The sequence below is a fragment of the Pristiophorus japonicus genome, chromosome 11 (assembly GCF_044704955.1).
Source record: "Pristiophorus japonicus isolate sPriJap1 chromosome 11, sPriJap1.hap1, whole genome shotgun sequence".
NCBI lineage: Eukaryota > Metazoa > Chordata > Chondrichthyes > Pristiophoridae > Pristiophorus > Pristiophorus japonicus.
In genome coordinates, this window is record NC_091987.1 from 199,113,441 (window position 1) to 199,257,619 (window position 144,179).

The following is a 144,179-nucleotide window of genomic DNA, read 5'->3' on the forward strand; positions in this document are numbered from 1 at the left end:
CCCAGAAGAGCCGAGGGCCCAGGGGCAGCACGGGCCAGCCCACACTCTGATATGTGTTCGCACTAGGTCCGTGCAGCAGAGCAGGTCTCCAGTCGTCCTGGTTAACCCTTGCTACTGGATAAAGGCCGAGCTCTGTTAAGCCCATGTGTTGGCTGATGTGCAACGGTCACCACATAGTAAAAAAAACCTACGCACAGGCATCTTCCACTCCTTCAATTGGAGTTCAGGACTGGAATATCGGGTCCTTCATTGAAACATCTGTGAACCCAAGTGGAAGCAAGTCATCCTCGTTCGAGGGACCGCCTACGATGATGATGATCTATAAATGCAACTCTTTCTTTATAAGCCTGTTTTGAAATATAATGTTTACTCAGTAATAACTAATGATTCCTATAATCTTAAGTGTAGTCTGCAAAATAATTCTAGAAAGTTGTGGGTGACTGGATAGTGCTTTGTCATAGCAGTCCGAGGGTATAATACAACACTAACTTTGGCTTCTGGAAACAGTACGGGAAGGATTGTTTTTGGTTACAGGAATTCCATTCTAATAAACAGCTGAACAGTTATGGTCATCGATGAACCATCTCTAGTGAATTGATAACTCCCAATTAACTAACAGGCAGCCGAACCGTAGAATATTATAGCCCAATTCCAGTCACGAGATATTCTATTTAAACATACTGCAAAAAAAAAAGGGTAATAATTTTGAACTTTTTTTTTTTAAGCCCAAGAAAATGAGATTAAATCAGTGGAAATATATTTGTTTCAATGCTGTTCAAGATTTTTTTGCAAAAGGAATATGAATGAATAAAGTAAAATTTTGGCATGATGACACTGAACAGCAATAAATATTGATGTATGGTTGCAATAGTTTTGTTTGTGCTCCAACAACCCTGGTCGAGAAAGTGATGGTTAATTTTAAATACAAACTCCACAAAAAAGGGGCAGAGTTTGTAGGAAAGAGTTCCATCTGCAACAGACATTGGTGATGGTTCGGCACTGGTATTCCATATGGACTTTTTTTGGAATTGATACAAATAGCTGTGAAGCAGCTGCAACAGCTCTTTTGTTCCTAGCATAAAGAGAGAGGTCTGACTTACATTCGAGCAAATTTTGTGGTGTGCTGTAGGTCAGGATTGCCACGTGGTGAATGTATATCTTAATTCCGGTCATTGGAGTAGTAACTGAAGCGAGCTCACTGACCCTGGACTGGAAAGTATACCATCATGGGATAATATGCTGATCATTATTATTTTTGATGGGATTCAGCCATTTGGATTATTGTCATAAGATCCCTTTGTATAGAACATTGTTAACTCTTGTCTGGTTGTGAGAAGTTCACTTTTCCTTGCTTATTGATGCTGCAGTCATACTGCACCTCTACTACATGTAGCCACATCGTAAATGCATGAACAAGTTTACAACATTGCTACATGTAGCAATAAGAATATTGCACATAATCTCCTTTATGTTTTAAGTTTAAGAGTTATTTTTTGAGTCAGCTGCACTAACTGTGCATAACCATCTCTTCTATGTGGTCGCAGAATTGATGGAAAACTGCTATTTCTAATACATTGCTAGTATTATGCTACACAGTTGGCAATTGCTTGATGTGAAAGATTACCCTGCACCAACAAATATGCAATGCAACACAAGAATGGATGCTTTGCTGCCGGTTGCTTAAAAAATTATAAAACTACAACAAAATGTTAGATTGTTAATAGTTGCACAGTTCATTCAAGTGATTGGAGTTTTCTGACCATCAGAAAATTAAGATTAAGGAATTAGCAAGTTCTCTCAGAATGCAAATCAAATTGAAATGCATTGGTCAGAATCTATAGCCACGATCTTTACTGGGGCAGGATTTCCAAGCAGGGGGTTGGTGTTATGGTCGGTATTTCTCAAACGCTGTAACTCCATAGAGTGCCCCCCCCCCCCCCCCCAACAAGATTCCTACCCGCAAGCCAGTTTGAATGACAGGCTTGGCTCCCTGTTGACCGCTGCGGGGGTAGGGATGAAGCACTTCTGCTCCTCTGGGCCCACAAGCAGTGTTAGAAAGGCACTTGCCTCTTCCAAAAAACAGTCCTTGCCTCCCTTTAACTGCCATTTTAAACTTAAAATGGAGCTAAAATATGAGGCACTCGGCCTGACTAAAATATTTAAATGAGTAACCTGCCTCCTGGGAGCAGGTTAGTTGCCCCCACCACCGTTTGAAAAACCCAACATGGGTGGATGCAGGGTTGAGGATTTGAAATTCTTTTTAGGTCCCACCTGACCCAAACGCGTTCAGTTTTGAGAGTTAAAATTCCCCTCAGTATTACATGCAGATAGATCTTAAGTGGTGTAGGTTATACCATACTGGGATTTAATACTGTAATATGTGAGCTTATTAAAGTTCATATTCATTAAGTGTAGCCTTCTGGTTTGAACTAATAAATTGTATAAGGTGAGATATTCCACTTATGCAGACGTAGATTATAGGATAATGAAAAAATGTATGTCAGAATTATATTTGCATAATTTATTCAGGTCAAGAACTAGACGAATTGTCTCCTCTACTCAACTCATCAGAAGAGTCCATTAATGTTCTGCAACAGCATATTTTAATACATTCTCTCAGCCAATCTAAAATTCTGCATATATTGGCACTGCAAAAAGTATTATTTTAAAACAGAAACTCTTTAATGTGTATTAGCAGGCTGAATTACACAAAAGTTCCTTCCGTGTAGGAATAATGAGTGATGTGTACTTGCCCCATGTTAGTCTTCTAACGTTTTTCTTACTTCTGACAGCAGGTGCCTAGAATGAAAGCAATTCCATTCTGCAGCAGAGACATCCCTTACCTCAATGAACAAGATTCCATCCGCTTGTTTCCTCTCTTCCACACCGCCCCACTCGATTCACCAGGTCTCAGAACAGTAATGAGGTTAGTTTGACATTTGAAGACATTGGGCGGAGCTGTTTACTGTGAAAGGAGTTACTCAAATGCACTTCGGGCTGTACTTGTAAATTTTTTGTATACATAGAGCACCATGATCTGAAAAAAACCTATGTAGTGCCATGTATAATGTAAGTTCTGTTTAGTAATGTATGTTGCAAAGAAATGTAACTGTACCCTCACCCATTCCGTATACCGTATAATGCCACTAGTAATTTGATAACTGTATTACAATGTATCCTGGATTGTACTGAAATGTACCTTGAAATGTAAAGCAAGCAAACGTATTGAACGGAACTGCCGTTAGCATCCAAATGCATTGTATGGAATTGCTGACCGCATTCAAATGTACTGAACTGCTTTCTAATATATTGTGCAAATTTTTATATGAATAAAGTATATTTTGAAATTAAAAAAAGTCATGACACTCGGGCTTCATAGAACTAAATTATGCAGAACTTGGACTCAAAAGTGAAGCCATGGAGTACTTTCAGTACCATTTGCGATGAAATACAAATACTCATATTGCAGTATTGTACAAGACAAAAAAAACAATTGTTCTAAATAAAGATCTTATTTTAAAAACATACATACATTCCTAGCTGACCAATAATAGAATATTTTTTTCTCCAAAATATCGGTTTATACAATTAAAATCCAACATGATTTTGCATTTCCTGGCACGATTACAACACAACTTGCAGTTATAAAACACCAGTAATATTCCTTTTCGTTGCAGCATTGACTTATCCAGTAAATTCCCTTTTATGCAGGAAAGGCAAATTAATGCCAGGCTCAGTGACAATTTTTATTGTCAATCGTATTAAGTCCATGTTCAGCATTTCTAATTTTCTATTTGGTTTAATTAAGCTACTTTGTTTATACAAAGTTGCATTGATTGATTAAAGAGGCAGGGTCAGAAATAAGGAAACCCCTTCCTGCCACCTTCTTTAGGCTCTTCCTACTTCATTGGTTGCACTGCAATCATTTTTCATCAAAATTCAAGTGAAAAATTGCAGTGCCTGTGGAACCATACTGCAGCCTAAGTCAGTCTTCAGGACAAATTCAAGGGTAGAATTGGAGGAAAGGGAAAACAGAATTGTCTCGCTCTTTGTGATATAATGTTAGAAATACAAAGCAAACTGGTCAATTACCTGCTCCACAATATGTCAGCCATTATGTCCTTGAACTCTAGAATTCTCTCCCAAAACTACATTCATGCTGCCTCTCTCCAACCTTTCAAAACCCTCCTTAAAAAAAAACTCTCATCAGTAATTATCAGCTGCTCTTTGCATTTTTTTTCAGAACCATCTTCTCCTCCAACAGCTGATCCCGTACAACCCGAAATTCATCTATATTCTGCCCTCGTAGAGGTGCCTAACCATGGTCTAATAATTAGACCACTTACAATAATCTGCTCACTGCGCTTCACCACGTTCACAATGGCAGCTATTGATTATAGGCCAGAAATTTATAGGCTAAAGATTATACATAAATATGAAGCACAAAAATCAGTGTATATTAAAAGTATAGTGAGCAAGTCCATTTGCAAGACTGGCTTCTGATTTAGTTAAAGAAAGCTCTTGCTTCTGCATGGCAAATGCAACCTATTTCCTCTTTTCCATGAGCCTCCAATATGTGCTTATTAGGGAATAATATTGCTCTGATAAGTACAAGCTTTTGAAAGAACTTCAATGTCTCAAACCCCAAGTTGCTAAAAACACATGAGGTGCCAAACTAAAATGTGTGTTAATTCTTTGATGCATAGGCTTCCAGATAAACTCAGTAACATTCATACCTCCATCCAATTTACAATAGAAAACAGATGTCACAAGTCCTGTGTGAAATATGTTTGGGCAGTCTCAATCCAGTTCATAATAACAGTTTGTAGCACAAAACTGTCCTTAGTTCGGCACCAATTGGTAATCTCGCTCAGAATGGCCATTAGGTGTCTGATTGGGGGGGTTGGGTGGAAAATACTGCTGCAATAGAGGGTGTTCTTCTGAGCTTGCGGCTGAGCCATACTGTTGGGGCAGAGTAGTTACAGCTTTACTCTGCATCTGGCCACATTGTACTTGATACTGATGCTGCATATCTAAAATGGGAAGAGTTCCATTCTCAGCACTTGCACCTTGATGAGCAAAAAACACTTAATTTTTACCTTTGTGAACTGGGTTAAAACCAAACCCAGCCTAATGTTGGCAGTATGTGAAATTAGTATAGATTCTAGTAGGTACACAGCCAGTGAGAATTTCACTTGGAAAGGTGTGGAAATAGAAAAATGCCACTTTTCCATTTCTCAAATGTTCTTGAGGTGGGGCTGTAGCACATTGTTGGTGCAGAGTAGAAGGAGCTTGCTCTGAATATAATCCTCCTGAACCTGACCAGAGAGTGCTCAATGCCAACAGTAAGTGCCTGAAATAAAAATGATCAAGATTCAGATTCACATACACAACACAAATACAACTGATCAGTGTCGAGATATTAACAAATAACATTTTAGGTTATTTAGAATCAGTTTCTGATATCCCAGCCATGATTATTTTGGAATATTCGAGAATTCTTTTTTTTGCAAAACAAAAATCAGCCCAGATTTGTAATGCAGAAATAGCATGGGTATTAAGTCTTCAGTACCATAAATGTTTTTATTTTACAGAATGGGATGTGCCTTGTACAAAAACAGATAGTAAACTATTTCTACTGTCACTTAAAATGTTTTAACATTCTTACACAACTCATCACAATTTGAAGTGTCTCCATTACAGCCAGAATCACAACATAAAAATATCTACCTGTATTGCAGAAATGTCCTGGCATACCCAGAGAGGTCCGATTTCAGAAAATGGATTTACAAAAAACTGTACAGGCAAATGTCAGTGTTAATTGTCAGCGCAAAGATAAAAAAAGCATACAACATAGAGTGACAGAACAACATTCAATCATCAGATTACATGGAGATTATTTTCAAATGCATCAGTGTGCAACAGGGCACACATCCGTGAGTCATTGATTGCTGCACTGAATTGGGGCACACAAAGTTAATAGTGGTGAAATAAACTGCATTAGGATGTATAGTAGAGGAGCACGAGGAGAGAGAGAGAGAGATACTGATTGTGTTGCATACCACCTTCCGAGCCAAGATCAGCTAATTCTCAGAATCATGAGATCGAACTTGGGACCTTCCTGATCCGAAATACTCAGCCTTTCACTTTAGCGGAGCCATTGGAGACCTCTCTATTCCTTTGCTTATTGAAACTAATGTTTATCAAATGCAAACATACTGAAGTCACTTTTACCTGCTGCTTTAAAAGAATACTCCACTTGTTCTGGTGTGATGCCGGCCACAGCCCATTTGTGACCAAGCAGCTCCGAGTTATGTAAAATAAGTCCATTTGTTTAAATGTAGTTACACCATATGTCTTAGTTGTTCCTAGAAGGCCACTCACAAATCACTGATGAACTGCTTAAACAGTGCCTCTTCTGTTGCAAGATGGCTCCTATACAGGCTTGTATAGGTTTTGATGCCAATGATGCAGCCTGCCTGAAAGGTATACTTTATTATATTTCCTCATAAACTAGCATAAATATCCAGTTCTCATGAATAGTCACTGGCTTCAAATATTAGACAATTCTGAGGCTTCACACAATGATGCTGGAAGAATTTTAAAAATGGGGCATCAATTGAGCTGAGACAATTTCAATAATGGATTTCTTTCATCAAAAGCAAATGTTGCACCTATTGAGCTGCAAATCCAGCAACAGTGCTTGAGCCTTAGATGTGTTAGTAATATTTTAGCTAATGGAAGTAACCAATTCAAAAACTTAATAGCCTTATGGCTGATGCTGAAGGATCTCGGGCCTCAATTGTTCCACACAAGTCTCTGAAAAGTAAAATTTAGCCAATTTATCTCTGAATTGCCATTTTCATTAGCCTTCAATTGATTCAGCCTCACTAGAATGGAAAAAACACAACTTTGTGCATAGCACTTGGTGACGTGGGGGGACTGAGCTTAGTCGTGGTCAACCTACCCATTTTAAAACCATGCCAAATGCTCAAAGCTTTGTGGATAGAGAAGAAGTGCAGAGCTTTCCTATACTGCTCATTTACAACAAATTCCAGGACACAATCATTATCACAATGGAACTATTTTAACACATGGACCAGCAGTGAAACAGCTCCTGACAAATAGAAAGGAGGAAGTATGCAGAACAAGTACAAGAATAATACACCCAATTTTCTACACCAGGAAAATAAATTTATTGTACCCATTTTGCCAAAAACATTAATGAAAGAATGTGTAATATTCTCACTGGCAGTACAGTCAGTAACCAGGACACAAATTTAAGGTAATTGGCAAAAAAAAACATCAGGGAGATGGAGAATTCCACCGTGGTTGATCGGTTTAAAATTTAAATATTTCAATTAAAAGGCACACCATGTGCTCAACCAACTTTGATTTTATAGTCATGTAAAGCAGAATTACAAATTTTATTTTTTTGTAATATGAATTATATTTACAAGTACATCAAGTTCTTTACTATTAAAACAGATTCCCAAAACGTATGGGGAAGTTGGGGCGGGGGGAGACAAGTAACTTAAATCAAATTAGAAGTTGTGGGCAGCTGGAGGTTTAAATTGAACTTGACCAAAAGGCTTTGGCAAATTAAAACTTCCTTCAAATACATATTAAAAATGCCTTATATAATCAGAAACCACCTATTATACTGAAGGAGATCGTAAGTAGTTTGATGACTTCCCTCTCTTACCACCCGCCCCCCCCCCCCCCCACCACCACCCATAAAACACTCTTGTCTTGTGTTTAAGATTGCTTTCAAACATTTTGATTTAGTTAACACACTTAATTAAAATTTTTATTTAATGGTCTGTTTTGCAGTGTGGTTTGTCAGGCATTCAGCAAGAGACATAATTAAGCAGTGATGATAGAGGACAGTAGCTCCCTAATACAGGATAACAGAGAAATAGAAATAGGGAATCTAGAATGGTCTTAAATAAATTGCAGTATAGAGAATCACTGGAAAAACAGGTTCATTAAATGCTTGCAAGTGAATTTAATTGAAGGAGCGGGTTTAAAAAATGTAAACACTTTTAAAGTGAATTTAATGAGAAAAAAAATCACATTGTAATATAGCCCTATTATTAATAATGTTAATTAAAAAATGTGATGAACATTAAAAGCAATTGTACATGGTGTAGTAAATTTTATCTGACCTTCAGTTTGTTTAATTTAGCTGTGGAAAAAAACCTAGCTACAATGACTCCTGTTTTTCTGTAGTTATGGTTTCAATGTCAAGAATGTCAATGCAATTAACCCAAGTACTTAAAAAAAAAATATTGGACTGTGAAAAGAAGGCATTTAATTTCTACAAAGACATGCACGCCACAGTATGCAGTATATAATGGTAAAGAGTTTTATTTATAATTTCCACACAGATTATCAACTGCAGTATTATTTTATCAAACTTTATACAATGCTACTTGCCTCGTGACCATCATATGAGCATGAAAATAGAATATGTGAACTTTTACCTATATACACACACACACACACACACACATACATACACACACATACGCACACATACACACACACACCCCACAACAGGATAAATATAGTAAAGCCATAACCAGAAGAGAATGTTCTTTACATTTACAACTCAAACACTTATCAAAACTGGGATCTCTCATTTCTATTGTTTGCTATGTTTTACAATACTAGCCTGCCATGGGGCCATGCTGGTGAAAACAAGGTTTTCAAAGAAAAAAAAAAATCCAATTTACTGGCAATCATACTATCAAAAATTCCATCTGAAACCTTTTGATCAACAGGTTAGCAATATTTCCAAGTCATCAGACTATACAGTATATACAAGTAGGTGACCGCAACAGGGACACTGTAGGCTCAGCTTTATTAATGTCCTTGAAATAGTTTATGGCAGTGATGGGAAGATGAGTTTTAAGATCACCAAAATGTAGCGTGACAAAGTGCTGGGCTTTCCAAGAATGCGAAACACACAATTAAAAGATGTACATTTGAAGTACAGGACAAAGGAACTACTTCAGCATCTAGTACTACAGATACACATAAAATGTTTAATTTCAACCATGCCCATGTAAACAAACTGGACAATTACTGTAGCATCATTGACTGTACCTACAATTTCCTTTTAAGTTTTGAATAGTGGTCAACATTTACAGTTGATTTAACCATTCACCCACACTGGTAGAACAGAACTTTTTAGTATGGAAAACAATTAAAAACATGAGATATTAATAAACTTAAGATATAGCAATTCAGTTTCTTAAACATCTATTGTTGCTAGTATTTTCTCATTTAGGCGTCCGCTTCCCTTACGCAAAACACCGAGAGGTTTTTTTTTTAAAAATAGGTAAATGCAATTTGTTTTTTATTTCGATATAATGGATGAAAATCTCTCAGCTGGGAAAGGGTTTATCAATTTTTTTCATTTTTGCACACTGTACAGAATTTGACAAATTGGCATAGTGGGCAAAATTATCCTGTTGCCAAGTGGCAGCAAGCCTCAGCTAGAATTGCAAAAAGGATATGCCTTGACTGCTGGAAGGCTGGACTGAAAAGCCTCTATAAACAGTGATAATTTCAAAACACAAATAAATCAATGTAAGATAAAATTAAACTATTAGTGCTGCTCCTGTGCTGGCTACACAGATTTTACAATGGAAAAATCACTGCAGTATGACCATCTCTTTAATTAACATGCATATATTTTAAAGATAAACATAAGCTCAAGATTTGATTCACATTGTAAATAGGCCAAAATTAAACCAACGCAGAAAAGTAGTGCTATTTGAAAGTACATAAACCACCTTTGGTTTTGATATTTAAGAATAACAGATATTCATCAAAAACATCTCGGCAACTAATTTGTGGTTTTCTTGGGATGGTGATCAGTTTGACAGACATATTAACTACTACATTGCCAGAATGCACGTCAACATGACTGAGTGGAATACAGAATCCTTACCATCACATAACTAAACTGCCAAAATATAGTATACCTTTTTAGTATTTGTCTAATCATCTTTTCTATAAAAAGCTGTCGAAACACCAAATTCTAGGCATGGATCAGTGTTACATTTATCCAGATCCCCTTGTATACAAAATTAACACAGTAATAGAGGTTTTTCCATCAATGCTTCCAGCATATTTTCAGCTCCTATTTCTCTACAAGGTATTCTCTGGCTACGCAGACAGGAATCTTTCAGTATTGCTGGTAAGGTTAATGTACAAGTGAATACATTTAATTGAATAAAGTCCAAACTATCAATGTTATCTGTGCTTTATTCTCAGGAGTGCTACTTTCTAAATATTTTGAATACCAAGACTACAGAAGTTACTAAAAAATAAAAAAAAATTAAAACACACATGCCTTAATCAATCACAGCATGCCTTCGATTGTCAAAATATTACATGATCCTATGCACATATTAACAAAGGGATCAACAATTGTAATTAACACCTTTAAAAAAAGGTGAACACCACAAAACAGCAAATTGTGTAGGTTGTTTAAAAAAAATCTTTAACAGCTGTAGAAATCTAAGTCTGAACATTTAAGCTTAAAACCAGTTATCTTGTTAGCACAAAAAACTTGTGTTTTAGAAAAGTTTGCAATAAACCACTGATTCAACAACAGCCAAGGCAAACAAGCTCCCTGAAAATACTCTTCACTAACGTGCCACCAACTGTGGTGTCAATGTTAACGCACATCCACAAGTTACAAGAGACTAAAAAGTAGCTAAACACATCTGAAGGGAATATGCATTCACCATTACTTCAGATTAATAGTAAAATATGTACTGGAAAACATCTGAATATTTCCAGTTTTAAATCACATAGATGTAAAAAGGTCACACTTTGGTGGCACCCGGTCAGAGCCAAATACTTAATGGCTCTGAAACCAACTCCTGACTGACCCCTCAAGGTCCTTCGCATCGCTTCTAGCCCAGTTGGCCAGAAAACTAATTATACATTAATTATACACTCAACAAACATTAATTATATCACTGTGCTATGCTGAACATAATATTTTGCTTTCCTGAACTGGAAAAACAGCGATTGGAACTTCAATCTTTTCAGCCAGGAATGCAATAGTCAAATGGCTCTTCAGAAAGCCAGATGCCTGACTGAAAGGTACTCATGACTTTCAGCAACTCTTCCTTTTCCCTATTTCGATTACTAGGTGGTACTTTGAACAAGAGTTGCCAAAAACCATCTGATTATGCAGAAGGAAATATGGCACAATTTGGAGTGCATGAAAAGAAGCTGTTATTCAGGAATAGATATCCAGAATAGCATTTCTATTCACAATGCCAACTTTGAATTCTTATTGATAAAAAGGTTGATATTACAGGTATTGTAAAAATGTATTTTTTGCTGAAAAAAAAATCCAATTTCTGGTGGACATTCTGAAATTTCATACCCTGTGAACATCATTTAGTCGTATTAGAATGTCAGGCAGATAGCACTTGTGTAGTATTTAAACATTTGATATGCTTCCAGTGACTTGATGCAGATAAAGTCAGAGATGAGTTTTTGTTGTCCACCAATGCAGCATTTCAAACATTGATCCTAAAATATGTCCCTAGATGCCAATATGACAAGGAAAGTACTATTGGCAGCTTTATTAAAGTAAAATGTAAAACATTGAGGGTACTGTTCGATATACGTTGTTCAAAAGCTGTACCACAGCTTTTTCCAAGGTCTGTGCCTGCTGTGTGAATTAAGAAATGTGTGGTTTAATGTGCTTGTAAGTAAATGAAGGCCCACTGACATGTCTGAAACCTTTGATGATTAAGTAATGTGACGTTGACCTATTTTAAATAAAAGTTCAGAGTCTGGAAGAAAAGCTCCAAGAATCACTTGACCCAGGTCCAGGCACTTTCTCCAAAAGAATTGAAGTTTAACTACCAGGGCTAATTTAATTGTAAAGGATATGAGGTCCTTCCTCTGGAGAACTTCTCTTTTGCAGATCTTCTCTTACACCAAGGATTCCATTTACATCTGAGCCATTCGTCTTCTGCTCTTCTATTATTTCGTCGTCCTTGTTCATAAGTCCAGCCAAGTGTCCAAGGGGGAATGCACTGTCACAGTTCTGTGTGGAGGACACTTGTGAAATGACTGGCATTTGTACTGCTGAGTTGTTATCAAAGCCATTGTCTCCGATATCATACTGGCCAAGGGCCTCCTCTTGCTCTTGTTTCAGGTAGTCTGGCACTATGAAGTCACTGGAAAACAAGTAATTTTAATATTTTATCCTGTATGTTGAAGTACAATTCAATCCTGATATACAACAGTTTACCTCAAAATTTTACCCCTGGTGTGTTTAGATCCGGATTTCTCAAAACAACAGATTAAAAACAGCCAATATGAAACTTATTGCAAATCTTGATCCACCCTGTCATGGGAACAACACACATCTGAAAAAAAACATTTATCAGGCTTTTGAAAGACACTTCTCTCTAGATACACTTAGCAATGGATTGATATTTAATGCACAGCACTGAAATCTGAACTGGTTAATATTTTATGCCTAGATCTCCAATTCTATACAAGACTGAATGCATGGGAATTGGTGTGGTACATTGTATTGCATAGCTACACTTGGATCAAATGTAACTCAGATAGCAATGCTTGTTAGAATCCCTCAGAGTTTGCTTGATAACGGTTTAATAAAAGAAATTTAGAAAATCTGTTTTTAACTACCCATGATCTATGCATTAGAAAATTCTATTTTATTCTACAGTTAACACTTTCCAATGAACTCAAGATGGAATCCCAAAATTTGATAAAATATAGGGATCCAATGTACGGTAGTGTAGTGATTATGTTATTGGAGTAATAATCCAGAGTATGCGTGTTGGTAGTTTGTGAATTTGAATCCAGTTTAAAAATCTGAAAATTAATAACTGGCATCAGTAAAAGTGACAAGAAAACTACTGGTTGTCGTAAAACGCCAACGGGTTCACTAACGTCCTTTAGGGAAGGAAACCCATCGCCCAGACCCAGAATAGCCTACAGAATACCCAGTCCCACATAAACAAGGGTTGACTCTTAACTGCACCCCCTAGAGTCACTGAACGGCGGGATCAACAATGCGTCTCCTTAAGCAATGAGATTTAAGGATCGAGAAATAAACAGATTTTCAGAAGGCATTTGATAAGGTGCTGCACAAGAGGCTGTTACACAATATTAGAGCCCATGGAATTGGGGATAATATATTAGCATGGATTGAGGATTGGTTAATGAACAGAAAACAGAGTAGGAATAAATTAGTCATTTTTGAGATGGCAGGATGTAACTAGTGGAGTGCCGCAAGGATCAGTGGTTGGACCCGAGCTATTTACAATCTATATCAATGGCATGGATGAGGCGCCCGAGTAGAATATATCCAAGTTTGTTGACGATACAAAGCTAGGTGGGAAAGCAAGCTGTGAGGAGGACTACAAAGGGATATAGACCAGTTAAGTGATTGGGCAAGAAGATGGCAGATGGAGTATAATGTGGAGAAGTGTGAAACTATCCACTTTAGTCGGAAGAATGGAAAAGCTGAATATGTTTTAAAAAGGAGACACACTAGTAAATGTTGGTACAAAAGCTAAATATTGCAGATGCTGGAAATACTCAGCAGGTCAGGCAGCATCTGTGGAGAGAAACAGGGTTAAAGTTTCGGGTCGATGACCCTTCGTTAGAACTGGCGAAGAGCTCGGACGAAGGGTCATCAACCAGAAACATCAACTCTGCTGCACTCTCCACAAATGCTGCCTGACCTGCTGAGTATTTCCAGCATTTTCTGTTTTTATTATAGAAAATGTTAATATTCAGAGGGATTCGGGTGTCCTTGTACACAAGTCATGGAAAGTTAACATGCAGGTACAGCAAACAATTATAAAGGCAAATGGTATATTAGCCTTTATTACAAGGGGGTTGGAGTATAAGAGTAAGGAAGTCTTGCTGTGATTATATAGGGCTTTGGTGAGATTACACCTGCAGTACAGTTTACTGTTTTGGTCTCCTTACTCAAGGAAAAATATACTTGCCTTCGAGGGGGTGGAACAAAGGTTGATGTGATTACTAGACTTAATTTTCTGTGGTGAGTTGAATGGGCAATTAATTTGCAAATCCAGCAAGTTCTTAAAAATAACAAGCAAGCTAAGGGCAAGATGTTGTTTGAGGGAAGCAAATGTCGGAGCTGCATACATGGACCAGCAAGATCTGCAGATTCGCCACAGAAAGTTAAGTCTAGTAATTAAGAGCATAAGTACCTTTTTAGTGATATGATCATTGTTATTGCAGTGACAATCAATCTCTGGCCCAGAAATTTAACAATTTAAACTGTGGAGTCTCATTCCTTCAGGTGATAAATTGTTCCGAGAGATTTTTAAAATGTCAAATTTAACATTTTTCTTTCCATCTGTCTCTATCTTCATCCAATTTTTCATTCCCTCTCTATTTCTCTTTCTGTACCTGATTTGACTCAAATTCACCTCCTCTAATTCACAGTCCTTCTCGGTCGTTCCTCTCGAAGAACCTAAGAAATAGGAGCAGGAGCAGGACAGTAGGCCCCTCAAACCTGATCTGCCATTCAACATCAACTCCACTTTCCTGCCCTGTACCCATATCACTAGATTCCCTTAATGCCCCAAAATCTATCTATCTCAGTGCATCTCAATCTCCTGAACTTGCTGGACGATTTGCATCTTAATACCGGCGCGCGTCATCAATACGCCGTTATTTTTACAGCACGATCCATCCCAATATTTTTTTTTTTTATAAAGTAGAATACATAACATTTAAATGAGAGGACACAGGCCCAATTACATGATTTTAAAATTTGTCGACATCTTGCTGATACAGTTCTTATTAGCTTTGAGGAAAAGTTATTTTTCTGATATGTTAGAAAAGGACAGTCATATAGCAATGGAGTAATATTTTGATATCAGACGATGCGAACCCAAAGGACTATAAAACTGGTCTATGCACCATTCCCAGGCTAAATCTTCAGGAGAAAATGAGCTCGACACCTTGCAAACATCAACTGCAATGAGGAACCTTTCACTGCACTGTAGTAGTTGACCAACTACATGCATACAAGCTTAGCTGACTAAAGAGAGATTGTTACAGTTCAGCTTCCATTTCATTCATTTTCACAGCAATGAAGCAGGAACCATGGGTAGGCCTGCATCTGCTATGAACTGAAATATAATACACCTCTTGGCAGAATGAACAGATAGCATATTCAGGATTAACAATTAAATCTTGTTTCCACTTACACAATGGGGATTTTTATGGGATACCCATGGTAGTCATCTGATTGAAAACATAGACAGAGTATAGTATTTCAGGCTAAACTACAACTTGGTACAAATTTATATCTTAAAATAAACAGAAAGAAAAATGAAAACATTGACAAAAAAGCAGTATGAAATTAAATTTCACTTGCATTTCAAACCTTTTTCTGAAACCAAAGTAGAATTACTTCAAAACTACATTTCTTTAGATCAGACATGGTGGACTACAATAAGGGTGTGTAGAGCCACAGAGTTCTGCCTCACTATTGCAACATGGAGCTAAACAAGCAAACTAAAAATATGGCTTGAAGCCTGCTGTATTTATCCCATCCTCAGGGTACCCTGGATATGGAACTATCAAAAACACAATGATGATACAAGCATTCCAGGTTAATTAGCACTGCCAGCCAACATTTGTATTATCAGGAAATACTGCATCCGAGACAATTGCCCTGAAATTCTGGTTGGAGGCTTCCTTCGGACGAACGCTTCCGACCCAAAATTTTTCTACGAATGTACCTGGTGGTTCCGGAGGCACTTTCGATTCCAGTCGCAGACCTTCTTTTCCCGCGCATCGCAGCGCGCCCACGTCTTTGAGATATGGACGGGGAAGCTGGAGTCACGAGTGCCTGGACAGCCAATCACAGTGCAGTATTCTCATTGATAGTAATGAGAACTCCGATTTTACACGTTTCCATTACTATCAATGAAATAACCCCCTAAAACACCCAAACACAACATAATGGGCCCAAGTTTCCACACGCGTCTAGAACGGCGCAGTCCCGACCTGGACACCCGTTTTTCGCGGCACAAAGTGCGCCTAAAAAAATCCTCGGTATTCTCCACCTACTTGCAGGTCCTCTGGCCCTTAGCGCAGCCAGCAGGAGCTGTGGGGGGGGGGCGGAGCCAGGTCCCTGCGCTAAAAACAGTGCCGGGACCTCTGCACATGCGCGCTACAGTGGGCGCGCAAGTGCAGTAGCTTCAGGCGCCGAACTGTGTGGGAGGGGCCCGAAGCACGCAGCCCCTAGCCCTGGCTGAATGGCCTCAATGGGGCTGCGTGAATAAGGCTCCTCCCACGGCCAGCTCCTGCTCCCCCCCCCGCCGACCAGACCCGACACTCACTCCCCGCCCGCCCCCCCCCTGCCTCCGGACCAGACCCGACACCCGCTCCCCGCCCCCCCCCCCCCCCCCTGCCTCCGGACCAGACCCGACACCCGCTCCCCGCCCCCCCCCGCCTCCGGACCAGACCCAACACCCGCTCCCCCCCCACCCCCCGCCTCCGGACCAGACCCGACACCCGCTCCCCACCCCAGACAGGACCCGCGCTCCTGTTCCCGCTCACCCGCCTGGACCCGACCCTACCCGCGCTCCTGTTCCCGCTCCCCGCCTGGACCCAACCCGCGCTCCTGTTCCCGCTCCCCGACTGGACCCGACCCTACCCGCGCTCCTGTTCCCGCTCCCCGCCTGGACCCAACCCGCGCTCCTGTTCCCGCTCCCCGACTGGACCCGACCCGCGCTTCCCCCCCCCACTGGACCCGACCTGACTCCCCGCTCCCGGACTGGATCCGACCTAATCTCTCTCTCTCCGAACCTAACCTCCCCTCCCCAACGCCACCTACCTGTAAATCTGGTGCTGGGGACGGGGCCGGCCCGACCTTCGGTCCCGAAAGGCCTGCCTGAAGCACTTTCACACAGGTAGGAAGATGGTTTATTTAATCTTTTCTTTGCTTATAAATGTTTATTCAGGTTGGATTTATTTGTATAATATTTGTAGAAGTATAAATAAGGATTTATTATAGAATTTAATGACTTTCCTCCCCACCCACCCCCCCCACCCCCCACCCCACCTCGTTCTGGACGTCTAATTTGTAACCTGCGCCTGATTTTTTAATGTGTAGAACAGGTTTTTTCAGTTCTACAAAAATCTTCACTTGCTCCATTCTACTTTAGTTTGGAGTACGTTTTCACTGTGGAAACTTTCAAATCAGGAATCAATGGCCGGACACGCCCCCTTTTGAAGAAAAAATTCTGTTCCAAAGTAAAACTGTTCTACCTGACTAGAACGGCAGAAAAAAAAAAATGTGGAGAATTGCGATTTCTAAGATAGTCCGTTCTCCACCAGTTGCTCCTAAAAATCAGGCGCAAATCATGTGGAAACTTGGGCCCATAAAATTTAAAAAAAACACCTCATTTAAAATTAATTGAAATTAAATGTTTTAGAAAAAATATAAAATTTTTTGAGTTTTAAAAAATCTGTTTTAATAGGGTTTAAAATAAACTTACCTTAATGGACAGGATTTTTACTATAGAAATGTGTATTTAAATTTAATTTTTATGCTTTAAAACTCTTTCGCTGGTAAAAGTTGGATATGTGCCTGCTTTCACCAGGCGTAAGAGTTTGAAGGACATTCGGTGGGCAAGAGATGGGCAAATAGCCCAATCTCGCCTGTGCAGATGTCCTTCTCCCGGGGATGTGGAGGACCTGTCAAGAATCTTGACAGATCGGAAAAGCCGGTTTTCGGCACATGAGCTTTGCGCGCCGAAAACCGGCTTTTGCGAGGCCTCGCCGGGTCCATATTCCGTACAGACCAGGCGAGGCCGGGATTTCACACTCAGTGTTCTCCTGGACAGCTTCTGCAAACAAAGTTTATACTTGATGCTCAGTCATGAGAGATAATGACAATGGCTGTGTGTCACATTTTTGACACCTATTAAGCTGGAAATATAATCCCTTTTGCCCTTCAACAGTCATAATTTGGTTAGCTATCGTTCAAAAATTAGTGGGGCATTCAAAATTTCACACTTGAAGAATTGGCTCTTGACCAAATTATATAAGGAAAATCAGAAAACAGCAGCTATGGTTTTAATTTAAAAATTCAAATTCCCGGAACTAGCTACAATTTAATAAAAGAACTTCCATTTCGCTTAGGTGGTCCCTCGTATCGAGGATGACTTGCTGCCACCAAAAAAGGATGAGTTCACAGGTGTTTTAATGAAGGACCTGATAATCCAGGTCCCGAACTGCATATTGAAGAGTGGAAAATGTCTGTGCGTGGATTTTTTTAACGTGTGGTGGCCATTGTACACCAGCCACCACACGGGCTTGTTAGAGCTTGGTATTGATCCAGTGGCAAGGATTAACCAAAATGACTGGAGACCAGCTCTGCTGCATGGACCTAGTGCGCACACATATAGTAGTGTGAACTGGCCCCTTGCTGCCCCTGGGCCCTCGCCTCTTCTGGACCCTGAACTCACGCCTCTCCTGGGCCCCGATCACATCACTCTATAATCTCTCACCACTCCTGCTGCATCTGCCCACGTTCTAATCAGCGACGGATTATGGTGACGTCCAGTCCAGTCACCCTCTTCACAGTCATCGCCCTCCGCGATCGGCTCGTGCTGTACCTTACCGCTGGTGTTTCCTCGCAGGTCGGTGCCTCGCTGTGTATCGGGCTGCCGCACTTCCGCTCCTTTTAAAGCCCCGACCTGCTTCAGATGGCTCCTCGCAGATCCACAGAGAGGCCCCGACCTGCGAGGAAACACCAGCGGCAGGTCAAAGCCATAAAAGGAGCGGAGGTGCAGCGACTTCCATTTATATAGTGCTTCTCACACTTTCCGGATGTCCCAAAGCATGTCACTTTTGTAGTCACTGTTGAAAGGGATTATGGCAGCCGATTTTCACATAACAAAGATTCACAAACAGCAACATAAATCTGTTTTAATGGTATGAGTTGAGGGAGAAATGTTGGCCAGGACAACAGGAGAACACCCCAGTACTCTTTGAAGAGTACCACAAGATCTTTTGCATCCACCTCAGAGAGCAGATGGGACCTCGGGTTAATGTTTCATCAGAAAGGTAGCACCTTTGACAGTTCAATTTTTGCCCAGTACTGCACAAAACTGTTAGCCTAGATTATATGCTATCTGTGATGGTACTTGTACCCATTACCTTCTGACTTGGGACAATTCTATCACGAAGACTGACACCTGAAAAGATGTACAATAGAACATTTTATAGCTATGCAGGGTGGAGCGTGTGTTCAGAAATAAAAAAAAAATCTAAATTTCAGAAGAATTCTAATCCTTTCGTAAATAACTAAGATTAAAAAAAACATTGCTAATTCTCCAACCCAATTTATACTTTAAATGTATACTTTTCATAAATAAAAATTAATCTACGAGAAACCAGAAAAGATCACCAGATGAATATCGTGGCTGCACTAATCAAAACCAGCTCTCTTCATGAACAATTTTGGGATGGGAAATAATGCCAATCTCCACTCAATGTTAAGAGATGGCAAAAGATATATCTGCTATATACTTCCTTAAGTGAGATGGGACATACGACATGGCAAATAGCCGTTGGAGAGCTTTCACACTGTATGAAGTAGAATCACATCTCTCAGATATCATTTTTTTCCCCCAAAAGTGGAGGGGTGGGGAGGGAAGGGAGCATTAAGTATATTCAAGACAGAGATTAATAGATTTTTGAGCACTAAGCGAATCAAGGGATATGGAGGGAAAGTGGAGTGAACGTAGAAGTTCAGCCACAATCTTACTGAATGATGGAGCAGGCTCGAAGGGCCGTATAGCCTACTCCTGCTTCTATTTCTTATGTTTCAGTAGTGTCAGTAGTGATTTTCCCACTAACCATGCACAGCGCTACCCTGCCTTTGAAGAGATGCATTTTTCTTGCTCTCTTGCCCCAATTAGTGGGATGATACATTCTATAAAAAAAAGAATATCAGCTTGCATAGAATGGTATACATATTTAGGCACATGCTGGATTCAAAAGAACTAAATACTAATGCTAGTTGCCTGTGTGACTGAATTAACGGAAAGTTTTAAAGACATATTTAAAATAGAGCTAAATCCATCCAACTAAAATAACATGCTACATTACAAAATCAATGCTGATAGTTTTGGCACCTCAGTTAGAAAGACCAATTTGCACTTTGCCTTCACTTCTGCAGTTGGCAAAAACACACTGGTGTTTGCATTGTTAAATCGACACTGGCGTTCTCTTCAGCCAGTTATTTTAAAGATTTTGACCTATGTATATAATAAAAGTTTTTCATATCCTTATCTTCAGCATTACTGCAAAGTCATATTACCCCATAATTATGCTTTATGCTGACAAAAACCAAATCAAAAAATGTAACCTAAACTACACTTGCAGCATTCCAAAAATGCATTCAATTTTTAAAATACCCTGTAGTTTTCTATCATCCCTCTCCCCAAATGTAGTACCACCCAGAGAGATCACAGCAGAAATCCAAAATGAAACCTGTAACTAGCTTTTCCAAACAAAATGGATGTTGGCTCTAATCTCCTGATGTGCAGCACAGTAATACTGAGATGAAGCACTAGCAGTGCAGAAAAATGGAACAAGTTCAATTCAGGAAGCTATTCCAATTACTAAATGGATTTGAAATTAAGTTTTTGGTGGAGGTAAAGCTACTTAATCTGTCAAGTGCTAGATCTACAATTTTAAAGAGTCCATACCAGCATATATACTTGTAAAGTATACATTTTTAATCTCCTGAAACATCTCATAGCATGCTACTTACAGTAACAATATGAAATGGAAACATTAGTATTTGCAGTGGTGAGAATAGGAAAAAATTCAACTATAAAACAACAGAAAATGACATGTACAAAAAATAATGGGAAGAAATTCAGGCTTTAAAAGGCACTTAACTGGAACAAGGTACTTTAAGTGAGGGTTAACATGAATTCATTGCACGGTGGGAAAATTAACATGCTTTAAAAAAGATGGCACACACTTTAAACAACTCCAAACAAATTTAAGGGACCTACATAGAATCATAGAATGATACAGCACAAGAGGCCATTCAGCCCATCATACCTGTGCTGGTTCTTTGGTGGAGCTATCCAATTAGTCCCAATCTTCTGCTCTTTCTCCATAGCCCTATAATTGTTTTCCTCCAAGTATTTATCCAATTCCCTTTTGAAAGTTACTATTGTATCTACTTCCATTTCCTTTGCACGCAATGCATTCCAGATCACAACTCAGTGTAATAAAATGTTGCCTCTGGTTCTTTTGCCAATCACCTTAAATGTGTGTCTCTCGATACAGACTCTACTGCCACTGGAAACAGTTTCTTCTTAATTACTCTCAAAACAGTTCATGATTTTGAACACCTATCAAATCTCCTCTTAACTTTCTCTGCTCCAAGAACCACCCCAGCTTCTCCACAAAACTGAAGTCCCTCATCCCATTCTAGTAAATTTCTTCTGCTCCCTCTCCAAGGCCTTGACGCTCTTCCTAAAGTGCGTGCCCAGAATTGAACACAACTGAAGCCGAACCAGTGTTTTATAAAGGTTTAGCATACATTTCTTGCTTTTGTACTCTATTCTTCTATTAATAAAGCCAAGGTACTCATATGCTTTTTAAAATAGGCTTCTCCACTTGTCCTGCAACCATCAAATATTTGTGTACCTACATCAGGTCTCTCTGTTCCTGCACCCCTTTTAAAATTGTACCATTTACTTTGTATTGTCTCTCTCCTTTCTTCCTACTAAAATGCATCACTTCAGTTATCGGTGTTAAATTTCATCTGCCTTGTCCCTGCCCATTTCATTAGTCTATGGCCTCCTGAGGTCTACTATTCTCCTCACTGTTTACTACATTTCCAAGCTTCATGTCATCTGAAAACTTTGAAACGATGCCCTGAATACCCAAGTCCAGGCCATTAACATATCAAAAAGAGTAGCCCTATTACTGACCCCTAGGTAACACGTCCCTTCAGTCTGAAAAACAACCGTGCAGCACTACTGATTTCTGTCCCTTAGCCAATTTCATATCCAATCTGCCACTGTCCCTTTAATCCCATGGGCTTTAATTTTGTTACAAGTTTTGTCATTTTTCGTCCCCGTTGGCCTTTGCGGGTGGGGGAGAAAGAGAGTGTGTCTATTTAGGGTACTACACAAGATGCTTCTTATTGTATTTAAATCTTTAGCTACATTTCCCTTCACTCAATGCACTAGGGACACAACTATCTACCGGGGCACTTTTTGCATTAATGCTTTCCACAAAATGCAACAAAAATGCCTGACTAGATGCGGTCATGGGTTATGTTAACAGAATTACTGGAAAATCCATCCTATTGTTAAATATAAAAAAGTGGATATCGTTGAGATCTGCATTCAAATTCAGCACACATTTCTAATGGGTGCAGGTCCACAATACAAACTGCTTAATTTGGCACTAAAATAGGAATTTCAGAGGACACGAAGCTGCTCATCATGGGAAGTATTAAATTTATACTAGCGCAATAGCGGATGCCCTTTTGAAACTTTTGTTTGGGGAGGGACCAAAGTAAGAGGTGAAGTTCAGACAATTGGGTAGAATAGAGGGAGCATTAGGTACAGGCTGCAGGTATTGGAGCCATCAAGCAGAAATTACGGGCTCAAGTTTCGGCCTTCCCATAGAATGGCGCAGCCCCGAGCTGGACGCCCGTTTTTCGCGCTTGAAAGTGCACCGAAAAAAAAACTCCGATGTTCGACGGCTCCTCGCAGGTCTTCAGCAGCTTGGCACGGCACGCACAGAACAGCGGGGGAGGGGCGGAGCCAGACACTCGCGCCGACTCTACAAGCAGTGGGGGGGGGGGGGGGGCCTAATTTAAATAAGGCAATGTCGTGCCGGCAAACCTGCGCGCGCCCATTGGAGCGTGCGCGCACGCGCAGTGGGAAATAAACATTGGCACTCGGCCATTTTTAAAGGGACTGGAGGAAAAGTGAAGATTTGTCTCGTGGACCCCTGGAAAGGCTTGTGATTTAATTTTAGTGATTTTTTTTGCATAATACGCGGTGTTGACAAATGCAGCACCCATTCTGAAAATTTAAGTTTAAAAGTGTCTATGTGGCTGCCTCTTCCTGTCCCTGGCCTAAGGGCCTCAGTCTCCCTTGCAGCTCGAAGGCTGATTGATTGCTGTGTCCTTGGCTGCCGTCCAGTCACTGACGATGCCCCTATCCCGTGGCCAAATGGCCTCAGTCCCCTTCGCAGCTCGAAGGCTGCTTATTGTTTCTTCGGCTGCCGTCCAGCCACTGACGCCGCCCCTATCCCGTGGCCGAATGGCCTCAGTTCCCCTTCGCAGCTCGAAGGCTGCTTGTTGTTTCTTCCGCTGCCGTCCAGCCACTGATGGAAGGAAGGCCTGCCTGAAGCACCGCAGCTCGAAGGCTGTTTGCTGCCGTCGAGACACTGATGCCACTCCTGTCTCCAACATGGAAGGCCTGCCTGAAGCACCGCAGCTCGAAGGCTGCTGCTGCTTCACGCAGGTAGGAACATGGAATATTTAATCTTTGCTTTGTTTATAAATTTTTATTCAGGTTGGATCTTTATTTGTATAAGTATGACTGTTGAATGATTGTAGAATTTAATTACTTCCCTTCCCCCCCCCCCACACCCCCTTGTTCCCTATGCCTAATTTGTAACCTACGCCTGATTTGTAAAGTGTATGCAAGGTTTTTTCGGGCATACAAAAATCTTCACTTACTCCATTCTAAGTTAGTTTGGAGTAAGTTTTCACTGCCTAAACTTTGAAAACAGGCATAAGTGGCCGGACACGCCCTCTTTTGAAAGAAAAATTCTGTTCCAAAGTGAAACTGTTCTAACTGACTAGAACTGGAGCAAACTAAATGCCGAGAATTGCAATTTCTAAGATATTCCATTCTAAACCAGTTGCTCCAAAAAAAACAGGAGCAACTCAGGCCGAAACTTGGCCCCAAAGAATTTCACTTAAAAGATAATTGAAAAGCAATTATTTGATTTTGGAATCAAAAACCCTATTCTTCAGAATTTTGCAACTGTTGGGCATTAATTGCAACATTTATTTTTCAATTCAATTTTGACAACCCAATGGAAGGAAGGGAAGGAACGAGTGAGTATTCTGTGAAAGTATTTTTTTCCCTCCACTCAGAATAAGCTATGCTCTTTAAAGTCTTTCAATAGTTTGGATATCTGTAATGAAGGTGGAGTGGGTGGGGACAGCTTCCTTTCTAATACTGGATTACATTTAGTCATAAATCTTAATTAAACCATCAGTTTTTTGTATTCGTCAACAATTTAATTGATACAGAAAAATAGCAACAGAAAACTAGGTTAAATGCAACTAGAAAGCATCGTGTTCAAAGTCAGCATCATTTTATTACATCTCTGCAATCTGCTACCAAACCGCCAAAAGCTTTTGACAAAGTTCCACACAAAAGACTATTAGTTAAGCTGTGGGTATTGAAGGCAAATCTTGGAAATGGATCAAAGTTTGGTGAATGGTAGGAAACAAATGGTTACATCAGAGGTGGGGGGGGTACAGAGTGGAGTCGCAGGGACAAGTGTTGGGATCACCACTAATTTGCATCAATGACTTGGATTCAGAACTCAATGCAAATAGGTCAAATTTGCAGACAATATCAAGCTGGGAGGTGCAGCAGACTCCGAGAGAGCACCTCAGAAATTTTAGTTGGCCCATGAAATTTAATGTATTCAAATGTGAAGTACTACATATAGGAAGGAAAAGTCAGCAGCATGCATTCTCAATGAATGGTGTCAAAATAGCTAAAGATGAAGTTGAAAGAAACCCAGAGTCTTAGGAAAAATCAATACTCAAAATGTCCAACCAACAAAGAACAATTTTCAACAGAATGTTAAATTATATAGCCAAATCAGTGGTAGAATATACGTCGATAAGAGTCATGATCAAATTTTACAATGCTATGGTCGAACCACATCTTGAGTACCGTGTCCAATTCTTGCCACAGACACAAGGGAGAGATTCAAGGGCTGAAGACAATGCAGAGAGAGACATTAGGCTGATCCTCAGTGTTAAAAGATTTGAGTTGTGAGAAAAGACAAGAGATATTTGGACTTTTCAGCCTTAAAAGGAGACATCGAGAGGTGATCTGATGTATACAAATTAGTAAGCTGTATGGGAAAGATAAATGCAAAAAATTACTTAACCCTAAACTGGGGGTACTGGATAAGAAATTACAAGTTCAAACTAGTAAAATGCAAATTTATAATATCAGGAAGCTCTTCATATAGAACGGTGAAAACATGGAATGCACTCCCAGATAAAAAAAACTGTTGGTGAAAACCGTGGAATCATTTAAGAAACAATTTGGAACATAGGTGTTGCTAGACAAGAAGGGAACGAGAAGACGAGATGGCTTTCTGCCATCCTGGTAGTCACATGATGCAATAATGATGAAGTTGTTGACTAATCATAGCGTAATCTAAAACAGGCCCAGAAATGACAAGGAAAATCCCAGTGATGGAGAGCTTTGGAAACCATAGATCCAAAATCACCTTTTCTCACCCAAGAATGCTACACATACCTCATTTAATGTCTCAACTTATTCATATTACTGTATTCCAAAATGCTATTTTATCTGAAAGAAATCTATATTAATTTGTATTTGAATGCATTTCCATAGTCTGTTCCATCGATTAACTACTCACTCAATTAAACATCGAGACTTCAGATTAGTTTTGAAGCACTCCCAGATAGAGTGCTTCAAGCACAGGCTGTGTCCTCTGGTTCTACTATTCTGGATTAGGAGAAAAAGCATGGCGTAGTCCATGTTTGCCATTCCCTTTAGAATCCTAGGCCCTAAGTTTCGGCCCGCGCCAAAAACGGCACACCTCCGAGCTGCACGCCTGTTCTTCACGCCTAAAAGTGCGCTAGAAAAAAAAACTGCGATATTCTCCGGCTCCTCGGAGCTCAATCTCAGCTTGGCGCGGCGCGTTCTTCACAGCCGGGGGCAGAGACTCGTGCCGATTCTCTAAGTAGTGGGGGGCGGATCCAATTTAAATGAGCCAACGTGGTGCCGGCAACCCTGCGCGTGCGTATTGGAGCATGCGCGCACGCGCAGTGTCAAACAAACATTGGCACTCGGCCATTTTTAAAAGGACTGGAGAAAAAGTGAAGATGTGTCTCTTGGACCCCTGCAAAGGCTTGTAATTTAATTTTTGTGATATTTCTGTGTGTGAGGGAGTACTTTTAGCAGCACTGTTGAATAAATCACCTGCTGACATCAGCGAGTTCAGCTTTTCACTGCTAAACTTGCAGAACCGGTGCTGCATTGGTGCATGCAAATTAAGGATTGTGTGTTTTGAGAAATAAGAGTGCCAATTCAACTTTGCAATGGATCAACGTCCACCAAGAACAAAGAATTTCTTGCATGAGGAAGTAGAGATATTAGTCAATGTAATTGAGCAGAGATGGCAGGAGCTATATACCTGCAACAGAGGTCGTATAAAAGTGCCAAAAGAAATGAAGAAACGCTGGAACCAAGTTGCAGAAGATTACTGCGCAGTGGTGCATATCATCAGATCTGGAAGCCAGTGTAAAAAGAAATGGCACGACCTTGGTCATGTAGTGCAAGTAATATATCCCATTTTTAATTCAATCGTAATTGTAACCTGGCTATCTGTATGTCCCACCTTGCAGACTGACACACTGTAAAAAGTTATATTTTACTTGTGCAGAAGAAATTGGCCCACAACAAAAGAGAGGCCACTCGGACAGGAGGAGGCACACCCAATCTGCATCCACTGACACCCTTGGAACAAAGGGTAGCTGCTATGATGAGTCATACATGGAGAAAAGCAATCGGTACAGCACAAGCTGGGCCCGCACGCGAGGAAGAGGACAAGTCCTGAAAGTGCATCGTGGCCCTTTAAATCAACCTGCTGCCGAATCTGCTATGTGTGAGAGTACGCATGCCACCCATCCGGCCCCCTCCCTTGCTGTTAAGCATTTGACTGTTCTGATGTATTTTGCAGAACATGATGATGACAATGATGATGATGACGATGCTGCTGCTGCCAACCCGGAGGATCCTGAGGGTACAGAACAAGAACCAGTACAACCAGCTGCGGACGAACCAGACTGGATGATGGCAGTGATGACTGAAATGTCTGCAGGAGAGAGCTTCCAATTTAATGTTTATGAGCCCCCATCAAGGGGCATCAGAGTTTCAACCCCTAGCATAGGTCTTGGTTCCACCTTCCATGGTTTCGCTTCCGATGTTGCGGGTCCCACTGGTGCTGCTGGTATAATGCAGCATTCTACAGTCAGTGCATTACCTTCCGAGCCTGCGCCTCCCTCTCGCATAGGTTCTGGTTCCACCTACTATGGTTTTGATTCTGACGCTTCGGGTCCCAGTGTTGCTGCTGATATCATGGAGCAGTTTACACCCATTCGTCCAACATCCCAGCCCACGGCTCGCACTCAAGTGCTGTCGTCTGGAACACCGAGCGCCCCACCATCCCAGCCCGAGCCTCTCTCTCTAGTACTGCCGTCTGCAACAGAGCGTCCTACCGTTCCAGCCCGAGCCTCTCCCTCCAGTTCAGCCGTCTGGAACACAGAGCGTCCCGCAGTCCCAGCCCGCGCCTCCCTGTGTAGTGGTGCCGGGTGCAACACCGAGCGTCCCACCGTCCATGCCCGCGCCTCCCAGTGTAGCGCTGCCACAAGGCAGACCCAGGCAGAGGAGGAGGAGACACGCTCTCCTGAGATGCAGTGTACAATAGATAGGTATGGAGACCAATGAGCTTACCCGATCACTCATCGGTGGCATCAATGCAGTAGGTGAAGAGTTGACGGTCCTGACGGGAGAAACAGTAGTAATGACACGGGAACTTAGGGAGGGAATGTCCAAGGGAGCGCAATCGATGGCATAGGCCATCAGGGAGGGCATGCAAATGACGGCACAGGCCATCAGGGAGGGCATGCAAGTGTCAGCACAGGCCGTCAGGGAGGGCATGATTGCAATAAGGGCACACAGCCCAGCCAATCAAATGACACCCCCATGAGGAAGTGAACATTCACTGAGACATGGTTGCAGCCTTTCTTTGCTGCTTTTGTTCTTGTTCTTGATGTAGCTGTAGTAGCGTTTTTCAAATTGAAATTGTTTTGTAAGTTTTGTAACTTTACAACTTATAAGGGATCTTATGGTTTTTAAGTGATCTTATAGTGTAAATGCTCTCACATTTTTTTGTATCTTATTTAATTTTGCACCTAAAAAGTGATCCTGAAGTTGAAGTGTTCTTCAGAGTGTAAGATTTTTCACAATGAAACTGTTTTGTAAGTTTTGTAACTTTACAACATATAAGTGATCTCAGGGTTTTCAAGTGATCTTATAGTGTAAATGCTCTCACATTCTGTAAATTATTTAATTTTGCATCTAAAAAGAGATCTTGAAGTGTAAGTGATCTTAGCGTGTAAAATTTTTCACAGAAAGTGTTTTGTAACTTTACAAGTTTATAAGTGATCTTCAAGAGTCATATTAAAAAGTATAGCTTGATACAACAAATATTTTATTAGAGTGACGTTAACTTTTCAATAAAATATTTTTTCATTAAAACTGTTTCATGTTCCATTAACACAACACAACGTAGGAACAACTGCAAAGAATAAACATGTCCATACGCAAAAGTGGTCACAGAGCCCTCAGGCATCAGTAGTTGAAGCGTTCACAGATGAGCTGCTAGTGCAAGGCTCGAGCAATCGTTAAAGGGGCACGATGGACGGCCCTCCTCTGACCTCGTGCTTCGGCATCAGGCACTTGCATGCTTTCCTGATCGTTGTTATCATCCACATCCTAGTCTTCCGTAATACTATCAGGCACTGAACCCTCACATCGGTCTTCTGGTTCCACTACCAGCTCCTGCTGCCTCATGATGGCTAAGTTATGAAGCATGCAGCACACAACAGTGAAGTGACCGACAATCTGAGGAGAGTATAGCAACTGTCCTCCGGAATGGTCCAGGCATCGGAATCCCTGTTTCAATATGCCAATGGTCCTCTCAATGATGCTGCGCGTCGCAATGTGCGCCATGTTGTATTGACGGTCAGCTTCTGTCCATGTCACGTGTAGGAGCATCATGAGCCAGCTGGTCAGGCCGTACCCTTTGTCTCCCAGTAGCCAGCTCTGCCCTTCTGGCTGCTGCTCAAACATGTCAGATAGAACGCTGTCGCGTAGGATGAACGCATCATGGGTGCTTCCAGGGTATCTCGCATCGACTGACATGATGCGCTGCTTGTCGTCACACACGAGCTGCACGTTGATAGAGTGGAAATCTTTCCTATTTCGGTACTGCTCAGAATCCTCCACAGGTGCTCGCAAGGCTATGTGGGTACAATCAATGCAGCCCTGTATCTTTGGGAAGCTGGCAATCCTGAAGAAGCCCACAGCCCTCTCATGGATCGCTTGTGCGGTCATTGGGAAATTGATGGTCATTCCTTCGCGCATACAGTGCAGCCATGACCTGGTAAACGCAGGCATGTATTGCACGTCGAGAGATGGCACACACATCTCCAGTTGTAGCCTGAAACGATCCCGAGGCATAGAAAGAAAATGCAGCTGTTACCTTCACTGCAACAGATAGGGCAGTTGGCGTTCTGCTTCTGGGCTGCAAATCTGCTCTCACCATATCACAAATCTCAGTGACAACTTCTCTGCGAAAACACAGCCTTTTCACACAATCAGCCTCGCTCATGTCCAGGTACGAACGCCTGGCTCGATATTGTCGACGTGGGTAAGGTCTCCTGCCCATCAACCTACGATGTTCCTGGTGCGGTGAGCTCTAATCAATTCTCTTCTATGCAGTGAATTGATGGCGAACCATTGCATAATACATGGTGTTGACAATGCAGCACCCATTCTGCAAATTTAAGTATAAAACTGTCTATGTGGCTGCCTCTCCCTGTCCAAATGGCCTCAGTCCCCCTCACAGCTCGAAGGCTGCTGCTGTATCTTCGGCTGCCGTCGAGCCACTGACGCCGCCCCTAAAGCGTGGCCGAATGGCCTCAAGCACCTTAAAGAGTTGCGTGTGCCCTGTGTTGATTCTTCGGCTGCCGGCCAGCCACTGACGCCGCTGCTATCCCATGGCCGAATGGCCTCACGTCGGTCCGGTGCTGATTCTTCGCGGCCAGCCACTAAGAGAATGAAGGCCTGCCTCAAGCACCGCAAGCTCAGCTCGAAGGCTGCTTGCTGCTGCTGTTGGGGTTACCGTCGAGACACTGACGCCACACCCCTGCCTGTCTCCAACATGAAAGGCCTGCCTGAAGCACAGCAGCTCGAAGGCTGCTGCTGTTTCACAGAGGTAGGAACATGGTTTATTTCTTTTCTTTGCTTATAAATTTTTATTCAGGTTGGATTTATTTGTATAATATTTGTATAAGTATAACTAAGGATTGATTGTAGAATTTAATGACTTCCCTTTCCCCCCCACCTCGTTCCCAAGCCTAATTTGTAACCTACACCTGATTTTCTAAAGTGTAGACAAGGTTTTTTTCGAGCGTACAAAAATCTTCACTTACTCCATTCTAAGTTAGTTTGGAGTAAGTTTTCACTGCTGAAACTTTGAAAACAGGCGTAAGTGGCCTGAATTTTGAAAAAAAAATTCTGTGCCAAAGTGAAACTGTTCTAACTGACTAGAACTGGAGCAAACTAAATGCCGAGAATTTGAATTTCTAAGATACTCCGTTCTAAACCAGTTGCTCCAAAAAATCAGGAGCAACTCAGGCCGAAACTTGGGCCCCTAAAAACAGCAATTAAATCACCCCTCAAACTTTCTCTATTCCAATTTACATAATCGCTCCTTATAATGCAAGCCTTCAGGTTGCTCTCCTCTGATAGCTAAATATCCTTTTTGTACTGTGATGATTACAACTGTACACAGTATTTCAAGTGCGGTCACACCAATCATTGATAACATGGCAGGATTACCTCATTATTTCAGCACAATATTTATTTTTTAATACATCCCACCATCTGCTTTGCTTTAATTACTGCCGCTGAGGATTGTTGCGATAGCTTCAATTTATTGTCAATCAGGATGCCCAGATCATTCATTTTCCATGCACATTATTTTCTTTCCAGTTAAGTAATTATCCCTTCTCTACATTGAATTTCATCTGCTACCTGACTGCCCAATTCCCAAATACATTCAAATCATCCTACAGTTTATCCTGTTCAGCTTTGGAGTCTACAACCTTTTTAGCTTTGTTTTAGCTACAAAATTAGCCACTGTGCTGGTGATTCCTAGCTCCAGATCATTTATAAAGATATTAGACAAGAGGTCCCAAAACAGACCTCCCTTGGACCCCACTGGTAACATTATAAAAGGTCGATGACAATCTCTGTACCACTATGCTCTGGGTTCTGTCAGTCAACCAATTACGTATCCATTTTAAAATATCCCCACTGATTCCCGCTTTCTTTATTTTCAATACCAGCCTTTCCCGAAGAACTGCATCAAAGATCTTAACTGAAATCTAAGTACACAACATCCGCTGCCTTACCCCAATCAAGCACCTTCAAAGAAAATGAGCTATTTGGATGTTCTGGCTGGGCTATGATCTCCCTCGTGGTTAAACAGGTTACCCTCACTAAGTTGCACACATGAATAAAACTATAAGCTGCTCATGGGCTGCATTAGTTCCAGAATCCATAAAGTTTCACACAATCAAGAGAACCCATGAAATTGATAATTTATCAATGTAAAACATTAAGAGATTCAGTAATAAATTTCACAGGGTATCCAACTTCCTGAACTCCAGACAAAAGTGTACATAAAGAATGGCCACATGAGCGAAGTGCCACAAAGCTGCTGGTATTCACAGAAACTGTACCCCAGCACAAATCACTGGCTTGTGGAGAGAAGGGCAGGTAGATTGTGGGAATAAAGATTGTCAAAAAGATATAAAACAAAACTAACGGTGGTGTAGTGGGTTGGAGTAAATACAAATATCTACATAGCAGTGTGGAAGATAGCTTTGACCCCCAGATTGCTGAATGCCAATTTTAGCTGCAGGAAGATGCAACCAGGTGACTAGGTTTCGTGTGTGCCAAAATGACCCTTAACCATAACAATATGGCCATTTCGACAACCTACAAACAGTAACAGATTATCCAGCATCGACGTCAACTGCAATACATTGTGAAAAATTTCATATAAAATTACATATAATGTATGGCACAGAAGCAGGCCACTTGGCCCAAATGGTCCATGCCAGTGTTTGTACTCCACACAAACTTCCTCCTAACCCTCTTCATCGAACTAGCATACCCTTCTATTCCTTTCTCCCTCATGTGTTTATCAGCTTCCCCTTAAATGTATCTATGTTATTCGCCTCAACTACTCCGAGGTAGCGAGTTCCACATTCTAATCAATCCCCGAGTAAAAAAAGTTTCTCCTCAATTCTCTATTGGATTTATTACTGACTTTCTTATAATTACGGCACCTAATTTTGGTCTCCACAAGTGGAAACATTTTCTCTACGTCTATGGTTTTATCAACTACAGATCATTCTTGCAATAACCAAAACTAGTCCATTACAACCAGGCTGCTCTATTTTAAACACAAATTTTCAACAGCTATACCTCACCTGCTCTGGAAGTAGGATGCTAATTCAGATGCTTCATGGTTCAGGCTCCTCAGGTGTACAATTAAGTTTCCGGAATTAGTAAACATGGCGCCACATGTTTTGCACTCGTAGATCCTTGGCTTTCGGATAATGTGCCTCGAAACACGCATATGGTGCTTATATTCCCCAAATGAAGTAAAAGTTGCACTGCATATCTGGCATCGGAAACATCGTTTGCCTTCATGCTTGAGACGATGCATCTTTAAGGAGTATGCTCTTGTGAACTTTTTTCCACATCTGTCACACTGAAAGGGTTTTATACCTAAAAATAAATCAGTAATGTTTTCAATCACCAACATCCAACTTAATTGTAAAAGGTGCAGCTACACTTCAATCTCTGCTCCCGTTGTCAATTAACTACACAAAGTGCTCAATCTACAGCAAAAATCAGAAAAAAAAACTGTAACTAAATACTGATTAATGTTCAAGTCTGGTAAATGGTAGAATTTCTACAGACTACAGTGTTACAAACAATCTATGTTGAACATTGAAAAATCATGCTGCCATCATTATTCAGTGAAATTTAACTCTACAATCAGAGGATAATCTATTTGATGAGAACAGGAATTACTTATATCTGATTGCTTACATCAAACATTAAGAAAGCAGAAAAGAAAAAGACAAAAGGAAACAATGGAAAGATGAAAAGAAAAAGAAAAAGAAAAGGAAAAGAAAAATAAAGGAAGAGACTTGCATTTATTTAGTGCCTTTCACGACCACTGGATGTGTCAAAGTACATTACAGCCAATCCAGTACAGAAACCAAATAATTACACTCCCTACATGTAAACTACAGATAATAGAAATTGAGACAAATTAATGGGCCGTGATTTGCGGCTCCCATGGGCGCGTATGAAGTGCAGAGGCGCCTGCAGAGACCGCACAAGACCGGGTTTAGGCTAAAGCCTAGAACTTGCAATCGGTCAAGAATTCTCTTAATAGATCGCCCAGGAAAAGGGCCTCCGCGGGTGGAGTGTTGGGCTATTTGCCCAACTTCTGCCCAGTGAATGCCCGTGAAATTCTTATGCCTGTTAAAAGCAGCTATAAGGCCTACTTTTACCAGTGTAAGAGTGTAAAGAAAACATTAAAATACATTTTTTTCAATAATTTATACATCAAAAACCCTGTGTAATAAGGCAAGTTTATTTTTATTTAATTAAATGGCATTTTAATATGTAATGTATTTTTTGTATTTATTTCATGTCTAGACGTATTTTGGTGGGGGTGTGGGGTGGGGGGGGAATTGCCATTATGTAACCCATTTACTAACCACCAATATCATTGTTAAGCAGAGGGGTAGAACCACCTATTTAACATTTCCAACTAGAATTCTGGATCCAACTGGGATACATTATTTGCTGAAGGTGCCTTTTAATTACTGTAGAGATAAGGGGCCGAAATTCACCGTCCCTGAAGGGATGGCTACCGCGGAGTTTGGGCGGTTGACCAAAAAAAACTCATCTTTTCCCTCCCCAAGCCATATTCAGCTCGGGGAGGATTTCAGCGATGTTCACTTCTACCGGAAATGGCACGGTGAAGCCGCAGTAAAGGAGGGTTTCCAGCAGTGACCTGTGCAGCGTGCAGACCGCTGGAAAGGGACTAGCACAGCGATATTCACCGAGTAAAAGATAGGACTTTTCCCGGCAGTGCCCCCGCAAGGTTTTCGATGCGGTGCTCGAACGCAACACCGCTGGGGCCTTTTGGTAGGTAAAAAGTTTTATTATTAGTGTTTTTATTTTATTTTCCAGCATGCATCCGCAGTATTTAGCTCGATAATAGTTTTATTATTCTTATTTCATTTTCTATGGTCCACAGTATTTATCTCGATTGTTTTATTAATTGTTTTTGGCTCCATTAAACCTGCTGGAGTGCTGCTCAGAGGTTTGCACTTACCCCTGAACTTTGTACAACTGTCAGGTCCGACTCTTTAGTGGGCTGCAGAGACCTGCTTAGCATGGAAGGAGGTTGGGAGGGCGACATCTGGTACACCTGCTGAGAAGCAGTGTGACCCGCAGGAGAAAGAGTCGCAGTCAGCACCTTGCAGACAGGCAGCGGGCAAGGGAGGCAGCAGCCATGATTCATTCATTCTGCGGCACACCAGTGTGCCCGCTGTCTTCACTGGTCCGAATCAGGATTGTGGTTGACTGCTTGGGGACAAGGGATATCCTCTGTGGCTGCTCACTCCTCTGCGGAACACTAGGACAGCGCCAGAGCATGCATACAATGATGCTCATTGATGCACCTGGTGGCACATTGAGCAGTGCATAGGCATCCTTAAGCAGAGATTCTGGTGCCTGGACCACTTTGGTGGCATCTTGCAGTACTCTCAACAGCTCTCCATAATTGTCGTGGTCTGCTGCATGCTGCACAACCTGGCAATCATGAGGGGGCAGCCACTGGAGGTCGAGCCAGCAGCACCATCTGAGGAGGCAGCGCAGGAAAAGGAGGAGGATCCCCATCGCCCCAGAGCCAACCTGGAAGGGCCGGGTGCAGACTGGCCAGCACCCTGCGGAGAGGGTGCGTCCTCACATATATGGAGGTGCCCGACACCTCCCCTGCAATCTCCCTCCATGCATTATGTACTGCCTGTCTGCCAGGTCTCCCCACATCAGGAAACGGTATTCTTCTTCTGTCCTCCACATCGTCCATCAGTGTCTCCAGTTCCATATCAGTGAACCTGTTGGCTCTCCTTGCACCGCTTACACCAGCCATCCTTCCCACCTCCTTCCCCCCTTCTGGTCCTTGCTGCAAACCCTGGCCTTTCAAAAAGCCAGGGAGCAGCTGGTTCATCAGAAACCTTTAACTGCATGCTAAATTTCTCAGTGGTGATAACGCTCAAATTAAGACAGCCACATCGCTGAAAAATCCACTTTGGAAGGGTTCATTAGCGCTGGAACCTATTTTGTTCACTTTTGGAACTGAAAATGAGGTTTCCCAGCCTTGAAGAAATTTTGGTGCTAATGACCACAAAAAGGTGGGGCGGGGAAGCACCAGCTTTCCAGCGGTACTGAATTTCAGGCCCGAAAGACTTAATTCAGTCGAAATCCACTGTACAACATACAATAAATATATGACTTCACTGAGCTACAGAAGTTGCTCTCCATCAGAACTGCTGCTGGGATAGCAGAAAAATCTAAGCCAAACGGAAACCGATTTTGCAATTTCTTCTGAATTATAGAAATAATGTCATGAAATGCCTTCATGAGTGCATGCTAGAAGTGGTGACAAGTGCACACCACCTCATATTCTTAAACATGTGTTACCAGTACAGCACAATACAGTACACATTATCTTCTAAGCCCTACTGAAATAAAGTGCTTCCTACATAAAAAAAAACTTATTTGTCCCAAAAAGTTGTACAATGAAAAAGATATTTAATAAATCTTACAGGAAAATCAAATATTTACAAGTGAAATTTTAGACTTTGACTCTACATTTAACATGTTACAGGTCAGCGCAGTACAATTGTCATGGTCATGAAAGTGTTATATAGCAGATAATTCTTCAGTGTAGGGATTTACATGGCTTATTCAGATTTTGACAATGACTAATACAAATTCTTTTCACTGATCAGGAAACCATTTTTATCCTAAGTGCAATTTACACTTGGGGCTGGATTTTCGGCTTTTTGCATTTCGAGGCACTATTCACGGCAGGGCGCAAAAGTTAGCACCAGAAAAAAGTTTGCACCCAGGTCAGGAATTTTCGGCAAAAAAGTGATCTGGAGGAGCATTGGCATCAAGTCAGGCTTTGCACGACTGACTTTGTGCACCCAAGCCGAAACTTTCGGCGTTGAAGGAGATGGTCATTTTGCACATGCGCATGCGCATGGAATTTTCTTTTCCTCTTTTCTTCTTGGTTTCTTTTCCGGTCACAAACGCAAATGCAGGGCATGCATGCACATTTAAACCGCCCCACTTCAACGGAGATGGGGGAGCAGGAAGGAAGGCAGCGTTCCAGGCGCTTTTGACAGGAGGCGAGTGAAGCGTTGGTGGGCCTCACTCCACCTTGCTGGGGGAGCCAGACCGCTCCCTTAAATGCATATGGAGGGACACTGCACTGGAGGTGTCTGCTGCAGACACTGTGCCCAGGACTGGCACACAGTGCAGAAAAAAGTTCAACGACCTTGAGTGGTAAGTACCATTTGCATCTATGCTTGCCTCCGTGACCTCTAACATAAATCTCACACACTATGTGAAGTTTCTCATGAATCTGGTCGCTCAACACTGTGGGGTGGCTTTCACAATGCATAACAAAGATGAAGGCTTACTTCGGCACCCACTGGCTTTTAATGATCAATGCACATTATTTGTATCATTAACATCGTCCCTTGCAATACACTCCAACTGCTCCTATCGTTTTCTGAAGGATCACTTACAGCCCCAATGTTAGATGTCTCTAACCTGCAAAAACATACTGACGAAGCACATGCAAGATCCAAACAGATTGAACGGAGGCCATTAGAACATTCACACACTATCACTTATTCCACTGTGGTAGGCATAAATTGCACAACAGTAGAGAAACCCTTTTTGAACCCTTCCTATTTTTCTCTGCAGTCCAAGCACTCCCATTATCGAAAGGAGTAGATGTGGACAGGCAGGCATCCACCTCAAACAATCCCGCTGACTGATGTGTAGGAGAGGGTCTCTGCCCTCATTCGAGACCCAGCTCGGAAAAATGCCGGGGGCAATGCTGAGCCCCCTTCGGGTAGTGACTTTATGTAAAGGGATGGCGCGACTCAAGACACTGCATTGAGATATATTATGGAGTTGCAACGGCCCTTCAAATGAACCTGTGCAATGCCACCTTCCTCATGTCACCCTGCCCCCTCCCCTGCTGCTAACCACTCATCTGTCAATTTCTACTTCCAGATGACCAACCAGAGGCGCAGCATCCCTCGAGGGAGGCCTCCACTTCAGGCCATGCTGCAGACGATGAGGGACTGGAGGAGACTGCTCCGGTGGAGCATCAGAGCCCACCAGTTGCCCCGTCGGCACTCAAGTCCATCTGGGGATGATGCCAACTTCCCGGGGTTGAGTCGTCGGAGGCTCCTGGCCCCAGTGACCTACAGCAATGCAGCGCCGGAGTGGAATCTCGCAGGCCAGCTCTCCGGAGGGAGAGTCTGCAAAAATCAGTCTGCTCAAAGAGACAGACAAACATTGAACTGGATCGGGTGGAAATATTCTTTATCGAAGCATCAGGACAAATCCCAACGAGCATTGGCAAGCTCAGTGACTGTTGCAGAGGCAGTGTCGCAGATGGTCGTTGCGACTCGTGAGTCCAGCGAGGCCATCATTGCCCATAGAGAGGCTGCTGGCCTCAAGCAATGACAGTGGAGTTCCAGAGTGTGCCCTTGATCACAATCGCAGACTCGGGCACATCACAGGCACAAGCTTTACTTGAGCTTGGGCAAGTGATGCAGTCGATGTCTGATTCCATACTCTCCGAGTCCCCCACTGTCCCACGGGGAAGTGACCATGCCAAAGCAGGCCAGCAAATTGTGCGTAGACATCATGTTCTGGTTGCTAAGGCCTACCCCAGTCTGAGTCAGTGGCTCCAGGGAAACGGCAGGTGGTCTCATTCCTTAGGATTATGGCTCCCACCACTCACTCGCCAACCATGCACCATACACTGTTGACACCCCAGCCACCTGTGACTCGTAACACTGAGTACGAGGCGTCTCAGTTCTGGCCCCCCAACACAGCAGCCCTCTAGCAGCCTTCCTGTATGCCCTGAGGCCTCATTGAGGAGGAGCAGCAGGCATGGGATGTGGTTGAAGGGAAGGAGGGGGAAAAATCTCAGGAAGACCCGTTAAGGGCTGGTAACACTTCATTGCCAGAAATGTCTGTACCATTGTCCACATTGTACATAGTTGTGTGATAACAATGCACTGCTGTTCAATGGTGTCACTGCATGAAGCAGTCTTGTGTTCTCTCACATTTTGTTCACTGCAGGGTGCAGTTTTGTGTTGCTATACATTTTGTTCACTGCATGAAGCAGTTTTATGTTACTTTAGATGTTGTTGAGTACAGGGAGAAGATTTGTGTTAATTTACATGTTGCTGACTGCAGGGTTCAGTTCTGTGTTCATAAGTCTTTAACCATTGTAATAGTTTGGGGTTTCTTTTGGGGGGGGCGGGGGAATTTGAACCTATTGCATTTTGATAAACATTGTTGTTTGACCTTTGTATCTCATTCGCAGAATCAGGTGTAAAATAGCCAGCATGGTGGCATAGAATAGCGAGGCATCGCTCCAACCTACCCCTTCCCCGTTCAAGCAAACCAGTCAATGATGAACTGCCGACATAAGGCTCTTGCTGCGAACACATCTTCATGCTGCCTCCCATGTGATTGTGGTGGACGCAGTATGGGTTACTCGGCAGGCTACTGCTACACCCTGGAGCCGCCTGTTTTTTTTCAGTCGCCTTCTGGGGCGGTTACTAAATCAAGCGTTAGGGCCGAAAGTTCCACCCGGGGCGCTAGCGCAGCCTTGCACAACGATTTATGTCACCACGACGGTCAAAATGGAGGGCAGGGCAGTAAGTTTTTGCGCCGCCGCAAAACCATTGGCAAAACTTCAGCCGGGCGCCAAATCCTGGACATCCCGTTTGATGCCCAGAAACACCATTTGCCGCCCACCGGGGTGCGGAACGAGGTGCAAAATAGTGGAAAATCCAGCTATTTAATTCCCATTTGGGACGTCTGTGTTGATTTTCATATTTTAACAAGGTGAAAACATGTCAGAGTTCTAGAATCGTTCTTACTGAAAACATTTGGACTTTAACCTCCTGGTTTTACAAGTCTTGGTACTGACTGTTGTATTAGCCTTGAACAGTTCAATGCAGCAATTAGTTCCCTTTCCCATGTACTAAACCACGCTTGAGAGCAGGCCAGTAACCTGCTCACAGTCCTTGGCATTATTGATCTGGCCATTAAGAGCTGTCAAAATAGTTTTAGATGATTCACCCATAATTTTTTTCTCACTGTGGGACTATTACTTGGCCTCTGGCAGTCACCTCTCCCTGATGCCAGAGCTTAAATTGGGAACTTGGTAATTAAGCAAACTAATCTCCTACCCATTTGTCACTAGATTGTCAACGTTCATCATCTTCTCAGACAACATGGTTTAATTGTCTAAATATATGTGGGCTTTGCAAACTGGTGTATCGAAGTTCAAATAGCAGAAATATCAGAATTAGATGTACTCGGTGAAACAATATTTTGCCTGCTGGTTGTAATGATAATGGACAGGGAACCAGTAAGTGAAGTAGCTCCTTTTATTCTGACTTTACCATATCCAAGGTCTAACTTTTAATGGGGTAATTAACAGCGATATTGGCCACTTTTGTCAGTTTCACTGATTTCCTCGATTACACCGATGGCTGGCTATCAGGAGCTGGGGTGGGGGGGGGGGGGGGGGCGCCACAGCGCAACCAGTGCCGGAGCAACAAATGACTGACTGCACCTTCAGGATTTGCATGTTAGGATGCGTATGCGCTAAGCGGTCAGTTTCAAAGGGGTAACAACAGCGAATGCTGTTCACTCACTGTTATGGCCCACCGCAAACTCAGGTGACAAGTTGCCATTTGGCAAGAAATACTATGCATAAAATATTGAAACCCACAAAACATTAGATAATGTGGCATAGTACTGCATCTAATAAACTCACAAATTACACCTCTTTGTAAATTTGTTATTTTACAACTATATCACCGTGTTCCCAGTCAATTAAGCTATACTTTATTTACAGGTTAAATGAAAATTTCCAGATTTAGCTATTTTGTCATGAAAATTGGGGTAGGTAGTGAACAAAATGTCATTAAATCTCTGAATTAATAATTTAAGGTTCTCCCCACCACCATCACCTTAGGTAAGGAAATCAGATATACACATCTGTGCTGGAAAGCATCACAGTTAACATTCAAAACATAGCTACCTAGAGCAATCATAAAATAAAAACTGTCCGTTGTATTTCACAAATGAGGAACACCACATGCTGTTCTGGCTATCTTGTTTCATCTTGGCCTATGGGCCAGAACAGGCCTTCCATTCTTCAAACTCTGGCTGTCTTTGCCTCATGCTCTGTTGCTCCACCTTCAGTGATACAACCTTCACCTGTGGAGGCCTTATACTCCGCAACACTCTGAAATCCTGTCACTCTTTGCTACCTCGCTCCATACCTTCCAACTCTCCTCATTCTTTTGCAAGTTCTTGTGCTCGATCGTAAATGCTCAAAAATGGAAAATTCTAACAATTAAGCGGCAAAGATAAAAATCACAGGTGACAAGACCACACTATTTTTAAATGCATACAACGCTTCAAGGAGAAGCACTTCAACATTGAAAGAATAGTACAATGGGGCATAATTAAATGTTTTGTGAACTCATATTTGGAACCATTTACTTGATGCAGACTAGAATGTGTTTGTTCTCGATTCTAAATTACACCTTGAGATACACAAATGCAATACTGAATGCTGTAAAGGATACTCAGCTATTAGCCTTGCTCATTATTCACTTGTCTTAATGAACAGAACAATTTCAGTATCTGTATTCTCAAAAATTAGAATGGGATATGAAGTAATCTGAAATCCATTCATTTTGGACAACAAACAGATGAACAGCAAAGTGGCATAAACTCATGAATACAGCTTCAGTATTGTTTTCAAGTGAGCTGACAGCAATATTAAATATTTTGTTGAAAAAGATCACAATGAACGATGTGATGCAAGCCATTTTCTACTAACACTAAAATTAACATAACTTGCATTTAAGAAAGACCTTTATTATTGTTATGCAGTAGTGCCTTATCATATCGCTAAGAAATGTCCCAAAACACTTCACATATAATGAACTGCTTTGAAACACAAGTACAGTTATCAGGCAGGCAAATATAGCAGTTATTTTGTGCGTAGCGCACAAACCAATGAGATGAGTGACCAATTAATTAGTTTTTGGCAGTGTTGGTTGAGGGAAGAAAATTGGCCAGAGGAAAAAGTACCATTGGATCTTTAAAGCTCACCTAAACAGGCAAACATGTCCTTGGTTTAAGACTAGTCATCAGTACTGCACTGAAGCATCGGTCATGATTTTATACTCAAGCGTGGAATAGGGTTTGAACACACCATTTGACTCCGAGCTGAATGTGCTACCAATGGAGTCAAGCTGGCATACAACACTAGACATCCCTAGCACCATACAGCTTCCACCCCAAGGAGGCACTTTCTAATCAAAATAGAACAATCTTCCTTCAAAATGCACAACCCCATTGATATCTTTACCTAACACGAAGCTATCTATCTCAGTCTTGAAAACTGCAATTGCCCCAGCATCCAGAGTTTCACATTTCCACTACCCTTCATGTGAAAAAGTACTTCCTGATTTCACTTCACAATAGCCTAACTCTAATTTTATGATGTCCTGGATTGAGGAAATAGTTCCTCTGTATCTACCCTATTAAATCCCTTTGAAGAACTAGTCATTTTGAAAGGTAGGATTATTTAGCTGTTGTTGCTACATCAAGCAGGTTGTGCCATAATATAATCACCAATTACAAATTCCTTTGTGGCTACAATCTAATGAACTCTAGAATCCTCCCAGAATGTTTGGGTTTCACTGTTACCAGAGTCAGTCAGAGGTCTAATCTACAATATTCTGTTGTAATAAATGTACACATTGTGTACTTCATGTAGTAATTGCTTTAATTATGACACTTCAATAAGTTGCAATTAGTACTCGAGATAAAACATCTTTTATCTTTTCCAATATTTCGATCCTGCACACACACACACGTATTAATTTCAATAAGTCATTACTGTCAAAAAGCAACCAAATCTAATTGCCAATTATATTAGCCAGATTCATACATATGATAATTTGTATTAGTTCATTCACAAGCACAACGAAGTAAGACTTTGGAATTAAAAAGATAGTATCTTTAATAAACTACTTGTGTATATCCAAAACGAACTGAGGTAGAACTTGGGAGACTATTCCAGCGATGGAAATTTCTGCAGCCATCCACACACATACACAGCAAGTAAATATGAACATGAAAACTTACAAATCAATGCTTACCTGAGTGAATAAGCATGTGCTGTTTGAGGTTCTGAATGCGAGTGAACCTAGCACCACACGTAGGGCACTGGAAAGGTTTATCAGGGCCGTTTGGACTGGGTCGCTCCGTGCCACTCGTGGAAGGGTTGATGTATAGCTGGTATGAGTACTGCCCACTCTCCAATCTACAAAATCAGAGACTTCAATTTAAATGTGTAGCCATCCAAAGAGCTGAATAAACACTTTGACCTTATTGTTGAAATTTAAAACATTTATCTAGAGTTCTCACTTTGTACCTGCAGTGCAACCACTTTGACCTAAACTAGCACAAAATTTAAAAACAGATAGTAAAGAGTTTCTACACATACATAAAAAGGAAAAGAGTGGCTAAAGTAAATGTTAGTCTCCTATAGGATGAGACTGGGAAATTAATAATGGAGGAACAGGGAAATGGCAGAGACATTGAACAAATATTTTGTATCGATCTTCACGGTAGAAGACACTAAAAACATCCCAATAGTGGATAATCAATGGACTATAGGGGAGGGAGGAACTTAATACAATCACGAATGAAGTAGTACTCCCCCTGGACCTGATGTCTTACAGCCTAGGGTCTTAAAAAAGGTGGCTGCAATCTACCAAAATTCCCTGGATTCTGGGGCAGTCCCAGCGGATTAGAAAACCGCAAATGTAACGCCCCTATTTAAAAAAAGGAGGCAGACAAAAAGCAGGAAACTATAGACCAGTTAGCCTAACATCTGTCGTTGGGAAAATGCTAGAGTCCATTATTAAGGAAGCAGTAGCAGGACATTTGGAAAAGCATAATTAAATCAAGCAGAGTCAACATGTTTTATGAAAGGGAAATCATGTTTGACAAATTTGCTGAAGTTCTTTGAGGATGTAACGAGCAGGGTGGATAAGGGGGAACCAGCAGATGTGGTGTATTTGGATTTTCAGAAGGCATTCGATAAGGTGCCACATAAAAGGTTACTGCACAAGATAAAAGTTCACAGGGTTGGGGGTAATATATTAGCATGGATAGAGGATTGGCTAATTAACAGAAAACAGAGAATCGGGATAAATAGGTCATTTTCCAGTTGGCAAACAATAACTAGTGGGGTGCCGCAGGGATTGGTGCTGGGGCCTCAACTATTTACAATCTATATTAATGACTTGGATGAAGGGACCAAGTGCAATGTAGCTAAATTTGCTGATGATACAAAGATGGGTGGGAAAGCAAATTGTGAGGAGGTCACAAAAAAATCTGCAAAGGGATATAGACAAGCAAAGAGTGGGCAAAAAATTGGCACATGGAGTATAATGTAGGAAAATGTGAGGTTATCCACTTTGGCAGAAAAAATAGAAGAGAAAATTATAGTTTAAATGGAGAAAAATTGCAAAGTGCTGTAGTACGGAGGGACCTGGGGGTCCTGGTGCATGAAACACAAAGTTACTATGCAGGTACAGCAAGTAATCAGGAAGGCAAATGGACAGTTTTGGTCTCCGTATTTAAGGAAGTACATACTTGCATTGGAGGCTGTTCAGAGAAGGTTCACTAGGTTGATTCCGGAAATGAGGGGTTTGACTTATGAAAATAGGTTGAATAGGTTGAGCCTATGCTCATTGGAGTTCAGAAGAATGAGAGGTGATCTTATCGAAACATAGTATAATGAGGGGGCTTGACAAGGTGGATGCAGAGATTATATTTCCACTCATAGGGGAAACTAAAACTAGGGGACATAGTCTCAGAATAAGGGGCCACCCATTTAATACAGATGAGAAGGAATTTCTTCTCAGAGGGTTGTAAATCTATGGAATTCTCTGCCCCAGAGCTGTGGAGGCTGGGTCATTGAATATATTTAAGGCGGGGATGGACAGATTTTGGAGCGATAAGGGAATAAAGGGTTATGGGGAGCGGGGAGGGAAGTGGAGCGGAGTCCATTATCAGATCAGCCATGATCTTATTAAATGGCGGAACAGGCTCGAGGGGCCAAATGGCCTACTCCTGCTCCTATTTCTTATGTTATGTTCTTATCTGTGCAATATATGGTAGCTATGTAATAATTGTTACACTGCATACTAAAAGTGTCAAAATATATTCCTCGTTCTGCAACCATTTAGTTATCACTTTGTAGCAAGTTTACTCCCAATTTTTCAAACACACACATTTTCGGCATGTCAGAGAAGGGCAACTAGATAAGGTGGAACCGAGTCTCATCAAACTGAAATCAAGTGTTAATTACTATTGAAATATTATTTGCAATTTATATTGCTGGTCTAACTGCATTGCTGTGATGTTCTAAAGCAACAATCTCTGAAGATGTTTTATCAATGTAATGTACTGCAATTAATGATAAATCTAATGTTAACTGAATTACAAAAGACCAAACGCTGCCAACATGTAAAGCCAGCATTCCCTAGCTCAATAATCATTTTGATACTTCCTGAAGGCCGTTAGTGCAAGCTTTACGTTTTATATGCGTTGGCCTACTATGTGCATAGATAAAATATAGTTAACTTTATGGAATTGCCTGTCTATCCCCCTTACCCCAGCCCATCTGCTGCTTAAATACTCATTCAAGTCTTTGTTACCTCCAGATGTAATATTACCACAATGTCTCCTGGCTGGCCTCCCAGCCGCCATATATTTCAGCTCATCCAAAACGCTTGCTGACTATCTTGCCGCACCATGTCCCAATCGTCTATTACCCCTGTTTTCATTGACCTACATTGGCTTCCAGTAAACCAATGCCTCAAATTTAAAATCTGTCTTGTAGTTAAACCCCTACCTGTCTTGCACCTTCCACTTCTCCAAGCCCCACCTCCCTAAATTTGCCATTGCTCTGGTTCTGGTCTCTTGTGCACCTCACTTTTGGCAGCTGTGCCTTCAGCTACATAGCCATCACATTCTGAAATTCCCTCACTAAACTATATGGAGAGATTATATTTTATCTTAAACCCATCATACGTCAAACCATGGACATTCTTTTTTAAAGGGAAGGAAAGACTGCCAATTTATTCTAATCCTGATTATCTGGTCTCTCCACAAGGGGTGGATCCAGGGATTTGCAAGTAGCTGGCAAGCCAGAGATGAATTTCCCTGAGCAATTAGCCTCTGATTTACTGAAAAAATTACCTAATTACCTGTTAGATCACTTCGCTTGTCTGAAAGGGTCAGGTCAGGTTAAGCACAGCGTTCCTAAAACCATCACCTTATGTGCATTAGGAAAGGGCTAACAAGATACATACAGTTTTTCATAGTACAGGGTATAACATACTTCTGTAGTTGTGCAACAGCACAGACTGAAATGTACCTCACTAGCAATAAGAAATGTTCATTGGGAATGACAGTAGGTACAACAGATTTGTACCTAGTTTTCTTGTGGGGTATGGAGTTTAAGATACTTTACAGTGCACAAGGAAATGGCTTGGAGAAGCCACACAAAATCTCCACTTGGACAGTAGCTGTGAGCAGCCATAGCCCTCTGTCACCGTAAGCATAGATGTTATTTATAAAACCTTCCCCATTGAACACATCGTAAAACTGGCTTTTAGACAGAGCTTTTCTACAACTGCCAACTACATGTTTTTCAGTTTAGAAACCACTAAGTGCCACTGCATCTCATATTACTTTGTAGTCACCGTGCATTCATTTACTGAGAAACTTTAATACATAAGGATACTACTTACCTATCATCATCATCTGGGTGATTGTTGGCATTGGAAGTGCCTTGGAGCGTCGGTAGCCCTTCTGTAACTCCTTCATCTACTGAACCTGTTCAAAGAGAAAGGGAAAGAAATGACACTGAACATTTAACAAGGCACCAATTTACAATTTAAGTCTCAACTGCTGTACATGCATTTTGCAAATGAAGTAACCATTTTTAAAACACAATGTGCTTTGGAATTGGAACTTCACATTGTACCAGTTTAACAACCTCCACATAACAATTTATATCGGTGATAAGCAAGCACATTTTAAGCTTAGCTAATGAATATAAAACCTAAAAGGGAAAATAAGAGTACAAAATGTAAAGACCTGCAATAGTATTAGCATTAAAGCTAGCTCTCTACTTTCCAATCTGCCCTCTAGTAGAGGATGATGATGTAAAGGGAGGATGAAAAAGGAAAGCAAGCAGATTGAACAAATATCTTGATATAAATAAAGAGAAGGTAGGAAAAGATGCAATTCAAGTGAAAAGTAATTAACATTTCACTTTCATGGACTACCTTTTTTTGTAAAAACATAAACATGATTTAATTAAGCAATACTTTCAGTTTGCTGATTTTTAAAAATGGTAAAATAAAAGAATTTTTAACAGTTAAAATTTCAACTAGAGCAGCACTCCTGCTTCCCCAGCAGTCACTGCTTCAAATGTGGGCAGGATGACCAGACAGCAACTGTAGACCCATAAACACCTGCAGCATGACCCAATTTCTCAGACAGCTAACAGCATTGTGGCAAAAACAAAGGGCTCACTTGTCACTCCAGCTGACTTGGAGGAAGACTAGATCAGCAAAACTGGAGGTATAATAGATAAATTAGAAAATAAAATGATCATACTCTTATGGTAGAGTATCATTCAACATATACATTACTTTTCTTCCTTACTAAACAAATGCAACCAAGTATAGTTAATTGACCATTAACACCAGCACTGCTTTCTGCAACACAAATCAACATTCCAGTCACATGGCATTCAATATTCTAAAAAGTTTGATTTCATGGAGATTGTGTTATTTTATCGTAGTGGCTTACTAAACCTGGCACACGTAAAAAAGTAGAAGTTTAGTAGTACGTACCAATAGAGGAAGACTGGGGACTGATCAATAAATCCTCCTGAGCCTGTTCACTTCCTGGGACAGTTTGATGGTCACTAAGTGAACTCTGGGAAGCACTGACAGGTTGCGATACCACTTCGTGACCTTCGTCGTCACTTAACCTTTCAACTTTGATCCGTACGTCATCTTCTATTGTTCGGGGTGATGTTGCTTTTGTGCTCTCACAAGGAGTGTACTCAGGTAGTCTTCCAGTCGCCTCGGTGTTGATGGTCTGTTCCAAGATCCTAACACTTTCGGTTTGTTTTGTTTTTTCAGCTTGGGTCCGCCGATCAGCACCCAAAGGATATGTCCACTGAAATGACAGAGACGAGTCCACAGACTGCTGGGTCCTGCTGTCTGAAAGGGTCACAGAGGGGTTCACAACGTGCAAACAGTTGGGCTGGACAGCTGATTCGGTGGGACTCTCTGGGGATATCATTATGAAGTTCTTTCGTTTTCTGCGAGACTCCCTGGGCTTACTTTTTTCAACAGAGCTACATTCTGATGATACAGGCGATAGACTGTCATCATGGGATTGAATGATGCACGCGCCGCTATTCTCTTGAGGGAGTGGAGGAACTGGCCCTGGCGGATTACCACTTGTATTCCACAGGATGCTCGATTTCATGAACTCTGAACAGGTGTTTGCTACATGGAACATCTGCATATAGCTTGCAGCAGCCAAAACATCAATAATGTTCTCAGTATTAATGGCAAGTGTAGCAGTGTATGCATACTCTAGCAATGGTGAAAATCCACTAACAGTGACATGATTCAAATCCAAAACGCACTCATCTGCATCTGACTGATTTACAAGTTTTGCCCTGAAGAATTCACTGCAAGCAGCGAGGACCACCTTGTGGGCCCTGAAGACCTTGTCCTGGACCCGAATTGTCACATCGCAGAAATGTCCTTCATTACGTAGTTTGTTTAACTTTACCAGAAGCTCTTGACCATGGACTGGAGAATTGTGTGTAAAAGTTTTTAGACCCATTATTTGTCCTCCTTGTTGTGTTCAATAGCCTAGCATCCTAAGTACCTGAAGGAAAGACAATTTACATTTTATTTTGCAAGCAAATTTAATAAAGTATTAACTCTCTGCCGTATAATTTCAAATAGCAGGAGTTCACTACCTTACAGTACAGTAACTCCCATCAGCTGGCTTTCAATACAAACCTTACATTAAAATAAGTTGATGTTTGCCATACAACTCAATTTTGCACTTCTACCAACTGGCAACTTCATTACTGTATCATATATTCATTTTTAAAATGCCTAATTCAGCACAGTTGCCCCTATAATGATAATTTAATCTAATTAAACCTGGATACAAAGAATTAGTCTGCGCAGAAAGCCAACAGCGCACAATTGAGAGATTATTGGAAGTCTACTATCCTACTTTGCTACCTGATACTATTAGATTTCTCTGATTAATTTCCAACAAATTTTAGTTCAGGATTTCAAAATGGTGAACTGTGTGTGTTCCCTTCACCTTGTAGACAACAGTTTGTACCATCTGCTATATATTTCCCTAACCTCACTGTTTAAAAAATGCAACCTTCAAATTCAGCACCAGCTGCTATTACCTGTGCCATGGTAACCACAGCCCAACAGATGCATGGATAATTCCTGTATGCTGGAGTGATGTGGGAGAAGATATAGCTGAGAAACTAATATGCAATTGCATATAGTCAATAAAAATTGGAAATGCAATTAGAAAAAACACTTCAGAAATATCTACTGAACTAATACACTACGATTTCTTTGATTTACACACACACACTTGTGGAACAAATATTGAAAATTTAGGAAGATACAAGAAGAGCCTCATCTGAGAAACCCTGAAAATACAACTACGCGTGCTGGCTTATAATTTGTTTTGGCATGTATTTATTAAAACAAAGTTCAAATGAATAGGAGTTACAAAGGCATTTTGATAGAGGTTTTCCTACAAAAATCTGCAACTGTCATGCTCTGATAAATGTGTAATTCCACAATAATTCCTTCTGAACGTTGCTTTCAGAATCTATGATCAGTGATTTAGTGAATGTGACATTCTGATGTTTCATTTTTATTACAGAACTATGCACAATAATGACGTTCTTCAGTGTACGTAGCGCTATTATACTATGTTTTTGGTGTTGTTTTGACTTGTGCGACCATAAAACCAGAAATGCAAAACTAAAACCTGGACATTCAGGATGGGAAAAAAATGGACATTTCCCGCTCTGGGGATGAGTAGAAGCCCCCCACTGTAACAATTTAAAAATATATTTGTTGGGGATGTATTGCTAGTTTCCCCAAGAACGAGAGCCTTCTAAGAGTTTGGCAATCGGCGCAGTCCCAGCCTGTAAGACCATCAGCAGGCCGGAGCCATTAGAGGGAGCAGTGTGCGGCGGCATACCACTACAGGGAGCAGCGCAATGGTTGATTGCAGTGCGGGAAGGTACAGCAGGAGCGGCGAGAGGTTGCAACGCGACGTGATCGGGAGCCCAGGAGAGGCGTGAGTTCGGGGCCCAGCAGAGGCCAGGGTCCAGGGTCAGCACGGGCCAGCCCACGCTGCAGATGTGTGCACACACTAGATCAGTGCAGCAGAGCAGGTCTCCAGTCGTCTTGGTTAATCCTTGCCACTGGACCAAGACCTAGCTCTGTCAAGCCCGTGTGGTGGCTGGTGTGCAACGGCCACCCCACTTTAAAAAAAATCCATGCAGACACATCTTCCACCCTTCAGGATGTAGTTCAGGATCCGGAATCACCTGTGAACTCATCCATTTTTGGCATGGAAGCAAGTCATCCTCGTTTCGAGGGACCACCTATTCTATACTATGAAGCATAGTTGTTATAATACCAAAATTTGAGCAATTTTACTTTTTTTGATGTGCAGCACCAAACCTTTGAACATTTGGGTGGTGGAAGATCAATTAAATGAGACAGACAGAAGCAGTACAAGGGCAGAATGATTTAAAGCATTTGCAGCTTTGAACTTAGGAACAAAGGGCTGGATTTTCGGTTTGTAGGGTTTCCGGGCACAATTCGCGACAGGGCTTAGTGCCGGGAGAACGTTAGCGACAGAGCGAGGAACTTTCGCCGAAAGGAAGCTCCGTTAGTTTGTGGTGCACCGCCGGACTTGTGTGCACCGGAGGCGAAACTTCCGGCGTTGACGGAGGCGGCCATTTTGCGCATGCGCTTTTTTCAGCCCCCTGCCACTTCCTTGTTAACGTTCCTGTCGCAAATGCTAATACAGGGCATGGCAACTTCCTGCGCGCATCTGGAGTACTGAGTACAGTTTTGGTCTCATTTAAGGAGGGATATACTTGCATTGGAGGCAGTTCAGAGAAGGTTCACTAGGTTGATTCCCGAGATGAAGGCGTTCTTTGTCATATAAAGAAAGGTCGGGCTTATTCTCATCGGAGTTTAGAAGAATGAGAGTTGATCTTATTGAAATGAATAAAATTCTGAGGTGGCGCGACCGGGTAGATGCAAAAAGGATGTTTCCCCTCGTTTGTGCCGCTGAGCGGGAGGGGGGGGAAAAAAGAGGAGAAAGCGGTTTGTTGTTGTGGAGGGGAGGGAGGGGAAGGAGTCAGCGGGTTGTTGTTGTGGAGGGGAGGGAGGGGAAGGAGACAGCGGTTTGTTGTTGTGGAAGGGAGGGAGGGGAAGGAGACAGCGGTTTGTTGCCGCGGAGGGGAGGGAGGGGAAGGAGACAGCAGAGGGGAGGGAGGGGAAGGAGACAGTGAGAAGGGTAGCCGATGTGCTGATGGCAATGTGATTTTATTAAAAAATGTTCAAAAATTAAACAGCTACTAAGAACTACAAAAATGGCCGAGTGCCAATGTTTTTTTTCACACTGAGCATGCGCGAACGCTCCAACGCGCACGCGCAGCGTTGCCGGCAGGAAAAAAACTAATTTAAATAGTACCCGCCCCCTCCCACTTACAAAATCGGCGCGAGTGTAGGCTCCGCCCCCCTGGGCGCCGCGCCAAACAGACAAGGAGCTGCAAAGCGCTAGAGAATAGCGCGTTTTTTTTCTGGCGCCGTTTTAGGCGCGAAAAACGGGCGCCCAGCTCGGAGGGGCGTCCGTTTTTTATCCTGTGGAAACTTGGGCCCATAATGTGGGAAAATGCGAGGTTTCTATTTTGGTAGGAAAAAATAAAAAAGCAAACTACTATTTAAATGGGGAGAGATTACAAAATGCTGCAGTAGAGGGGGATCTGGGGGTTCTTATACATGAAACACAAAAAGTTAGCATGCAGGTACAGCAAGTAATCAGGAAGGCAAATGGAATGGTGGGGGATGGAGTATAAAAGCAGGGCAGTCCTGCTCTAACTGAAGTACTGCGTACAGTTTTGGTTTCCTTATTTGAAGAAGGATATACTTGCATTGGAGGCAGTTCACAGAAGGTTCACGAGATTGATTCCTGAGATGAAGGGGTTGTCATATGAAGAAAAAGTTGAGCAGGTTGGGCCTATACTTATTGGAGTTAAGAAGAATGAGAAGTGATCTTATTGAAACATTTAAGATTGAGGGGTCTTGACAGAGTAGATGCAAAGAGGATGTTTCCCCTCATGAGGGAATCCAGAACTAGGGGGTAGAATAAAGGGTTGCCCATTTATTACAGAAATGAGGAGAAATTTCCTCTGAGGGTCGTGAATCTTTGGAATTCTCTCCCCCAGGGAGCTGTGGAGGCTGGGTCTTTGAATATATATTTAAGGTGGAGATAGACAGATTTTTGAATAATAAGGGAGTCAAGGGTTATGGGAAGTGGGCGGGGAAGTGGAGTGGAGGCCAGGATCAGACCAGCCACGATCTTATTGAATGGCTGAGCAGGCTCGAGGGGCCAAATAGCCTACTCCTGCTCCTATTTCTTATGTTCTTATAGACCTCATCAGCGCCACAGGTCGAACAGTTGCCAGGGGTGATGTTGAGCCCCCTTCGGGTAGGTGAGGGTAAGTAAATGGATTGTGCCACTCAAGAGACATCGAGACATCTAACTGAGTTACAGCAGTCCTTTAAATGAGCCTGAACCATGCAACCTTCATCTCACCCTGCCCCCTCCCCTGCTGCTAGCTACTCATCGGTTGCTTTCTGCTTCTAGATGACCAGCCACACGCGCCTCATCCCTCGAGGGAGCCCTCCACGTCAGGCCATCGTCTGGAGGAGGAAGGGGAGGAGATGGATGAGCCAGCTCTGGCGCAGCATCCAAGGCGCCATGCTCACCATTGTGACTTAGCTCCTCTGGGGACGCCTCTCCGTTCTCGGGCTTTGAGGAGTGGGAGGTTCCTAGGCCCAGTGGCGTGCAGCGACGCAGTGCTGGGTTGAAATCCTGCAGGCCAGCACTCCGCAGGGTGGCCGGCAAAGTCGGTCTACTAACGGACAGGCAGACGTGGAACTGGACCTGGTGGAAATGTCCGACAGCATACAAATCATGGATCCCTGCAAGCATCGACAAACTCACTGCGACTATTACAGCGGTAGGGTCGCAGATTGTTGCTGCGAGCTGTGACTCCAGCAAAGACATCATTGCCCACACTCAGACTGGTGGCCTCCAGTTGTGACGGTGGAGGTAAGAGAGTGTGGCGCGTGCATCAGCTTGCGCAGGTGATGCAGTCCAAGCATGCCACCATACTCGCGGGATCTCACAGGAAAGTGATGGTCCCGAAGCAGGCCAGCAAGGTGGTCCTTTACATTGTGTTCCGGATGCTAAAGGCCAGTCCCGTCGGCGGCTGAGTGGCTCCAGGGAGATGGGAGGTGTTGGCATTCCTCCGGATGACAGCATTCCGTCTCCCCCCCACTCACTCGCCAACCAAGCACCAACGACTTGACACCCAAACCACGTGTGACCGCCAATGCCGAAGAGACGAGCCAGTCGGGAGCCGGGCCTTCCAGATCACGAACTGGTCCAGTGCGTCCCCAGACGCCATTTCCATCGTCTTCCCCCCACTCCCCCCCCCTTCCTGCACACCCTTGTGCCACATTGAAAGCAGGCATGGATGGGGATGAAGGGAGGCGGGGGGGGGGGCGGGGGGAAAGTTGGCGGCCAACAGTATTAGGGACTGCAAAAATCTACACTGGAGCATGCAGCCTTTATTTTTGTATTGATGTCACTGCAGGATGCAGTCTTCCTGTGGATGATCATGTCACTCCAGGATGCAGCATTTATTTTTGTATTGATGTCACTGCAGGATGCAGTTTTTCTTAAGGGTCTTTAGATTACTGCATGATGCAGATTTTCTGTGAAATGCCCGACTTGGTGAAATCATTGTGGGCTTTGTTTGGGGAGGGGGTTAAGAATGTTACATTGTTCATTAAATGTTTCCTTCACCCTAACCATTGCTGTCTAGTGTCTCGTTTGCAGAGTAAGTGGGGGGGGAGGGAATAGTCAGCATGGTGGAATAGAGTGGCAAGGCAACGCTCAAACCTGCCATTCAACCTTCAAGCAAAGCGTTCAATGATAAGCTGCTGACGTAAGGCTTTTGCAGCGGCAGCATCTCCACCTTGCCTCCCCTGTGGTTGTGGCAGCATGGGTTCCTCACCAGGTTTCTTCAACTCCTCCTCCTCCTCCTCGAGGTGGCCCTGCAATCCCTATTGGCAATGCCTGTCCCCTCATGATGGCTAAGTTGTGTAGCATGCAGCACACCACAATGAACTCCAACCTGCCGAAGGGAGTATTGTAGGCAGCCTCCAGAATGGTCCAGACATCGGAAGGCGCTGCCTCAGCACGGCAATTGTCTGTTCAATGATGTTGCGGGTGGCTGCATGACTGTCACTGCAGCGCTGCTCGGCTTCTGTCTCAAGGTTCCGGAGGTGAGTCACGAGCCAGGTGGCAAGGCCATATCTTTTGTCCCCGATTAGCTAGCTTTGACCTTGCTTGTCGCTGGAACATGCATGAGATACTGCTTTCACGCAAGATGAAAGCATCATGTGTGTTCGCTGGATAGCGGGCATTGACTGTTAAGATGTACTGAGTGTGGTCGCAGACAAGCTGAACGTTTAGTGAGTGGTACCCCTTTCTGTTTCAGAAGACCTCTGCATTCTGTGTCGGTGCTTGCAGGATGCCGTGCGTACAATCAATGGCACCCTGAACCTTGGGGAAGTCTGCAAATTGTCCAAAATCTATAGCCCTTTCATTCTGGCTCTCCTCGCTTATTGGGAAGTTTATGAACTCCATCCTGCGTGCGTAAAGTGCACCTTGTGACCTGGCGAATGCAGCAATGTGTAGCGTGCTGCGAGATGGAGCATATGTCCCCTACTGCTACCTGGTAGGAGCCGCAGGCATAGAAGATCAACCTTCACCTCGATGGGCAGTGCAGTCCTGTTGTCGCTGTAGGCTGTAGGTCTGCCTGTAGGAGCTGGCATATATCTGTGACCACTTTTTTCTGAAGCGCAGCCTTCGAACACACTGCGCATCAGAAATGTGTAGATAGGACTGCCGTTCCTGTAAACCCATGAGGGGCCCTTGGCCAAACGTCTGCGTCCTCTTCGATTCCGTTGCAAATGATGGATAATAAGCCTTCTTCCAGCTTGAAGCAGTCAGGCAATAGCAGCCAGCATGAGTGGCTCCCGACCTAGCATGGCGCCATTGTACTCTCTTCCTGACCTTAAAAACAAACGAGAAACTCACATAAAAGTTCCGATTCCAAGTGTGCACTAACGCAATGTTGTGCTTGCAGCTGTGACACTCAGTCACAACTGTGACATTACATTCTCCAGCGTCCCTTTAAACATGGCACTTATCACGCCTGGTGCACCCTGGAGCCATCTGTTTTTTCTGGTCGGGTAATGGGGCGGACGCTAATTCAGGCGAAATGCACGAAAGTTCTGCCTGGGGCATTAGCGCGGCGTTGCATGACGATTGAAGTCATCCTGATGGTCAAAACGGCAGGCGGAGCGCTAAGTTTTTGCGCCGCCACAAAACTATTACCAAAGCTTCTGGCCGGGCGCTAAATCTTGGGCGCCCCATTTGACGCCCAGAAACACCTTTTTGTGCCCCTCCAAGGCGCAAAATAACCAAAAATCCAGCCCAAAGTGTGGAAATGTATTTTTATCTAAGCTGATACCATACGGTATTTGTGTGCCCTTTGCAATATATATATAACAAAATGGAGTCCTGGTCCTTCCAGAACTTTCTGCATAAAAGCAGTCAGCTTGCATAAACAGCTAAACCTGGTTTGAGATGGCTGATGGCCATCAGACAGCTAGGAGACAAGTCATGCTGAGACAAGTAACCCCCCCCCCCCACCCACCCCATGGTGCTCTCCTATTGTCTATACGACAAGTTCCATGCCACCCCATCCTTTTCGAAGTACTCAAACCACCAGCCATTATCTCTTGTAGAGACCTCATCCATTTGAAGCAAACAGATAACTGACTAGGAAACTGAACAATCCTGACACAATGCAAGACAGGTAATAGCTCATTACCACACTCTCGGAGTAATGGCCGGCTGGCCAACTAATAACCCTGACAAAAGGAAATATCTGGAAACCATGTCAGGACAAGGATGTAGTAATTAACTCTTTATCTGTATTCACTGACTGCGAGACAGAGCCAATACACAGGGAGAGGCCATAACTTGTGTTTTACTGTATAAATATCTCGTGAAACTGTACCATTGCGGAGGAGTTCACTTAGCCATTGACTGAGTGTGACCTGCCCCTTGCTAGCAAGTAAATTAAAGAAACTTCTGCCGGAGTTGTAAGTGTCGGAGTCATTCTTTTCGGAGGTCGAGATTTCGACAAAAGTCTGCAACTTGAGTTCTCACCACACACACTCATTTCACTTTTGTTTAGTAATTCAGACATTTAGGGTGCTCTGGCTTACTAGCTTGGTCTTTTAATAGCACAAGATTCCTAGAAATTTGCACAATATCTGTATTTAGAGCGAGAGCTTACTTGTTTGGACTTTTAATTGAGCAAGATTGCTAGAACTTTGCACAAATCTTGTATTTAGCGAGACAGATTAGTTCATTTGTACATAAGAACTTGAGCACATAAATCTAGGCCGATACTCCAGCGCAGTGCTCAGGGACTGCTGCACTGTCGGAGTTGCCATCTTTTGGATGAGACGTTAAATTGAGGCCACATCTGCCCTTTCAGCTGGACATAAAAGATCCCATGGCACTATTTCGAAGAAGAGCAGAGGAGCTATCTCTGGTATTTTGGCCACTATTTATCCTTCAATCAACATAACAAAATCAGAGTATCTGGTCATTATCACATTGCTGTTTGTGGTAGTCCACTTGTGCGCAGGATGGCTGCCGTGTTTCCCACATTACGACAGTAACTACACTCCAAAAGTATTTCATTGGCTGTAGAGCGCTTTGAGACGTCAGGTGGTTGTGCGATGCGCTATATAAATGCAAGTCTTTCTTTATAGGAACAGGCCATTCAGCCCCTCAAGCCTATTCCGTCATTCAATGAGATCATGGCTGATCTGCAACTTAAATCCATATACCTGCCTTTGTTCTATAATCCTCAATACCTTGGCTAACAAAAAACTACCAATCTCAGATTTAAAATTAATTGATCTAGCATCAATTGCCGTTTGTAGAAGAGAGTTCCAAACTACTACCACCCATTATATGAAGTGTTTCCTAATTTCACACCTGTAGAAATACACTGACGTAGTTTTCTGGAAAATGCTACATTACTTAGAAAACAGTGCTGAATTACAGCAGAAGTGAAATAGGCAATTGCTTAATTTTTAAACAGAAAACCATTTCAATGCACTCAAAAGTGTATGATTTCAGACTTACAGCATCTGCAGTATTTTGCTTTTGTTATAGACATAGAAACATAGAAAATAGGTGCAGGAGTAGGCCATTCAGCCCTTCCAGCCTGCACCGCCATTCAATGAGTTCATGGCTGAACATGCAACTTCAGTACCCCCTTCCTGCTTTCTCGCCATACCCCTTGATCCCCCTAGTAGCAAGGACTTCATCTAACTCCCTTTTGAATATATTTAGTGAATTGGCCTCAACGACTTTCTGTGGTAGAGAATTCCAGAGGTTCACCACTCTCTGGGTGAAGAAGTTTCTCCTCATCTCGGTCCTAAATAGCTTACCCCTTATCCTTAGACTGTGACCCCTGGTTCTGGACTTCCCCAACATTGGGAACATTCTTCCTGCATCTAACCTGTCTAAACCCATCAGAATTTTAAACGTTTCTATATGAGGTCCCCTCTCATTCTTCTGAACTTCAGTGAATACAAGCCCAGTTGATCCAGTCTTTCTTGATAGGTCAGTCCCACCATCCCAGGAATCAGTCTGGTGAATCTTCGCTGCACTCCCTCAATAGCAAGAATGTCCTTCCTCAAGTTAGGAGACCAAAACTGTACACAATACTCCAGGTGTGGCCTCACCAAGGCTCTGTACAACTGTAGCAACACCTCCCTGCCCCTGTACTCAAATCCCCTCGCTATGAAGGCCAACATGCCATTTGCTTTCTTAACCGCCTGCTGTACCTGCATGCCAACCTTCAATAACTGATGTACCATGACACCCAGGTCTCGTTGCACCTCCCCTTTTCCTAATCTGTCACCATTCAGATAATAATCTGTCTCTGTTTTTACCACCAAAGTGGATAACCTCACATTTATCCACATTATACTTCATCTGCCATGCATTTGCCCACTCACCTAACCTATCCAAGTCACTCTGCAGCCTCATAGCATCCTCCTCGCAGCTCACACTGCTTAGTGTCATCCGCAAATTTGGAGATACTACATTTAATCCCCTCGTCTAAATCATTAATGTACAATGTAAACACAGCTGGGGCCCCACAAGCACAGAACCTTGCGGTACCCCACTAGTCACTGCCTGCCATTCTGAAAAGTACCCATTTACTCCTACTCTTTGCTTCCTGTCTGACAACCAGTTCTCAATCCACGTCAGCACACTACCCCCAATCCCATGTGCTTTAACTTTGCACATTAATCTCTTGTGTGGGACCTTGTCGAACGCCTTCTGAAAGTCCAAATATACCACATCAACTGGTTCTCCCTTGTCCACTTTACTGGAAACATCCTCAAAAAATTCCAGAAGATTTGTCAAGCATGATTTCCCTTTCACAAATCCATGCTGACTTGGACCCATCATGTCACCTTTTTCCAAATGCGCTGCTATGACATCCTTAATAATTGATTCCATCATTTTACCCACTACTGAGGTCAGGCTGACCGGTCAAAAATTCCCTGTTTTCTCTCTCCCTCCTTTTTTTTTTAAAAAAGTGGGGTTACATTGGCTACCCTCCACTCGATAGGAACTGATCCAGAGTCAATGCATCCGCTATTTCCAAGGCCACCTCCTTAAGTACTCTGGGATGCAGTCCATCAGGCCCTGGGGATTTATCGGCCTTCAATCCCATCAATTTCCCCAACACAATTTCCCGACTAATAAGGATTTCCCTCAGTTCCTCCTCCTTACTAGACCCTCTGACCCCTTTTATATCCGGAAGGTTGTTTGTGTCCTCCTTTGTGAATACCGAACCAAAGTACTTGTTCAATTGGTCCGCTATTTCTTTGTTCACCGTTATGACTTCCCCTGATTCTGACTGCAGGGGACCCAAGTTTGTCTTTACTAACCTTTTTCTCTTTACATATCTATAGAAACTTTTGCAATCCACCTTAATGTTCCCTGCAAGCTACTTCTCGTACTCCATTTTCCCTGCCCTAATCAAACCCTTTGTCCTCTGCTGAGTTCTAAATTTCTCCCAGTCCCCAGGTTCGCTGCTATTTCTGGCCAATTTGTATGCCACTTCCTTGGCTTTAATACTATCCCTGATTTCCCTTGATAGCCACGGTTGAGCCACCTTCCCTTTTTTATTTTTACACCAGACAGGAATGTACAATTGTTGTAGTTCATCCATGCGGTCTCTAAATGTCTGCCATTGCCCATCCACAGTCAACCCCTTAAGTATCATTCGCCAATCTATCCTAGCCAATTCACGCCTCATACCTTCAAAGTTACCCTTCTTTAAGTTCTGGACCATGGTCTCTGAATTAACTGTTTCATTCTCCATTCTAATGCAGAATTCCACCATATTATGGTCACTCTTCCCCAAGGGACCTCGCACAATGAGATTGCTAATTAATCCTTTCTCATTACACAACACCCAGTCTAAGATGGCCTCCCCCCCGAGTTGGTTCCTCGACATATTGGTCTAGAAAACCATCCCTTATGCACTCCAGGAAATCCTCCTCCACCGTATTGCTTCCAGTTTGGCTAGCCCAATCTATGTGCATATTAAAGTCACCTATTATAACTGCTGCACCTTTATTGCATGCACCCCTAATTTCCTGTTTGATGCCCTCCCCAACATCACTACTTCTGTTTGGAGGTCTGTTCACAACTCCCACTAACGTTTTTTGCCCTTTGGTGTTCTGCAGCTCTACCCATATAAAAGTGTTATCAATCGTAGCAAATACATTACACCAGTTAGAAAACAGTACTACATTACTGAGGAAAAGGTGAAATTGGCAATTGCACAATTTTTAAATAGAAAACAATCTTAATGCACTCAAAAGTGTCTGCTTTCACACTTGCAGCAGCCTCGGCATTTTGCTTTTGTACTGAAAGCGTTATGAATCATTGCAAATAGATTTCACACACGTTTGCAAATGTGTGCTTCAGGAGTGAAGCATTCAGCACAGGATACTCCCGCCCTGACTGACATGGCATGGCCGGGTCCGCTTGCGATGTGCCAGGCCGAATGGGGCCATTGTTGAGGCGAGCTGGCCTGGCACACATACCTGTTGGTTGGTGCGTGTGGCTGTGCCCCAGCTCAGCCCCTGGCAGGCCTCACCCACCCTGTTCGCAGCACCGTCTCACACCAGGGAGGGTCCCCTCCCCTCCTCGGGACTAACACAGAGAGAGAGAGAGAGAGAAAGACAACAACACGCCAGCCCCAGGCCTGGGGGCCTTCCCGACGCCAACGAGCTCGGCGCGCCGCCTGGGAGGAGAGTCACAGCGAGCGGCGGCTCGAAGATGGCGAGGCTCCAGGTTGGAAAAGACGGCCCTCTTCTTTTTTTTTCTCTCTCCCTCATACATACATCCATCCATCCATCCATCCATCCATCGCGTTAGCAGTGGCCGAAAGCCCGGGGGCTTACCATCTCCACACTCGAGCTGTGTCCGCCGTGCCTTTCCGCCGCCCGCCAGCTCGAGCTGAGGGGGTTTGTTTTGTTCCCGGCGTGCCCCGCGCAACGCCACGGCTGTCGCTCAAACCGTGGGTTCTAGGGGGCGGGGTCACGGCTGTCGCTCAAACCGTGGGCTCAAAGGGGCGGGGCGGAGCCACGGCTGTCGCTCAAACTGTGGGTTCTGGGGGGCGTGGCCACGGCTGTCGCTCAAACCGTGGGCTCTACAGGGTGGGGCCACGGCTGTCGCTCAAATCGTGGGCTCAAGGGGGCGGGGCCACCGCTGTCGCTCAAACCGTGGGCTCAAGGGGGCGGGGCCACAGCTGTCACTCAAACCGTGGGCTCAAGGGGGCGGAGCCACGGCTGTCGCTCAAATCCGTGCGGCTAAAGGGGGCGGGGCGATGACTGACCAGTGCCAGCTGTGGCTCAGTGGGCAGCACGCTTCCCTCTGATTCAGAAGGTTGTTGACTCAAGTCCCACTCCAGAGATTTGAGCACAAAAAAAATCTAGGTTGTCATCCGCAGTACGGTGCTGAGGGAGTGCTGCACTGTCGGAGGTGCCGTCTTTCGGATGAGACATTAAACCGAGGCCCCATCTGGTCTCTCAGGTAGACGTAAAAGACTCCATGCATTAACTTGGAAGCCTCTTATCAACAAAGGCCGACATTCAACACCACCTCCAGTGCGCCAGTGCAGCCTTCGGCCAACTCAGGAAAAGAGTGTTTGAAGACCAGGCTCTCAAATCTACCACAAGCTCATGGTCTACAGGGTTGCAGTAATACCCGCCCTCCTGTATGGATCCAAGGTAGGGACGATGTATAGAAGGCACCTCAAGACGCTGGAGATATATCACCAACGAAGTCTCCGCAAGATCCTGCAAATCTCCTGGGAGGACAGGTGGACCAACATCAGTGTCCTCGACCAGGCTAACATCCCCAGTATTGAAGCACTGACCACACTCGATCAACTTCGCTGGGCAGGCCACATAGTTCGCATGCCAGATACGAGACTCCCGAAGCAAATGCTTTATGCGGAGCTCCTTCATGGTAAACGAGCCAAAGGAGGACAGCGGAAACGTTATAAGGACGCCCTCAAAGCCTCCCTGGTAAAGTGCGACATCACCATGACCTGGGAGACCCTGGCCGAAGACCGCCCAAGGTGGAGAAAGTGCATCCGGGAAGACGTTGAGCTCTTCGAGTCTCAACGCAAAGAATGTGAAGAGGCCAAGCGCAGGCAGCGGAAGGAGCGCGCGGCAAACCAGCCCCACCGACCCCTTCCCTCAACGAATGTCTGTCCCACCTGTGGCAGTAACTGTGGTTCTCGTATCAGACTGTTCAGCCATCAAAGAACTCACTTTGGGAGTGGAAGCAAGTCTTCCTCGATTCCGAGGGACTGCCTATGATGATGACTATTTTGAAGAAGAGCAGGAGAGTTATCCCCAGAGTCCTGGCCAATATTTATCCCTCAATCAACATCACAAAAACAGATTATCTGGTTATTATCACAATGCTGTTTATGGGAGCTTGCTTGTCTGCAAATTGAGTGCTGCATTTCCCACATTACAACATTTCAAAAAGTACTTCATTGACTGTAAAGCACTTTGGGACGTCCGGTGGTTGTGAAAGGCTCCATATAAATCCAAGTATTTATTTCTTTCACCCAAGCCATCAAGCTCAAGGGGGCAGGACCATGGGGCCCAAGGGGGCGGAGTTACATATGTCACTCAAACCATGGTACCCCATGGGGCGGGGTCAGTGCCAGCTGCACCTGGCTCACCAGTACATTTTTTTGCATGGCAATAATAGGAGCGGGTGTGTGTGTGTGTGTGTGTATTTAATTATTAACCAGAAAGACTTTACTTTATATAACGCCTTTCACAACTACCGGACCTCTCAAGCGCTTTACAGCCAATGAAATATTTTTTGGAGTGTAGTCACTGTTGTAATGTGGGAAACACGCAAAGCAAGCTCCCACAATGTGATAATGATCAGATAATCTGTTTTTGTTATGTTGATTGAGGGATAAATATTGGCCAAGACACCGGGGATAACTCTCCAATCTTCTTCGAAAAAGTGCCATGGGATCTTTTACATCAAGCTGAGAGGGCAGTCGGGCCTCTGGTTAACATCGTATCTGAAAGACGGCATCTCCGACAGTGCAGCACTCCCTCAGCACTGCAGTGTCAATCTAGATTTATGTGCTCAATACCCTAAAGTGGGACTTGTACCCACATCCTTCTGACTCAGAGGCAAGTGTGCTACCCACTGAACCACTGCTGACACTATTAATAGATCAATGCTACACGAGTATTATGCTGTGTTTCTTCCTCTTCTTGATACATCTTTTGTTTCTTTACTTGTCCCATTACCATCTCCTTTTAACTTGCACCATCATCACTTTTGCCTTTTAATCACGCTTGTCTAACACCCCATCACAGACCTCCCTTTTTGTACTTTCTTCCCTTCCCAACTTTCCCTGCCCCTTGCTTAAAATGTATTACAGCTCTAACTTTTTCCAGTTCTGACAAAAGGCCATCAACCTGAAACATTAACTGTTTCTCTCTCCACAGATGCTGCCTGACCAGCTGAATATTTGCAGCATTTTCTGTTTTTGTTTCAGATTTCCAGCATCCACAGTATTTTGCTTTTGTACGCTGTGTTTCTTGTTCCTCAAACAACATCACTAAAACAGATTATCTGCTCATTGCTGTTTATGGGAGCTTACAGTACTCAAATTGACTGCGTTATTGATTACATTACAACAGCAACTACTTTTCAAAAATAGGTACTGCATTGGCTTTGCAGTAATGCACTTTCGGACATCCGGTGGTCATGAAAGGCGCTAGCTAAATGCAAATCTTTTTTTTCTTTCATCCTATTTTCTCCCCTTCTCTCTGCTGATAATTCAAGTCCCACTCCAGAGACTCGAGGACAAAAAATTCAAGCTGACACTCCAGTGGAATGCTGCACTGTCGGAGGTGCCATCTCTTGGTTGAGATGTTAAACCGAGGCCCCGTCTGCCCTCTCAGGTGGATGTAAAAGATCCCACGGCATTATTTTGAAGCAGAGTTATCCCCGTTGTCCTAGCCAATACTTATCCCTCAAATAACATCACTAAAAACAGATTTTCTGGTCATTATCACTTTGCTGTTTGTGGGAGCTTGCTGTGCACAAATTGGCTGCCATGTTTCCTACATTACAGCAGTGACTACGCTTCAAAAGTACTTCATTGGCTGTAAAGTGCTTTGGGACGTCCGGTGGTCATGAAAGGCGCTATATAAATGCAAGTCCTTCTTTCTTTTAGTGCTGAGTAATAGATCAATGCTACACAAACATTAAGCCATGTATCTTGTCCATCCCATATTCTCCCCTCTCTGCTAACGATTCACGCTGAGGTCTAATTTCACAGGTCAGTAGACTCCAGCACCTCACCCTCTTGGTCATTTTTCCTGTATGATCACAGTACTCAGTACATGACATGTTATAGAATTATGAAATAACTACAGCACATAAGGAGACCATTCGGCCCTTCGTGCCCGTGCCAGCCCACTGCAAGAGCATTTCAGCTAGTCCCACTCTCCTGCCTTTTCCCCGTAGCCCTGAAATTTCTTTTCCCCTTTAGGTACTTATCCAATTCACTTTTGAAAGCCACAATTCAGTGTGCCTGCATCACCCTATCAGGCAGTGCATTCCAGATCCTAACCACTCGCTGCGTAAAAACGTTTTTTCTTATGACTTTTTTGTTTTTTCTGCCAATCACCTTAAATCTGAGTCTTCTAGTTCTCGATCCTTCCACCAATGGGAACAGTTTCTCTCTATATCTTTGTTAGATACAAGATTCAAACGAAAATTATATTTTAAATAATTAACACAGTTTTTGTGAATTTCTATATTATTAAAAGTCTCCCGTTTAGCACACATTTGTCGTCCATATTACCCTTACTTTGTGTGTCATGCGTTCTTAGTACAGTAATGCTTTTATGTCAAACATTTGCAATGTAAACTTGTTACGTAAACATTTATAAATGAGAATTCCAATGTTAAAAATTGTACGATGAGACAGTAAAACCACAGCATGGCCCCTCAGACGGATGTAAACGATGCCATGGCACTATTCGAGGAAGAGCTGGGAAGTTTTTCCTGTATCCTGGCCAATATTAATCAGCCAACATCACTAAAACAGATTATCTAGTCAATAATCTCTTTGCTGTTTGTCAGACATTGCTGTGCATAAATTGGCTGCTGCATTTCCCTACATTACAACACTGACTACAGTTCATTGGTTGCAAAGTGCTTTGGGATGTCATGAGGTCGTAAAATGCATGTTTGTTAGAACATAAGAACATAAGAAATAGGCCATATGGCCCCTCGAGCCTGCTCTGCCATTTAATATGATCATGGCTGACCCGATCATGGACTTAGGTCCACTTCCCTGCCCGCTCCCCATAACCCCTTAATCCCTTATCGGTTAAGAAGCTACCTATCTCTGACTTAAAATTATTCAATGTCCTGGCTCCACAGCTCTCTAAGACAGTGAATTCCACAGATTTACAACCCTCTGAGAGAAGAAATTCCTCCTCAACACAGTTTTAAATGGGCGGCCCCTTATTCTAAAATTATGCCCCCTAGTTCTAGTCTCCCCATCAGTGGAAACATCCTCTCTGCATCCACCCTGTCAAGCCCCTCATAATCTTATACGTTTCGCTAAGATCACCTCTCATTCTTCTGAATTCCAATGAGTAGAGGCCCAAGCTACATTTCCTCATAAGTCAACCCCTTCATCCCTGGAATCAACCTTCTCTGAACTGCCTCCAAAGCAAGTATATCCTTTTGTAAATATGGAAACCAAAATTACACGCAGTATTCCAGATGTGGCTTCACCAATACCCTGTATAACTGTAGCAAGACTTCCCTGCTTTTATACTTCATCCCCTTTGCAAAAAAGGCCAAGATTTCATTGGCCTTCCTGATCACTTGTGTTTCATGCACAAGTACCCCCAGATCCTGCTGTACTGCAGCACTTTGCAATTTTTCTCCATTTAAATAATAACTTTTTCTGCCAAAGTGCATGACTTCACACTTTCCAACATTATATTCCATCTACCAAATTTTTGCCCAATCAATTAGCCTGTCTATGTCCTTTTGTAGATTTTTTGTGTCCTCCTCACACATTGCTTTTCTTCCCATCTTTGTATCGTCAGCAAACTTGGCTACATTCTTTTCTTTGTAACACTGATCTGTAATGGTTGCCTGTCACAAAACAATCCTGCCACTATTTTGTGGTGCTGTAAAGCCACCGATTTCATTATCCAGCTATTGAGGCTCTACCTCAATAGTTAAAAATCTAGGGAGCGAAATTGCCCCTTTCCTTAAGGCCCGTTGCCACCGCAAATCAGCGGCCACGCTGCAGAGTGGAATGGCCACTGACTTTTTGTGGAATGGCCACCGCTAGCCCAATTGCCTTCCGAAATTTTTAAATCGCGGAGGCTCACCCCTTTAAGTGAAGGGGAGAGCCATGATGACGCGGCGCCATGATGACATCATTGCGGCGGTCTCTCCGCACCGCCCCCAACTTCCACCCCTCAGGTGTTGCCACCGCTGCTTATCCGCCCCTCTTGTGTTGTCACCGCCCTCATTAAGAGCGACTTCCGGATCCAAGTATAAAAAAAACAAAGAGCATAATTTCGCTCAAGAGAAGACCTGAACCACAGCTGCAGTAAAAACCATTGAAATGGGGTCCGTGCGGCCACCGACTGTTTTTCTTTTACCTTTTAGACTCCTCTAGCCTCTCTAACTTTTAAAAGAAAAACAACTCAAACCTTACTGTCTTCAGCCTCAACTTGCTTTCATTTTTTAATCCCTTCAGCTTCCTCACACTTTCCTTCCCTCTTGTTCCATTCTTTCTGGTCCTGCTGATTGAGTCTCACTACTTCTGGCCCTGTATTTGTTTCCCATCCCTGGGCGCCTCCTCTCACCCCTCACTCCTTCCAGCCCCTAATTGATGAGTCACATGATGAGGAAAACTTGTAAGCTTATCTCCTTGCCCCAATTTTAAGAAAGAGTTATGTTGCATCAACAGGATGTGAAAGTAGATCTCCAATGCCCATGATCTTCAGTGCAGGAAAGCATAGGAAAAACTACACACAACCTTGCACAATGTCATGATCAAAGGGTATTGTGAGCAGGCTTGCAAGACTTTCATAGCAAACATTAGTGGCTTGGATGGCATCCCAGATTCCTGTTTAGCAGGAAATCAGTCTACTGTGCAAGTTAGTTTAAATAACATGGTTTACAGCCTACTTTCATTTTGGGTTTAATTGGTCTAGGTGATAGAATACAGGCACAGGCCAGTAGAAAAGAATTTCCTCTGAGGACCATGCACTGAAGCTCTGGAAGGTAGGAAAGATACCATTATCACCATGTCGTGCACCTTGCAATAAGCTGCTGCATTGTAGGGAGACATCAAGTAGCGATGGGGTAAACAAAAGAGAGACTTGCGGAGCACTATCGGCAGAATTCTGGAACTATTTTCCAGCTCATCCTATTGCCTGTGGAAGGTTTATGGTGTGGGGAGATTGCCAAAACAAAACATTAAAAAAAACAACAAATTGTGCAATATTGACACACAATGGTGTCTTGATTTCAAGCACCAACTTGTTAAACTGCAGGTTGTTGAGACTTGTATATTCTTCCTTGTCATTGTCAGAAAGGGCCAGATATTTTCCCCACAGTAAGGAGGAAAAATCATCCCCGGCCACTCATGCATTGTTTTAAAGAAAACATGGTAGATGTCTGGAAGCAGGTCGTCTGTCTGCTTTCAGAAGGTTGTGAGTTCAGGTCCCATTCCAGGGACTTGAGCACGTAAATCTAGGCTGAAACTCCAGTGCAGTGCTGAGGGAGCGCCTGCACTGTCGGAGGTGCAGTCTTTCAGATAAGATGTTAAACCGAGGCCCTGTCTGCTCTCTCAGGTGGATGTAAATAATCCCATGGCACTATTTCGAAAAAGAGCAAGGGAGTTATCCCTGGTGTCCGAGCCAATATTTATCCCTCAATCAACATAACAAAAACAGATTATCTGCTCATTATCACATTGCTGTTTGTGAGAGCTTGGTGTGCGCAAATTGGCTGCCGCGTTTCTCGCATTACAACAGTGACTACACTCCAAAAGTACTTGATTGGCTGTAAAGCACTTTGAGATATAGCAATGGTTGTGAAAGGCACTATATAAATGCAAGTCTTTCTTTATAGTCTGGAGATTGGTGTGTGCACGAAGAGATCAGGGAAAAGGAAGAGAACAACTGAACAAAAAATATAAAGCTTGCCTGAGCATTTTGTTTTAGTAACCATATTGTATTGCAATGCAAAGATAATATAATTCCACATCTAATTATATGAAATAGTAGATAGGTAATAGTACTCGGACAGCCAGTCAGATTGTATGTTCCAAATGGGAACTTTAATGCACTCAGATTTGGCACATATACTGTGGGAAATCTTGACCATGAACTTATGATCTAGCACATACATGACAAAAATGATAACATTTAAGAATAGGATTATGCAAAAATAGTTATAGAAAAAGCGTCCATTTCAAACTAGATGAATCATCATCATATAAAAGAACTTACACTTCAACCTCTGGGAGGAAACCTAAAGAAATCTTCGACAGAGTGAAATGAAGCTCCCCTTACCTTCCCCACCTCAACTCTTGTATGGACAGAGTGAACAAATCATGGTATAGTTGGTGACGACACAGCACAAATGAAACAAGGTAACAAAATGTGTCAAACTTTCTTGCTCTTTTTCTAATCCTGTTACTAGACTTGAGTCAAAGATCAGTTATGCTTAATGCAACTTTATCTCCTAGGAACATCACACAAGTTGCAGGCAAAAAGATTCAGACATAGAAGATTAGATCATTCCATTTTGTGAAGATACATCATTGCTTTATAGCCACAAACAGGTGGCTATCCAGATCTCAAGCCAAAAGGGAATATAACACCTGATAACAGTTACAGATCACAGCACTTAACATTAATCTCGCTCTGGAGTGCTGTTTTCAAAATGGATGAATCTTGGAACTGCTTTACATGAGATGACATGAAGTGCCTTGTAAACCTTACCCTCATCAATATAGAAAGTATTCCTTGGAGATTATCAGGCTGAAACTAATCAATATTTCACGTGGTCATTTAAAAGTTTCAAAATATACTTTTTAATGCATTGAGCATCTTGCATGTCAGTGTGCTAAGAAACAAATTCCTTTAAATTTATCAAGCAGTTATATCTTGCTCTGTGAGAAATGTTAACAAGAAATAATTTGACACATTCACATAACATACTCTGTCCACTATTTTAGTGACAATAATAGTGTATCAAAATGCTGCTTCAGTCCAGTCAGAGGCCCCAAGTTTCCACATGATTTGCTCCTGATTTTTAGGAGCAACTGGTGTAGAACAGAGTATCTTAGAAATCGGAATTCTCCACATTTAGTTTGCTCCAGTTCTAGTCGGGTAGAATAGTTTCACTTTGGAACAGAATTTTTTTTTCAAAAGGGGGGCGTGTCGGGCCACTTACGCCTGATTTCAAAGTTTTGTGAGTGAAAACTTACTCCAAACTAACTTAGAATGGAGTAAGTGAAGATTTTTGTAGGCTCGAAAAAACCTTGTCTACACTTTAGAAAATCAGGCGTAGGTTACAAATCAGGTGTAGGGAATGGGGTGGGGGGGGCGGGTTTAAAGGGAAGTTTACAAACATTAAACACTTCAGTTTTACAAATAAAGAGCCATCATCAATAATAAATGATAAAAACATCAATAAATCAACCAATAAATCAATCAAAAAAAATTAATAAGAAATAATTTTTTTTTCAATCAATAAATAAAACATTTTCTACTTACTGACTGCAGCACCGGGAGCCCTCCAACAGCGTGCCCGTCCCCAGCACCAGATTTACAGGTAGGTGGCGTTGGGTCGGGCCGGGAGTGGTGGGAGGGAGGTCGGTTCGTTTCGGGTCGGGGGGAGGGAGGTCAGGTCGGATCCAGTTCGGAGGCGGGGGGGAGCGGCTGTCGGGTCCGGTCCGGTCCGGGGGGGGAAGCGGGTGTCGGGTCCGGTCCGGGGGCGGGTATCGGGTCTGGGGCGATGGGGGGGGCAGCGGGTGTCGGGTCCGGTCCGGGGGCGGGTATCGGGTCCGGAGGCGGGGGGGGGCAGCGGGTGTCGGGTCCGGTCCGGGGCGATGGGGGGGGGCAGCGGGAGTCGAGTCGGGTCGGGAGGAAGCAGGAGCTGGCCGTGGGAGGAGCCTTATTCACGCAGCCCCAGTGAGGCCATTCGGCCAGGGCTAGGGGCTGCGTGCTTCGGGCCCCTCCCACACAGTTTCGGGTGCCTGGAGCTACTGCACTTGCGTGCCCACTGTAGCGTGCATGTGCAGAGCTCCCGGCACTGTTTTCGGCGCAGGGTCCTAGCTCCGCCCCCTACAGCTCCTGCTGCGCTGCGCTGAGGGCCAGAGGACCTGCAGGGAGGTGGAGAATACGGAGGGTTTTTTTAGGCGCACTTTGTGGCACGAAAAACGGGCGTCCAGGTCGGGACTGCGCCGTTCTAGGCGCGGCTCGAAACTTGGGCCCAGAGAGTGCATCACTCAATCAATATCTGCAGATTCAGCAATGTCAAATCTGCCAAAGAGAAAATTAGTCTACCTTAGGAAGTGTATATTTCTGTTGGACTTGTTTCAGAGGATAATTTCTGTAATACTAATAAATTAACCACCATCACCAGTCCTCCATTATTCCACCTCATCAGTTAGGCACTGTAGAGTATTTAGACATCCTCTATTCCACATGTTATGATATGCACACCCATACCATTAACTTGAGTGTATTTTAATCAATATTTGGTGATTGATGCACATCTAGGTAAAAGCAGGGGAAATATTTCAAGAAACTATAAGCTAGGAATACACAGCTGAAGACAATATTTCAATGAGCAACATGCGCATAAAGAAAAACTTGCATTTATATCGCACATTTCACGAGCACTGGACGTATCAAAGTACTTTACAGTCAATGAAGTACTTTTGGAGTGTAGTCACTGTTGTAATGTTGAAAACCCAGCAGCCAATTTACGCACAGCAAGCTCCCACAAACAACAATGTGATAATGACCAGATAATCTATTTTTGTTATATTGATTGAGGAATAAATATTGGCCAGGACACCCCTGCTCTTCTTTGAAATAGTGCCATGGGATCTTCTTTGTCCTCCTGAGAGAGCAGATGGGGCCTTGGTTTAAGCTCTCATCCGATAGATGGCACCTCCGACAGTGCAGTGCTCCCTCAGCACTGCAGTGCATTGGAGTGTCAGCCTAGAATTTTTGTGCTCAAATCCCAAGGAGTGGGACTTGAACCCATAACCTTCTGACTCAGAGGTGAGTGTGCTAACATAGAAAACATAGAAACATAGAAACATAGAAAATAGGTGCAGGAGCAGGCCATTCAGCCCTCCTAGCCTGCACCGCCATTCAATGAGTTCATGGCTGAACATGAAACTTCAGTACCCCCTTCCTGCTTTCTCGCCATAACCCTTGATCCCCCGAGTAGTAAGGACTTCATCTAACTCCCTTTTGAATATATTTAGTGAATTGGCCTCAACTACTTTCTGTGGTAGAGAATTCCAGAGGTTCACCACTCTCTGGGTGAAGAAGTTTCTCCTCATCTCAGTCCTAAATGGCTTACCCCTTATCCTCAGACTGTGACCCCTGGTTCTGGACTTCCCCAACATTGGGAACATTCTTCCTGCATCTAACCTGTCTAAACCCGTCAGAATTTTAAACGTTTCTATGAGGTCCCCTCTCATTCTTCTGAACTCCAGTGAATACAAGCCCAGTTGATCCAGTCTTTCTTGATAGGTCAGTCCCGCCATCCCGGGAATCAGTCTGGTGAATCTTCGCTGCACTCCCTCAATAGCAAGAATGTCCTTCCTCAAGTTAGGAGACCAAAACTGTACACAATACTCCAGGTGTGGCCTCACCAAGGCCCTGTACAACTGTAGCAACACTTCCCTGCCCCTGTATTCAAATCCCCTTGCTATGAAGGCCAACATGCCATTTGCTTTCTCAACCGCCTGCTGTACCTGCATGCTAACCTTCAATGACTGATGTACCATTGAGTCATAGCTGATACTATACTTGAGTTATTTTAAACAGAAGCACCAATTGTCTTCTTTATTTATGCAGATCTCACCTTGGACTTTACCTTCTTACTAATCAAGCATTTAGTTCATACAACAAATCCTGGTTGTATTTATGCATTACAGTATTTTTTTTTATTGGAGCAACTGCCTTTTTATCTTCTGATTGTATCGTGTACGCTATTGGACCTTTGTAGATATGATTTTCTGTTTAATCCCTGAGTTGCTTTGCTGTTGGGGTAAAAATAGTTTCAGACTCCATCATGTGTTATCACTTTGATAAAGATAAAGATAGTAAAACAATCATTGTATGAATCATAAAACATATTGAAACACTAGTTGTATAACTAAAAATTATTTTATACTCTGACCCATATGTCATTGAAATACATTCACAATCAATGTACATCTTCTTCAGATGCATGTGTTCTATTGGATCAGGAAGATGTTGACACTCTGTATACCTGAGAGCTCTGCTTTGACCATATTGGGACATTATCTTTATTTGTGCCCCTTCAGTATTTTCTAATAAAAGAAGTGGAACATTTTTGTTACTTATGTAAACTTGTAATGACTCTGTACAGCCACCAGAGGGCTCATCCCCTGGAGTCCCAAGCGATCCCATAATCCCTTGGGAGCACAGGTATTTAAGGAGGCCTCACAGGTTGGAGAGGCACTCTGGAGACCTGCAATAAAAGACTAAGGTCACACGTTACTTTGAGCTCACAGTATTCAGTCTGACTCTTTCTCCATACATAACAACTGGTGACGAGATACAGATAGCGAACCCAAAGATGCAGAGAACAGTGGGCATCCTGGAGAAATTCTCAGAGGGAGATAATTGGGAAACTTTTGTGGAGCGACTCGACCAATACTTTGTGGCCAACGAGCTAGATGGGGAACAGAACGCTGCCAAATGAAGGGCGATCCTCCTCACCCTCTGTGGGGCACCAACATATGGCCTCATGAAGAATCTGCTTACTCCAGCGAAACCCACGGAGAAATCGTACGATGATTTGTGCACATTGGTCCAAGAGCATTTGAATCCGAAGGAAAGCGTTCTGATGGCGAGGTACCAGTACCTACAAAAGATCTAAAGGCCAGGAAGTGGCGAGTTATGTCACCGAGCTAAGACACCTTGCAGGACATTGCGAATTTGAAGGACATTTGGAGCACATGCTCAGAGACTTTTTCGTACTTGGCATTGGCCACGAAACTATACTTCGCAAACTTTTGATTGTAGAGATCCCAAACTTGAGTAAGGCCATAGCGATAGCCCAGGCATTCATTGCCACCAGTGACAATACAAAACAAATCTCTCAGCACACAAGTGCTGCTACAAGTACTGTGAACAAAGTGATGTTGTTTTTGAATCGTAACGTACAGGACAGGTCACACGTACCTGCAGCTGCACGTCCGCAGATGCCTCAGAGTCCACCATCAAGGGTGATGAATGCAAGGCCATTAACACCTTGTTGGCGCTGCAGGGGTGATCATTGTTTCCATTCATGCCAATTCAAAGGTTACGTTTGCAAGGGCTGTGGAACAATGGGACACCTCCAACGAGTGTGCAGGCGAGCTGCAAATCCTTTTAAACTTGGAAACCACCATGTTGCAGAGGAGGACAGATCCACGGAGGATCAGGATGAACCAGAGCCTCAGACCTAGGAGGCAGAGGTACATGGGGTGCACACATTCACTATGAATTGTTCCCCGATAATGCTGAATGTTGAACTAAATGGACTCCGGTGTCAATGGACCTTGGCACGGGCGCAAGCCAGTCCATCATGGGCAAAAAGACTTTCAAAAGATTGTGGTGCAACAAGACCTCAAGCCCAGTCTTAACTTCAGTTTGCATGAAATTAAGAACTTACACAAAAGAACTTATTCCTGTAATCGGCAGTGCTACTGTTAAGGTCTCCTACGATGGAGCGGTGCACAAGCTATCACTCTGGGTGGTATCAGGCAATAGTCCCATGCTGCTCGGCAGAAGCTGGCTGGGAAAGATACGCTGGAACTGGGACGACGTCCGAGCGCTATCGCCCGCTGATGACACTTCGTGTGCCGAGGTCTTAAACAAATTTCCTTCACTGTTCGAACCAGGCATTGGGAAATTCCAAGGAGCAAAAGTGCAGATCCACCTAATTCTGGGGCGCTACCCATTTATCACAAGGCAAGAGCAGTATCGTACATGATGAGAGAAAGGGTAGAGATCGAGCTAGGCCGGCTGCAAAGAGAGGGCATCATTTCACCGATCGAGTTCAGCGAGTGGGCCAGTCCTATTGTCCCAGTCCTCAAGTGAGACGGCACCATCAAAATCTGTGGTGATTACAAAGTAACTATCAATCGTTTCTCCCTGCAGGACCAATACCCATTACCAAAGGCCGACGACCTCTTTGCAACGCTGGCGGGAGGAAAGACGTTCACGAAGCTGATCTGACTTCAGCCTACATGACGCAGAAACTGGAGGAATCATCGAAGGCCCTCACCTGCATCAACACGCACAAAGAGCTTTTTGTTTATAACAGATGCCCGTTTGGAATCCGATCAGTGGTGGCGATAATCCAGAGAAACATGGAAAGCTTACTGAAGTCAGTCCCCCACACCGTGGTGTTCACAGGTCAGAACACAGTCAAGCATCTGCAGAACCTGGAGGAGGTTCTTAGTCGACTCAACCGTGTGGGGCTCAGGTTAAATGCTCAAAGTGCGTTTTTCTGGTGCCTGAAGTGGAGTTCTTGGGAAAGAGGATTGCGGCGGACAGCATCAGGCCCATCAACGCGAAGACGGAGGCAATCGAGAACGCACCAAGGCCACAGAACGTGATGGAGCTGCGGTCGTTTCTGGGATTCTTGACCTACTTTGGTAACTTCTTACTAGGTCTCAGCACACTGTTAGAACCACTACATGTCTTACTACAAAAAGGTGACAAATGAGTTTGGGGCAAAAGCCAAGAAAATGCCTTTGTAAAAGCGAGAAAGTTGTTATGCTCAAACAAATTGCTTGTGTTATATGATCCATGTAAGCGTTTGGTACTAACATCTGATGCGTCGTCATATGGCGTCGGGTGTGTATTGTAACTAGCTAATGATTTCGGGAAACTGCAACCGGTTGCTTATGCATCCAGGAGTCTGTCTAAGGCTGAGAGAGCCTACAGCATGATTGAGAAAGAAGCATTAGTGTGTGTCTATGGGGTAAAGAAAATGCATCAATACCTGTTTGGGCTAAAATTCGAATTGGAAACTGACAATAAGCCACTTACATCCTTGTTTTCCGAGAGTAAAGGGATAAATACCAATGCATCGGCCCGCATCCAGAGATGGGCACTCACGTTGTCCTCATACAACTACGCCTTCCGCCATAAGCCAGGCACAGAAAACTGCGCCGATGCTCTCAGTAGGTTGCCATTGCCCACCACGGAGGTGGAAATGGCGCAGCCTGCAGAGATAGCCATTGTTATGGAAGCATTTGAGAGTAAGCAATCACCTGTCACTGCCCGGCAGATCAAAACCTGGAAAAGCCAGGACCCCTTATTATCTCCAGTCAAAAGCTCTGTGCTTCATGGGAGCTGGTCCAGTGTCCCAGTGGAAATGCAGGAAGAGATAAAGCCGTTCCAGCAGCGCAAAGATGAAATGTCTATACAAGCAGACTGCCTTCTGTGGGGCAATCGAGTAGTGGTCCCCAAGAAGGGCAGAGACACCTTTATCAATGACCTCCACAGTATCCATCCAGGCATCGTAATGATGAAAGCGAAAGCCAGATCCCACGTGTGGTGGCCCGGTATCGATGCGGATTTACAGATGTAATACATGCTCGTAGTTAAGCAATGTACCCAGGGAGATGCCGCTAAGTTTATGGTCTTGGCCCTCCAAACCATGGCCTAGGGTACACGTCGACTATGCAGGACCGTTCTTGTGTAAAATGTTCCTTGTGGTTGTAGGCACGTATTCCAAGTGGACTGAATGTGAGATAATGTCAGCTAGCACGTCCGCTGCCATTACTGAAAGCCTGCGGGCCATGTTTGCCATTCACGGCATACCCGATGTCCTGGTGAGCGACAATGGGCCATGTTTTACCAGTGCTGAGTTCAAAGAATTCATGACCCGTAACGGGATCAAACATGTCACATCTGCCCCGTTTAAACTAGCGTCCAATGGTCAGGCAGAGAAAGCAATGCAAACCATCAAGCAAGGCTTGAAGAGGGTAACTGAAGGCTCACTGCAGACTCGCCTATCCTGAGTCCTGCTTAGCTACCGCACGAGACCCCACTCGCTCACTGGGATCCCACCTGCTGAACTGCTCATGAAAAGAGCATTTAAGACAAGGCTCTCATTAGTTCACCCTGATCTACATGAACAGGTAGAGAGCAGGCGGTTTCAACAAAGTGCATGCCATGATAACGCAAATGTGTCACGCGAGATTGAAATCAATGATCTTGTATTTGTATTGAATTATGGACAAGGTCTCAAGTGGCTTCCCGGCACTGTCGTGGCCAAAGAGGGGAGCAGGGTGTTTCGGGTCAAACTTTCAAATGGACTCATACCGAAAACACTTGGACCAAATCAAACTCAGATGCACAGACTATCCTGAGCAACCTACCTTGGACCCTACCGTTTTTGATCCCCCAACATACACACCAGTGGCAACCGGCACCACGGTTGACCACGAAGCAGAACCCATCATCCACAGCAGCCCAGCGGGGCCCATCACACCAGGCAGCCCACCAAGGCCAGCTGCACAGCAGCCCAGTGAGGGCCCAACAAATAATTCGACAACACCAGCTTTCACACCGAGACGATCAACCAGGGCAAGAAGGGTCCCAGATCGACTCACATTGTTACAGTATTGACTTTGGCGGGGGAGGGGGGGAGTGTTGTTACATATGTAAACTTGTATTTACTCTGTACAGCTACCAGAGGGCTCATCCCCTGGAGTCCCAAGGGATCCCATAATCCCTTGGGAGCACAGGTATTTAAGGAGGCCTCACAGGTTGGAGAGGCACTCTGGAGACCTGCAATAAAAGACTAAGGTTACACGTTACTTTGAGCTCACAGTGTTCAGTCTGACTCTCCATACATAACAATTTGGGAATAAAATGAATTACATTTCAAACCAATTTGAAAGCTATCCCGAGGGAGTTCATGGAATGCCAACATCATTGACAATGGAACTGTTTTGTTGTAGGTCTTTCCCCACACTGAGTGCTAATCTTGATGTAGGGTCAGGTTATAGAGCTGTGGAATTCTCACAGTATCAATTTTCCTATATTGAAATTCTGGGGCAGTTCATTAGTATGGGACTGAAGGTGTTGAACAAGAGTAAAACTATGTGAATGTGTAAGGATAAGGGTTGAAGACTGTGACAGAGAAAGGGTGAGTGAGGAAGGATTGTCTAGTGAAGAGATAGGGTGGGAATGGATAGAGCAAGGGAGGGATATTGGAATCGAGTGGAAACAGATGGAAATAATGGCGAAGAAAGAGAATAAAGCGAACTGTGGTACAATCCCCACCACTTGTCCACGTTTAAGGGCAGTCTTTTGCATCAGCCAAAAGGCGAGAACCATCAGCCATTTTCATTAACGTCAGCTTCAAAGTTGCCAGTTATAGCGTCTTTAGTGGTCTGTTTATTTTGGGCAGAAACAACTGTTTCTAGAATCATCCGTGTCATATTTTGTGAGTGAGTTACATATGTAAATGAATGCATCTTTTATAATTTTTTTGTGAACAATAATCCCTGCAGGAAATTACACAAACATAATCTGATATTGTAGTGAGCCCAGCATTCGAATGTTACTCTATTAAGCTTACGAGATTGCCCCTTCGTGAACTCCTAGACTTTAGAAAGCATTAAATTAAACACTCTTAACGGATTATGACATAGGCTGTAAACTGCCTACAAAATAATACCTAGATAAGCATTTGTTAACAAAACTATAATTTTTGAGGGTTATTATGGTAGATGTTTTCTAAGTTTTAGCATTACCAGACACTCCCGTAAGCAAATCTTTTCTCCCCTAAGATCTGAAGTGTACCATTTTCTGTCCAAGGTAAATGATTGTGAGACCCAGGGACCACAACAGAGAACCCTTATTCTATACATTGGCTACCAGAATGTGTTATATTCTGCTACATGATTGTCCTCTCTTTGAAAGGCAGTCTAATTATACATTCATGAGGAGTAAGAAGGGCAGTGTGATTAGTTTTGAGTTGCTCAAGCAAAGTGCGGGCACAGAATGGCTGAATAGCCTATTTCTAAACTATTTCTATACTTTAAAACTTTTTTGATACTTAGCAGGCCAATGCTCAGGCACAAAACCACAAATCATTTTATTTACTTAAAACAGCTAAATGAGCAGTAAATGGTATAAAACAGCGGGGTCGATTTTGTTGTGGAATGCAGAACCAGCTGGCAGTGGTTGGGCTGTCCACTCTACCCCAATGGCCTCAGAGGCAGACCCGATTGATTTTGGTGATCAAACCTTACTTAAAGAAAGACTTGGATTTATATAGCGCCTTTAACGACCACCCGGATGTCTCAAAGTGCTTTACAGCCAATGGAATATTTTTGAAGTGCAGTTACTGTTGTAATGTGGGAAACGCAGCAGCCAATTTGCGCACAGCAAGCTCCCACAAACAGCAATGTGATAAAATTCAGATAATCTGTTTTTATTATGTTGTTTGAGGGATAAATATTGGCCAGGACACCAGGGATAACTCCCCTGCTCTTCTTCCAAATAGTGCCATGGGATCTTTTATGTCTACCTGAGAGAGTAGACGGGGCCTCGGTTTAACATCTCATCTGAATGACGGCACCTCCGACAGTGCAGCGCTCCCTCAGCACTGCACTGGAGTGTCCTGCTAGATTTTTTGTGCTCAAGTCACCTCCAGGGACTTAAACCCACAACCTTCTGATTCAGAGGCAAGAGTGCTACCCACTGAGCCACAGCTGACACTAAACAGAATAGGCTAGCTGCCAGAGCTAATCCTGCTACTTAATAGGCAGCTTGCCGTTTGGGAAGGAGGGAAATCTATTGCTGGAAATCCAAAATAAAAACAGAAAACACTGGAAATACTCAGCAGCATCTGTGTAGAGTGAAACAGCGTTAACGTTTCAGGTCGATAAACTTTTGTCACAACTGTCAAGCATTTTCTGTTTTTATTACCTTAAAAGGGGAGGGCTGGAAGCATCGGGAGTTAAAAGAAGCAGTAAATTTCAGCGGCAGCGAAGTTTTATTTGCACACTGCAGCAAGGAGAGGAAGAAAGAAAGAATGAAAGACTTGCATTTATATCGTGCCTTTCATGACCGCCAGACATCTCAAAGTGCTTTACAGCCAATGAAGTACTTTTGGAGTGTAGACACTGTTGTAATGTGGGAACTTATGGATGCCTTTAAGACTTAAAACTCTCAAGAGACTGAAGAAAAGAAATGAAAGCTAGATCTACTTCCAGCTTTCCCGATTGCAGCTAAGAATCCTTTTAAATAACGCTGTAATGGCCACCTCCCAACGAGTACTGGCGAGGGTTTGTGGGAGGATTGAGGAGGTAGCAGTGACAGCGCTGATTGACATGAAAAGATGTTGTGAGTCCTTAGAATATCAACTGACCCCTGTTTAAATATTTTAATTAGGCCCCTGCCTGCTTCCGGACAATGTCCTGGCCGATTAAAAACCAGAACATGTTGACCTCCAGCAGTAAGTTGCCATTTTTTTCCTCGATTTTGTCTCACTACCGCTCTGATTACAGGCGTAAATAGGGTGATGGCACAGACAAAAATCGGTCCCAGTGTAACTTTTCCTTACTCTCCTCAATGAATAAAATAATAATGATGTCGCTTTCCCCGAACATAAACTCATTTCATGTGCTTTGGAACATATAGCCTTAGATCATCATCATCATAGGCAGTCCCTCGAAATCGAGGAAGACTTGCTTCCATTCTAAAAGTGAGTTCTCAGGTGGCTGTACAGTCCAATATGATAATTACAGTCTCAGTCACAGGTGGGACAGACCGTCATTGGAGGAAAGGGTGGGTGGGGAGTCTGGTTTACCGCACGCTCCTTCCGCTGCCTACGCTTGCTTTCTGCATGCTCTCGACGACTAGTCTCGAGGTGCTCAGCGCCCCCCCCCACCACGTGTTCTTCCTCCACTTAGGGTGGTTTTTGGCCAGGGACTCCCAGGTGTCGGTGGGGATGTTGCATTTTATCAAGGAAGCTTTGAGGGTGTCCTTGAAACATTTTTTCTGCCCGCCTGGGGATCGCCTGCCGTGTAGGAGTTCCGATTAGAGGATAGCCTTAGAACTGTTCTGCTGGTCAGCATAAAATCTAAAACATTAGAGCTCTTTTTCAGCTGGAAAGCTTAAGACTCACTTTCTGGTAGCACAGGCTCTCCACAGAAATCTAATCCTTTGGAATTACCCAGAAACAAAAGGCGTGGATAACTACAAATTCTACTCCCTCCCATCCATTGCCAACATGCCAGGAAACCACCCTTGAAGCCCTAGGAATTTCAGGGCCCTAATCATTCAAATATCACCATTCTGTGATTGACTTGGCACACAATGCACAGGTTCAGCTACCTGTTCAACGTTGTGAGACACCTCTCTTCCCATCCACCTCACGGTTTCCCAATGCTTGCAAGACGACAAAATTATCTGCATTCTCTGTCACTTAGGATTTACATTTGTTGTCTAGCAACCACATGCGTAAATCCTCTGGAACAACTCCCAGAATTTGGTCAATTGACATAAGCCCATGTATCTCTTCTGCTGGGACTGCACTCTCCCCCTCTAACCCTGTTTTTTACGCATTGTGCATCTCAAGAGCCAATCCTTTGTGTTGCAGTCAGGCTCTTTGCATGCCATCTTAAACTTTCCCCTTAAAGCTTCCGAGATTGTAAAAATTAAGAATTACACGTTTCACAAATTATGGTCTGTACAGAATTCAGGTTCTACACGCAAAAATGCAGTTAAATCTTTCCTACTGGGTGATGGCACCAGTCTGTCTGCCCATGCACTACAGTCACATTTGTGCTGTCCTGTTAACAATTCAAATGCCTGTAAAAATTCCTTTATGTTGTTCCATTCATTAATGCTGGAATCAGATTAGATTTACTGGAAAGGAAATTCAGTCTGTTGCTGGCTCTGTTCGTGCCCCGGAGGGGTGGCTAGCTTCCAGCGCCCTGCCGGGACATTAGGTGCAGGAGCGCGGAGCGGTATCGCCCGGGAGAGTTGAGCAGGTGTGCAACGTTTCCGGTTGCAACACCGGACTGAAATTTGTTTTCTTGGGGACCCGTGACGCCTCATAGCGCGCCCTAGTGGGACCGCCTGGGAAAGCGGGCAGTCCGAGCTATTCAGGCTACGGTGAGGGAAAGAATGAATACTTGAGGTAAGTGTGATTGTTTTTTATTTATATTTATGTGGGGTGAGCAAGGTACTGGGAATGTTTTGTTGCAATTTTCTTTTCCCAGGGAAGCCTCTCTTAGCGTGCTCCGAGGCTGGCTCTTTAGCTCGGGATTTTCAGTTGCTCAGCGGGCCTGGTGTCCTAAAAGAGGTGTGGAATGCCTCACTTAGCGCTCCGCTCCACACTCAGGGCCCAGCAGATGTAAATCATTTTCCGGCACAAAATTTACCGTCCCACTGCCATTAGCGCCTTACGTAGCCTCAAACCGAATTTCCACCTCACTAAGTCTACCATGTATCAGAAAACGGGTACGATTAATTCTATCTTCCCCCACTTGCATTGGGTTTTTGCAAAATGTCCAGTCATTGCGACATCATCATTTTGATGCTTTTTTTTCCTTCCTGGTACCTTAAACCTTCACCTTACAGCTTCTAGTACTTGGATCAAGTCATTACGTGTTGTTGCTTCTCCTTTTCTCTGCCTTGAACTTGTGCTGACACACCTTTTAATCCACTTCCTTAAGTTAGTGGCATTCTATTTCCTCCTCAACTTTGTATTCAATCTCCTTTTCATCCTTCTGGCACTCGTGCAGCTCCTTCCTACCGCACTCCTGATTGGTAAACCCAATCTGCACCTCTTGTACTCTAACCACTGCCGTTTAACTATAATTACTCTAAATTGAAGAGTTTTAATTGTTTTGGGTCTGTTAATACAATTCTAATCATAGCAAATGTGGAAAGACATCATTGGATAAAATTAGTGTTGTACTTTTATTGCTACTGGTAAACTACTACTTGTTTTTATTTTAGAACTATAACTTTCCGACAACTTTAGAAGCATATAAATACCTATTGCCATTTCTCTACTCCATCCTATCCCATTCTTTATCATTGCAACACATAGGAGTTCCATTACATTTTGAATGAACTATTCAGACTTTTACAACTATCTTTGAGGGCTGGATGTTCATTTACATTTTTTCTTACTGCAAAAAGCCAGTCTGATTATCTACATAACAGCAGCAGGAGACTCAAAGTCAAAACGCCTGTTATTCGAGCCAGGAAGCCACTAAATGCCAATGCTTTAACTGCAACCATGTTCATCTGCTTGTTTTGTTTTGCATAGTCCATTGAGTCCCAAGGGATTTGACAAGTAAGTAACCAATGCAGTTGTTGCTGGCAGCTATTAGATAAGCTATAGCCTGTTTTGGGTTTTTAAATAGATTATTTGTAGACATCATTATTAATCTATCAGGGAGATCTCTGGTTTGTCATCTTGTAAACAGCTTCCGCGAAGAAGAGTCCTATTGTCTTCCAAACCTTTGGTGAATATGATCTGTGTATGACACCTCATTGGTATTCAGCATGCCAAGAACTTTGAACAAAGAAAAATCTGCTGCTTATCCCTGTTTAATCACACTACAACATTACCCTTGTATGTACTAGAACACCACCGCAGGTTGGGGCTATAAATAGAGCTGGAGCGCCGGGCTCTGGAATATCATGGGCCGCCCCAGCCTGTGTGAGAGCACCACCGCAGGTCAGGGCTATAAATAGAGCTGGAGCTCCGGGTCCTGGAACATCATGGCGGAGGTACGGCGAATGAGAATACGGGACCCAGAAGAGCCAAGGGCCCGGGGGCAGCACAGACCTGTCCACACTGCGATATGTGTGCGCACTAGGTCTGTGCAGCAGAGCAGGTCTCCAGACGTCCTGGTTAATCTTTGCCATTGGATAAAGGCCTAGCTCTGTCAAACCCGTGTGGTGGCTGATGTGCAACAGTCACCACACATTAAAACAATTCACGCACAGGCATCTTCCACCCCCTCAACTGGAGTTCAGGACTGGAACATCGGATCCTTCATTGACACATCTGTGAACTCATGTGGAAGCAAGTCATCCTCGTTCGAGGAACCGCCTATAATGATGACAGTATGCATCTAACTGCACTTATTCTGGAAATACAGCTCATGAAACCTTTTCTAACTTTTTCAAACTGATTCCATTCATTGATTTGTAATTATTATGTTTTGCATGTATTATTTACTTTTTGGTGCTCTTAACTGTACAGTACAGTGCAGAATTCCCCAACGAAAAAGATTGGTATGCATCCTGTTTCAAAGGTTCTGCCAATGGAGCTCTCTAACCAGCTGTTGGGAGCTGTGAGAGAGCGGCATGGGGTTGTCTTACTCTCAAATGTCTCTATTTTCGTATGACAGATGTCTTCCTTTGAGCATTGTCGGAGTACTGTGGAGTTTTCAACAGTTTAATTAAATCTGTAAGGGTTGCATCAGATGTTCTTCCAGAATATCTAAAATTAAGTACAAGGTTATGGCTATTGATAGACTGAGAGCAAATTAGTCTGTTCTATTCTGGGACTATTGTGTTTAACCACACACCAATTACAGGACAAAATCTGACAGCGAGGAGGTGTAGGTGAATGTAGATGTGGTGTAAGTGTATGTACTGGGAACTTCAGGTTTTTAACCTCTGCATAGATAGTACAGGTCTAGGGTTGTTCTCGTCTTCAGGAAAAGACTCATAGAGTTTGAAAAGGGGGAGGGGAATTAGACTACTGCCCGGAATGTGCGTAAAGTCGGTGGAGAGGTCATGCCACCCGCCCGAAGCCAGCAGCAGGAGGCCTGAACCATTTTTCGATTCTAACCTCAGAGCCTGTGAGCTTCTACACCTCCTCCGACTCCCACATAAATTCCCTCCCCACAAAAGTGTTGGATCTTTTCTGGAACAGCTATCAATGGTCCCTTTAAGGATCGCTGATTAGGTCGCTCACTGCCTGATACTAAACGACAGCGGTGCGCACATAAATGCTGCTTGCCCATTTAAAGGCCTGCCTGAAAATTGCACAAGTGTCCATGGGGCTGCCAAGGTAGACCTCCCTTGATTTTCAACAACTGCCCGCCAGTTTTCCTGTGAGAACGGGCCTGCAGCAGTTGAGAATCGCCCTTATATTCCCTACTTGTGATTCACGTAGTTAAATGGACAGGATTTAGTGTTAAAAAGGAATTTTTAAAAAGCGTTTGCTCTTTTAGCGTCCTACCTTTTTTAAAGGTTAGCTCACTGGGACTATTAGATGATTTCATAAACTGAAAGTATATCTGAGTCAGAAGGTTGTTTCAAGTCCCATTCCAGGACCTTGAGCACATCAATCTGGGCTGACTGCAGTGCTGAGGGCGTGCTGCACTGTCGGAGGTGCCGTCTTTGGAGGAGACGTTAAACCAAGGCCCCATCTGCCCTCTCAGGTCGATGCAAAAGATCCCATGGCACTATTTCGAAGAAGATCAGGGGAGTTATCCCCGGTATTCGGGCCAATATTTATCCTTCAATCAACATAACAAAAACAGATTATCTGGTCATTATCACATTACTGCTTGTGAGAGCTTGATGTGCGCAAGTTGGCTGTTGCGTTTCCCACATTACAACAGTGACTACACTTCAAAAGTACTTCATTGGCTGTAAAGTGCTTTGAGACGTCCGATGATCATGAAAGGCGCTATAGAAATGCAAATCGTTCTTTTTTTTTTACATGATTGTTGTGAGAAAAGCGTTGTGTAGGTTTGTACTACAGCATGTATCCAGGTGATTAATTTATTAATAGCAGTAAAGCAACTATATCATCATCATAGGCAGCCCCTCGGAATCGAGGAAGACTTGCTTCCACTCCTGAAGTGAGTTCTTTGGTGACTGAACAGTCCAATACGAGAGCCACAGACTCTGTCACAGGTGGGACAGATAGTCGTTGAGGGAAGGGATGGGTGGGACTGGTTTGCCGCATGCTCTTTCCGCTGCCTGCGCTTGATTTCTGCATGCTCTCGGTGTTGAGACTCTCGATTGCACTTCCTCCACTTAGATCGGTCTTGGGCCGGGGACTCCCAGTTGTCAGTGGGGATGTTGCACTTTATCAGGGAGGCTTTGAGGGTGTCCTTGTAGAGTTTCTGCTGCCCACCTTTGGCTTGTTTGCCATGAGGGAGCTCCGAGTAGAGCACTTGCTTTGGGAGTCTCGTGTCTGGCATTAGAACTATGTGGCCTGCCCAGCGGAGCTGATTTAGTGTGGTCAGTGCTTCAATGCTGGAGATGTTAGCCTGGATGAGGATGCTGATGTTGGTGCGCCTGTCCTCCCAGGGGATTTGTAGGATCTTGCGGAGACATCGTTGGTGATATTTCTCCAGCAACTTGAGGTGTCTACTGTATATGGTCCATGTCTCTGAGCTATACAGGAAGGCAGGTATTACTGAAGACCATGAGCTTGGTGGCAGTTTTGAGGGCCTGGTCTTCAAACACTCTTTTCCTCAGGTGGCCGAAGGCTGCACTGGCGCAGTGGAGGAGGTGTTGGATCTCGTTGTCGATGCCTGCTCTTGTTGATAGGAGGCTCCCGAGATATGGGAAATGGTCCACGTTGTCCAGGGTCGCGCTGTGGGATTGATGACTGCGGGACAGTGCTGTGCGGGGAGGTCAGGCTGGTGGAGGACCTTTCTCTTACGGATGTTTAGCGTAAGTCCCATGCTTTCGTACACCTCAGTAAATACATTGACTATGTCCTGGAGTTCAGCCTCTGTATGTGCGCAGACGCAGGCGTCGTCCGCATACTGTAGCTCGACGACAGAGGTTGGGGTGGTCTTGGACCTGGCCTGGAGATGGGGGCGCAGGTTGAACTGGTTCCCACTGGTTCTGTAGTTTAGTTCCACTCCAGCGGGGAGCTTGTTGACTATGAGGTGGAGCATGGCGGCGAGAAAGATTGAGAAGAGGGTTGGGGCGATGACGCAGTCCTGTTTGACCCCACACCGGACGTGGATTGGGTCTGTGATGGATCCGTTGGTAAGGATCACGGCCTGCATGTCATCGTGGAGCAGGCGGAGGATGGTGATGAACTTTTGGGGGCATCCGAAACGGAGGAGGATGCTCCATAGACCCTTGCAGTTGACAGTGTCAAAGGCCTGTTCCCTGCATTTTTCCTGTAGTTGTCACGCTGCAAAAATCATGTCCTTTTTGCCCCGTAGGGGACGAAATCCGCACTGTGACTCTAGGAGGAGCTCCTCGGCCACGGAAAGAAGACGGCAGAGGAGGACTCTAGCGACGACTTTCCCAGTGGCTGCTAGCAGGGAGATTCCTCTGTAGTTGCCGCAGTCGGACTTGTCCCCCTTTTTAAAGATGGTCACGATTACTGCATTTCTGAGGTCTCCCGGCATGCTCTCTTCCCTCCAGATGAGAGAGATGAGGTCGTGGATTCGCACCAGCAGTGCCTCGCCACCATACGTCAATGCCTCAGCAGGGATTCCATCCGCACCCGTAGCCTTGTTGTTTTTAAGCTGTCTTATGACTTTTTCTACCTCGTGCAGTGTTGGGGTCTCATTGAGGTGGCGACGGGTAGCATGCTGCGGGATGGAGTCGAGAGCACTCGAGTCAAAGGCAGAGTCTCGATTGAGGAGATCTTCGAAGTGCTCCTTCCAGCGGGTCCTGACTGCCTCGGTGTCCTTGATGAGTGTTTCCCCGTTCTTGGCCAGCACTGGGGTGGGACCTTGGGTGTTTGGCCCGTAGGTGGTCTTGACTGCAATGAAGAATCCTTGCACATCATGGTTATCGGCCAGCTGCTGTATCTCCTGTGCTTTCTCCATCCACCACCTGTTCTTTAGGTCCTGGGTTTTTTGTTGGACCTCAGCCTTGAGCAGTCTGTAATGCTGCTTTGCTGCTCCCGCGTTGGGTTGTTGTTTTAGGCTCAGAAAAGCCCTGCGCTTGCAATCTATTAGCTCTTGGATCTCCTGATCATTCTCATCAAACCAGTCCTGGTTTTTCCTGGTTGAGTAACCGAGCGTCTCTTTGCAAGCACTGGTTATGGAGGCCTGGAGGGCAGACGAAGCGCTGTGGGCATTCTGCATCTCGGGGTCGTCAAGGCATGCCAGGTTAGCTGTGAGGCGCTGGCTGTATCGGGCTCTGATAGCTGGGTCCTTAAGTGCTCCGGCATTTACTTTTTGTGGCATTGCTTCTGCTGCCCCCTCCATTTTGGGGCTATGTTGATGTCGATGATGGATCGGATTAGGCAGTGGTCCGTCCAGCAGTCGTCGGCTCCTGTCACGGCGCGGGTGATGCGCATATTCTTGCGATCGCTGGCTCGGATGATGACATAGTCGAGCAGGTGCCAGTGCTTGGAACAAGGGTGCAGCCACGTTGCCTTGTATTTGTCCCTCTGGCGGAACAAGGTGTTGGTGATGACAAGTTCGTGCTGTAGACATTTTGTCAGGAGTAGGGTACCACTGGAGTTGGCTTTCCCTACTCCCTCTCTGCCAGTCACGCCCCCGCAGAGGTCTGTGTCCTTGCCAACTCTGGCGTTGAAGTCACCGAGGAGGATCAGTTTGTCGCCTGCGGGGATGCAGGACAGGAATTTTTCGAGGTTGGTGTAAAAACCCTCTTTGGCCTCATTAGTTGCATCGAGTGCTGGGGTGTACACACTGATGACTGTGGCGCACTGGTTCCGGGATAGGGTGAGTCGAAGAGTCACGAGGCGTTCGTTAGCCCTGCGGGAGGTGTCTTTGAGGCGGTCAACCAGCTCGTTTTTGATGGCAAAGCTGACTCCGTGGAGGCGGCGTTCTTCCTCTGGTTTCCCTTTCCAGAAGAAGGTGTAACCTCCACCTTGTTCCTCGAGCTGGCTTTCCCCTGCCTGCCGGGTCTTGCTTAGGGCAGCGATGTCGATATCAAAGCATCTAAGTTCCCGGGTAACTATGGCAGTGCGGCATTCCGGCCTGTCGCTGTTGGGGTTGTCCATGAGGATCCTGATGTTCCAAGTCCCAAACTTCATGTTAACGGAGTTGAAGATGCCTGTGCGTGAATTCTTTTAACGTGGGGTGGTCGTTGCACACCGGCCACCCCACGGGCTTAGCTGAGCGAGGTCTTGATCCAGTGGCAAGGAGGTTCAAGATGACTGGAGACCAGGCACTGCTATATGGGCCTAGTTGCATATGGCAAGATGTTGGCCGCAGGCTCGGCGCTGGGTAGCGCCCTTGGTGGTAGATGGTCCGAGGCCTGGTTAGGGGCAGGCATCGGAAGGGTCAGTGGCCCACCGGGGTTCAGGGTGGGAGGGCAGGGGGGTCACAGCCATGGAACTCACCACGTGTTGGAGGTGGAGAAGAGGCCAGGTCGCCAGTGGGGAAGGAGAGCTCCAGTCGTCGCTGAAAGAGGAGAAGAGGCCAGTCACTAATGTGGGAGAGGGGGACCCGATCGTCGTTGAGGAGGAGGTTGTTTGTCGTCACGGGAGGTTCAGCTGTTGTTGAGGAGGCCCAGACTCTGTCGTGGAGGAGAGGCCCATCTACCGCCGCTGGAGGTGTTCCGATCGCTGCTGGAGGGCGGGGTGGAGGCCCGATAGCCAGGTCCAGCTCAAGGGCACCACCTCCGGAGGTCACCGGAGGTCGTCGGAGGTCGTCGGAGGTCGCTGGAGATCGCTGGAGGTTGTCAGGGGTCGCCGGAGGTCGGCGGTGGTCGTTGGAGGTTGCCGGAGGTAGGAGGTTGCCGGAGGTCATCGGAGGTTGCCAATGGCTGCTGTGGTGGGAAGTCTGCAGTAGGCCCAGATGGCCCGAACTCGTGGGACTTGCCGGAGGTCGTCGGGGGTCGCTGGAGGTCGTCGGAGGTCGCCGGAGGTCGTCGGGTGTCGCCGGAGGTCATTGGAGGTTGACGGAGGTCGTCCCGGATCGCCAGAGGTTGTCGGAAGTCCCCGGAGGTGATGTGGTGGGAAGCCTGAGGTAGACCCGAATGGCCCAAACTCGTGGGACTCGCAGGGTTGGGACTAGGGTAAGTGGTAAGGGTTTGGGTTTACATGCTTAGACCCTCTATTAGAGTCTATTTGGTTAGGGGAGGTTTAGACAGTGGGAGGGGCGGAGGTTGGGGGGTGGAAAGTTGCTGAGAGCTGGTGGGAGTTGTTTGGAGCGGGAGAGCTTCTTAGGGACCTACCACCCTGGCGGCCATCTCCGGAAATCGGCTGTTGAACATTAGGCAAGAGGTCCAGCATAAGGACAATTGCAACAATATTTATAATCCAAAGTGGTTTGACTGTTAATTAAGAGTGTATATATATTATGGGCTAGAGATTCGCCGACTTTGCAACTATTTGTTTTGGCGATATTTCACCATATTTGGCGAAAAACTGGTCGGCGGGAACTTCGGGCATCTTTTTGTGACGGCGGTTTGCAAGTAGCGCCAGGGAGAGGAGCGCCGCCGTGCAAGACCCGAAATAGTGTTTTCGCCAAAAATTTGGCTCACAGCGAACCCGTATTTTGAGTGAAAAATACCGACATGTAAAATGCTGCGTTGCAGCCCTTGGAGCAGCGGTAAGTATGAAAACCGGCAAAAAAGGTAAGTTAAGGTTTTTATTTTTAAATTCTTTTTCAGCAGTTTGATAGATAAGTGTCTTGAAAATGTTTTGTTAATTTTTTTGCTTTTGTTTTTTCCAATTTATTTGAGGTGTTTTTCCACCCTCCCAACTCGCAAGCAGTATCGGCCTCGGACTAAAATTGGCGAGGATCGCGGTTTGAGCCGCGAATCCTCATGCAATGACGATTTTTACCGCTGTGCAAATTAAAGGTTGAATTTCCAGCCTGAGTGATAGGTAATTTTGGCGAAAAAATACAGTTTTCTCTGAGAACCGAATTTCTCGCACTATAATTTCATTCATAGAAGGGGATACCCCAAAATGATCAAAGCTGCACAGAAACAAGCAGGTTTTACATTCTGTCAAATTTCCATGTAGTTTTATTTTTAAAATGTATTGTATTTGCTACTACAATTATAGAAATATACAATATGCAATAAGCATTATGCATGAAACAATAACTATCTTTTGAGTTTATGTGTGACCTACAGTTATCAGCAAAACATTTATGCATTTTGAATGTAATGGCAATTGTGGCAAATTTACATATAGCAGTTCCATTTTTAATGTGGACATAGGAATTTATAATGAAAGGTTGACAGAAAGACTTTACCAGCATAAGAGTTTTAATTATATTATAGATATATGTTTTTAAAATATATTGATTCCTGGTCCAGAGTTATGTTATAAGTTTGACTTAAACACTTTTCAAACATTTGCGTGTTCCATGTGATTTTAGTCTATAGCAGTTTGAGTCTAGTCCGTTAGGCAAATGGAGAGGAATAAACTATCATTAGCAGCAGTAATACAGACAACATTGAATCCGAGTAGGCACACATACTCAGAAATGATTGAAGTGAAATTTGTGTCTATAAAGGGTAACACGGGTCACAAATTAATTTAAACAAATGTAGTGATGTTTTTAAGATGATATATAATAATTTGATAACTGTTCTGCTTGAGCCGGAATGATGGTATGATTAGAATTTGTATTGTCAGATCAAAAGAGATCATTTGCAAATCTTTAACCACATCCACCTTAATGACTTAATGCAGTTGTAATGTATATACATAAGGTCTGCCCACCAACAGGGGGCACTACCATTGGAGGCCCTAGGGTCTGCTGGGCCCAGTATATAACCTGAATTTCACCTTTGTATCTTCACTTCTGGAAGCCATTAAAGACGGACCAGGTTACACCTAGTCACTGGCTCACAGTACGGAGTTCATTGTATCATTTCATACACCACAACTGGCGACGAGGCGAATACGAAACCACGCAAAAGTATGGCGAGCACAGCACGATCGAGTACTGTTGGAATTCTTGAGAGATTCAATGAGGAGGGGATTGGGGAGATTTCACGGATTGTCTTGACCAGTATTTCGAGGCAAACAACCGAAACAAAGACAAGGATGCAGAGAAGCGCAGGGCAGTTCTTCTCACCGTCTATTGCCCCACGATCTATGCACTCAACAAGAATCTGTTCTCACCCACTCTTCCTACAGAAAAGGATTAGAAAGAACTGTGTGTTCTCGTTCGTGAACTCCTTAAACTCATGGAAGGAATCCTCATATCCAGATATCGCTTCTATACACACGTTCGTCCAGAAGGCCAGGACGTAGCGGCATTTGTTGCTGACCTGAGAAGTCTTGCGGGGCCTTGCAAATTTGGGCCTGCATTGGAAGACATGCTGCGTGACTTTTTCGTGAGTGGGGTCAACCACGAGGCGATCTGAAGTAAGCTGCTGGCTGCGGAGACGCGGATCTCAGCAAGGTCATCACCATCGCCCAGGCTTGCATGTCCAGAAAAGCACGAAGCAGATATCGCGACAAAACAGAAACTCCACGGCAAGTACTGTGTACAAAATTATATCGATGGCCGGCAGAGCTGCACATCACAGGGACTACTCGACTGCATCTGCAAGACCGCGAGCCGCTCAAAGTTCGCCATCGAGGGCCTACTTGACTGCCTAGGCGAGGACGGGAGCTGTTCAAAGCCTGCCATCAGGCGCAAATCCGAGCTCAACCTGTTGGCGTTGCAGGGGCAATCACCAACCCCATCAGTGCCGCTTCAGGCAATATGTATGCAGAGGGTGTGCAAAGACGGGGCATGTTCAGCGGACGTGTCCACAGCAGAGCAAGCGAGCTGCGACACACCATGTGGATGATGATCAATTCAGCGTGGATCTGGCGATGCAGCCCTAGGCATTTGAGAGCTCCGAGTAGGAAGTGTATAGCGTACATGCATTTCTAACAAACAGCCAACCGATAATGATAGAGGTAAAATTACTAACATAGAGCCAACCGATAATGATGGAAGTAAAATCAAACGGTATCCATGGAATTAGACACGGGTGTGAGTCAATCGATAATGAGCCAGAGGACTTTCGAAAAGCTGTGGAAGACCAAGACAGAGAGACCCAAGCTGAGTCCGATTAATGCGAAGTTGCGTACCTACACCAAAGAGCTCATACCAGTGATCGGTAGTGCAGCAGTAAGTGTTGTACGAGGGAGCGGTTCATGATCTACCATTATAGATTATCCCGGGCAACGGCCCATCGTTATTTGGCAGGAGTTGGCTTGAGAAAATAAAATGGAAATGGTACGATATCAAAGCTTTGTCAGCAGCGGATGATGATTTCTGTGCTCAAGTGCTGAGCAAATTTCCCTCACTGTTTGAACCGGGAATTGGCAGCTTCAAGGGAGCCAAGGTGCAGATTCACCTAGGCGCAGACGCAAGGCCCATCCATCACAAAGCCAGGGCGGTCCCACACATGATGAGAGAAAAGGTCGAGCTCAAATTGGACAGGCTACAACGCGAGGAGGTCATCTCACCGGTTGAATTTAATGAATGGGCCAGCCCCATTGTTTTGGTGTTAAAGAACGACGGCACAGTCAGGATTTGTGTAGACTACAAGGCCACGATCAACCAAATTTCAAAACAAGATCAGTACCTGCTACCAAAAGCTGATGACCTGTTTGCAACGCTAGCCAGTGGAAAATCGTTCACCAAATTGGATCCAACGTTGGCCTATATGACACAGGAACTGGTTAAATCATCAAAGTAATTTCCGTGCATCAACACGCACAAAGGATGTTTATTTACAACAGGTGCCCTTTTGGCATTCGTTTGGCGGCAGCCATATTTCAGAGAAACATGGAGAGCCTATTGAAATCCATCCCCAGGACGGTGGTATTCCAAGACGACATCCTAGTCACAGATCGTGACACCGCCGAGCACCTGCACAATCTGGAAGAGGTTCTGCGTAGTCTGGACAAAATGGGACTCAGGCTGAAACGTTTAAAGTGCATTTTCGTGGCACCAGAGATCGAATTCCTTGGACAAAAGATTGCTGCAGACGGAATCAGGCCTACAGACACGAAAACAGAGGCCATCAAAAATGCACCCAGGCCCCAGAATGTGACGGAGCTGCGTTCGTTCCTGGGTCTTCTCAACTACTTTGGTAACTTCTTACCCAAATTGAGCACAGTATTAGAGCCTATGCACAAGCCGCTCAGGAAAGGAGACAACTGGGTGTGGAGTGAACTTCAAGTCAGAGCCTTTGAGCATGCTAGAAATCTGTTGTGTTCGCACAAGCTACTGGTACTGTATGACCCATGCAAGCGTCTAGTTTTGACCTGTGATGCGCAGTCCTATGAGGTCGGCTGCGTACTCCAGCAAGTCAATGAGTCAGGCAAACTACAACCAGTTGCATACGCGTCTTGAAGCCTGTCCAAGGCGGAAAGAGCCTACGGCATGGTAGAGAAAGAGGCTTTAGCTTGTGTTTATGGGGTAAAAAAAATGCACCACTACCTGTTTGGGCTTCGCTTCAAGCTGGGAACCAATCACAAGCCGCTTATATTGTTGCTCTCGGAACATAAAGGTATCAATACCAATGCATCGTCCCGCATTCAGAGGTGAACGCTGATATTATCTGCCTATGATTATGTCATTCGCCATAGACCAGGCACCGACAACTGCGCTGATGCATTGAGCTGGTTACCATTGCCCACATCGGAGGTGGAAACGCCATTGCCCGCAGAGCTACTCATGGTCATAGATGCCTTTGAGAGTGAAGGGTCACCTGTCACTGCTCAACAAGTTAAGACCCTATTGGTTGTAAAACGTTCTGTTCTTAACGGGGATTGGTTGACCATCCACAAGGAAATGAGTGATGAAACCAAACCGTACAGCCATCGCAAAGATGAGCTTTCCATCCAGTCCGACTGTTTACTGTGGGGTAATCATGTTGTAATGCCCAAGAAACGCAAGGACGAGAATTGTACCGGAGTTACAAAGTACACATCCCGGTATTGTCATGATGAAGGCCATCGCTAGGTTCCATGTTTGGTGGCCTGGCATTGACTCGGACTTAGAGTCATGCGTGCATCAGTGCAGCACTTGCATGCAGTTAAGCAATGCTCCAAAGGAATCTTCGCTCAGTCTGTGGTCATGGCCATCGAAACCGTGGTCTAGAATCCACATCGACTTTGCGGGCCCCTTCCTCAGTAAAATGTTTTTTGTGGTGGTGGATGCATACTCCAAATGGATAGAATGTGTGATCGTGTCATCCAGCACTTCCACTGCCACCATTGAGAACCTGAGAGCCATATTTGCCACACATGGTCTGCCAGACATAGTGAGGTCAGCCCCATTCAAACCTGTGTCCAATGGTCAAGTGGAGCGGGCAGTTCAAACCATCAAGCAGAGCCTGAAACCCGTAACTCATGGTTCCTTGCAGACACGCCTGTCATGCATACTGCTCAGTTACAGGACAAGTCCACACACGCTCACCGGGGTCCCGCCTGCAGAATATTGATGAAGAGAGGCCTCAAAACCAGGCTCTCTCTAGTCCATCCTGACCTTAACGATCATGTCGAAACCCGACGTCAACGCCAGCAGTGGTATCACGACCGTGCTGCAGTGTCACGCGACATATCTGTAAATGACCCAGTGTATGTACTTAACCATGGTCAAGGGCCCGATTTCTGCATGCTCTCGGCGATGAGACTCGGGGTGCTCAGTGCTCTCCCGGATGCACTTCCTCCACTTAGGGCGGTCTTTGGCCAGGGACTCCCAGGTGTCAGTGGGGAACCTGCTAAACCAAGGTGCTCTGACAAGTTGCATTGTCCCTCCTGATGCCCCTGCTAATAACAGATATCACAGCACAGACTGGCATCAAATATAGAATCTATCTGATCTGTATTACTGCCAATGACCAGTGCATGCATCCAATCAGGAAAAGAACCGAGTTTCAATACATTTAAAAATAAAGGCTCGTCAGTCTACAATAAAGCTTCTAAAGGTTCCTGGTGAACATTACAGGGAACACAGCAGGGAGTCCGGGGCCCAGCGTCGGCGGCAGTCGGGAGCAGCGTCGAGGAGGTGCGTGGAGCGGCCTATAAAAGGCACAGCAGGGAGTCCGGGGCCCAGCGTCGGCGGCAGTCGGGAGCAGCGTCGAGGAGGTGCGTGGAGAGGCCTATAAAAGGCACAGCAGGGAGTCCGGGGCCCAGCGTCGGCGGCAGTCGGGAGCAGCGTCGAGGAGGTGCGTGGAGAGGCCTATAAAGGCGGGACTTGTGCAGCTACAGGGAGAAGGCAAAAAAGAAGTAGAAAGAAATCAAAAGGTGACGTCACAGCCAAGAGGGTAAGTGATTGGCTGGTGATTGGTGAGCAGTTTTTCTTTTTTCTCTTCTATATCAGTGAGTAACTTTTAACATTGTTATTGCCAATTTAAGTGTATATAAGGGTTAAGTCATGGCAGGAGAGCTCAGTCGGGTGTTATGCTCCTCCTGTACCATGTGGGAACTCAGGGACACTTCCGGTGTCCCTGATGATTACGTGTGCGGGAAGTGTATCCGCCTCCAGCTCCTGACAGACCGCGTTGCGGAGTTGGAGCTGAGGGTGGATTCACTCTGGAGCATCCACGATGCTGAGAATGACGTGAGTATCACGTGTAGCGAGTTGGTCGTACCGCAGGGAAAGGGTCCACAGCCAGATAGGAAATGGAAGACCAACAGGAAGAGCAGTGCAAGGAAGGTAGTGCAGGAGTCCCCTGTGGTCAACCCCCTGCAAAACAGATACACTGCTTTGGGTACTGTTGAGGAGGATGACTCATCAGGGGAGGGCAGCAGCAGCCAAGTTCATGGCACCGTGGCTGGCTCTGCTGCACAGGAGGGCAGGAAAAAGAGTGGGAGAGCAATAGTGATTGGGGATTCAATGGTGAGGGGAATAGATAGGCGTTTCTGCGGCCGCAACCGAGACTCCAGGATGGTATGTTGCCTCCCTGGTGCAAGGGTCAAGGATGTCTCGGAGCGGGTGCAGGACATTCTAAAAAGGGAGGGAGAACAGCCAGTTGTCGTGGTGCACATTGGTACCAATGACATAGGTAAAAAAAGGGATGAGGTCCTATGAAACGAATTTAAGGAGCTAGGAGCTAAATTAAAAAGTAGGACCTCAAAAGTAGTAATCTCGGGATTGCTACCAGTGCCATGTGATAGTCAGAGTAGGAATCGCAGGATAGCGCAGATGAATACGTGGCTTGAGCAGTGGTGCAACAGGGAGGGATTCAAATTCCTGGGGCATTGGAACCGGTTCTGGGGGAGGTGGGAACAGTACAAACCGGACGGTCTGCACCTGGGCAGGACCGGAACCAATGTCCTAGGGGGAGTGTTTGCTAGTGCTGTTGGGGAGGATTTAAACTGATATGGCAGGGGGATGGGAACCAATGCAGGGAGACAGAGGGAAACAAAAAGGAGGCAAAAGCAAAAGACAGAAAGGAGATGAGGAAAAGTGGAGGGCAGAGAAACCCAAGGCAAAGAACAAAAAGGGCCACTGTACAGCAAAATTCTAAAAGGACAAAGGGTGTTAAAAGAACAAGCCTGAAGGCTTTGTGTCTTAATGCAAGGAGTATCCGCAATAAAGTGGATGAATTAACTGTGCAAATAGATGTTAACAAATATGATGTGATTGGGATTACGGAGACGTGGCTCCAGGATGATCAGGGCTGGGAACTCAACATCCAGGGGTATTCAACATTCAGGAAAGATAGAATAAAAGGAAAAGGAGGTGGGGTAACATTGCTGGTTAAGGAGCAAATTAAGGCAATAGTTCGGAAGGACATTAGCTTGGATGATGTGGAATCTATATGGGTAGAGCTGCAGAATACCAAAGGACAAAAAACGTTAGTGGGAGTTGTGTACAGACCTCCAAACAGTAGTAGTGATGTTGGGGAGGGCATCAAACATGAAATTAGGGGTGCGTGCAATAAAGGTGCAGCAGTTATAATGGGTGACTTTAATATGCACATAGATTGGGTTAACCAAACTGGAAGCAATACGGTAGAGGAGGATTTCCTGGAGTGCATAAGGGATGGTTTTTTAGACCAATATGTCGAGGAACCAACTAGGGGGGAGGCCATCTTAGACTGGGTGTTGTGTAATGGGAGAGGATTAATTAGCAATCTCGTTGTGCGAGGCCCCTTGGGGAAGAGTGACCATAATATGGTGGAATTCTGCATTAGGATGGAGAATGAAACAGTTAATTCAGAGACCATGGTCCAGAACTTAAAGAAGGGTAACTTTGAAGGTATGAGGCGTGAATTGGCTAGGATAGATTGGCGAATGATACTGAAGGGGTTGACTGTGGATGGGCAATGGCAGACATTTAGAGACCGCATGGATGAACTACAACAATTGTACATTCCTGTCTGTCGTAAAAATAAAAAAGGGAAGGTGGCTCAACCGTGGCTATCAAGGGAAATTAGGGATAGCATTAAAGCCAAGGAAGTGGCATACAAATTGGCCAGAAATAGCAGAGAACCCGGGGACTGGGAGAAATTTAGAACTCAGCAGAGGAGGACAAAGGGTTTGATTAGGGCAGGGAAAATAGAGTACGAGAAGAAGCTTGCAGGGAACATTAAGACGGATTGCAAAAGTTTCTATAGATATGTAAAGAGAAAAAGGTTAGTAAAGACAAACGTAGGTCCCCTGCAGTCAGAATCAGGGGAAGTCATAACGGGGTACTTAAGGAGGTGGCCTTGGAAATAGTGGATGCGTTGACAGTCATTTTCCAACATTCCATTGACTCTGGATCAGTTCCTATGGAGTGGAGGGTAGCCAATGTAACCCCACTTTTTAAAAAAGGAGGGAGAGAGAAAACAGGGAATTACAGACCGGTCAGCCTGACATCGGTAGTGGGTAAAATGATGAAATCAATTATTAACGATGTCATCGCAGTGCATTTGGAAAGAGGTAATATGATAGGTCCAAGTCAGCATGGATTTGTGAAAGGGAAATCATGCTTGACAAATCTTCTGGAATTTTTTGAGGATGTTTCCAGTAGAGTGGACAAGGGAGAACCAGTTGATGTGGTATATTTGGACTTTCAGAAGGCTTTCGACAAGGTCCCACACAAGAGATTAATGTGCAAAGTTAAAGCACATGGGATTGGGAGTAGTGTGCTGACATGGATTGAGAACTGGTTGTCAGACAGGAAGCAAAGAGTAGGAGTAAATGGGGACTTTTCAGAATGGCAGGCAGTGACTAGTGGGGTACCGCAAGGTTCTGTGCTGGGGCCCCAGCTGTTTACACTGTACATTAATGATTTAGACGAGGGGATTAAATGTAGTATCTCCAAATTTGCGGATGACACTAAGTTGGGTGGCAGTGTGAGCTGCGAGGAGGATGCTATGAGGCTGCAGAGCGACTTGGATAGGTTAGGTGAGTGGGCAAATGCATGGCAGATGAAGTATAATGTGGATAAATGTGAGGTTATCCACTTTGGTGGTAAAAACAGAGAGACAGACTATTATCTGAATGGTGACAGATTAGGAAAAGGGGAGGTGCAAAGAGACCTGGTTGTCATGGTACATCAGTCATTGAAGGTTGGCATGCAGGTACAGCAGGCGGTTAAGAAAGCAAATGGCATGTTGGCCTTCATAGCGAGGGGATTTGAGTACAAGGGCAGGGAGGTGTTGCTACAATTGTACAGGGCCTTGGTGAGGCCACACCTGGAGTATTGTGTACAGTTTTGGTCTCCTAACCTGAGGAAGGACATTCTTGCTATTGAGGGAGTGCAGCGAAGGTTCACCAGACTGATTCCCGGGATGGCGGGACTGACCTATCAAGAAAGACTGGATCAACTGGGCTTGTATTCACTGGAGTTCAGAAGAATGAGAGGGGACCTCATAGAAACGTTTAAAATTCTGACGGGGTTAGACAGGTTAGATGCAGGAAGAATGTTCCCAATGTTGGGGAAGTCCAGAACCAGGGGACACAGTCTAAGGATAAGGGGGAAGCCATTTAGGACCGAGATGAGGAGGAATTTCTTCACCCAGAGAGTGGTGAACCTGTGGAATTCTCTACCACAGAAAGTCGTTGAGGCCAATTCACTAAATATATTCAAAAAGGAGTTAGATGAAGTCCTTACTACTAGGGGAATCAAGGGGTATGGTGAGAAAGCAGGAATGGGGTACTGAAGTTGCATGTTCAGCCATGAACTCATTGAATGGCGGTGCAGGCTAGAAGGGCCGAATGGCCTACTCCTGCACCTATTTTCTATGTTTCTATCTTTCTATGTAATACAATAGGTGAAGCAGCAACAACAAATTTCATTTATATAGCACCTTTAGCACAGTAATATCTGTCACAAGAGCGTTATCGAGCTACATAAGGAGGTATTAGGGCAGATGACCAACCGATTGGTCAAAGAGCTAGGTGTAATGGAGCACCTTAAAAGAGTGAATAGAAGTAGCGAGGCGGTGAGGTTTAGGCAAGGAAATCCAGACCTTAGGGCTTAGATAACTGAAGGCACGGTCGCCAATTGTGGAGCAATTAAAATTGGGGATGCTCAGAAGGCCAGAATTGGAGGAGCGCATATATTTCGGGGGATTACATATTACATAGGATATATGGCAGAGAAACAGGATATTTGGCCCAACTAGTCCACTCAGGTGTTTATGCTCCACTCGAGCCTCCTCCCATCTTTCCTCATCTTTTTATATATGCAGCTATAGATATACTTTCTGTGTAGTCACTGTAGAGTTGCATAAGATGGAGACTTGTTACCCGATGTACTATCAAAAAGGTTTACACTGTGTATATACTATGCTGGCACCACGAGAGGGTGCAACTGGTGGAGACCGGGGTTTCCTGCCCCTGTGGCAAAGGCCGTCCACCAGAGGGCACTGCGGTGGGAGACCTGAGGGGTCACCTGCATAGGTGTGCAGGGCCCAGTATAAAAGGCTGCCCACCATGCTTGTGCCTCACTCTGGAGTTACAAATAAAGGATCAAGGTCACTACAGTTTGAGTACAACCCATTGCCTCGTGGAGTCATTCATAAGTACATTACAGACTTAACACATCTAAATCTATCCGCATACCCCTCTAATCTCTTCTGTCTAGTCTTCCCTTAAATGCAACTACACTATCTGCTTCAACCACTCCCTGTGGTAGTGAGTTCCACATTCTCACCACTCTTTGGGTAAAGAATTTTATTCTGAATTCCCTACTGGATTTCTTGGTGACTATCTTATATTGGTGGCCTCTAATTATGCTCTTCCCCACAAGTGGGAACATTCTCTCTCTATCCACTCTTTCAAAACCTTTCATAATTTTAAAGACCTCTATTAGGTCACCCCTCAGCCTTCATTTTTCAAGAGAAAAGAGATCTAGCCTGTTCATCCTTTCCTGATATGTAAACCCTCGCATTTCTGGTATCATCCTTGTAAATCTTCCCTACTTTTCAATTCTATACCTCGAAAAATAAACCCAAGTGCTAGGTTTGCTTTTTTTATGCCCTTGCTAACCTGTGTCACAACTTTTAGCAATTTGTGTAATTGTACTCCGAGATTCCTTTGTTCTTCTACCCCACCTAGACGCTCACCCTCCAAGTAATAACTGATCTCCCTATTCTTCCTACCAAAATGTAAGACCTCACATTTATCCATGTTGAACTTCATTTGCCAATTATATGCCCATTCTGCAAATTTATTAATGTCCTCTTGTAATTTGTTGCAGTCCTCCTCAGTATTGACTATCCTCCCCAATTTGGTGTCATCCGCAAATTTAGGAATTGTGTTTTTGATTCCAAAGTCTAAATCGTTAATATAAATTGTGAACAGTGGTCCCAGCACTGATCCTTGCAGAACACCACCAAACATCTTCTGCCACTGTTTACCCCTACTCTCTGCTTTCTGTCTTCAAGTCAGCTAGCTTTCCATTCTGCTATTTGTCCTTTGACTCCGTATTCCCTGACCTTGTTCATCAGTCTATTATGGGGTACCTTATTGAAGGCCTTTTGAAAATCTAGATAAATTATATCTACTGCATTACTATTCTACTCTCTCTGTTACCTCTTCACAACATTCAACTAGGTTGGTCAAGCAAGACTTTCCCTTTTGAAATCTATGCTATTCATTATATTGGCCCAGAAATTCCTCTGGGGGTCTTCCTGCGGGCAATTGCCTCCTCATTGGAGATTTTTTACGAAAGTACCTGGTGGTCTAGGAGGCGGCCTGGATTCCGGTAGGGAGGCCTTCTCTTCCCGCACTGCGAAGCGCGCTCCCATCCCACGCAGAAGATGCAGTCACATGTGACTGCTCAGCCAATCAGGTAAGTATTTCACAAGTTCCCATTAATCGCACTGAGACTCGCGTATCTACGAGTTCTCAGTGCTATTAATGGGATCAAAACCAAATATACAAAATAATAAAAAATAAAAAACAGACCACACATAATAACTTTACTTTCAATTAATTTAAATATGGCTTATAAAAATAAAATATTTTTCTGATTTTTAAAAAAGTTTTTAAAATTATGGTTAAAAATAAACTTACTCTAGTGGGGAGGGTTTTTAACAATAAACTTTGTGTTTATAATTTAATTTTAGTGTGTTTTTGTATGTTTTAAAACACTTGTGCCTGTAAAAATAGGCTATGCACCTGCTTTTTCTGGCGCAAGACTTTTGAGGACATTTGCTGGGCAAGATATGCGTAAATCCTGCAATCTTGCCCAAGAAGTGTCCTCGTTCCTGATATGTCTTCAAGATCAGAAAAGCCAGTTTTCAGCGCATGCGCATTGCGCGCTGAAAACCGGCTTTTCCGATGCCTTCCTGGGTCCGTAGAAACTTTGTACGGGCCTGGGACGTCGGAAATTCTACCCAAATATTTTTGGTTTCTAGATGTTCCTCTCTTTTCTCCTTTAGTAGGGATTCCATTATTTTTTCCTACCGCGGATGTTAAGCTGAATGGTCTATAATTCCATGGACATGTTCTATCCCGCTTCTTGAATATAGATACGTTAGCATTCCACCAGTCCTCTGGCACTTTGCCTTTTTCTAACAAATTATTAAATATATGTAGTAAGTTTGTAGGGCTGGAGGAGGTTACAGAGATAGGGAGGGGCGAGGCGATGGAGGAATTTGAAAACAAGGATGAGAATTTTAAAATTGAGGCATTGCTCAACCAGGAGCCATTGTATGTCAGTGAGCACAGGGGTGATGGGTAAAGGGGACTTGGTGTGAGTTAGGAAACAGGTAGCAGAGTTTTGGATGAGTGGTTGAAAACTCATCTCCGGATCAAATGCAACACCAAGGTTGCGAACAGTGTGATTCAGCTTCAGACAGTTGCCAAGGAAAGGGATGGAGCTCATAGCTAGGGAATGGAGTTTGTGGCGGGGTTCGAAGACAATGGCTTCGGTCTTCCCAATATTTAGTTGGAGGAAAGTTCTGCTCATCCAGCACTGGATGGCAGACAAACAGTCTGACAATTTAAAGCCTGCAGTTTCTGCATGAACACTTTTTCCCTGAACACTGCTCTGGTTGAAACCATAGTGATGTGGACACTAGATTTTTCTATTACACTTATCATACATATTTCCCATTGCAAATTGAACTGGCAGAGCTAACACATTGTGGACATATAAAGTCTCCAATTATTGGAAAATCTCATTGATTTTCAGATGCTTATAGATTTTCATTTAAAATATACCAGCTCTCTTAAAAATATCCACATTTTGGATTCTTTTGTGATTGTGTATCCCAGTTATATATAATTTGGAATTTTGTGTTCACTGCAAAAGGGCTGTTCCCATAAACAGACCAAACTTCAGATGAACTGAAACCTGTGCCTTTATACACATTGACCCAGAAATTGCGATCGGAGGTTTTCTGTGCCTCTGACTGAAATGTTTTTAACGTAAGTACCTGGTGGTCTCGGAGGAATGTAGACTTGCCGTCCAAGGCTTCCATTTGCAATCCATGGGCCTAGATATTCCAGGAGCGTAAACACAACCTGGGATCAGGTGGGCCTGGACCAACAATGAACATGGAGTATTCTCATTGATAATAATGGTGCGTTCCATTTGTAACAGCTCCCATTACTATCAATGAGAATACCCCCCAAAACACAGAAACATAACAATTAAAAAAACACATATTTAAAATTAAGTAAAATTGAATTTCATTAAATGTTTTAGATATAAATTTATTTTTTTGAATTTCTTTTTATATGTTTTAGTAGGGGTAAAAATAAACTTACCTTAATGGACGGGGTTTTTAATATAACAATTAGTGATAAAAATTAAATTTTGCCTACTTTTACCAGGCATAAGAGTTTGAAGGACATTTGCTGGGCAGGAGTTGGGCAAATAGCGCAAATCTCTGCGTGCAATTGTCCTTCCCCTGGGGATGCGTGCAATCTGTCAAAATAAATTTTGACAGATCGCAAATGCCAGTTCTCGGCGCATGTGCCTTGCACACCGAGAACCGACACTTGCGAGGCCTCTTCGGGCACGTGCGTGCATCGTTAGCACCCAGAGAGGCCACAATTCACGACCCAAAATGTATGGGTTAACAACGTCATGTTTAACCATTAACTCCTCAGTGTCGTATCATGCAGAAGAGTCCACATGGGATGCCTATTACATTCTCCTGACTCTTCCAAGAGGTGGAAAGTATCACGCAATCAAACCAATGTGCACAGGCTAAAAGCTACGAAGTCAAATTTATTTACAGATCAAATAATACAGAGCAATTAAGACATAGCAGGATTCTGAATCAACACAATACTTAAATAAAAAAGATAGTCCATAAAGGATTCAAATACCCTTTTTGTATTGTATTTGTTGCAGTTTAAGAAGCAACATAACTTCTGAATGAAATGAAGTTTCATAATGCAATAATATATGATGCTAATCCAATTTTCCAGTTCGCCCATGGAGTTTGGGAACTTTTACCCAAATTAAAGCTGAACAACCAGAGCTATGAATTATGTAATGTAATATCTTTCATGTTATAAGCTATTTTCTTAATGTAAAAACAAACCTGCAAGTTCGCAGATCTTGTCAGGTGACATGGTAATGTCTTCCTGCATACAGTTCCCTTAATGGTTCAGTGATCAGAGAGATTAAATGCATCTCTTCCATGCTCTGTCATTCTGCATATATTAAAATTTCAATTTTTTTTAAACTTTCATTTTTGAACAAAGGCTTTGAGACAAATAGTGAAAATCTATTCAGGACAGACATTTATTATTGATCCTGCTAATTATGTCTGGCCAGTTCTAGATTTTGGTTATTCCTGGAACTATGAAGTACAATTCAAGCCAGAATAGCTTGTGCAGGATACTTAAAAGGACGTGGCTTGGGAGTTGAATGTCTTTTACTCATTCCAAGCTTTTTCTTATGCTAGCTGAACAATTCTGTGAAAGGCAGGAAATATTCTGTATCAGTCATAGGAATAATTTGAATTTACAGCCCTGCATTAAAAGTTCGACTGATAGGTAGCTGCACATTAAGAATATGATCAATCTTTGATATAAATATGAATAGTTCACCTCTCACTATTCCTCAAATTGAATTTCTCTTGAAATTCAAAACTGTTCCAAACCTTTTTTTTCCTTTTTGCCCAGACCGCATTAAATAAGGAGCAAGCAGACACATTAACTGACATATGGCAACACAGTTCTCTAACTGGTTGATGAAAGGCAAGAGTGTCTGAGCTTCTTCTTGCCTGAAACAGCACAGTTCTTATTGGCATTGTAGTTGTTTGTTTGTGAATGCCTCAATGAAAGCTGGAGTAAAATAGTGAGACATTTTTAAAATGCAATCCCAGACTTACACTGCACGAATATTCCATCGCATTCCTATCTCGTATTACATTGTCGACTCTAGCATTTCGATGGTTCATAAATGAAGTTCAATATGTATGTTTGCTTTGACTGATTTTCTGCGACCAGTCCCCCTCCCCCCAAGAAACAAGATTTCGAATGACTTATCTGCAGCAGAAATTAGAGACTTGCATTCACACAGATAAAACCAATGATTTTGAATTATCTCCTTCAAACACAAGTGGAATGAAGGGGATGTAGAGAAAATAAAAAAAGAAACAAAAGGACTAAAGCATGAGACAGAGAGAAAAGGAAAGAATTACTGGGGAAAAGTAAAAAAAATAATATAACAGGGGGTAGAATAAAAGCTATTATAATCCATGATTTATTGTGTGAGATTAAACAGGGCTGTTGACAGAGCAAATTCTGCATTACTCACTAAAGTGGCAAAGTTCATACATAATCAAGATTTTATAAAGTTTTTATAAAATTAAGTTGATTTATTTTAATGTACTCTCAGATTGACCAGAGTCTCGTCATTTGTCACATAAGAGCTAATAACCTGTTGTACATCAAAGTAAAGCATCTATATAGATAAAGGGGGAAAAAGTCTCTTGGTTTGTAACACAGCAGCATCTAAAAAAAACAATTTGAAGTACAATGTCATTAAGATATAAACTGTACAAAAATAAATAGCTTTAAAAGGAAGCTTAAACATAACTACACTCCTTCATTGAAGGTATATGATACCTTAGGTACTCTATATACAATATTGGAATGCTACATCTGAAGTAGTTTTAAAATCTTCCATAAATTTACACACTGTTGTATGGGACTGATATATAACAGACTATTAGACACACCAAAGGCAGTACCTCTTAATTTTTAAATTAGTTACTATGATTACAAGTTTGTCGTCTTCGCCGACTTGTCAAGAGTTAAGACTGAAACAGCAGCATACAAGAAACACTTACAGTATATTAGCCTAACTTCTGAAAGGCAACGTTCTGAACATTATCATCTGAGGTAGATAACTATCAACAAAAAGAAGATATACAGTGGTATTTGCTGTCTCAATACATCAAACAGGTCTACTTTGTTGACCTATTTGGGTCAGTTAGTGCACTTTCTCCGTTTGCCTATGGCTACACGACCCTGAAGCGAAACAAGGTTGAGCCTGGTTAGTAATGGGCTGTCAGATTGTATTTCTTTCCGCATCAAAAGTAGCCATGTTTAGCACTCCTGTAGGAAGCACTCCTCAGTCACCGGCTTGGGTTGTTTGGAAGGGTCACACTTATCCTCTTCTGCAGTTTTGCCAGTGTATTCAACACATAACGCACTGCGCTTCCTTTCTCCCTTGCCACAAGTTCTTGAGCAGGAGGACCAAGAGCCCAGCTGCCAAAGTGGGCACGGCATATCGGCACAGGGTCTGATGTCCTCCGGCCTCAATGCCCTATTACAATCCAAGGAAACTTTGCCATCATTGTCCATACACTCTACATTCCTCCGTTGCCAACCAGATCCGCAGGTACGAGAACATTCTGACCATTCCCCAAGAGTATACTGAGAGACGATGGATTGCTTGATGGCATTAGGGGACTTCTTGTTTGATTTGGCTTTCAACTTGCTGAATAAGACATCTTTGGGGATGAAGAAGCTGTACTTCACCCGGGGAGGCAATGTATCTGTAGTGAAAGACAACATCTGGATTGTCAGTGGCTCTTGCAGTTGTTTGAAACTCTGAATTCTTTCCAGAGTGGTAGAGGAGCCACTATACTTGAGAACAGCTCCTCCAATCGGAATATCTTGTTCTACTGTCATCACGGAATAGTCTCCATTCAGAATGTACTTATCATCCAGCAACTTCACAGCCAGGTAATTACCATCAGGCTCAATTCCTTTGTGACTCCGTTGTTTGATATCTATATTGGTTGCTCCAGCAGGGATTGTAACAATGTCATTATAGCCATACCTAGGAAGACAAAACCTCATTGTTAAACCCTGTGAAAACTAATATTTGGATATGAGAAAATCATTATTTGTTGCAGTGTGATATGAGGTTCTGCCACAATTAAAGGTTTTTATAACATGAACAAAGAATGCATGAAATTCAGCCTCAAGCCCCTGAAATTATGGCATCTTTATCTCCATCAGTCCCTTGAAATTTTGATGGACTCTCAACTAAGTAAAGGTGTGAAGATGAAAAAAGTCTCCCCTTTTGTTCACTAATAAGAACAGAAGGGCAAAACGACGGCATACATTTTGACTTCTTCACAGATGCTGTTTGACTCAGCAAGAGGGATGTTTGATTGATAATGTCACTCACTCCTAGATAGTTTTCCCCAAAGAAAACTTAGGTTTGAAAGTCAGTTGGGACTAAAATTAGAACCCAAATCTTGTAGATGAGGATCCAACATACTAATGCTGTAACTATGGATCCAATCCTTATATATGTTTTCAGAAATATGTGTTAACCTTTTTGTGATGCGTTTGCTATTGGTAATCTGCATTCCTGCTTTCTCTTATTGTTAGTCCTCCTTATACTCACACCATCATCTTTAGCCAAGAGGGTGGACATCTCCCGCTTATTTTCTTTCCTCCCCAAAGCAACTAGCTTGAAAGTGACCAATTCATGCTTTAAAGTGCCAGGGTACAAACGAGGTACCTCATTAAAATCTACTGTCCACTGCAGGCAAATGGTTAACCAGTACTATTTATGATATCAAAGTTTGTAAAATTCATAACATATTTACTACATTTGCTAAATACTTTCTCCAGCTATAAAAATAAAAATCTTAAATATTTCCAAAGTACTAAACACCCATCTCCTGCTGTATCATATGGGTTTGTTGACGGATTTTAACTTTGAAGAGTACAGAACCTCTCGTAGAAATGGACGTACTTGGACCTGCTCAGAGAGCCAGATATTTTCCTGCATGTTGAGCTATTCCCGCCACACACAGCACACTTGTCGAATTTCTTGCTTGATCCAATGACATGATCACAGCCAGCTTTTACACACTGGCCTTGAACACAAATCGATGTAGTGTCAGGACCACATGGTGTCCCATCAATCACCTGTAACACCAAGAATGGATTTAAATTAGTTTGCATTTTAGCATCATAAAAATATTTTGATGGCCAACATGTGAAATAGTGTTATGGAGCATTGATCGAAGCAGGGATAATGGGACAGGGGGAATGGGGGAACAGTGGTGGTATCCTGCCATATTTGATATTGCATATTGTCCAGTTATTCAAAACCCTACACGATTTTAAAGTTATCTTATACAATCCGATTAGAATTTATAATTACACTCAGCATGATTGATTGTGTAGGACAGGCCTGTAAGAATCCCATAGGAGTTTAAGGTAGGACATTCTTTGATTAGGAAAGAACACTGTGGTGTATTCCAGTCTAACTGAAATGTGGTAATTCTTTCCTGAAGCATAAAAGGATTGGAATTTTACACCAGATCTTCATAAGAACAGAAGAAATAGGAACAATCGGCCTTTTGGCCCTTCGAGCCTGCTCGCTATTCAATAAGAACATAAGAACATAAGAAATAGGAGCAAAATTCTCTGGACTCTGGGGAAGTACCATCGGATTGGAAAGCAGCTAATGCAACGCCTCTGTTTAAAAAAGTGGGCAGAAAAAAGGCAGGTAACTATAGGCCGGTTAGTTTAGCATCTGTAGTATGGAAAATGCTTGAAGCTATCATTAAGGATGAAATAGCGGGACATCTAGATAGGAATAGTGCAATCAAGCAGACGCAACATGGATTCATGAAGGGGAAATCATGTTTAACTAATTTACTGGAATTCTTTGAGGATATAACAAGCATGGTGGATAGAGGTGTACCGATGGATGTGGTGTATTTGGATTTCCAAAAGGCATTCGATAAGATGCCACACAAAAGGTTACTGCAGAAGATAAAGTTACGCGGAGTCAGAGGAAATGTACTGGCATGGATAGAGAATTGGCTAACTAACAGAAAGCAGAGAGTTGGGATAAATGGGTCCTTTTCAGGTTGGCAATCGGTGGTTAGTGGTGTGCCACAAGGATCGGTGCTGGGACCACAACTGTTTTCAATATATATAGATGACCTGGAAGAGGTGACAGAGTGTAGTGTAACAAAATTTGCAGATGACACAAAGATTAGTGGGAAAGCGGGTTGTGTAGAGGACACAGAGGCTGCAAAGAGATTTAGATAGGTTAAGCGAATGTGCTAAGGTTTGGCAGATGAATACAATGTCGGAAAATGTGAGGTCATCCACCTTGGAAAAAAAAAACAGTAAAAGGGAATATTATTTGAATGGGGAGAAATTACAACATGCTGCGATGCAGAGGGACCTGGGGGTCCTTGTGCATGAATCCCAAAAAGTTAGTTTGCAGGTGTTGCAGTTAATCAGGAAAGCGAATGGAATGTTGGCCTTCATTGCGAGAGGGAAGGAGTACAAAAGCAAGGAGGTCCTGCTGCAACTGTATAGGGTATTGGTGAGGCCGCACTTGGAGTACTGCGTGCAGTTTTGGTCACCTTACTTAAGGAAGGATATACTAGCTTTGGAGGGAGTACAGAGACGATTCACTAGGCTGATTCCGGAGATGAGGGGATTACCTTATGATGATAGATTGAGTAGACTGGGTCTTTACTCATTGGAGTTCAGAAGGTGATCTTATAGAAACATTTAAAATAATGAAAGGGATAGACAAGATAGAGGCAGAGAGGTTGTTTCTCCTGGTTGGGGAGACTAGAACTCGGGGAACAGCCTCAAAATACGGGGGAGCCAATTTAAAACCGAGTTGAGAAGGAATTTCTTCTCCCAGAGGGTTGTGAATCTGTGGAATTCTCTGCCCAAGGTAGCAGTTGAGGCTAGCTCATTGAATGTATTCAAATCACAGATAGATAGATTTTTAACCAATAAGGGAATTAAGGGTTATGGGGAGCGGGCGGGTAAGTGGAGCCGAGTCAACGGCCAGATCAGCCATGATCTTGTTGAATGGCGGAGCAGGCTCGAGGGGCTAGATGGCCTACTCCTGTCCCTAATTCTTATGTTCTTATATTCTTATGAGTAGACCATGAGTAGAAATTCCTTCTCATCTCAGAATAAGGGGCCACTCATTTAAAACTGAGACTATATCCCCTAGTTTTAGTTTCCCCTATGAGTGGAAATATCCTCCCTACATCCACCTTGTCGAGCCCCCTCATTATCTTATATGTCTCGATAAGATCACCTCTGAACTCCAATGTGTAAAGGCCCAACTTACTCAATGTATCTTCATAAGTCAACCCCCTCATCTCCGGAATCAACCTAGTGAACCTTCTCTGAACAGCCTCCAATGCAAATATATCCTTCCTGAAATATGGAGACCAAAACTGTTTGCAGTACTCTAGGTGTGGCCTCGCCAATACCCTGTATAGTTGTACAAAATCATGGCTGATCTTTTACCTCAAAAAAAACCTTTTCAATTATGAATTTGGGCTTCATGGTGCATAGTAGTGTCATTATATTTCTAAATTTATCTTAACATGCTTTGACAGCAAGAATTTAACCGAACAAGACAATAAAAGCCATCTTGAGCTAATTGGCTACTCTAACAAGAAGTTAGTCAGCACTGGTATAAAAGAACACATTCCGTCAATTTGATAGATACATATCTGCATTGTTTCCTTGATAAAGAGAAATTATATCTAGGGTATGACATTAGCTGCCAGTGTTTTCCTGTTCTGCCTGCATCTAGTTTACACTACTAACTGCTGTAGCCAAAACCGGGCCGTGATTCTATAGAACATTTTCCCCACAGAATCCTAACATTTTACAGTGCAGAAGGAGGCCATTTGGTCTTTTGTAACTTTGCCAGCTTTCTGAAAGATCTTTCCAATTAATCCCTTTCCCCTCCCCTGCCTTTTCCCTCAGTTTTTCCTTTAAATATAGTTTCCCCACTTTTAAAGGCTATTTTCAACTCTGCTTCCTACATGGTTTCTGTGTAAAAATACCAATTCCACTATCCCCTTCCTTTGTTATTTTGGTGTTCATCTTAAATGTATCCCCACTAGCTGCCAGCTCACTGACTCCTTACAGCAGAGCACCTCCCTTATCAGATTCAAAATATCCAAACTTTAGAAACTATACTGTGATATTAGGTACAAACACTTAATGCATTTAACCAGTTTTAATGCATCAATTAAAATAGAAGATAAAGTAATCTCATAGAAATATGTCAAGTGTATATTATTATTGGAAAGCAAAATTTCTAGGCACTAGAATTTTTTCTAACTATTTTGTGGGATATAGGAATCTAATTCATTCAACCAAACCAGCATATTTTCAGAACTTGTCATTTTAAGTTGTTATAAGGCATCAATCAGTGTTACTTTCCAAAAACTGTAAAGCACCCAACATATTTTGTAGTTGGCCCATATGTAATTATTTGGCGCTTTATTACAGAGCAGAAGGATCTTTGCATAACATGTTATTTATTTTTATGATGTGAAAATAGCGTCTCCAAAAATAATTAAATGCAAATGCCACAATATAGTTAAAAGCCTTAAATTGATCACATCAAATCTCCATGGTGCCAAAAGAATGATTCATAGATATAATTCAACCTTTGCAATAAACAGAGTGCAGAGGTGCTGACAGCATGACTATTATCCTTGACAATCTGGGCAGCAATTGAAAATAATTAAACATAAAATATTTCAATATCCTTTAAAAACTCAGTAAATAGCTGAGTTACATTGAAGAGATCCAGCGGTTTCTTATTTCATTTTATTTTGCACTAAAGGAAAAAAAATGCTTGAGAATAGGCTTGCTAATCATCACTGGATGTTTGAATTTTCAGCATTGAGTGATGCCAGGGCTGGAATGTCACTGATTGCTGGTATGTACATGTCTGTGCTTTTTAAATTTGTGGTGGACTGTGAAAAATAAAGATGTTGTAAACACCAGCAAGCACCAAATAAAACAACTCATCCAGATAAAGAAAGTGGTGGTATTAAAAGAATCTCATAGCTTGCTGTAAAGGTCCTCAGCAGAATAGCTGCAGTGTTTTGTGGATTATACTCTTAACTATGAGAAATAATTAAACATAAAAATATGGCATGGTGATGATCCCTTCAGCAAAGCCGAATCCAGCTGGAGACAATGTAATAAGGACAGACATTTTGTGATTTTAGAAAAGTACGAATGGGCAAGTCACGGATTCCCCACTGCATGCTCTAGTAGTTCTGGTCATGGTTTGCAATGCCTGCTGCACTTATACATGACTTTATTTTCACCTTGCACTGACTCTGCTTGATAGTAATCCCTGTGCTTGCTGAGCTACATTGGCTTCCAGTTAAGCAATGCCTCGATTTCAAAATTCTCATTCTTATTTTCAAATCCCTCCATCACTTCACCCCTCCATATCTGTGTAATCTTCTCCAGCCCCACAACTCCCCAGAGATGTCTGCGCTCTTCTAATTCTGCCCTCTTGAGCATCCCTGATTACAATTGCTCAACCATTGGTGACTGTGCCTTCTGTTGCCGAGACCCCAAGCTCTGGAATTGCCTGCTTAAACTGCTCTGGCTCTCTACCTCTCTTTCCTCCTTCAAGATGCTCCTTAAAACCTACATCTTTGACCAAGTTGGTCACCTGCGCTAATTTCTACTTATGCGGCTCGGTGTCAAATTTTACTGGAAGCGCCTAGCGATGACGATTCACTACGTTAAAGGTGCTATATAAATATACAGGTTGTTGTTCTTCTTTCCATATTAAAATGCGCTCCTTCTGGTCATAATAACATTCAGCCCCTTGAGCCATTCAATCAGATCATGGCTGATCTGTACCACTACTCCATTTGTTCCATATCCCTCGATATCCTTAGCTAACAAAAATCTATCGATTGCAGTCTTGGTCAGAGTAGCATCTGCCAATAAGCATATAATTAAGACCTATTGCCTGGAGAATATTTACGATGGGTGTAGTTTTCAAGTCTCATTAAATACTCTTATGTCTTTCTACTTTAATGGACTTTAACTCCTTGTAAACAAAAAAATATTCCTTGTTTATCATGATGCTTAAAGCTAAGGTTATCTATTGTTAGATGACGTTGCACCTATTCGGTCATCCTTAATATTAGACAATAGTCTTAGGCTGTGCTTCAGTAGATATAAACCTATTCTTGCAATGAGCAATTCAATTTCTTTTGGTTAAAAAAAAATTAATTAATTAACAGGCCAGCTCTGAAAGTAATTTGGGATCCGACATTATAGTAATACAGTGTAACTTAACTTTAAACAATTATACTGATAGACTTGGTGAAACCATAACTGTAATGTATGGACCTGTGAGTATGCTCACAGGTTTGTAGCGCTTTTGCATTGTGAGTGGCTTCGCCAGTCACGTGATGTTCACAAGACTCAATAAAACCACAGTCAGTTGGGTCTAGCTCATCCACAAAGAGGTATGCAGTTGTGAGCCTAGTGGATAAACTGGTAATGTGTAGTGTGATTGTTAAACCTTTTTTAATAAACCAACTAGTTCTTGATAGCAATGTGTTGTTATGAATTCTTAAGCAAAGAACCCATGAAGCAAATACATTACAATAGCCATACATTACTGAAACAAAAGCAAAACACTGCAGATTGCTAGAAATCTGAAATAAAAACAGAAAATGCTGGAGACACTCAGCAGGTCAGATTGCATCTGTGGAGAGATAAACAGATGCTGTCCGACCTGATGGGTGTTTCCAGCATATTCAGCTTTTATTTATTCTATCTGTGAATTTCTGTCTATTCTAAGGAGGTACTTACTTTGGGTTCAAATACTTTAAACTCGCTTCCTCCTCTGGCACGACAGAATAGTTTACATCGATCTCTTGGGGACACACCAGAGTATTTGGGTATCCATTTAATAGCATTGCCAACAACGTCTTTGTAATTCCAGCTGTTGTACTTCTCACACTGCTCCTCTCTGAAGCTTTTCCCTATTGCAAAATAAACAGAGTCTAAAAGTTATTTTCTTTGTGTCGTATTGGGAATGAGTCCTATCCTTATTTTAAAATATTTACTCTATTGTAATGTGACTCAGATCCAACCTGGCAAAGCCATGGTTTCTTCTCAGAGCATTGCAACAGCACAATCTGCGTGCCATACAAAACTATAACATGCTTATATTTCTGTAAGGAACAAGATTGAAGTGGGCTTGCTCTTTTCAAACCTCTAATGCAACATTTTAGAAAAGAGCAAAATGCAAATTAATTTGTAGCATTACGAGACAGCATTGACAAGACCCTTACACGAATAGCCCTATTTCAAGTCTGTCAGAGCAGTAGAGGGGAACTTTCCATTGCACCTGCCATACCTGACCTGAATGCCTGACGCTGTTACTGGGTCTTACACATGAACATTTCCCATTCATCAGCACCATCACCCATCAGTTCCCGAGCATAATAAACTACAGTATTTAAACGCTCACATTTGATTCGATACTACTACATTATGTGGTTTATTTGCAGTTTGCAACAAAGACCTTGGGTCATATAGGTCATGAGCGTTACCACTTTTTATTGTGAAATTATATATCACACAAACCTGGAATTGCGTGGTGGAATATGGAAGAATAAATCAAATCCTGATGTCAGGAAGCATGTCACCCATTTACACATCCGGGTTGTACATTTTATCTCTCTTGTGTCATTGCAACAAACATCCCACAGTCCACCCTTCCATACTGACAATTCTACAAGTCTTCTTAAATGGCTAAAATAATCTATTTACCTTTGTTATTCGGACATTCTTGTGTATTGCAGGAGTGATGCCGTGTTCGCTGTCCTTCACAATATTTTCCGCCATTTTGAGGCACTGGATCATTGCATTCTCTGAATGAAAACTGCACACCTCCACCACAAGTTCTGGAACATTCTCCCCAGGGACTCCAAGATCCCCAACTTCCCTGGACAGTCTGCAAGAGATGCAAAAACTCATCATCCACTTATCTGATTACATGTGGTTTCAGGAGACCACACCTACAGACTTTCAGTAAAATTATGTCATTACTTGCATTACATGAATTATCTTGTAAACCTCAATTAGTTGAGCAAAAACTTAAAGCAGACACCCCCTACCGCCCCCAACGCCCCCCCCCCCATCAAAGCATTTATAATTTTCCACCAAAGCTGTTGTTTTCATTTTCTTTTTAAGGCATCACTAACTTTGCCTTGTATTCCAACAATGCTTTTTCGAGTGATTTCCCACCGTAATTTATGATGTTCCTTGCCTTGAACATCCCACCTCCTACCCCATTAAATATACATGGAGGAATGGAACGTCTGTTTAAGATTGCGCTATGAAACAACAACAACTTTTATTTATATAGCGCCTTTAACATATAAAAACGTCCCAAAGCACTTCACAGGAATGTTATAAGATAAAACAGTGAATAATGATTAGAGATGCAGCAAGAATTGGGTGAAGCAATAGGTTCACACATTGTCCAGACACTTGATTTAAATCCAGCACAAACACCTTCCTATTTATGGTATTGTGTCAATATCAAGAACTCCTTGGCCAAGAATATGATGGTCCGGAATTAGCGGTCGCAGGCGTTTGCCGCTGGCCCCGAAGTACACTCCGCACAGGGATTTTGCAATCCTCGTGTCGAGAACTTCGGGTTTTCTGACCTTGAATTCAATTTAACGGAACTTAATGGGGATTCCCTAGTGCGAGCTGCTGTGTCGTCAACAAGCTGTCTAAGCAGCCAATCAAAAAGGTAGAATTCTCACAGACAGTGAACAAGGAAGTGAGTAAGCTCTTAATATTCTAACCTTTTAAAATAGTTAGAGAGAGCAAGAGAGATTGGGGTTCTCACAAGGGGAAAAGGCAAACCTGAATTAAAGATACACAAACTGTAAAAAAAATTTAAACTTTTTTTTCCAAAAGTTTCTTACATTTTTTTATTTTATTAAAATGAACAAATTTCACACAGCACAAAATTAAAATTAGTTTTCCAGGCTCTTAACCTTTGTTTAGCAGTCAATACGCTGTTATTACCCCAGTTATACCTAATCGCTTTGGGTCTAACCTTTAGTGGGGAATTTAACAGCGTAATTACGGAGCTGAAGCTTTTATCACTTTCAATGATTTACGAGATGTCACTGATTGCCGTCTATGTGCGGGGGGGTGGGGGGGTGCACAGTGCAGCCAGTTTCGGAGCTGTCATTGACAGACTAACTTGTGCCAAATCCCAAAGTTGCGGTCAGTTTCAAAGGCTGTATGATGCTGAGAGTATGCTATCATACCGACCACAAATTCAGGGCCATTGTCCAATGCAAATTAAAGTTCCTTGTACTCTGCCCCAACTATAGGTCTTCATTTCAAATCAGCTGGTACCATAGCAGCGTGAATTTTCCCCGTGAGCCGGAGGGATATCTTTGTGGGATATGGCCAACTTGGACCAAACTGTGGCCAGTTTTGTTCTGTGAATCTGTGACAGGTTAACACTAAATAGCATTTGCATAGGACACTTACGGAAAGCAAAGAGAGAAGACTTTCACCCCATCAGTTGGGCTGGATTTAAACTGAGTACCGGGACATTGTGAATCTACTGCTCCACCCACTGTCTGCTGCTGCCCTGTCTATCTGCCTATCTTTCATTTTTACGCTCATTCTGTTTCATAGCCACAACCTTACATTATCTGATCAGCACATTGATATCAAATGACAATATTTAATTTCAAAGTAATACAAAAATATTGAAATTTAAAAGTCTGCAATCTTAAAAATCGGTATTCATTCTATACAAGTGAAACACAATTAACCTTACTATTTCTTTACAAAGGTCCCTGAGCGGACAACAGTATCGGGGGGGGAGGGGGGTGGGGGGGATAATCTTCAACCGCCGGCTGCCCATTTCTTGCCTGGAAAACGAGTGGCAGTCAGTTAAAAATTGAGATGGGGGGGTGGCACCTTGGCCATCTCTTGGATGCCCCAGGCCTCTCTGATGTGATTTTCAGGCAGCCCCACAAATGGGTGAACAGCATGCCCGCTTGTTTTGGTGGGAGGCAGTTGAAATATGCAAATCAAAGCCCTATGCCATTGTAACACAGCACACCTTGTATTAGGAGAGCATCCCTGGGACTGAACGAACTACTGTTCTGAATAAACTGTGACTGTGTTTTACAGTTAATTATTTTTTCAGCTCTCGAGCAGGGGAGTTGTCCCTGTCCTGTCCAATATTATCCCTCAATCAACATCACTAAACCAGATTATCTCATCATTATCACATTGCTGTTTGTAGGAGCTTGCTATGCGCAAATTGGCTGCAGCATTTCCCACAATACAGCAGTGACTACACTCCAAAAAAGGACTTAATTGGCTGTAAAGCACTTTGAGACATCCGGTGGTCATGAAAGTCACTATATAAATTCAAGTCTTTCTTTCTATTCTAATCATAAATTGTATATACTTAAAATTGTATGTATTAAAGGAAAATCAATTTCAATTTTAAATTTGATATTTTAAATTAAGGATGCTTCTCATTAAAACAATTTTTCTCCAATATAGAAAAGTAATAGAGGATCTTTCCCAGCACTGGAACAGTTAAAAATAACATCTAGAAAAAAAAAATTCACCTTACCTTTATGCTAGTTACCTCGTCGGTATCTATACACGCACCATCGACACAGATTCGGTTCTGCCCACACGGAGTCCCATCTCCCCACTGGAGGCTTCCATTTTTAGTGTGACACATGGGTTCATTCTCAATCCTGCACCACAGCTGCGAACACACATCGGAATCTGATGTGTTTGGACAATGTCGGTACTCCTCTCCGAAAATCTGCTGGCACTGCGCGTCCAAATCGTATGCCTGCCCTGGCAGCTCAGTGGGCAATGGAACGGATTTAGCAGGGGCATCGAGCAGACAGTCACCTGTGAACAGCACCAGTTTCAATCAAGTATTCTGTTTATACTTTGTATATTTAAAGGAATTGTATATTTTTCAATGAGTATTCTACTTTAACAATCATACTTCATTTTTATATATGGGGCAGATGTTTTTCAGACATTTCTCTGGGGCACATGATGTAATGCCCTGAACTTGATCCTTTTTGCATTCATTTTATACCTGTTTTTATGCCTACATCCAGAGGGAACACCAAAACTGCATCATCCCACTCATCTGCAAGTACATTTCTTAATTGAAGGGGATTGCCCTATGAGGAGAGATTCAGCAGACTATGCCTACATTTCCTAGAGTTTAGAAGAATGAGATGTGACCTAATTGAAACATATAAAATTCTTAAGGGGCTTCACAGGGTTAATGCTGAGAAAATGTTTCCCCTGGCTGGGGAATCTAGATCATGGGGTCACAGTCTCAGAATAAGGAGTCGGCCATTTCGGACTGAGAAGAGGAGAAACTTCTTCATTCAGAGGGTGGTGCATTTTTGGAATTCTCTGCCCTAGAGAGCTGTGGATGCTCAGTCGTTGAGTATATTCAAGACACAGGTTGATAAATTTTTGGGAACTAAGGGAATTAAGGGATATGGGGATTGTACAGGAAGATGGAGTTGAGGTAGAAGGTCAGCCATGATCTTATTGAATGGCGGAGCAGGCTCGAGGGGCCAAATAGCCTACTCCTGCTCCTGTTTCTTATGTTCTTATGAATAGCTGACTCTAGTACGTCAGATGCTGCAAAATGGACTAGGAAAAGAAGAGACTGGGGAGAAGGAAATCGGTTGGAGTTCTAAGAATAATTGAACATTCAATTGTCAAGACCATTTTTTTGTAATTAGGTGGGACAGGGAGCACCAACAATAACTCTTCTTGATAGCACATGTCCGTATTTAGTTCTACGATGGTCAATCTAGTAATCCATTCAAACTCTTGTTTCAAATATAAAAGGGGATTAAATTGGTCTACGCCAGTAGTACGAAATGGGCACATAGCGAATCGGTCGCCAGTTTTACGCCACACACGATTTACTTTGCGTTGAAGTCAATGGGCTGTCGATTCATTAGAAGCCTGTATCGGGATACAGCCGTAGACCAATGTCACCTTGCAAGAGTCCGATATTGGACTCACAAAATTGCAGTAGAGGAAAAAAACTTTACAATAATGATATTGTGGTCTCATATATTGGCATACTTAATAAATATGGTATTAGTATTTACTAAAATACAAATAGAAAATGTTGGAAATACAGGTCAGTCAGCATGTGAAAGAGAAAAAATATTTTTAGGTGGAATCCCTCATAACTAAAACAGTTATCTATCTTTCTATTTTGGATCCCGTCTGTTCTGCTATGTATTTCCAGAATTGCCTTTTTGTTTCACCACTGAGCAAGTGGAAGAAGACTAATACTGAATCACACTTCATTGTGATTCTATAAGCACACTGTAGAATCTGAACAGCTTTTCTATAACGCCCAATTGATTAGAAGATACTGGGGTCAGTTAGAACTATTATAGTACTAGCAGCTCTCATTTTAGCAGGTTCTCAATATCCTGTTCGGCCTTGGGTTGCAATGCTGAGCATTGGATTTGGTACAGTATCCAGTGTATGTCAGCGCAAGTCCAGTGCCATTAAAAACTACTGCGAAATTAAGAAATAATATGGCGTAGCTGGGAATTTCAAACTCCAGCTGGTGAAGTTGAACTGTAGACACAATCCCCTAAGCACAGCACAAATTTGGAAACTGCCGCCTTGAAATGGCGTTATAGGATACAAGAGTACGAACACTTAACATGCTTGCCTAAAATTCCCCTCTCCGCTTTTTTAGCAGAGCTGTTAACCAGCTTAAAATAAATGAGTTAATACTTCCACTAAAATAGCAGAGGAAGGAATTTCAGATGAACACATTAAGCATTCGAACACTATCACTTCATAGTGTAACTTTAGAGCCTAGAAATGGGGAGGAGTCTCTTCAGAGGGACTTGCAAACAAGTAGGATTTATTATGCCCAGTGTCTAAGGTTGTGAAGGAGGCTATCAGGCTTGCTAGAAGTTCATTCTCCTCATTAGCTTTGTCCTTGGCTGCAGTGCACTAAATACCTATCATTCGGTATTATCATCTTTTGAGAGTCTGTTTATCACATGTAGCTATCAAAAGGATAAAATGTATGAGGTCTGCAGTGCACGTTTTGTGATACTGCAAATTGTGGATAAAGATGCATATAAAGATGTATATTCACAACCCAGTTTATGAACTAGACATTCTGCAGAATGATCAACCTATTTGCACCTATTGACTGCCAAAGAAAATAACTCGCAGTTGTAAGTGGATTCAATTGACTTATGCGCCAAGTTGTTATTTCTCTGTCCATGTACATTCCTGTGCCAACTTTATTGGCAGTCAGGAAAACAAACTTCATTCAAATAGGGGTCTGGGAACATGGCATGTGAAGTGTTTATTGACACATATTGCATGGTTAATCATGCATGCACAATTTGTGTTAAAATAGTTTAAACAGATGGGTTTTGGTTATGCAGAACTCTAAATTTGTATATTCAGTATCTTTTTTACTGAATGTTTTTGTATATATACTCAGTTTGGGAATGAAAAATTACTTCCCATTTACTCACAATATATCAAAAGTCACAAGTTAGGCACAGCATGGCTAAGATGCAATTCAGTTCATCTTGCTCCCCCATGTACACAGGCCCACATTATCCTAGCACTAGGTCTAAATCCCAGTTCCCAGAGTATCAGCATGAATTTTTTGTTTCCCAAACTACTAGCGATATATTCTGTCTCAGTGAGCTTATGAATTTGTGCCAATCAATGCAAATTTGACGATAGCTTTAGGCTGAAAGTTCATGGCATTTAGGAACAGAATCAAGATAGTCCCCGTTATATGTAGTTTTGTTTCCGCTTACCATGTAATGGCACAACCAGCAAACAACCAGAACAACATATACATTTTTCTTTGGTTGCAAAATGGGGGGTGGGGGGGTGATTTTAATCAATAATTGGATATAAAGAAATCCCAAAGAACTTTGCAATGATTCTAACAAAGGTAGATCTCATTTAAACTGGAATGAACCTGTTCTTCAACACAAGATATACAGCAGTTACACACGTTTCACCAAAACCACTCCACCATATTGCAGTTGACTCACTTACCGTGACCATTGTCAAAGAACTCTGTGATGTGAAATGCACTACAAGGAGACCAAGGCAGACTTCTGTTGAGGCGGATGAACAATGGAGCCATCACATGGTTTTTCCCTATCTGACCAAAAAGTTTATCACATGTCTTTGAGTCATCATGTGGCATGCTCAATTCATGACCTGTCAAAATGAGAAAATATTATACATATTCAAATCCAGATTGTATACAGAAAATCAGCACAATTACTATAACTTGCTAAATATACTAATAGCATGAAGCCATTCTAAAATAATTATTCTTCAATTTTGGGAACTTTAATGGCTATGGTATCATTTTTAACAATCAAACAGTACTTTTAATGAAAGATTTGCATTTATATAGTGCCTTTCATGACCACCGGATGTCCCAAAGTGCTTTGCAGCGAATGAGGTACCTTTTTTGAAGTGCAGTCACTGTTGTAATGTAGTAAATGCGGCAGCCAATTTGCGCACAGCAAGCTGCCACAAACAGCAATATGATAATGACCAGATAATCTGTTTTAGTGTTGCTGATTGAGGGATACATATGGGCCAGGACTCTGGGGATAACTCCCCTGCTCTTCTTTGAAATAGTGCCATGAGATCTTTTACATCCACCCGAGCGGGTAAAACTGATCATTTAGGAATAGTCAAGAATAAATCTCTTCAGATATATATTTAATCTTTTTAGAAGTCTAAAGCCATGCTACATTCCATTATATAGTTACTAACAAGACACAGTATGGAACTTTAAACAGCATGCTGGCTGCTGATAGACTTCCTGTCTGAAGAACTAAAGAGCCGTCAGAATTGTTGATCAATGACTTCAGATAAAAATATGTTGTTGTTGATACAAGTGTAGAATTCCATTGTATCAAGTCATTTCCCATTCACCCTATAGAACTCCAGATCCAGGAATAATACTGAAATATGTCATTCAATGCCAAGTGTAAATAAGTTTCCCAACTACTTGTGATTAATGACTCACTATGTTGAATATTGCCAGTCCAGCATACCTTCTGCACACTAAACATCTCTTGCAAAAGTTCACATTAAGTACAATAACAGTGTTTGAACCTAGATTGAATGCAAGGCAGAGTGATTTAGTGGGTTGAAGTACACATATTGCAAATGGCTTTCTATTCCAATTCGAAGTTCATAGAAATCTTAATTCAAGCATGATCGTAATTCAAATGTAAATTGCCTAAAAAATATTCATTGCACTTTTAGTATTTGGTGGTTTTAACAAACTTTTCTTTTTTCACATCTCTAAAAACATTATCTGGCCATTACCACATTGCTATTTGTGAGAGCTTGCTGTGCGCAAATTGGTTGCTGTGTTTCTTACATTACAACAGTGACTACACTTCAAAAAAGTACTTCATTGTTTGTAAAGTGCTTTGGGATGTCCTGAGGTCATGAAAGGTGCAATATAAATGCAAGTCAGTCTTTCTTTCTTTCACTCACTCAATATAATGACTTCGTTCAATATAATGAGAATAAGATGAAGAAATGTCAGATTTTTGTTGTTGGTACTATATCTGAATTGGCGAACTAGAGGATACCAACACTTTTGTTGAGGAACACCAAGAGCGATGGGCAAAGCAAGTGTGCACTTGAAGGTTTTATACTAACAGTTCGAGACCAGTATCTAGTTCTGCTGATATTTGTGGCTGGACCTATATACACATGTGTACTTGCATACGTTCACTGAGCTCTACGCGGTCATTTGAATGCACACTAAATGGGACATGTAAATGTTAAAGATTAAGAATGAAGCTTAAAAAGGTTCCAACCTAGTCCAATGAACCATTTGCAAATTTGTCAAATTTTACTTTGCATGAACTGCAGTTATACTGCAGGTGATGTGAAACTGAAGTATTGTGAAACTGCCTTCCTTGAGCTGGTCTCAAACTGCCAGTCTAAATTCAATTTGTGTCACTTCACACCTGAATTACATTATACACTTTTGTTTCCTGCAAAGTCAAGATTGCTTCATATTGCTGCAAAACGTGTAATATAATGGGCTAATTGGAGAGCAGGAATGTGCAGAACCATTTAATGGTAAAACAAAAAAATCAAAAAAATGATATCTCGTAAAATGTTTACAGTGTTCCAGATGTCTCCAGCACCTTATGACCATGGAAGATGGAAATGTGCCAAATCCTCTTTCAAGTGCAAAACTGGCTCTTTGCCACAACTTCGCTGAGCAAAGCAACAAAGAATTTTTAAGCGTGTATAACTTTCAGTGGTGAAGTGTAACCATTTTTTTTAAAGTACATCATTTTTATAATTTGACTTTTTTTAAAATCACCATTCTACTATTCAAAACAAAATAGAAAGCCCAGAAAAACAGGACTATTCTGAAGAGGTGAAGATAAAAAAATTGCAAGTATCTGACCCCCTAACAGTTAACAGATGACTAGGCATGCCGTTTTCTAACAGTGGGAGTATTGTGTCTCTGTGGTACTAATCAGGTTAGTGCTACTGTATACCATATATTCCTTATATTCTAAAGGTAAAATCAGAACAGTACTGTGCCTTTCATGTATGCATCCCTACTTACAAGGATTCAAGCATCTACATGCAGAAAGGCAAGTCAATCATCAGTGTCTCAATGGTTCAATTCATTTCTATTGTATTCTGTAACGCTGCTGTCTTTTTCCCTTCCCTACCTCACCGCCCAATCTTTGCTCTACAAATTTGAGTGAAATCAAATAATATTATCTATGATCCTCTGTCCTAAGAACAAGCTGTCCGCTAATTACTTGCATATGGGTAACGGCAGGTGAAAAGGCTACCAATTTAAACTTAAAAGATAATTTTTTTTAAACGTGCTGATCCTAACCAGACCAGACTGTACTATCTGCCAACACATTCCCTCATATCCTATCCTATCTCCATCTCACTATTCCCCCTCGCACAGGCTCTTGTTGCCTGCTGCTGTACAAATACAATTGATACTAATAATCAGACTCCTCCTGTGCAGCCGCTGTTGCTTTTGAAGATTTCTTGATGTCCAAAAATGTTAAGATCTGAGAAATATTTGTTTTCCTATCCAAATGCTTTACAGCCTGAAAATCCTTCCCAGAAAATGTCTTTCTCCCCTTCTCCCGTCCACTCTCCAGATTAGCTGCATGTTAGAAGGCAAACAATTCCAAAACAGTTTAGGTGCCAGAGAATCAGTCTTTCTGTTTTCTAACTGAACAAGCTGCAAGCTAGTCACACCCGAGATAGATATGGATGGGGAAGGCAATTCAGAAAGAATCGACAGTCCCATCAAACGCAGCATTCTAATGGGGTCTTAAAATAATCCCAGGAGTTTTGCCTGCCTGACTCTACCCAAAAGATCATCCCATGTATTGATCACTCTGTCGAAAGAACTTCCTGATATCAGTTTGAAAATGTTTTTTTGTTAGTTTGAACCTTGTCCTACTGTCACAATTTAGCTGTATTACAGGTTATTATTTTTTATAATCTTTACTGCCTTATATATTTTTTTAAGATGTCCCCTCTTAGTTTCCTGCTTTCAGGGGTGAATAGCCCAATCTTTTGCAGTCTTCCCTCATAACACATATCTCTGATGCTAAGATTCAGTCTAAAGATCTCGGGACCATCTCAAGGGCTTGAATCTCTGTCCAAAAACTGGACTCAAAGGTCAAGATCCTGAGATCTACTCTACACCACGTTTAAAGTGGATAGTACTATTTTTAATCATTACATTTATACTGTCTTTTATACAGGAACTTGGCACTTTATGTTATCAGCTTCACACTGCTGTAATCTAGTATATAGTCCCACATATGACAGCTGAGTTGTGTCCAGTTCTGATACTAAACCTATCTTATGCATTGCTTTACTAGATACTCAATAATATTCTGGATCCTCATATCTTGAGGTGCAAGGCTTTGTACACTCAGTGATTCGGTCAGTGCTGAATGAACTAAAAGCAGTATAATAAAGAAAGTAGAAAATGGTTATAAAGTATTAAAGAAAATGAAAATGACTTTTCAACTCCATATCCAGTTACTTTCAGCCCTCTCAAGTATAGGTTAAAAGTAAGAAATCAAGTTCCATGCTAATATAGATACCAGGAGCTCCCATGTTTCATTTCTAGTATGTGCAAAGTAAGCTGATATTAGCCAATGTTATGGCACTACAATTGGCCTGTATGATTCTTGTATTGTTATGTAGGGAGACTCCAGGAAGTGAAGAGCAGGTCACCGAAAAAGCACAAAGATTGGGAGGGAGCAGGCCATGGTAGAAAGAGAGAAATCTGGTGGGAGTGGACCACTGAAAGAAGCACATGCCTTTGGACACACAGTGGAGCTCCGGCCAAGTGGCAGCTCCTGGGAATTGTGGTCTCATTGGGTGGTGCATTGGCACAAGTCAAATATAGGTGGTCAACTGGCTGGATGGAGATTAGGAAGTACTTGTGGAGGGCGGCAAGGTATATCTGGAGCCTTGAACATTCAGAGGCCCAGATGAGTGCAGCATGCTGTGTGGTAGAAAACTTATTGAGCAACTTTTATGGATAAACATTTTTTTTTAACAAATGTATGTATTATGCCAAATTTTATTTTTAACAGTATAAAATGGGGTACGTTAGAAACTGTCATGTGGTTTCCACATTACTTCTCTTTTTCTGCAATATGATTGGCAAAAAAAATTGATAGACTGTGACTGGCTAAAATGTAAATGTGGAGAAACATTTTGTGCAATATGATTGGTGCATAATGTAAGTAGAAAAATTACCAATTAGAAAAGAGAAAAGCACACAGATACTTAAACACTTAAGCAATGAGAAAGAAAGCAGACATACTCTATGGTCAAGATGTATACAACGGTTAAGACTTAGATGGCAGACAGAAGAGTGCATGTGCACAACTATATGGGATGAACACATTCCAGATATACATTTAAGGGCAGAAAATGCTGGAAATCTCAGCAGGTCAGCAGCATCTGTAGAGAGGAAGCAGAGTTAACATTTCAGGTCGATGACCCTTTGTCAGAACGAAAATGGATCTAACGAAGGGTCATCGACCTGAAGCATTAGCTCTGTTTCCTCACCACAGATGCTGCCTGACCCGCTGAGATTTCCAGCATTTTCTGTTTTTATTCCAGACTCCAGCATCCACAATATTTTTCTTTTGTAATATATTTAAGGGCATTGACTATAGCGGTCACTGTACCAAGTTCATGTGCTGTGGTGTAGGCTGCCTGAAGTCCATCATCCTCGATCACGGCACAGCTCCTACTTCTGTCGCACATGGTCCCGGTGTCTGCCACCCCGAGGGTGTCACAGTTCTGATGGCCACAAATGTCCTGTCCGGAAGGAAATAAGACAACTGCTCAAATATTCTCACTCCAAAATGAAAATGGTCAAAAAAGGTGATAGTTGTTTGAATCAAATTGTAATACTGTACTACATGAAATATAATTATAATTTTCACAACTGCCTCAGTTATTCACAAAGGCATTGAACCATTAAAAAATGTTACAACAGACTTGTGACAAAAACACAAAACCAAAATTCTAAATCTCACACAGGACCAGGAGGTCCATTGAAGTGATTTTTTTTTGCTATATACAATCAGTAAATGATTAATTAAAAAAAAATTGCTGTACCAGCTGGGAGTATATGTAACTCATCGAGTGATAATTCGATTCAGCCGATATGGATTAAACTCCAGCTCTGCTGTCACACTCAGTTATCCTCTCTTTCAAATCTGCATTTTACATTGTGGCAGTCGCAAAATCCTAGAAAATGTGTTTGTATCAGAATAACGTCTATATACTTAAAAAGAACATTAAATCCCCAGATAAATTTAACATCTCTCAACTTTCAAAATAGACAACAAAGTAATAAATGAAATGTAATATTCGATATGATTTGCTGAAAAAAATGTGCCTCTAAAATACAAACAAAAATGCCTAATTTCTAATGAATGTTTTATTGAAATGAGGACATTCAAACTATTAAACACTTTCCTCTGGCCTTATAATTTAGTTTTCGGTCCTGTTTCCCCACCCCACCCCCCGGCCCCCGATCAGCATTAAACTGTTGAGATCAGTCACACTGCAGTTTAAACTAAAAATTTCTCCTAACATTTGGAAAATAGCAACAGAAATGATTTCTTGTTTTGCATCTTGTGGTAAGCATCTGAATTGAAGTGTAATGGGATTATCTATTGGGGGAAAAAACTGACATGTAAAGGTTTTGATGTTTTTAATGTTTGCTCTCCAGTAGCATAATTAACTTTCTATTAGTTAATAAAACACTATTTGGATGCTTATATTCATCCATTAACATTAGTCGAAATATATGCCCGTCACTTTAGAGAAGTTCACACATTTTCTGATTGAATTGCTGGCTCAGTTCCACCAGTTAATGCAAGGCGTTTGGTTTAATATTTGATATAGACCCCTTCTGGTACAGAAAACAGAAGCACATCTTGCTGCTCAGTATCTCTCATTTCAACTCTCCCCAAAGAACATACTCCAGGATTCCAAAGCTGAAGAAGAATTGTTTATATAACTCTACTAGTAGCAGTTTACAGCATCTGCCAAAACTCTGAGTGATCTGATTGCTAAAACCTTTAATAAACAGCCTAATGGCCAAGTATAGAGTTTCTACACAGACATCTGTACCCGTGGAGTCAACACACTGCCATAAAGCGAAAGGGCGATTGTCATTTCTAGTATTTTCACAAGTACAGAAATAGTCTATATTTAATGGCTCAGCAGCGAGATAAGATCATTATATCCAGAAATCACGTGCTGCATTATAGCTATCCTTGCCACTGCAGTTATTAACATATCGTTGGCTGTAAGATTTTATTAATAAACTCGTCAAATCATAACTTAGTAATGGACGGGACTGGTTGGGCCGAATGGCCTGTTTCTGTGCTAAATATCCTATGTAAAATAAATGTCACCGTTTTCTATAATATCACAGATATGAAAAATAGCTCCATAGTTTCCACACTAGATCTTCCCTAAACCCGAATATAAAACCAACCCCTGATTCACTTGTCCATTTCTTCGGGCGGTTTACGCTGACCTGTAGTTCACCTTCTGTGGCTTTCCCCACTTAGCCATAGTGACTGGCGGAGAGCAAGAGGCAGGGCTCCACCGTTCTCTGCCCACGGGCTTGTTCTAGCTATGCCCCACCCCTCATTTGCTATTGGTACAGTGCAGAGAGCATATACACACAGAGAAAGATAGACAGACACACACACACGCACACACACAGACAGGCACACAGAGAAAGATGGAGACACACACACAGAGCTGAGCGGGGAAGGAAACATCTCGGTTACTGGGCACAAATATTGTACCTGGGCTGATCGGAGCTGGTCAGACGTACTCACTGGCCAGTAACAGGGCTGTAAATATCAACTTTCTCCTTCCATCACCATCCCACTACATGCCGTGCGTTATTACCGGCATAACAGTATACCGGGTGCTCACAGATTGGAGAATGGCTCTCGTTAAATCATTTATTTGAGCACAGGACACACACAAAGACAGACAGACAGAGAAAGAGTCAGACACACACACACACACACACACACAGACAGACAGACAGAAAGAGAGACACAGAAAGAAAGACACAGGCACACACACACACAGACAGATACACATACACACAGACAGACAGACTAGTGGGCAGACAGACACACAGAGAAAGATAGAGACAGTCACACAGACACAGAGAAAGATAGACACACAGAGAAAGATAGACACACACACACACAAACACAGACAGGCACACAGAGAAAGATGGAGACACACACACAGACAGACAGACACACACACAGAGAACGATAGAGACAGACACACAGAGACAGACAGACACACACAGACAGACTAGTGGTGCTGAGGACATGGGAGCGAACTGCCTGGGACATGTGACATTATTACAGCTGCAATTTCTTCTCCAAAGTGACCCCTATTGTCAACCCCACGCCAATAACTCTGTCAGCCGGTGATCCCCCTCCCTCTGCCGGAGCAGCCGAGATGCCCCTGTGCAAATCCGTGGCCGAAACATTGGTGAGCTGACCCCGCCGCCTTTAGGTCGGATTCCAGCACCGGAGCAAGGGGCGGGGATCTGCAGCCGGGTGACCCGCCTCCCTGTAACACAGCAGGTACAAGCCAAGCCAGCGGCAGGAGAGAGGGAGGGGAATGGAAACAGATACCAGTCAGTGTGGGACCGAGCAGCGATTCCAGCCAGACTCAGCACTCGCCCATCAGCACGGTTAGTGTGCAGCTTGATCGCAGCCCCACAGAACTGTCAGTGTGGAGAGTCTGTGGGAGCGACCGGGCACCCGACATTCACAACGATTTCAATTTCGCTGCACACAGCGACAGTTCTGCAAAGGAGAAGCCAGTTCAAATGTGTTTCCCCATGGGTTTGCAATTGCCACACCCTCCTCTCTCTCTCTGCTCCCTCCCTCCCTCTCTTTTCTCCCTCCTCCCCCTCTCTCTCCCTTTCCCTCCCTCTTTCCTCTCTTCATCTCCCTTTCCGTCCCTCTCTCTCTCTCCTTCCTCCCTTCATTCCCCCCCTCTCTCTCCCTTTCCCTCCCTCTTTCCTCTCTCTCTCTTCCTCCCCCATCACGAAATTACATCTGATGATTCCTCCCCTTTCCCAAACATGCTTTTTTCCTGCCTGGTTGTTTCTCCAGCCCAGAACTGTCCCACCCACCCACGTGTCCTCCCAAACAGGCGCCCTGTGCAGGAACAGAATCAGACGCGACCCGTCCCGTCCATGTACCCCCGGTAACACGGAGCGGCCGGGGAGGCTCAGATAAACGGGACTGGTCACACTGCACGGTGCAAATATGCGACTGGCATTGACCTGTGACCATTTAGCTGCCAGCCCGGGGAACACATCACTTGCCCGAATCATTGGCACTTCCAGCGCATTGGCCGATTGTCACTGGATTGGTTCAAATTCAAGATGCTTGCGCTCTGAACATTTTGCTAAATCCGTTCGCTAACCGGGTCGGTACTTTCTCTCAGTGATTGGGTAAAAGCCGCCTTGGGGTCAGGTTCCCATCCCGCATCTCCCTCCTGAATCAGGATGAGCTACAACTGGCCGCGTTTACACCGCCACTCCTGTGCAGGTGAAGTGGGTTGGGACGCCCACAAGGCACCAGTGGGCAGTATAACTCGGATTACGGAGGTCCTGAGAATGTGCGACCAACTCTCCCCTCCCGACAAGAGCCGCTATCACACCGGTCTGGGTCTCCCATTATAAATCTGCTGGGGATTTGAGGACGGGTAGTCAAAGCGATGACAGATTTGGATAGAGCAGATAGGGAGAGATGTCCCAGTGACAGGAACCAGAGAACACAGACTTAAAACAATTAGCACACACAAAAAAAATGCAGGAGGGACATTTTAAGCAGTGAGCTATGATCTGGAAAGGCATTACAAGGGAGAGCAGATTTAATAGTAACGCTGAAAAGGCAGTGGATACATTTGAGAAGGAGAACTTCGGCAGGTCTATGGGCAAAGGGCAGGGAGTGGTTATTGGAATGACCCTCTCAAACAGCCGGCACGGTGGGCCGAAGGGGCGACCAGCCCTTACCTGGCGGGTGAAGAGCACGGCCGTGTCGAAGTGCTCGGGGTGGCGGTCGCTGGGCTGGTTGTAGTCGAGCTGCCAGTTGCAGAAGTTGCGCAGGGTGAGGCCGGCGTTGGTGGAGACGGCCGGCCCCTCGCCCTCGCCCTCGACCAGCAGCACCTTCACCACCACCACGTTGACCAGGTTCCTGATGCTGGGGTCCTTGTAGAGCCTGGAGACCACGGCCAGCAGCGTGAGCAGGTAGTGCTGCAGTCCGGCGCCGTGGAAGCGCAGCATGGTCTGATCGGCCACCAGCATGGTCTCGATGTAACGCGCCTCCGACACGAATCTCTTGGCCCTGGGCTGCCGGACCGGCCCGGGGCCGCTGTTGTTGTCCACCCCCCTCGGGATCTCGCTCCTAGCTTCCAAGAAGTTGGCCGCCCCTTGGCCAGAATGGGGACATCTCGCAGCTCCTCCCTGCCCCGCTTTCTGCTCCACTCTCCTGCGGATCAGGTGAGGGCGGGTGGGGTTGTCCCCAGGGCTTACCGGCTCGATCAAGTACTCCTCCCCGTCGCTGTAGAAGGCGCCCCGGATGCCCTGGCACAGACTGACGGCCACCATCGAGCCGGGGCTGGACAGGACCTCCCCCGAGTAGAAGCACTTCCTCAGGTCGGGGTCTCCCTGGGCTGGGTCAGCGCGGCCTCGCCCAACTCGCTGAACCCTGAAAGCCGGCGCCAGGAAGCTGGAGTCGGGCACCAGCCTCAGGATGAAGACTCTGCCGAAAGCCCCGAGCTGGTAGAGCTGGAGACCGGCCTGAAGCTCAGGTGCGCCTCGCTGCCCCACGCTGCTCTCCAGCCTGATGGGAGTCACCTCGGCCACACAGGCATCAAGTGTCCCCACAGCCCCCGCACTCGAGGACAGCAGCACTGAAACCGTGCTCAGCACCAAGAGCACTCTGCACACCATCTCGAGCAGTGTTCCAGATTCACACAAAAAAACCCAGAATAAAGCAATTTAATAAGAAATGCAATGATGCACTATTGCTGGGATAAAGTCTATCTCTGCTCCAGAAGATATCTCTCCACAAGCAGCTCCTGCTCATTCACACCGGTTGCTGGAAAGAATCTCCCTTATTAGCAGAAGATCTTTGCTTGGGGTTCAATGCTCGGCTGTGACTGGGATCTCCGGCGGCTGCAGCACCAGTGAGCGTCTGGAAAGCGCCGGCCTTTTATACTCTCCTCCATTGACATAAGCGATTTTATTTTTACTCGACCTCCTTCGCTTTGATCACTTGCACCATCCAGCTTTGCCCGCCCCACGCTTGCAAAGTTGCTCTGACTTTGCTGGAAACTTTCCGCCAATCAGCGGCCGGCTCACCACGCCCCCCTTTCCCTCTCTCTCTCTCTCTCTCTGTTTAACCCTTCGACCGCTCCCGGGAGCACCAGAGGGGAAGGACTGAGTCCCCCAGTCCCCCAACACCGAGTACACCCACTTACAACAGCCCAGGTGCTGCAATATATAGGAGGAACAGGGAATGCTGGAAAGGCTGAGCGCCTCTGCCAGCAATCTCACAGCCTGTCTGTGCCAGGTCTTTGAAAGTGCTCTCCACTCCCCCTGCCCTTGTTTGGAGACAGGGGCGAACTGTCAGATAGAACCCTTCCTCACATCCCCACTGCCTGGAGCACTGGGTCTTATCTGGCAGAGTGCTAGCTCGAGGGGCTGAATGGCCCACTCCTGCTCTCATCTCTTCTGTTCAACTCAATACAACTATTTTAGTTGTAATCAATTAATCAAGTGTCCCCTGATTAAAGGGGGGGGGGGGAACACACCAAACATTTTCAAATAAGTGCCCCCTTGTTTTTTTTTTGAGGGTCAACTCAATACATCCATTGAAAGAAAGACTTGAATTTATATAGCGCCTATCACGACCACCGGACGTCCCAAAGCGCTTTACAGCCATCGGAGTACCTTTGAAACGTAGTCACTGCTGTAATGTACGAAACATTCAACGCACTATCAACATTGATCAATTATACCGCTTTAATCAGAATATAAAACAGTTCAGAATTCTGCTGTGTGTGTCACTGAGAAGGTACTCTGTCGACTCAGTATCTTTATCAGGATCAGGTGTAGATTGAGATGTGTCTTCATGTAGTTTTGATGCTGATATCATTTGCTGACATTGACCAGCGGAACACACAGGCTCGCATCACCAGGCAGCCCCTTCACTGGCTAGGCAGCAGCAGCGATTGATCACCGTGCTGTCCTTGCTTTCAAATGATTTCAGTCTGGGAGGAGACAGCTTTTTTTTCCCTTGGAGAGTCCCGCACCCAAAACTGCCCCACTGCCGGCAGACTGGTTCAATCTGTGAGAGACAAGCTCCGTGTTTAAATCGTCGGTCGGTCTCCGAAATCTGCCCGGCAACGCGCTGTACATCACTTCATCGACCACAGCGAGCACCGAGTCACTGAGCCAGTGACACCGGTCTTGGGTATTTGGGAAGCTGTTGGGACTGTCTTTCACCAGCCAACTTTATCAAATAAATCAAGTTATTTTATGAATGAAATCTCCTCCACGTCGTGCCCCAGTTTGCTATATTTCTGCTTTTCTTTCTGCCCCCTCAAGTGTTTCCTGATGTTATATACCTGCCCCATTACTCGCCGTCTCTTTCACGCAAATTCCCGCTCGAACTTGACTTTCACTAAAGAAGAGTTTTGCAATTTGCCACATGGTGGCACTATTGTCTGCAATATCTATCATAATTTAGTTACAATATAAATTGTAAAGCTTTCTCAATAAGTCATTTATTTTTGCTTAGAGCTTCATAGCGCAGCATATATATTTTAATATCGTTTTTGGCGGACAGAAGCAAATAGATTAAAAAAAGCCGCGTTTGTAGATGATGATGGTAAACACAGGCTACTCAAACATTCAATAACTACAAGAGGAAACGAGTTGTTTCACGCGCAGCAATAAACACGAACAATATAATAATAAACTGCAAATTATTATGCAGTATGAATTCCTGCCTCGTTGAAAGATGTTAATCATTTCAGATACAAAACTTATACATATAGACTAAATGACACCTCCAGATCACACCGCCAGATGGCAGTGTTGGTCTAATCTTGCCAAAGTATAACACAACATAGGAACAGGTATAGCACATTCAGCCCCACTATTCAATGAGAGCATGGCTGATCTATACCTCAATTCCATTTACCCATCCTTGCTCCATATATCTTGATGTTCTTACCTAACAAAAATCTATCGATCTCTGTCTTGCAAGTTTCAATTGACCCAGCACCACAGTCTATTGGGCGAACGGGCTCCCAATTTCCACTACCCTTTGTGTGAAAATATGTTTTCTGGTTACACTCTTAACTGGCCTGGCTCTAGTTTTAAGAGTAAGCCCTCTCTTTTTCGATTTTCCCACCAGAGGAATTAGATTATCTGTGTCTAACCAATCCAATCACAGTACTATTTTAAATACCTCAATTAGGTCACCTCTCAACTGTCTAAACTCAATGGAATAAAAACCATGTTTATGTGACATGTCTTAATAATTTAACCCTTTAACCCCTGGTATTATTCTGATGAATCTGTGCTATATCCCCTCCAAGGCCAATATATCTTTCCTGAGGTTGGGTGCCTAAAACTAACCCTAACTCTAGGTACTCCAAATGAGGGTCTGACCAATGCTGTGTAGGGGGTGGTTTGACCCATCCACCTCCACGGAGGTGTGTGGGGGGCCTGACCCATCCACCTCCATGACACGAACCTGGTATTGCAGTACTTCCAGGAACGGTGCAGTGGCTCTAGGCCTTTTGGCTAAGAGCATTGGCGCAGAGTGATCCTTGATGTGTGCAAGGTGACCTCTGGCGTTTGTGATCTGACAAAGAATTGGAAAGATTGGCTACGAAAAATAAAAAAATAAAAATTGGCTAAGGAGGTGGGTGGGGTGGCTTGACCTATCCACCTCCACGGAGGTGTGTGGGGGGCCTGACCCATCCACCTCCATGACACGAACCTGGTATTGCAGTACTTCCAGGAACGGTGCAGCTTTGGCTCTAGGCCTTTTGGCTAAGAGCATTGGCGCAGAGTGATCCTTGATGTGTGCAAGGTGACCTCTGGCGTTTGTAATCTGACAAGATGATCTGACAAAGAATTGGAAAGATTGGCAACGAATAAAAAAAAAATAATAATAAAAAATTGGCTAAGATCATGCGTAACTGACCTGACAGGGGAGTAACCATGACCAGAAAGTGGTTCTCCCTGGATCAGGAAGGTGGTTCTCCTATGCTTTTTGGAAATAGGAGGTGGGTGGGGGGCACACATCCATCTCCATGGCACGAACCTGGTATTGCAGTACTTCCAGGAACGGTGCAGTGGCTCTAGGCCTTTTGGCTAAGAGCAAAAACATTGGTGCAGAGTGATCCTTGAATGGGCCCAAGGTGACCTCTGGCGTTTGTGATCTGACAAGTTGATTTGACAAAGAATTGGAAAGATTGGCAACGAATAAATTAAAAAAAATCACTTCCTTTTGAATTTCAACCCCCTGGAGATAAAGGTCAACATTTCATTAGCATTTTAAATTACTTGTTTGCATCTGTGCACAGGTGCACATATCTAATTAAAAGCTTCAAATGTGCCATTGCTGTATTTATAATTTATTAAAACTATGTAATGCCATATATGTTTTTTAATTAATATCATTAAAGAGATTGCTCAGATAAATTATCTATTTCTAACACTGTTGATAGGGTTCTTGCATTTGGTGCATTTACTTAAACTATCCACCAGGTGGCAGCATATATGTTTTTGTCAGATAATTACTTTTTTCAGCCAATAGGCCTGTTGGTACAAAGTATAAATAAAGAGCACCACGTGTATAAAAAATTCTGATATATAAGTTGTACTTAAGCTTCAGTAAATTGAGAAAACATAAAGGATGTATAATTGAATAGATTCTGAGAAGGATAGACATTTTCTCAGGCAAAAGCAAACACACCTTTAAGAGTAAGCATTCTCCAAGAGGAGATTATTTCTGTGGGGAATCGTGTGTCTTGCACCATTCTGTTGTATTTTTCCAAGATAATCTCAGTATGAATTGTACTACAGATAAATTATGAGGTCACAAAGTTTCAGATGCAATTAAGCACATATACCTGAGATTTGTATATAAGATAATCATTCCTGGTAGCTGACTATTGCTGATAGTGGACTGATTCACTCACATTGAATTCCATTCATTTAGTTAATGTCCATCAGCTGTAAAGTCAGCTAATTGTAATGGTGTATTCTGGGCAGGCCACATCGTTCGCACGCCAGACACAAGAGTCCCAAAGCAAGCGCTCTACTCAGAACTCATCCACGGCAAAGGTGGGCAGTGGAAACGTTACAAGGACACCCTCAAAGCCTCCCTGATAAATTGCAACATCCCCACTGACACCTCGGAATCCCTGGCCAAAGAACGCCCTAAGAGGAGGAAGTGCATCCAGGAGGGCACTGAGCACCTCGAGCCTCGTCGCCGAGAGCATGCAGAAATCAAGTGCAGGCAGCGGAAGGAACGTGCAGCAAACCAGACTCCCTGCCCACCCCTTCCCTCAACGATATTTTGTCCCACCTGTGACAGAGACTGTGGTTCTCACATTGGACTGTACAGTCACCTGAGAACTCATGCTAAGAGTGGAAGCAAGTCTTCCTCGATTCCGAGGGACTGCCTATGATGATGACGATTCTGGCCTCCAAGGTTGCCTTGAAACAAGAACAGCAGCTCCTGATTAAAGAAAAGCGGTGAATGTTAGTACTCACAGTACCGAGGCACTGTGCCTGTTATACTGTTTACCCCAGCATTTAATCTACGCTGTCTAATGGTGCCTATCTTCAGAAACACTGTTCATGCTATTACAGGTAGTGTCAGCTGTGGCTCAGTGAGTAGCAACCTCCCCTCTGAGACAGGAAGTCGTGGGTTTAAATCCCACTGCAGGAACTTGAGCACATAATCCAGGCTGAACATTCCAGTGCAGTGTTGAGGGAGTGCAGCACTGCGGGAGGTACTATCTTTCAGATGAAACATTAGACTGAGGCCCCGACAGGTGGATGTAAAAGATACCATGGCGCTATTTGAAGAAGAGTAAAGGGTTCCGCTCCCCCCCCCCACCCCCCACACACACACACCCCAGTGTCCTGGGCCAATATTTATCCCTCAACTAACATCACTGAAACAGATTATTTGGTCATTTATATCATTGCTGTTTGTGGGAGCTTGATGTGCACAAATTGGCTGCCATTCTTCGTACATTATAACAGTGACTACTCTTCAAAAGTACATGATTGGTTTGTATGTTGGTAAAGCATTTGGGGACATCCTGAAGATGCTATATAAATGCAGGTTCTATCTTTTACAGATCAATACCCTCTCTTAGTCTTTGGCCTGGTGCAGGTGAATGTGGAACAGGCCTGTTTTTTTCCCCAGGTCCACCTCAAGCCACATTCTGCAATGAGTGAGCACAGATTGTTCAATACTGTGCTGAGAGGTCTATTGTTTCTACTGATAACTGCTGACCAGTTGCGGGAAATTCAGAGCTCTGTATGTTTTCACTCACAGGTTATTAACGTGTAACCAAGAGGGAACTATTTGTAGTTCACTACTATCATGGATATCAAAGGTTTTACTATTTTTCTTTTCTACATTATAACAGTGACTATACTTCAAAAGTACTTCATTGGTTGCGAAGTGCATTGGGACGTCCTGAGGGCGTGAAAGGTGCTATATAAATGTCAGTCTTTCTTTTTTTCTTTGAATCAGGGTTTTTAAAAATTCATTCACAGGATGTGGGCGCCACTGGCAAGGCCAGCATTTATTGCCCATCCCTAATTGCCCTCGAGAAGGTGGTAGTGAGCTGCCACCTTGACAGCTGAGTGAGGCCATTTCAGAGGGCAGTGACCCGGAGTCACATATAGGCCAGACCGGGTAAGGGCGGCAGATTTCCTTCCCTAAAAGACATTAGTGAACCAGATGGGTTTTTAATAACAACATGTTTCATGGTCACCATTGCTGACACTAGCTTTTTATTCCAGATTTATTTAACTAAATTAAAATTCCCCCTAGCTGCCGTGGTGGGATTTGAACTCATGTCCCCAGCTTATTAGTCTAAGCCTCTGTGTTACTAGTCCAGTACCATAACTACTATGCTACCATTCCCTAGGTCTCTAAACAGAAGAATGGTCCAGAAATCACGTGAGGGTGAAGTTACTCTATTACCATAAACACGAGAATGCCGATTCCTCTATAATTAATGGATCGGTACTGAAATCACATTTAAGAAATTGATTTTGAAAGCCCCACATTCTACAATGTGGGTCATCAATTATAGACAAAAGCAGATATTCTGTTTTTTTTATTAAAAGAGGGCTTTTAATAATGTTTTGGAGTATGAAGTGTTGGGGCAGTTTCATTCCCACCAACTCCTCCAAGCTTCCAGTCTCAGTTGTGGGAAGCACTAAACGAAAGCCAGGCTGGAAGAGGCCTAACTGAGTGATGTATGCAGAGAATCCATCCTTAAATCTTGGGCAATACTGAACATTCACTCGCATTGAAGCACTGTGTTTTGCCTCGGAGATGCTGATCCCGGCTCGATACAATAAGAAGTAGCTGAAGGCAGACCTGCCACATACTACAGGCCAGACCCAATACGACAAGTCTCTTGTTCGCTGCCTTGTCACTCTGAAAGTTTGGCATTTCTACCCAGTATGGGGAGTTACAAACAATGTTTTTGTACATTGTTCCTGGGGAGAGTTACTTGAGATTGAACGTACTTCCCTCAGAGTATTGTTCTGACGTGATGGATGTCATGCAGGGACATTTAATGGGAAAGACAAACATTGCTGTCTGGAGACCCTGACCCTTGACAGAGCATCAAATATATTTGCAGCACAGACAGCAGAGGGCATGTCAGTCCCACCATGGCTTTATAATAACCAACATTTTAAATACTTACTGTAGCACTGTGTTGAGTGCGATCAATTCATCGTGATCTTTACTGCAAATGGATGCACTGCTCATATTGCAGTCCCTCAGAGTGCAGTGCCTGTTGTTGTGTCTGTCTTGCTACAAGGCTCAAAGGATGGGAAGTTAATCTTTATTCTTTAAAGCAGGAAACAAGCTATAATTTAGTACATGAAACATTTGAACCGAAGTGCACATACCCATATGTATCTTCAAAAAAGTGTTGTTAACATTTTAGCCTGGAGTTAACTTTCAAAGCCATTGAGAGTCTCACAGATAGGGTATAACCATCCTGTGAAGAATGTAAGCCCTAAGCTCTGGAACTCCCTCCCTAAACCTCTCCACCTCGCTACCTCTCTTTCATCCTTCAAGACATTCCTAAAAACCTATCTCTTTGACCAAGCTTTTGGTCACCTGCCCTAATTTCTAATTATGTGGCTCGGTATCAATTTTTTTGTCTCATAATACTCCTGTGAAGCGACTTAGGACGTTTCACCATGTGAAAGGCACTATATAAATACAAGATGTTGTTGTTGTAAATTACTTCTTGATTTTCACATGTGGTAGGAAGTTCTAGCTAAACAACATCTAACTCAGTATCAGTGATATGATTTCTTGAGGTGATCACGGGACAGGGCCTGCACCTCCACTACAGATTACAAATAGGTAACACAGTGCGTTGTACAATACAAGATCCTGGAATTCGCTGCCTAACAGCACTGTGGGAGTACCTTCACCACACGGACTGCAGCGGTTCAAGAAGGCGGCTCACCACCATCTTCTCAAGGGCAATTAGGGATGGGCAATAAATGCTGGCCTTGCCAGTGTCGCTCACATCCCATGAACAAATTTTTAAAAAGAAGGTAAGTAGGAAGGTGCCAAGGTGTTGAAGTGACATTGGAAATGTAAACACGAATAAGTTCCCAGCATAATCAAAGATGCTAAATTCATTAATTCCTTTAAAAAAGAGCTGGATAGATTTCTGGTTAACAATTATATTGAAGGATTTATGGATAAGTGTAAGGAAAGAAAGATTTGCATTTATCTAATGTCCTATCATGCTGTAAGAATAAAAGTGTTTATTAATTATTAAAATTGATTCTGTGTATGTATAAATGTTAAAAGTATAGATTATACGGAAAGGCCTGTTTGTGTTGAAACAAAATGAAAGCCCGCAGTTTGCCAGCATGGGCTGAGTTTTGAAAGAAATAAAATGGAAGCCCACAGAGCTGCCGCATGGGTTTTGTGAGTTGGAAAGCCATTTAAACCAATCAAGAGCCAGGCCAGACAGCCACATGCGTGAGGAGAGCCAATAAGAAACTGCCCTGGAACCAAGGTCCAATCCTGAGGTTTTCGGAGGGACAATGTTTTTCGAGAGGTATAAAGAACTCAGTCAAAGACTTTTCTCTCTCGCCTCAACCAACCAGCTAAAGGGAAGTAACATATATCACTCTTTATTATAACCTCATTGTATCTGTTGTAACTAAGATGGATGTGCATGTGTGTGTGTTTTTTTTAATAAACTGTTCCAATTGTTTTAAAATAATTATCTCACTGTCAAATTTAATGCCAGAGATTTAGAAATCTTACAATTGGTGGAGAATGTGGGTAACTGGCGAGACAGCTTTTTGATGATTCTTTTTGAACAATTGGAAATCTGGGGATTTGCGATTCTAATCTGTGTTGCGAAGTAAGCTAGAAATGATTAAATAGATCAAGAGAAATTGCGTCTTAAGGAGGGATCGGTCATGGACAGAAAGCCAACAATAAAAAGAAATGTTGAGCTAGTTTATCAGGAGAAGTTGTCCAAAAAGTTCCAAGCCATAGAAGAGTTAAAGGCTCAGGCACGGCACATCCACGAGGGTCAACCTGCGTCATTTGGGGAGATGGTGAAACTTATCCAGGAAAGGGTAGATAAGGGAGAGCTAAGGCCAAAACGGGCAAACAGTCTCATGGCATTCAATGCATTTTATTGTGCCCTGAGAGATGAGGAATGATAGAGAATTCAAACAGGCTGCATATAGACAGGCTGTGAAAATTCACAGACAACAAGTCAGTGAGTGGTAGCATGTTCCATTAAGCCATCAATCAACTTGACATTTTCGGACCTTGGGTAGCGAGCCAATTAAAAGGTTAAAAGACTTTCAATTGAGCCAATAAGGTCAAAGAAGGCGAGTTCTTTTCTGTAAATTGAACCCGGTATAAATACAGCCATTTTGACCATGTGGTCCCAGAAGAACAAAGACCTGGCTTAAAGCCAAGAACTTGTTATTGCTCTCTGCCAAGATTAAAAAGTTAAAACTACAATCGGAGTTCGTATTTCATTGGAAATTAAGAGATCTAACAATTTTGGCGTCACGAACACGATCGCTGAGGAAAGAAATTGAATTTTGGACATCGGACCTACATATTGAGGTAAGGACTCCTCTTTTTAAAAAGTCCTCAGTCAAAAGTCTAAATTCACCTCTCCTTCTACGCGATTCCGAAAGACTCCGGTTTGCGAACCCTCCGGTTGGTAGTCGGCTCGAGGTTCCATGGATGTCTAAACTTCGGCAGTGTGTTAGTTAATTAATCACCGACCTATTGATCGGCTAGAAACCTATGACTCGAGACCCCAGTAAAGAAATTATGGCAGCAGGAGATAAGAGCAAAGAATTGCCTACAACTGTTAAAGGTGGGCAGGCACCACCTGAAGTTTCGCTAGATTTAATTCTCGAACAGTTGAAAAAATACATAGAGCAAAAATTCAATTTATCTAAAACCTGTATTAAGATCGAACAAAAGTATGGAACCTCCAAAGGACAATGGTCCTTGGACGAGATTAAAAGGGTCTGGGGAAAAACGACCCGTATGAAAAATAAAGAGCGAACTAGATGGTCCCTAGCGGTTATGGGCCAGATCCGAAACCGGAATGAAATTATAATGCATTCCGATCGAGAACTGACCAGTACAAAGGACCAATTGCAGCAGTTTGTGCACAGCTGCGACAGAAAAAGCTTGAACTTGAAAAGCTGGAAGCGGAAGTTAAAGATCTTAAAGGTGAAATTAAAGAATGGAAAAAATCATTAGGTCAAGAGACAGTAATAGGAAAAGGAAAATGTATTGATCAATTCCCAGGGTACCCATATTTGGATAAATTAAAAGCGCAAACCCGAAGACACGACCGAGGAATAGATACGGATTCTGAATCCTCCGACAATACAGTGTCGGAGGATGATGAAGAATTAGGGGTGTGCTTTGCCCCGTTTAAAAAAAGACGAGTTGTAGTTAAATCAGAAGAGACTGTGGATGAGGGCGGAACCAAAAAAACGAAGAAAAGGGTGTATAAAAAATACTTAATTCATGATCCGGCAGACCCAGAGAAAATTGATAAATGGTCCAAGGAATTGCCCAATCCAAAGAAAGGGGGAGTAAAAACGTGGGACCAATTGGACCGCTTAAGAAATATATATCAACTTCATCCCTGGGACGGAGTGCAAATTTTGACCATAATGATGCCAAAAACACAGGGAAGAAAATTGCACGACAAGGTAGAAGAAGCTTTGGGGCAGGATGAGCAAGATTTAGACGCAGGATGGGAGGCGATTAAACACTGGCTGCAAGCCTTCAGTCCAGCTAAGACAGACTGGGGAAAAATTGCAGCTTGCCAACAGAAAGGAACAGTGGAGGTCCTGGAGTATGACGAGCGGTTTAGATGCACGTGGCTAGAACATTCTGGTATGAATAATACGGATGAGAAAATGGATGAACAAGTGTTTGGACCTCTGAAAGCAGCTTTCGTGGCAGGTCGAAAGCCAGAACTGTCCAAAATGCTTAAGGTAGTGTTACCAGACTGGGAAGGTAGAGGAACTACCTTTGCAGCATTGGTGGATCGATGTAACCAATTAGATCGGGATATGGGAGCTAAAGTCCGAGCTGTACAGGCTATGGGATGGAAATCCCAGGATTCCGATAAACAGTTATTAGGAAAATTACCCGGAAAATGTCATTATTGTGGGAAAGAAGGTCACTGGGCCAAGATGTGCAGGGCAAAACAGAAAGGTCGTGGCTGGGGAAGAGGACGCAGCCAGGGATATAATTCAGCCAACAAGCCAGGCTTGTCACAAGATAACGACCTCATAGAAGCATTTAAGCGACTGACAATACAACAACAGAAGGAGTTACTTGGGATAGCAAAAAACGATTAGAGCCCACCCTGGCCCCCCTCCTCGCATTAATACAACAAAGGGGAGATGGGCTATATATAACTGTGAGGGTGGGCGATAAGGATGTGGACTGTCTTTTAGACACAGGGGCGGAATGAACATGCTTACCCCTACAATATGGAGACTTTTTGCCGTTGGATGGTAGGGCACGTACAGCCTCTGGAGTTGGGGGCCATAAAATGGAAATTAAAAGGACAACACCAGTACTTATAGGGCTGGGTCCACATGAACTAACCACACCGGTCTGGATAGGCCCAGTAGATCAACCCCTTTTGGGAATGGACGTTCTAATCCAAGTAGATTCATCATTGCATTTCGAGGATGGTCGGGTGACATGGTCAATTAGAACTTTAAAGAAAGAAGAATTGAAGGAACACCCGATATAGGCTAAAGATAAGAACGATTGTGGCCTACTCCAGATGGAGCCTGCGTCATTTACAGGGACCAAGCCTCCATGCACGAAACAGTATCCCATCAGTCCAACTGCCATCGCGGGAATCTTACCGGTTATTCAGCAATTGGAGAAACAAGGGGTGCTTATTAAAACGCATAGCTCCTCCAATAGCCCCGTGTGGCCGGTACAGAAATCTAATGAGACTTGGCGTTTGACTATCGATTATAGGAAAGCTAACCAGTGTATTGATCAAAAAGCTCCTTTGGTCGCAGATCCCTCCACCATTTTTAATGCCCTCAAATCGGAACATAAATATTTCTCGGTTATAGATATGGCCAATGGATTTTGGTCGGTGCCTCTGGCACCGGAGGTTCGACAGTGGTTTGCTTTCACGGTCCAAGAACAACAGTATACTTGGACCCGGTTACCGCAGGGTTTCCACAACAGCCCTACGGTATTCCACATGGCTTTATAAAGCCATTTGCGAGAATTACCTCCCCTGTCATTCACAGTCATCCAATATGTAAACGATATCCTGCTAGCTTCAAACACGGAAGAACAGCATGAACAAGATTTACGAGCTTTGCTGGATCACCTTCGGCTGAAAGGACATAAAGCCAGCATCGACAAAGCGCAAATATCATCAAGAAGGAACACCATGGCCCCAGGCACTACCAATAGTGCTATGTAGCATTAGGGCAACCCCGAACAGAACTACAGGTCTAAGCCCATTTGAAATTATAACAGGAAGACCCATGTCGCTGCCAGGAACTATCGATTTACGGAAAGCTGATGTTCACTTAATGAGTGACACTTTGTTATCATACTGTCAGAACTTAACCAATGCTATTAGTTCTGTTTCCCGACAGGTATCGGCAGCTTGGGGTAATCCACCCGAAGGAGGACACGACATCATCCTGGGAGTCTGGGTGTATGTGAAAAAGTTGCATAAAAGAACCTTTGGGTGCCAAGTGGGAGGGACCTTATCAAGTGTTATTGACCACCCAGGCAGCTGTTAAAGTCCAAGGAAAGAAAGCCTGGATCCATGCTTCACACGTTAAACGAGCACCCGTAACTGAAGCTGAAATCTAATAAGGACAAT

At 43.4% G+C, this 144,179-nt stretch overlaps 2 protein-coding genes across 4 annotated transcripts; both read right to left on the minus strand.

The window, feature by feature from the left end:
- Window positions 1-10,260: 10,260 nt before the first annotated feature.
- Window positions 10,261-60,803, minus strand: zbtb44 (zinc finger and BTB domain containing 44). 3 transcript variants are annotated; one of them, XM_070894406.1, is made up of 6 exons: window positions 60,719-60,803; window positions 47,597-48,653; window positions 46,484-46,568; window positions 42,815-42,978; window positions 32,699-32,999; window positions 10,261-12,221 (listed from the first exon to the last, which is right to left on the minus strand). In XM_070894406.1, exons 2-6 carry the CDS (start codon window positions 48,606-48,608, stop codon window positions 11,915-11,917), a joined length of 1,869 nt encoding a protein of 622 aa, XP_070750507.1. In that variant the 5' UTR covers window positions 48,609-48,653; window positions 60,719-60,803; the 3' UTR covers window positions 10,261-11,914. The 3 variants fall into 3 exon arrangements, with proteins under 3 accessions (XP_070750507.1, XP_070750508.1, XP_070750509.1); XM_070894407.1 differs by lacking the exon at window positions 60,719-60,803 and adding an exon at window positions 54,868-54,960; XM_070894408.1 differs by lacking the exon at window positions 47,597-48,653 and having other exon boundaries at window positions 60,719-60,751.
- A 44,352-nt stretch (window positions 60,804-105,155) lies between these two features.
- Window positions 105,156-131,934, minus strand: LOC139276430 (A disintegrin and metalloproteinase with thrombospondin motifs 8-like). Its single transcript, XM_070894409.1, has 8 exons — window positions 130,495-131,934; window positions 126,092-126,224; window positions 120,894-121,061; window positions 117,409-117,701; window positions 114,552-114,735; window positions 113,586-113,758; window positions 107,689-107,864; window positions 105,156-106,758 (listed from the first exon to the last, which is right to left on the minus strand). Exons 1-8 carry the CDS (start codon window positions 131,431-131,433, stop codon window positions 106,020-106,022), a joined length of 2,805 nt encoding a protein of 934 aa, XP_070750510.1. The 5' UTR covers window positions 131,434-131,934; the 3' UTR covers window positions 105,156-106,019.
- Between the last annotated feature and the right edge of the window lie 12,245 nt (window positions 131,935-144,179).

Excerpts from the sequence above, each read along its gene's own strand:
- zbtb44 (XM_070894406.1), bottom strand. The coding sequence starts at position 48,608 with ATGGGTCTAAAAACTTTTACACACAATTCTCCAGTCCATGGTCAAGAG. Across the intron at positions 46,569-47,596 it reads TCCCCAGTCTTCCTCTATTG|GTTCAGTAGATGAAGGAGTT; the intron begins GTACGTACTACT and ends CTCTTTGAACAG. Across the intron at positions 42,979-46,483 it reads CACCCAGATGATGATGATAG|ATTGGAGAGTGGGCAGTACT; the intron begins GTAAGTAGTATC and ends CTGATTTTGTAG.
- LOC139276430 (XM_070894409.1), bottom strand. The coding sequence starts at position 131,433 with ATGGTGTGCAGAGTGCTCTTGGTGCTGAGCACGGTTTCAGTGCTGCTG. Across the intron at positions 117,702-120,893 it reads GTTCTTTGACAATGGTCACG|GTGACTGTCTGCTCGATGCC; the intron begins GTAAGTGAGTCA and ends TGCTGTTCACAG. Across the intron at positions 106,759-107,688 it reads GGCTCTCTGAGCAGGTCCAA|GTATGGCTATAATGACATTG; the intron begins GTACGTCCATTT and ends TTGTCTTCCTAG.